Below are 144,179 nucleotides of genomic sequence, written 5' to 3' on the forward strand. Positions count from 1 at the left end.
CAGGGTTTGTAAGCTGCAGTGTTGAGGAATGTTTCTGCTTCCTCAAAGGACCTCAATCTTTGCTCTTAAGATTTGATGCAACTGGTTGGATGAGGCCCACCCACATGATGGAAGGAATTTGCTTTACTCAAAGTGTACTAACTTAAATGTCAATCATGTCCACAAAATGCCTTCTCAGCAATATCTAGACCGTGTTTGACGAAACAGCTCGGTACCATAGTCTAGCCAAGCCAACACATAACATTAACTGTCACACTACTGTTAAGGGGAAGAAAAATAGTACCTATATCATAAAATTGGGAAGCAACAATGCATACAAAGCAATGAGGATGGCTTCCAGCATTAATCCTAGCCATTATTATTGTTGCCCATCCCCTATAGTTTCAGTAAAGGATGCTCGTCCATGAGAATTTGGGGTGAGTGAAAGGTTTGGTAAATCTACAGCAGGTGGGCTGTCTTATTCCTTGCACAATTCGAGCGGAGCATTTGGGGTTAGTTTTAAATTGATGTTTGGTTTCAAAAGCAAAAGAACTTAAAAAGAGCTCTGATCCTTTAGACTGAACTATTGCTTGAGAGAGCCATCACCTAGCAACGGGAAAATAATATCTTTCTCCTCCAACAGGTAAACCTCCAGCTTATCTAATTGAAATTTCAGGCTACCTGCCACACTCCTGATAAACTGTCACTTTAAGGGGATCAAATTGTAGAAGCCAAACAAAGCGAGATTTGAATGTGCTACTTTTCAAATGGTAGGCTAATGAGATTTCCATTGGGAGAAGAGATGGGAAGCCTTACAGCTCATAATTTAAGTAGCTTTGTTCCATTGGCATTCACTGAATCTCACAAAAGGAGTCTGCAATAAAATTCCAATTTGACTTCTGTCTAGAGATCAAAGACAAATGTTAAGGCAGAAACAAAGCGTAAATTGTAAGAAAATAAAGAATTATCTAGACTTCTCACCAGGTTGACTTATCTTTTATTCCTCCCTCCCTCTTCGGGAACACGCCCCCCCTCAACATAGTCACCACAAGTGCCACCCATTCCGCGCCTCATTTCATGCCTTTCCATTTCACTGTCACTGCCCTTTTCAGGGTTTCTAATGGGTGTCTCTGACCAGACTGTCCTGATCGAATCCACCCTACGTATAGTTGGCCAGGGTATTCATTGCAAGACACAGCCTTTCCTCATTCCACCTCTCTGCTCAAAAGTTTCAATAGCTGCTATTGCTTTATTTCAACAAAGTTCAAACTCCTTTGCTTGGCATTTAAGCCTTCTTGTGTGATCTTACCTCAAATTTTCCTTCTAAGCTTATTTTTATCTCTTTTTAATCCTCCAATTCCAACCAAGCACAAATTTCTTGTCCTCTCTAAATGCATTCTAAGTTTTTTCTTTTAAACACCCTCCTTTTATACTAGAACCTCTTTGAATGTTCTCTCCCTGAATCCAAGTAATTCTACATACAGTAAACTAGAGTCAAATGCCACAAGTGAGGCCACTTCCTCCAGGAAGCCTGCCTTAATTTCCTTCTCCTAAATAGAAGTAGATTCTCGCTTTCCAGTTATACCTTTGTCGTGGTATTTATCACGTTTAGACAAGTCGACAGGGTACAATGGTTAAGAGCACAGCTTTCTAGCTGTGTCACCTTAGACAAATCATTTACCATCTTTACGTCACATCTTATGTTTGTTTGTTTTGAAAAAAGGAGGTACCCAAGTGGTTGTGAAAGTTAAATAAGTCAAATAATGGAAAGTATTTAGCCCAAAGCCTGGCACATAGCTGATAGTAAATATTAATTCCTATCTTTAAAAAAAAATCATGTTTAACTTATATTATAGTTCCTTTGTATATTCCCCATCTCCTTTTTTTCATTGTAAAATGCTTCCTTTGGGGGCAAAATTTATATCATAATCCCACCTTGTCTCACTCCCCACAGTTCCTTCCACACGTGAGGACTAAAAAAACATTTTAAATGAAAACAATTTATTCAAAATCACACTAATCGAGGCTATGCAAAGCAAAGATTGCCTGTATTTGACTTTACTGGAAAGTATGAAACCACACAGGGTCGACACACTGAAACTCAATTTTTGCAACATTTTATTTCGTTTCACATTTTTTCTTTAAATTTCAATAATGTTTTTCCTATCAATATAAATTGCTGTGACTTCTCAATAACAGTGAACCTTATTTATCCTGTCTTAAAATTTCTAGTTGTCATAGCCTGCCTTCCTCAACTCCAAACCACTGTTCTTCCTAACACATAATATCAGTTACTGAGTTATGGTCATAATTCAACATGGATTCACTGGAAACGCGGTAGCATGAACTTACACAGCTGCTATCTTCTTTTGGCAAAAATGCTTTTATCATCTTAAGGAGAGCCTCCTTGTGCAAAAATAATCAGGCCAATCCAGAAGTCATGAATTCCTCCCTGAGGACTAAAGGATGAATTTGCATGAGTCCATCACACTTCCTGCCCTTTAAACAAGGACAGGTATTGGCAAAAGGATGAGACATGACGGTTTAATGATGTCGGATGTGGAAAATGCCTTGACTTCCCAAGAGATGAAGTCCATTGCTTCATCCATGCTCTAGCCATTGATCATCTAGCCAATCTGCACTTATGAATCACCTTTGTTCTTAAAGACATTCCCAAACCTACTGATTATTGACAACAACCCAACCCATGCTTGGTGCAAACAAACAAACACACGTCTTAAGGTATGATCTATGCACTTGAGGGTCTTACAATCCAGCTAGGGTCATAAGACAGGTTCATTGACTATGTCTTCTGAAACAGAAATAGAGGTGGGGCAAAATAATTAAATTTCCTGTTTTAGAAAATCTGAAAATTTCTGGCAGGCCTACATTATATTATAAAAAATAATATGTGGCTGGGCACAGTGGCTCACGCCTGTAATCCCAGTACTTTGGGAGGCTGAGGTGGGTGAATCACAAGGTCAGGAGCTCAAGACAGGCCTGTCCAATATGGTGAAACCCCATCTCTACTAAAAATACAAAAATTAGCCAGCCATGGTGGCAGGCGCCTGTAGTCCCAGCTACTCGGGAGGTTGAGGTAGGAGAATCGCTTGAATCTAGGAGGCAGAGGTTGCAGTGAGCCGAGATCGCACCACTGCACTCCAGCCTGGGCGACAGAGTGAGATTCCATCTCAAAAAATAATAATAATAGTATGGGATAAGAACAGAGAATGGCATAGACATAATAACTACTACAGGAATGGAGAGATACCAAGGGAGGAAGCTGAAAGACGGAAAAGTTAGACTGAGGAGGTGAGATAAAGGAAAGGTAAGACCAGGCACAGGGGCTCATGCCTATAATCCTAACACTTTGGGAAGCCAAGGCAGGAGGATTGCTTGAGGCCAGGAGTTTGAGACCAGCCTGGGCAGCAAAGCGAGAACTCCGTCTCTACCAAAAAACGTATTAAAACAAAGAGGGAAAGGTAAGACTTAAATCTGATGTAGGGAACTCAAATGGCCACAGAGGTCAAGCAGAGAAGAAAAATGAATGAGATTAAGTGTAGGATAGAACTTTTAATTCTGCATGTCCAATGCAGATGGGGAAGAGGCACTACCCACTCTATGATACTGGTAACACACATCTTCTGATTTTTCAAGAAATGTTAGAAATCCAGATAGTTGTAAGAAATAGCCAGGTTTTAAAATATTGGCAACAAAGAGAAACACGTTTGTAGGTCAAATGAAACACTTTCTGGCTGGATGGCACTGTCACTTTGTAGCTCCAACCCAGGTCAGCTAAATGAGCCACTTTTCCTCTCACCCAACACTTTGCATTTCAATTGACTTCAAGTTTGGTGTATGCAGAATACATTTAACCCCGGTTACACTGATGTAGACACAGTGCATTTACTATGGACAATTCTCTAATTTTGAAGAGAAAACTTAAGATATTTTTCTCCCTGCCACATGCTTTTGCTCTGTCAACAGTAATTGTCCTGAGCCTTTGGTGCACTGGTAAGAGCTGTTGAAAGAGGGCTTGCCCTGATTAATTAAACTCTGTTTGCTGAGAGCAAGTGTCAGAGCCTCTATCACGCTTCCCACCTCTTTGGCTATCTCAGGAGGAAGGTTTGGTCTGAAAAAACTGCTAGCATTCCTCCTCATTTGCTTTTTATTTTACTTTTTTTTTTTTTATGGAGTCTCGCTCTGCTCTGTCACCCAGGCTGGAGTGCAGTGGCACGATCTTGGCTCACTGCAACCTTCACCTCCCAGGTTCCAGCGATTCTCCCACCTCAGCCTCTGGAGTAGCTGGGATTACAGGCATGCACCACCACACCCGGCTAATTTTTGTATCGGAAACGGGGTTTCACCATGTTGGCCAGGCTGGTCTCGAACTCCTGACCTCAGGTAATCTGCCCACCTTGACCTCCCAAAGTGCTGGGATTACAGGCGTGAGCCACCATGCCAAGCCTATTTTAATTGTTTAACTGTGGAAAAATATAAATAATATTATCTATTGTAACTATTTTTGAGCGTTGGTGCCAAGTCAGTGGCATTAAGTATATTCACAGCGTTGAGCAACCATTACTACCATTTATTTCCAGAACTTTTTCATCATTCCAAACAGAAACTTGGTACCCACTACACAGTAACTTCCTATTTCCCCTCCCCTAGTCCTGGTAACCTCTATTCTACTTTGGGTCTCTACGAATTTGCCTACACTAGAAACACCACAGAAGTGTAATCATTCAATATATGTCCTTCTGTGCCTGGCCTATTTCACCCGGCATAATGTCTTCAAGGCCATCCATGCTGCAATTTGCATCCCACTTCTCAAAAATATTGTTCTTTTCCTGCGTATTTCCCTCACCCTTTTCTCTATTTTAGTTGTAAATACAAAAGGAATAATGCTTTTAGCATTAAAACTGCCTAATTATACATCGTTCAAAGCTTTAATTCTCTTAAAAGGAAAGGATATTGATTTACCCAAATCTATGGTTTTCAGACAGCTTGGATTTTAATCTTGCCACCATCAGCTACCTATAAGGCCCTAGGAAAGTTATTTAACCTTTTTGTGCCTTAGTACCCTCATCTGATAAACCAGGATAATAATAATCCCAATATCCAATGTCATACATAACAAGCATGTACGGTACCGGGTAGCACGCATTTATTCAGAAAAAGTCTAGTAATTTCATTCCAGTTCAGGAACTTGTTATAGGACAGAGAAATACTAATCTTTACAAATATGTAAATATATTTAAGTACTCTAACCAATTTATTTAAATTAGTCCTTATTAGTCAATCCAGATGATTTGCTACCCAGAGACTGATGATTGATAAAGGATTATTAGCGGCAAGAATAAGAGCTACCCAAGCTTATGCACATTTCCCCATAAGACATACCCTGGCCTCATCCTCGGCCTTCACACTGAGCATTGGAAACAGAGGACACTACACAGCAGGCTCACAGGGACAACTCTCAGCAGGGAAGTTGACAAAAATATTAGGAAAGAAAGAAGAAAAAGAGGCAGGGAGGAAGAGAGGAAGGAGGCTAGGGGAGGAAGAATCCAGCCTGGTATGGTGGCTCACACCTATAATCCCACACTTTGGGAGGCCAAGGTGGGAGGATCACTTGAACCCCCAAATTTGAACCAGCCTGGGCAACGTAGTGAGACTCTGTCTCTACATAAAATCTAAAAATTAGCTGCGCATGGTGGTGGGTGCCTATAATCACAGCTACTCATGAGGCTGAGGCAGGAGGATCACTTAAGCCCCGGTGGTCGAGGCTGTGATGAGCCGTGTTTGCACCACTGGACTCCAGCCTGAGCAACAGAGTGAGACCTTGTCTCAAAAAAACAAAAACAAACAAACAAAAAGGAATCCAAGCAGAACAAGCTGCAGCCATTCGATGTAGGTGCAGAAATCCTGACTTGCCTTTCAATGGCCCCTGAGAGCATTAGCTTTTCTGATAGCCAAGGACTATAGAAGGTGGTGTGGGAAAAAATGGAAGAACCTATCCCTCTCTCCAGGCAGATCACAATCTAGCAGTGGACAGAGGCGCGTAAGCCAATGAATGCTAAGATGATAAGCACAAGGATAGAAACCCTTAATGTATCAGGGAACCACAGAGGAGGGGCAGCTGAGGTCTGTCTTGTAGGGTCAGGAAAGCTTCCTGTGCATATGACATCTGTGCTGGATTTTGAAAATTTAAGGAGAGTTGCCCAGTCAGACCAGACTGGCAGGCAGAGAGAGACAACACATGGACAAATGCATCCAGAGAACATTTAAAATAGTTTAACGTTGCTGGAGCTTAGAAATAGGCCAGAGGGGTATGTGGTAGGAGGAGTTTCATAAGGAACCTTGGTGTTGTTATGCTAAGCTGCCTGGACCCTGGTCTTATTGATGACAGGGAACCAGAAAACGGTTTAATGAGGAGAGGGGCATGCTCAGAGATCTGTGGTCTTTCAAGGAACGCATGAGCTTTAGTAAAGAGCGGTGGTAGAGACAGAGCAGAAGACAGGGCCATTAGTCAGGAGGAGATTGGAAATTCCTGATGAACATCTCAATTAGGGCAGTGGTCATAAAGAAATAAAAGAAAAATAAACAAATACAGTGCTTCTTTTATTAGTCTTTAGAGTCATTCATTTAACAGGCATTTAATGAGCATTCACCGTTAAGGGGAGAATTTCATTAACATACATTATACTTTTCAGCTTTTCGAAGCATTTTTGCCAGCTTCATTATATTGCTTGATGCCCAGAGTAATTGTTAGGCAAGGAATAGGTTTTATCATCCCCATTTTGCAGATGAAGAAACTAAGGTTCAGAGGGATAAACTCATTTTTCCCAAGGTTAATACAGATAGCAAACTGAAAAGTGTAAGTTAGACACAAATCTGCTTACCGTGGTCCAGGTTTCCTTCTACCATCACTCCATGGAATAATTAGCACAAAACAGTTTCCTGGCCAGGTGTGGTGGAACTCACACCTGTAATCCCAGTACTCTGGGAGGCCAAGGCAGGAGGATCATTTACAGTTGGAAGTTCGAGACCAGTCTGGGCAACACAGTGAGAGCCTGTCTCTACAAAAAATAAAAAAAATTGGCCAGGTGAGGTGGCACACACCTGTAGTCCCAGCTACTCGGTAGGCTGAGGTGGGAGGATTGCTGGAGCCCACGGATTGATGAGCCGTGTTTGCACCACTGCACTCCAGCCTGGGCGACAGAGCATGACCCTGTCTCAAAAAAACAAACAAACCTCCCCTCCCCACAATTTTCCTACTTATGCATCTCCAGAAAATAAAAGTTTGCTCAACAGTATGCTATCAGTCATGGGAATGAAAAATTTTAAAGAAAGTTGAAATTTTTAGCAGGCTGTAGAATTCTCAGAGTTATTGATCTAGACAGAAATGGCTTGGCAATTGGGAAGAAATGCAGAACTGCCTCTGGTTTGCTTTTTAAATAAACAGTGAATCCACTTGCGCAGACGCATGCCTCTGGCACGGTGAATGAGGATTTATGAGGTGCCTGACAGAACGCCTTCACCTCCTCTCTGCTGCCTGGGTAAAAATTCTGCATTAGATGGAAAGGCTAAAAGGGTTGTGAAGATCTGTCTCCATAACTAAGAAAACCAAAAAGCATCTGGTGACCCATTTAGGCTGAATTTGCTTTTAGGCTTCTCTGACATCATGAGAGGTGTGCTGTTGTTCGGCACATTAATCCACACTAATTTTGCTTGGGGTGTCCATTCTCCTGCATCCCAAATATGAGTGCCTTCAAAAGGCCAAGGTCACATCTTCCCCCTCTTGCTAAGCACATCATTTATTTGTTGCTCCCAGACCTACTTGTTGAAAAACATTTTCCATTCAGAAAGTTAAATCTGGCTGATTCTGCCGATGTATTTACATGACTGGGTCTGTGTTTATTGCTATAAAAAGGGATTAGTCCTGCTGTAATAATATTTTCCATTTAGAGAGCACTTTGGGCTGAGAGGCCTATTCAAAGTCTCATTGTTCTGAGGCTGCCTTTTTGAAAATCAGCCACTTTACCCCTTCGAACTTTGGCTGTGAAGACAACAAAAGGCCTCTGGCCCACCTGGTAGAGGGAATGACCTTGAAGAAGGGTATTTTAGCAATTTGTTTCCAGAACCCCTTTGAGAGAGGCTGCCCAAAGGCAAGTTTGGATCCAACCAGTTCACCAAATTGGTGGGAAAAGACTGGCTGGAGAAAAAATACAGAAGAACTGGAAAGCACTTTAGAAACCACCAAGAGGAGGCCGGGAAGGTGGCTCATGCCTGTAATCCCAGCACTTTGGGAGGCTGAGGTGGGTGGATCACGAGGTCAGGAGGTCAAGACCATCCTGGCCAACATGGTGAAACCCCATCTCTACTAAAAAATTGAAAAAAAATTAGCTGGCTGTGTGGTGCCCGTAATCCCAGCTAGTTGGGAGGCTGAGGCAGGAGAATCACTTGAACCCAGGAGATGGACATTGCAATGAGCCTACATCGCACCACTGCACTCCAGCCTGGGGGACAGATCAAGACTCGGTCTCAAAAAAAAAAAAAAAAATAATAAAGAAAGAAATCACCAAGAGGAGTGATTTTCACATTTCCGTTTTCCAGTAGAACTCCTTTTTCCAGACAAAATGTATGCTGGATTGGCTGGAGTGGCCACAGCCTTACCTTGTCATTCCCTGCTGGCTCCTAGCGCTCTCAAGGAACATCCTTTGAAAACCTCTACTGCAGGCGACCTCATCATCTTTCATGTAAAAAAAATGGAGGTACAGAGAGCTAGGTGGCTTGCTCAAAGACTGACAGCAAGTAACAAGAACAGTGTGGCATCCCCAAGGTCTCCTCAGCCAGGAAGGACTTAAAAGGACCAACAACAGCATTCTGGTTTTCTTTCGATTGTTTCAATATTAGTGCTTTTCTCCCAAATGGGAATTTCCAGACCATCTTCGATTCTGGTTCCCTTCAACAAGGGAAGAGTCTTCTTCCTTCCTGGTCCCTCTTTAGTGTGGACTAGCATCTTTCTTTCCTTTTTCCTCCTTGAATCCAGGTTGAAACCTTTGGAGGACACACAGTCATCTGCCCCAGAGCCTTTCCCTTATTGAATCACAAAATAAATAGCCCTCCAGGGGAGGAGCCCAGGCCTTTGCAGGACGGGTAGCAGGTGCCCCTGGCCTCCCTTTGCCCTCACACTGCCCCTTGAGACTCCTCTCTGATTACCCCACTCTTACCCTGGGCCTTAGCAACGCTTCTCTTGTGCATGTCAGTAAAAAGACAAGCAGTGTGAGCCTAAAATGCCCAGATCCAAGCAAGCTATGAGACCAACTTGCTTAACCAAGCATTTCTAGAAGGAAAGTCCTTTTGACTAATGTTTTTAGAGTGTTTACTTACTCTTCATCTATCGCTGGTTCTTGTTTGCCAATCTCAAGCAGATCATTTATATGTGCCCAGAATCTCTGGGTAGTGGGCAAGCTGTAAGAATCCACTGAATAAATAAATTAGTTCCTGAGCCTCTCAAATAAATCCAGTTGAATTAGATGTGTCTAAAATCACTCAGTCTTGAAGAGTAAAGTGGAGACGGTAATGAAATGAGAAACAGGCTCTTTATTTGAGGAAAAAGTAAGAAAAAGGGGAAAAAACTCTCCAAAGGCATGAAAAATTCAAGGAAGCCATGTGTGCACAGAGAATCATTCATTATTATTTGGGGGGCTTTGTCCCCCAACTGCCTTTTCCTCAGCCTCGATTCAGATTCTCTCTAGAAACTCCCATTGAGATTTGAATGCAGGTCTTCGCAAGTGGAGTCATATGGTTACTTGATTAATACTGTATATTCCCAGAGAAAAGGGAAGGTTGTTTCCCCTCAATATCTCCCCCTCAGAAAGGAAAATGTAGCCTTCATTTACATCACGATTGCCTGTCTATTTTGAGGTTCAGGTGCTTTGAAGAACGAAGTTCTACCTAGGTTAGACACATGAGCTAGAAACACGTACACAGGTGAGCACACACACGCACGTGGCAATGCTTTGCTGAGACCCCCCCAATATGCTAGGAACTTTCCTAAGTCTTTTATTTGCCTTAATTGTTTTAATCCTCACAACCACCCTCTAAATCAGCTACTATTACTATCCTGATTGTAACATGAGGAAACTGCTAGTTTTATTTTACTTTTTAAAATGTTTTTTTTAATTTTTTGAGACAAGAGTCTTATTCTGTTGCCCAGGCTGGCATGCAGTGGTGCCATCTCAGCTCACTGCAACTCCGCCTCCTGGGTTCAAGCAATTCTCCTGCCTCAGCCTCCTGAGTAGCTGGGATTACAAGCATCTGCCACCACGCTTGGTTAATTTTCACATTTTTAGTAGAGGTGAGGTTTTCCCATGTTGGCCAGGCTGGTCTCAAACTCTTGACCTCAGGTGATCTGCCCACCTTGGCCTCCCAAAGTGCTGGGATTACAGGTGTGAGCCACCGTGCCAGGCCAGAAACTGCTAGTTGTAGATTCTTATACAGGTTACCTGATATAATTGGTTTTTTAAAATGGCAAATAGAAAAACATAAGATTTAAAACCTGCTGCACAATGAAGGTGAATTATATTTAAAGTGGACATTTCACATCTACATTGACAAAAGTTTACATCATCAAGTTGGCCTACATCATATTTTGCTTTCTTAGGTCTTCTCACTGGGAAGATAAGGTATCAGCTTATAATTTGGATTATTTTATGCTTCGGCATACGCCATATTTACTGAGCACCTACTATGCAGAGAAGACTGCTTTGGTAACCATTGGGAAAACCAGTGATGTGTATCTGATCTTACTTTGGATCTAGTTACAGTCAGGACTGATACATGCTCACACACACTCAAATCTTTCCCCTCCCAGAGCCAGGATGATGTGAGGCAAGGGAGACCCCCGAGGGAATGAGCGCCCCCTAAAATGTTCTATCCCAGGCGCCTTGCCTGCCTCACCATAGTACGGTCCTGCCCCCTCCCTCCTAAACCCATACCAACCAAGCACCATAACTGAATACAACAGAATGGAGTGTGATCCTGTGTTCACATTAATGGACTATGGGGAAAACGCACAGCATCTGTAGATGGTCAAAGTAATAGGGCCGGTGGAGTCTTGACATTAGGTAATTCTGATTAACAACCCAGCTGCCAAGCTAGTCGGCCTTGAGCATGAACATTCTGAGGAAGAGGAAATGACTGTATTGCAGGAAGACAGCTGAACAGAAACAGCTCATTAAAATGGGTTTGATGGGCGGGAAAGAGAAAGTGAACTATTCCCCACAGCAATTGCAAGACTCTAAGTGCAGAAAATGATGAGCTCTGCAAAGAAAAGAGACCCAGCCACCCCAAGTATTCCAAAACTGTCGGTGCATCCGAAGCCTAATGTTACTCAATTGTCTCAGCAGACAATATGACTTAGATACTCATTCATCCAGCAAATATTTACTGAGCAGCAATTACTGTCCTAGGCACTGCAGATGCAGTGGTGAGTGGCAAGAACGGATAGATGCGGTCTATCCGTGACGTTCCGGGCAGGAGCAGCAGGCTTTTTGCTGCCAGTGGTGCCAACTTCAAAATCTCTCATGGGGAAGTCTTCCCCATTTCACCCACATTCACTAATTCTGCTTCTCTGCAAAATTTACATATTCAGTCTATCCTATATTTTGTAAGCAAAACATCATTTACATAAACAGAAGTCATTGTAAAATTAATAACCATTTCCATATAAATCAAAACTATCAATGTCTTCTTTGTGAAGAACTGGAGGAGCTGGACTGAAACTTAAGGAGGTATAAACATTTTACATGGGAATGAATTTTACCGTTCCAAATGTGGGTGATGAGACAAGCAATATGGGATTTTTAAAAAGTAGACAGTTTCTTGGTTGTCTGACATAAAGCTAGAAAGAAGGTGTGATTTGTCCTAAATGGTAGCGACAGAGGGCATAATTTAATAGGGAACTTAACCAGTACACAGTGGGAGCTCATGTATTTCGAATACATAAAAACTGATAGAAATTTATAGAACACAGATGGTCATTATCTTGACTGTATACCGAGCATATTTGAAAGTAAATATCACAACTATTGATTTTATTCCATGAAATTTTATTTCTATTAATATGATGTTTTATGAAACGGAAAATTGCTTCGTTTCTCGTTTAAAGTATTGCCCATGTTCATAAATTCATTTTTTTGTATAATCTTCTAGGGAGTGGTTCTCAATACATGGCCCTCTGCCTACTTGGGAGGGCCAGTAGTTTTTCTTAATGGGTAGCCCACCAATCCCTAAGCTTCTTAAACGAGATCAACTCATTAATAACTGCCTACAGATGTTTTGCTAAATTTTGCATTTTTGAACCAAAATGAGTGCTTTTCAGAGTTTAGTTTAGTGATGGCTCCAATTCTGTATTTTGCTAATTCAGTATTTTACCAACATTGCTAGGCTCCTACAGCATGGGCAAATAGTTGAAATTCCTGCAATTTGTGGGAAGGATACTTATTATCAGTACGGTCTTAAATTGATGATGTTTTTTTAAATTGCTGCTCTTCTTGCTTAATAGCAAATTATTGTTAGTTTTGCACATCATTATCAGTTTAGTTTGTTGTGGGTTATTTTTAACCCCACAATATGTAGTAATGAATATTTATAAATTTTTAGGCTATAATTTTCCAAAACTAGACTCTGATATGTATGCACCACATTTAAGTATGATTCATTCATACCCTTATTGCTAAAGCAGATGCATACATATTTCCCCCATAATTTGCTCATGTGAGAAAATTTCATTGGTAATATGTGCATGACATTTTAGCCTGCAAATTATGTACAATAGACCATCAAGGTAAATCTAATACAGGAATTGGGTTATTTTATGTTTACGTGATGCTGTTTTAAAATAAAAAACAAAACATGAGCTAATGGTTCAATCTTCTTATGTAAATAATGAGCACTTAATTTATAGGTTGGTTAGTTGGTTGGTTTGCCTTGGGCCAGCCTTTGATGATCACTTCAAACCAGAAATAAAGGGAGTAAGCCAAAATAGTGAATTATCATTCACGGCCAATATTCCCCCAGCTACGTTCTACCAGACCCTAACAGACATTCTGCAAGTGATGGATTCTTTACTCAAGTAAATCGGGAGAAAGTGATATATATTACCTTCCCATTTTAGAGATTTGCAGGCCCCTTAGCATATTGTGAGAGTTAATTAATGTGTCAATTGGTTAGACCATAATACTAAAATATTTGGTCAAACACTTTACTGAATGCTGCTGTGAAGACACTTTTTAGATATAATTAACATTTAAATCAGTAGACTTTTCATAATGCAGATTGCTCTCCATTATGTGGCTGGGCCTCATGCAATCAGTTGAAGACCTTAAGAGAAAAAAAGACGGACATCCCCCTAGGAAAGGGGAATTCTTCCAAGAGGCTGGCTTCACACTCAAACTGCAGCATTATGTTTTCCCTGGGTCTCCAGCCTGATAACCTACCCTGCAAGTTTTACACTTGCCACGATCCACAATCACGTGAGCCAGCTCCTTAAAATCTTTCTCCCCTTTCCTGCATCCCACACCCTACATACAATTGGTTCTGTTTCTCTAAAGAACGCTGACTAATCTACATATTAAAGGCTCTGAAAAGTTGTGCAATTAAAAATTAAACGACTTAACCAAGTATTTTCCCATCATATTTAATCACAAAACATTTTTTTATAAAATACCTACTATTAATAATATCTCAAAACATAGCTTTAGACAGGTTTTTTGCACCCTGTGTCAGCAATATTGGAGTCTGTATCTGTTTGATTCACAAACTAGTGGCACAAATATTGGAATAAAAGATTCTGTGCATTCTTTTCTTCTGCCCAGAGCATAGGCAGAAGAAAGTAATTACATGTTATATGAACATGATGAAGCAAATGTCCATTGCAGAGCCAATTTCACATGTAGCTATGTCTAATGAAAGAGTATCTACCTGTAAAATCGACCCTATCGTTGGGCTTTTGTAAAATGCTCCTCTATGTGTATCTTAGTCTGTTTGGGCGGCTATAATAAAACACTACAAATTGGGTGACTTATAAGCAAAAATGTATTTCTCATAGTTCTGGCAGCTGGGAAGTCCAAGGTCAAGGTCCTGAGAGATGTGGCGTCTGGTGTGGGCCTGTTTCCTGTTCACAGATGGTGACGTGTAGCTGTGCGTTCACATAGCAGAAGGTGCAAAGCTCCCTTTGGTCCCATTTGTAAGGTGATTAATCCCATTCAGAAGAGCCCTACCCTCATGACCTAATCACGTCACCAAAGCCCTCACCTTCTAAAAACATTATCTTGGGGTTTAGCATTTCAACAAATGAATTTGGGGGGACACAACATACAGACCATCACAGTGGATATCCTTGGGGACTGGGTTGTCATACTGAAACATCATCAATGGCAGTGTAATTGGCACAAGACAATGTACAAATGGCAGGGAGCCTAACAAGAGAAGCCAACTTACTCCAGAGAGAAGTCTCCATGCCCTATGCCTCCTTTTTCTCTTGTGTTCCCTTCTTGAGTGTGTTTCCAGAAATGTTCCTCACTGATCCCAATTCATCCCTCAGCTCTTACCCTAGAAGCCATTTTTTCCAGAAAGCCTTTTCTGACTCTGTTTTCTACCTAAAACCCATCAGGCAGCCCATCCATCTTTCTTCCTTGTTACATGCATTCAAATCCCCTGCACCTCTTCACTGGACCTGGACATTGTTTACTATCAATGCCTGTCTTTCCTACAAAATGTAAGGTCCACATGAAGTTCAGAACCTGATACCCCAAAGTATGGTGACTTGGCTTACTATTTTAAACCGAAGGAAAGTGAGAAAACTTCAAAAGCAGGAAGGTCTCTCTGACCTTCTCCACCCTCTCTCTCTTGAAGTGGGTCATAGAAACTACAATTCCACCTGCCCCTTCTTCTCTGAAGCAGGCCTTAAAACCTAGGAAGCTCACTCTGATTTTCTTCCTCCTTTCTCCCCTGAAAATCCCCGTGTGACAGATGTGTCACCCTATAACCAGAAAAAAGAAATGTCATGCAGGGATGCCGGGAGGAATCTGAACAAACGGGTCCTACTAAGTTCCCCCCGCCCCCTAGTTTATTACCATTAGACCAGACCCTTTTGTCCACCAATTATACTTCTGCACGACTGTCTGTAAAAATAATGTCTTCTGAGTCTTTGGGTCTTTATGTCTGAAGGCTCCCATGGCACATAAAACTTACATTAAGTAAATGTGATATGCATTTCTCTTATTAATGGGTGTCAGCCAAAAACCTTGTGATGGATGAGGGTGAGAAAAGACGTTTCTCTTTCTCCCCTACATGGTCAGGGGCTGTTTCTACCTTGCTTATCTCAGCAGCCATAGTCCCTGGCCATCGTGGAAACTCTGAGTGAAGCAACAAAAGGTTGAAGGGGGGTTTCCTTCTCCCTAATTTTCCTCATGATTCCATATAAATAATTATTTATGGGCCGGCTCTAGTGCCTCACGCCTATAATCCCAGTGCTTTGGGAGGCCGAGGTGGGCAGATCACATGAGGTTGGGAGTTCGAGACCAGCCCCACCAACATGGAGAAACCCTGTCTCTACAAAAAATACAAAGTTAGCCGGGTGAGGCAGAGCATTCCTTTAATCCCAGCTACTTGGGAGGCCGAGGCAGGAGAATCACTTGAACCTAGGAGGCAGAGGTTGTAGTGAGCTGAGATCACGCCACTGCACTTCAGCCTGGGCAACAAGAGCAAAACTCCATCTCAAAAAAAAAAAAAGAAGTATTCCTTTCTTGGTAGCTAAATCAGAGTATTTTTCTGATTCCTCTTTAAAGATCTTCACCCTCTTAACCTTGAAAAAAAATCTCTGTGAAGAGTCCACGAAATGTTCACATATGCATGCGTATACATTTGCCTCTACATTCACTTACTCTTGCACATAATAACAAATGGTCATGTGCCAACACAATAGTGTAAAGAGAGGATTCACGGAGCAGTAGTTTTGGGAGTGAGAGAGACTGAATCCAATTACAGCTCTATCATTATCTGGGTCAAGTAAAATTGTGCAAAAGTTTTCAAATCTATAAAAAGAAAAGCAGAGGCTCAGTCTTCATTCTAGAAACCCTTCCTCTTCCCCTCTGCCATTTATGCAGCCTAGTCCTATATTGTGCACACTGAAAATGGGTTTCTCTTCCAATAATTCTCTCTGAAAACAAAAGTATTAAGAAAAATAATGTATTGGCAGGTAGATGGGCTTTCATTTCAGGAAATTTGGCGGAGTCATGGAGGGCTGTGTGTGTGTGGAAGGCCTGAGAGTGAGGATGGAATGCAGTGAATGTCAGACCTAGTTACCTTCTCTGTCTGCACCTCCATATCCCTCTGCCTGAGCTTCAGCTACTCACACACATTTCTCCTCTGCAGGGATGCTGGAGCTGGCATGGCCTCATCCTCTCCTTCCAGGCCCACATCCAGAGGCAGAAAACCTGTGCCACCACCAACAGTGTCATCTGAAGAAGTTGCCAATGGTCTATGCCTAGGTCAGATGCACCTACAGGGCTTTCCCAAGACCCCCTCTCCTTTGCTCGGTGCCCGTAAATCTGCAGGTGAGTCTTGAGAACGCAAGACTATAGATACCATTGGCTTCTGGCATGAAGAAGCTAAGACCTGGAGAAGCTAGGGCATCTAAATGCCTTCCTTAAATGCCTTTCTGCCTTCTTCCAATCAAGTCCTTCTGTGGCTGATAGACAGGTTCAAACATGAGGAAGCAACTCTAACAAAGAAATTCCTCCCCACCCACCCACCTCTGCCCCACGCTATTTAAAACCAGGGAAATTCACAGATCAGAAAAGTTTAAATATACCAAATAAATTTTGCACTTTAAAAAATATAGACTAATGTAATACTCCTTGCCTTTTTGTATAAGAAGTGGGTATTGAATCACAATAATGTCTCTTATTTATTTAGGAGGCAAGGTCTCACTCTGTCACTGAGGCTGGAGTGCAGTGGCACTATCAGGCTCACTGTAGCCTCAAACTCCTAGGCTCAAGCGACTTCTAGGCTCAGCGTCATGAGTAAACTGGGACTAGTTAATATCTTCATTAATTTTTGCAGAGACAGGGGTCTCACTATGTTGCCCAGGCTGGTCTCAAACTCCTGGTCTCAAGTTACCCTCCATCCTTAGCCTCCCAAAAAGCTGAGATTATAGGCATGAGCCACTGTGCCTGGTTACATCTCACTTTTTTAAGGCAGAGTTTCGCTCTTGTTACCCAGGCTGGAGTGTCATGGCGCCATCTCAGCTCACCGCAACCTCTGCCTCTTAGGTTCAAACAATTCCCCTGCCTCAGTCTCCCGAGTAGCTGGGATTACAGGCGCCTGCTACCACTTCCAGCTAATTTTTGTATTTTTAATAGAGACAGGGTTTCACCATGCTGGCCAGGCTGGTCTCGAACTCCCAACCTCAGGCGATCCACCCACCTCATCCTCCCAAATTGCTAGGATTACAGGCATGAGCCACCATGCCTGGCCTCACATTTCACTTTTAAAACTATGGGGGTTACTTTATGATTTCTCAGAAAGCCAGAGTATGCTTACACGAGCACCCGTGCCTATCAGGTCATTGATAACTCTTAATTAGGATTAGACTACCTGTTAAAGTAAATTGAAATTCATTCATATGATCCAGTTATCAAAAGACAGGATGCTTTTTATCATAAAAGCCTCTCCAAAATACCCTACTGATGAAAACATGACTTGAAGGACACCTCTCCAGACTCAGGGCCAAGAGGCCAAGAGACTCTGCCTGACTACACAGGGGCTGCATGAAATCGTTCTGCATATGGTGCAACAAGAGAATTCACCTGGGGCCTGGGACAGGCAGCATCATTTCTAAACAGTGAAGGATAAAGGTAGAACCACCAGAAGCATGAAAACCCAACTTGTCAAAACAATCTTGGGCTTACTCAAAAGATGTGTTACCTTCTCTCTCTGCACATCCATATCCCTCTCCATATCCCTTGGCCTCTCAGAGGAGCTACTGGAAAGTCACCTCCCCTTAAAAAATCCTTGGCTCAGAATCTTCTTACTGCTTTATTGTCCAAGTTTACTAAAATCCTTAGAATAACTGATGATGAAACTCTCCACCAATTTTTTCTTTTCTTGGGGTTAGGAGGGGGAAAAAAACCAATGCATGAGTCTATTTGAAATCATTTTATGAATTTTAATCATAGCAAATGTGTTTTAACAGTAGTCATAAAATCAACATTACCACATATACAAAGGACAAGACACCAGTTTGGCATACAAAAATACCATATATTAAAATTGGGTTCATTGGAAAACTCAGGACTGGCTAAGACACCATCTATAACAGAGAGAGCAAGCAAGAATGCTTTTAAGACATTCAGATTTATAAACAGCAGCTTGATATCCCCTTTACAAAGTCAATATTTGGCAACATTTGAACAATATTTTCTACACAGCCCAGCAGCTCATTTATCTGTAGGGCTATTTGGCCCTTAAAAAAAAAAAGCTCCTAAAATAAATAATCCACATAATTGTAAATGAAACACGTCAAGGATTTGAGTTAATAGCCTCCGAGCAGCATTAATCTAGCCATTAGACTGGAGTTTTTGTTATTAAGAGGGCCACGGAACCCACCGCTGAAGCTGTAGATGGAAGGAACCCTGGGCCGCAGCTACATGGCTTATATTGGGAGTTTGTTACAGCCCCAAGCTGAAACCAGCTTCCACACCTATGACTATGGAGTGAGGCAAACACAAACAAGTGGTGGAATGAAAAAAAAATATGACAGCAACCAGGATCTATAAACTGAAATATCCTTGAACTCATTTTCCCAACAGTACTGACATACTCCAGTCAGGAAAGATCCACAGGAATAGGCATTGCCCTCCATGGTTAAGAGGATTCTAGAGTCTTAGAGTTGGTTGTCTGCACCAAAGTGGCCACCAACACCCGAGCGGGCTCTGAAATTGCCTAGTGTGCTAACAATCCAAGCCACGAGCGTAGGACAGGATGATGGGGAAAATGGGGCCTCCTTGGATTCTCATCAGCTGAACGTATTGCCCCATGCGTCTTAAGCATCCTGAATTGAACTTGGTAGTCCATACTGGACTGACAGATTGTGCTTGACTAAGTTGTCCTAGGTGTCCCGCGCTTCTTTCTCCCGCTGGTTTCTGCCATGTCTTGCCTTCAGCTCCTATATGTCTTGTTCTGCAGCTATACTCTCTTCCTTTATTCAGTGTTTTCTCCCTCTCTGGGTTTATCTGCCTGTCCATTGATGTAGACCCAATGCGTCACTTCTCCATCTCCCTCTACTTAATAGTTGGGTTGTCCCTCAAGCCAGAAAATCCTAAGAGGATTTATAAATGAAATCGTCATAGGATTTTCCTGAGGCACAGTGTAAGGTACCAGCTACTGTGTCCTCCCACTATTTAAAAACAGGTAACAGAGGTATCAACTAGATCCCCTTTAAGAGACATTTGTCATATTTATTTCCTTCTGCTTACAGCCCAAGCTCTTCCACCACCATTATATCCAACTGTCTACTTCTGGATTTTCAAAAAGCAAATGTTAAATTAAAAATGGACCATCCCTTTGGAAAACTCCTGTTAGAATAACCCAATAACTCACACCCTGAGGAGATTGCAGAAGACTTTCACACAGGCTACTAGCTCTACATCCCATGGCAATGAATTGAGAGCAGTGTTCTAGAACACAGACAGCAAAAGGGAAGCACCCCCTACAAAAACAAAGACAATGCATGCTGTTGCAGATTTCAAGAGGTCCCTCCGTGCTCTGCCCCAAATATTACTGATTGTCCCTAAAAATATCATAGTATGAAAAATATCAGAAACCTTGGATTAGAATAAAATCTAGCTAATGAGATGGGAGTTTCAAGCACCACTACATCATAGGTGAGATGTATATAGTGGGATATCCCAGGCAGTGAATCCTGAAAAAAAATTGTTGGCTCGACGAAGAAAATTTGTGCAAAAAAATGGGAACCACATTTCAGGGGTTCAGGAATAATGGTGCACTCGCCCCAATCACTTCAGCAGATCCAAAAAATAAGGTATTTGGAAGAAATTAAATGCCCCACCTGCTTATGTTCTTCAACAATCAATGGCTTTCCAATAAAATGTATACAGTAGAACCTACCTCTTCATATATTTGGAAAGTTTCGTGTGTTTATATAGACACTCTCAAAGGTAGTTTGACATAATGTATGCAGCCCATAGCAACAGTTCAGAAATTAACATCTAATCCAATATTGTATAACTCACAAATTGGAAAACATGACTAACATTTTTTAACTTGATTTTTAACTCCAATTACGGCTAAATTGTGGTATGTGTGTGTGTGTCAATTACAGCTAAATTGTGGGGGGTGTGTGTGTGTGTGTGTGTGTGTGTGTGTGTGTGTCAGTCAGTTGTGCCAGAAAAATTAATGGCTTGAATTTCCACTTATCTTTTAGAAGTGTTTCAAGTTGGCTGGGCGCGGTGGCTCATGCCTGTAATCCCAACACTTTCGAAGTCTGAGGCAGGCAGATCACATTAGGTCAGGAGTTCAAGACCAGCCTGACCAACATGGAGAAACCCTGTCTCTATTAAAAATACAAAATTAGCCGGGCATGGTGTCACTGCCTATAATCCCAGCTACCTGGGAGGCTGACGCAGGAGAATTGCTTGAACCTGGGAGGCAGAGGTTGCAGTGAGTGGCAACCATACCATTGCACCCCAGCCTGGGCAATAACAGCGAAACTTCATATCAAAAAAAAAAAAAAAAAAAAAAAGGTTAAAATCCAGCAACTGAACATCATTGTTTTTGCTTTTGAAATAGACTACTACTTTCAAAACAGCTACTGAATTACCTTGACTATCTTATTCTTCTCAATAGTTTCTGTTTTGGTAAAAATTACCTTGTAGGTGACAATTTACTGAGAATGATGGCAACGTCAAGGAACAGCTTCTCCATCTAGGTCAGGGATGACAGACTGACACTTCTTATGTGGAAACAAAATGCTGACTGGTGGGCAGCATTGTTTTTCTGAGAGAAGATAGAAACTGAAGTCTTTTGTGCATCATTCCTCTTGCATCAATAACTTTTGGACTTCTATCTTCCTCTTAGAGTCTAAAGAAAGACTACTATCTTGACAAAAAAAAAATTAAATGATTTTTAAAGACAAGCTAAGGAGAAAAGTCTTGCCAACTGATGAGTTCTTAAAAAAAAAAAAAAAAACTATTTCTGCTAAAATGAAGTAAATGCATTTGGTTTATATTCCATTTGCAAAACAGTGAAAAGCAGACTAACCCATTTTGACAGCAATATAAGTTTTCAAATAAAGGGATGGGAACTCTTCAAATCAAAATCTAGACTGGAATAAATACCAGATTATTAGTAAGAATCTGGTCTTTACAGAAAAAATATATTTCAAACTGAATTTTCTGCTTCCTTTCATTTAGCTAAAAATTAATTCTAGTAGCTTCAGTAACCTTCAAGTCTTTAAATTTCATGGGCAATATGTTTTACTGTTAAAAAAAAAAGTGCCTTTGTGCAAAGCTTCAAATCTTCAACTCTTTCAGTGAACTAAAACTTTTGTTTAAAAAAGAAAGAGACTAAAACAATGTCAAATCTCACTCTAAAAATAGTACCTATGTTTTAGTCTGGCATCTGAAAAATGATGCCCACATATGCCCACACCAAATACAATGACAAGCTGGCAGACTTCAAGGGCAAACAAAAACAGTCTGAACACTGCAAACCATGCTTGCTCTTATATTTGCACCTTACTAATACACGAATGAAGTTTGGATAAGATATTGGAAGTGAACAGGGATTTCATTAGGTTTTTTTTTTTTTTTTCCTGTAACATTTACTTTTTGGCCACAGGACCCCAGACACAATTTCACAGAATAGGTCATGCATAGCTTGCAAGTCAAACATTTTACAGCTACTGTCTAACTACTATTTTTGGACAATAGGTTCACATGCAGCTAATAAGCCCAGAAAAGGGGCTTAATAAAGCACTCTTTCAGCTTCACTGATCATTCCTTGGCCTAAAGTCTATCAGCAACAGTTCCAAAGGGCAGCAATGAATTTTTACTGTCATACTTGAGACCACATGCTTTTTAGGCCCAGAAAGGAATTTTTTACCTTTTGCCAACTACATGTTACTAGCACACAAACTCTTTTTCGCCTCACTGTTACTCCATTAATACTTTGATGCTAGATCCGCAAGCACGATCATCCAGAACTGCGTTGTTCAATATGGCAGCCACTTGTCATATTGAGATTTCAGTTAAATAAAATTTGAAATCCACTTCTTCTCTTGTACTAACCCCATTTTAACTGCCTGAAAGTCCATGTGGCTTGTTGCCATTGTACCAGACAGCACAGGTGACAGAGCATTTCCATTGCCACAGAAAGTTCTATAGAACGGTGCCAATCTAGATCTCAAGGATTATACCATCACCTGGTTTCACCTTCAAGGGACCCGATATGTAAGTCATGCAAAAAATTAAACAATTATATTTTTAAAGAAAATATCTTAGAGCTTTCTGATCCTTAAGAATGACTGGAACTGAGAATCAAGTTGCCTTTTCATCACAACTTATGCCCCAAGTCATTATACAAAATTTTTCCAAAGACAATGCTTTTTTGTAGCATTCTTGGCTCTACTTAACAAATGAAGCATTCTCTTGCTTATGTCAAGATCATTAATAAAGATGAAAATTCATGCTTCTTAGAGTTTACTATTTACACAACACTCACTGTCCTTTACATACAAGTGGGGTGGGAGACTTGGACACCAATGCTCTACAATTTTAAAAATTCAAACAGCATGGTTTGATAGTTGTCTTTCAATGTCTGTACTCATCCCTATGTCAACCCCCCTTTCATTTCCTAGAGAGGTAGATGCTAACTAAAATGAGCACATAAACCTACAGAAAATATCCTTTAAAGCAATAGTTGACTTAGTAAAGGGTATTAATGAACCCTAGAAAGGATCATAGCCAGATAGAGACGTAGACAGACCTGGGATGGAGCAAGAAGACACCACAGTGCAAAGTTCATATCCCCGCTTTTCTGCAGAATTACAAAACAGACCCATCTACAAAATGAAGCCACCGGAGGCTGCTTTCAGCTCTAACTTTCTGTGCTTTTCAGTTGTGACTTTTCATTGATGTGCAAGTAAGAATTCTGGCCTCTTGTGTCAGTGGACTTTGGTCGCATGGGTAGATGTGTTTGTTAAGGGTCATTGGTAAATGCCAGAAGAGACCAGAACAACAGGATGCCAAGTAACATTAAAACTTCATTGAGCCTATAAAATTCTATCTGGCAGGCTGAGATCTCTCTCTCTCTCTCGCCCTCTCATGCGCACACGCGCACACGCACACACAAAGAATGCACACCCTAACAAACAGGTACACAAATAACTGCAGGCAGAATCCATTTAAACAATTTAAACAATGTTTCTTATGTCAATAAGACTCGCAAGAAAAAAAGTAATAATCTGATTTTGGCTGCTATTGTTAAATTTAAGGTCAAGAATCTACCATGCTGCCGATTAATTTTGCGCTGCTTAATGGCAGCTCTAGCACGGGACTGTTTTTAAGTAAAAGTTCTATGAACATTTTTACTATACAGGTTTGCACTAAGAAACACAGGACGCTATCATCACACACATTAGTGTCTGTATCTAACCTACTTTAACAAGTAGAACTCTATCACATACTACACTACAGGGTCGGTCATTTCATACTGTACAGAAACATATGCAGATATCACTCGCAAAATTAATTTGAATATGGCATAGCCTAAAATTGCGAGGGTAAAGTCTATTTGAAATGTAGCATTCTTAATGCAACATTTCTGTGGTGTGTATATGTGTGTGTGTGTGTTTCTCCAAGAGAAACAGAAATTAGGTCAGACATGCATTATGGCAGCCTGGGAGAGTTTGAGAAATTGACACTAACCCAACAGTATATTACGTAATAGAGGAGAGTATTCAGCTAATATGATGCCTAAATTATTAATACCAAATAAATCCTAGATTATTTGTTGTATAATGCCCAATAGCTTACACAATAAAATGGCATTTTAACCTAATTTCTATTTTGAGCTTTCAAATACATTTCCTAAAGGTCTTATGATAAATTTGAAAAATTTGAAAAATCAGAGCTCCTAATTTTATGTTGAATTCTCATGCCAATTAGCAGTATTAGCTTTGTATTCTAGTCATTATGTTTTTGTTTTATTTCACATTAATTCCATCACTTTTATATGCATGTTTTGTGTCGCTTGAAGATAACAGGTAGCATGTAAATAAATTATCTTGACCTCACAGGGCTATTTTCTAGCCTTGCTTTTTAGAATTAGCCCTGCTTCTCTTTCCTTCACTTCCCCCCACCCTCCTCACCATTTTCAGGGATTCAGTGGAACACAAAAACAGTTACATTTATAAGTGGAGTCCTTGTCACATACCACTTGCTTCATGAATTCCATAAAATAAGTTAGATGAGAACTGTAAAGCTCATAGCTATTTCTGAATGCACATGCACCCAGGGATAGGAATTTATCACTTACGTCTAGCAGAGCTTCCTTCATGAGCATCTAGAGACCGTTACACATTTAAGAATATTTGACAGTAGATGAAGAACTGGTCCACTTATTTTGGGAATTTGAGCTGTTGGTTTACCTTGCCACTTTTCTCAGTAAAAACATGTTAAAATACAGGAGATACTCTCTCTTACATCAATAAGAGGAAACTGGAATTCTAATTGGTTTAACTCTCGTGGAAGAGCATCTTTCAAAAAAGAACCACAGACCATCTATTAAAACGCCCGCCCAGGTTGGCCATCAGTCACAACACTCATGGCCAGCGCAAGATTCCCAAACCGGGAGAAAAGACACTGTTCTGTTACTTTCCATTTGCCTCTGACAAAATGCAGGACTCAAATACACAGAGGAGGAGTGAGTGTTGCAGGTGACGGATAGGAGACTCCTCGCTGGGTGCAGGTGCCCATGAAGTGGCCACCGCTTCAGAGACTCGACTCACCCATGCCCAATGAAGTCTTAATCCCGGGATTCTTCTGCAAAGACTCAAACACCTGAGGTAAATCAAATTAGACACACATACATACACACACAAATACACAATATTTACATTTGAAATTCTTATTTTGTGAGATGGCTTGAGGAAAATCAGCATACAGGGTTCCCGCAGGACTGGACATGTCTCACGATTTCTCAGTTTATTGCTCCCCTGTTGAGCTTTCAGTTTCATCAACACGTAGTGAGCTCTAATTACACGTGAAGAAAATGAACGTTCATGACAAAACACAACACATTGGAGACACTTGTTCAAATATTTTCTCCAAAAAAACGACCGTCCGCCTTGACTTGTTTTGTTTTGGTGCCATTCAAAATGTATAAAAAGCCTTAGCAACTAAATGAAGACTGCGTTTCAATAAAAAGAACAAAAAAAAAAAGTAAAGAAGCCAGCAGTGCATGTCTTCACTGGATTTTTACACGGATTCGCAGGTTTAACTCTACTTGTATACATAGCATCTTTGTTTTAATCTACCGCATTTAGAGAAGATCACATTGTACGCACTTGTGCAGTTTAACGTCTAAGTAGACTATGTCTATCTTGTAACATGATTTTCAAAAATCATAAATTACAGTCCATTGAATACATGATTATGAGGATGCATGCAATCATCTTCAAAGCTGTTGCCATCAACACTCAGAACAATTCGCCTGGTATCTTGTTGAGACCTCACCTTCTGCCCTTCGTGTCTGTCTTGGGGTAAATCAAGAGGCAACCCAGAGGCCAGCGCTCAGCACCAAATGGTCAGTGTCGCTCCCCCCCATCTTCTCACCGGGATCTCATCACCAACCTGCTCAACCCCTAAGTTGGCACCCACCAGAGACTTCACTGCAGCTGTCTTCAGCCACAGGAAATCACAGTGAAGCGCTTAGAGATGCAAGACATGTTGTGGAGCACGATGCCGAGGAGGAAGACCAAGACGCAGGCCACCAAGATGACAGTGCACACCCCCGACCAGGTGGAGCTTTTCACCACGCCCCGCCTGTCCTGCTCCTCCTCCGCCGCCTCCTGGGGAGCCCCGCCTTGCAGAGGCTGCTGTTCAGCAGGGATGGTCACCACGGTGACGGACTTCTGCTGGCTCCCGGGCAGCAGGCGGCAGCCCATGTCTCCGGGCAGCAGCGCGCGCTCCTTGGAGATGGGCAGGGGCAGCATGTAGCACCCATTGCTGGGAAGTTTGATGAAGACCGGGGTGTGCTCGGAAGTGTGTGGGATGGCAATGACAGCCAGGACCTCTGGGTCGTCAGGGAGCTGTGACACGGAGAAGCCAGGGGGCAGCTTGGTGACACCACGGCACCAGGGGCACCGCACGTCCTTCTGGCTGGTCCTCATCTGCTGGAGGCACACTGAACAGCAGGTGTGCTTGCAATCCAGCAACTTGGGCCTGCGCCGGGGGCTGTAGTAATTGAAACAGATCTGACATTCCAGCAGGGAGTCCTGGGACAGCGTCTCCATGGTAGACCTTGAGCAGGAAGGTCAAGGCCAAGGTGAGGGGGAAGGAGCTGCTTCTCAGAGGCCGCCGCTCTGCGTCTTTGCAGTGCAGGTGATGGGGAGCTCACAGGCATCCAGTACTCATAGGTGTGTTCATTTCTGAGAGAGACAAATAATGTAAATAATATTAATTATTTCAAAGACGTTGAGATGTCAACAAATCTAATGGATTTATACTGTTGCTCAGAAGTCTTGACATTGGGCCAAAAGCCTAAAAATTTACCACTCTTGACACTATAGGATTCCAATAACGCCCAGTGAAAGGTGAATGAGAGTTGTCTCAGAGAGCACATCACGCCAAATACTTTGTTCATTTCCAAAAAAAATGAACACCTCCCATAGGTGTAGATGATGCATCCATATTTCACAAAGAGGGAATCTTTTTGTTTCTGTTTTGTACATTTCAGCAAACTCTGGGTCATCCTTCTAAAATATACTGGAGAAACTCTCCTGCTTCCAATAAGTACGTAGCATTTCCTAGAAGTAAATTTCTCTCCTTAGATCGTCTGACCTTTTTTCCTGACTCTACTTACCCACTTGCAAGCCTTAATTGCAAGATTTAGGCAACCTCACAAGCCTAGGTACTTCTGGTAAGTAGCTTGCTCCGTTTACATACATGAGTTAGGATTGTTCTTCTCTCACAGAGATTAAAGTCACACTACAGAAGAAGCATGTGAAGGCATGTTTTATTTTTCCCACCAAGTCATTTGAAGAGAACGAAACAAAAACCCCAAACAACAACAAAACCAGAAGCAGCAGTGAACCTTAAGGCGGGGTGGATCACAAAGGCACACTCATCACAAAGGCATCCCTGACAATTTCCAGTTAGTTTTTTTGTTTCATTACTACTTAGCTTTGCACCAAGTAACACGACTAAAAGCAAGTTCAGTTGACCCTTGAACAACACAGGTTTGAACCACATGGACCCACTCAAGTACAAATTTTTTGAATAGATACCGTCAGCCCTTTCTATGAGTGGATTCTGCATCTATGACCAAATGACATCAAAAATACAGTGTTCTGAGGATGCAAAGCCCCCATATACCAAGGGCTGTCTTTTCATATTCTTGGGTTTTATAGCACCGACTGTGGGCCTTGAGTATTTGCAGATTTTGGTATACATGGGAGTCCTGGAACCAATGCCCTCAGATAGAGGGATGACTGAACCATTAATTCAGTAATTGAAATCAAAATTCTACAGTAAAAGGTTGTCAGGGAGGACCAGCAAGCATTCCTCATTGTAAAAATTAAAAAAAAAAAACAAAACAGTGTTAGCATCCTGGTATGGGGGGAAGCAAAGAAACTTAGTTCAACTTCACTGAAGTTTGGGAACCCCCTCTAATGCTCCACTGGCATTTCAACAAGGCTGCCTTACTCCATTTCCCATTGAAAGCATCCAAATTATGTGTTCCTGGATGGAGCCATGATGATTCTAGAAAGAACGACTCAACCACTATTGCAGAAAAAATTGCTAGTCCTAGAACCCCACCAATACCTAGAGATGGGAGCTAAAGCAAATAGATAAGCTCCTTCACATTTTTCTTAAAAGTGACCCTTCTTTTTTCTAATTTCCTTTGTGAAACTAAGAAAGCACTGCCCCCCCCCACTCCATGATATATAATGTGTTAACAATCAAAATTAAGAATGCAGCAAAAGCCAACCTGGCCAACATGGGGACTCACATTGCAATCCCAGCAATTTGGGAGGCCAAGGAGGGAAAATTGTTTGAAGTCAGGAGTTCGAGACCAGCCTGGGCAACATGGTGAAACCCCATCTCTACAAAAAATACAAAAACTAGCCAGGCATGGTGGCAAGCGCCTCTAGTTCCAGCTACCCAGCAGGCTGAGGTGGGAGTATCGCCTGAGCCTAGGAGGTTGAGGCTGCAGTGAGCCGTGTTTACACCACTGCACTCCAGCCTGGATGACAGAGTGAGACCCTGTCTCAAACAAACAAACAAAAAAAAACAAAAAAAAAAAAAAAAAAAGAAAAAGCAAACCAGTTCAAAGACAAAGATAATCACTGTTAAAAACTAGTAACAATCAAAAGATTAACATACTTTAAATCTGTTAGTTATATTAAAAGCACTTAAGTTACTGAAGGTGAAATACAGTAATGTGGCATTCAGAAAGATCCTCTCAGGATCAACTACATAGCTAATTCACTAATTCAAGAAATATTTATGGAAAATCTGTTATGCACAAAGCACAATGCTAAGTATTGTAGGATATAAATCAGACCCACATTCTACCCAAAAACAAAGTCAGGTAAGAAGGAACACGTGGATATATTTTTTTCTTTCATTCTCGTAGTCATTCAGATTTTCATTGAATATCTACTATGTGTCAAGCACGATGTTTCTTTTTGTCCCTTGTAACTAAGATCTTGTCACTGCCCATAAGAAAGTCTCGGCCTAGCGATGGGAGTGCTGAGTACTTAAACAATTGTAATGTAAATACAAGGTGCCCTAAGGGAGCTGAAGGAATCAGGGGCAGTTTAGTGAAAAATCTGGATTTTGGAATTAGACACATAAAATCAGGGGACAGGCTATTTTCAGGTTATGAAATCAGCATGAGCAAAGGAAAGAAGGTGGGCAATTACAGAATATTTCATATTCTACCTGGGACACTGGCTAGAGGATTGTTTCTAATACTAGAGTAACTTAGAAGACTTCTTTAAGAATTTGATCATTTTAGCCTTTAAGGTCTCTGATACAGATGCCTATTTTTTTTTTTAAGACAGTGTAATGGCGTGATCTCAGCTCACTGCAACCACCACCTCCTGGGTTCAAGGGATTCACTCCCTCAGCCTCCTGAGTAGCTGGGTCTACAGGCATGTGCCACCACGCCTGGCTAATTTTTTATATTTTAGTAGAGATGGGTTTTACCACGTTGGCCGGGATAGTCTCGATCTCTTGACCTCGTGATCTGCCCACCTCAGCCTCCCAAACTGCTGAGGTTATAAGCGTGAGCCATTGCGCCCGGCCACAGATGCCTCTTGAAGAAATAAAACTCTCAAAGAACGTGTAAGCACTCTCCCCAGGCCCAACCAGGAATAGCAGATCCCACAGGGAATGAGGAAATGACATTAGTCAGGCTGAGGCCACAGATTGCGGACCTGGGTTGTGGGCAGCCCCCAGTGCCAGGCCAAGGATTCAGGACTTTAGAGTGAGCAATGGGAAAACACCAGAAAGGTTAAGAGTAGCAGAATGATTCATTGAGGGAAGGCTGGAAAGACCTATTGGGAGGCTATTACAACATTAGGCAAGAGTTAATGAGTAGCTGAAATGAATAGTGGTGATTAGCAGGGAATGATGAGATGTGAGGAGAGGTTCCCAGAATTCCAGCAGGATCTTGCAGGGTATTACAATGAGGATGCACAGGAAAAGAAGCCAAAAATGGAGCCTTGAGAGGAGGGTAGCGTCATTAAGAGAAATGGGGTTCACGAAGAGAAATACAGTGAGTTCTGTTCAGGCCATATTCCATTGCAGGTGCTTGGAAGGTATTTAAGTTATTCAGGAATATTAAAGAGTCAAAGAGAAAGCCGGGCGCAGTGGCTCATGCCTGTAACCTCAGCACTTTGAGAAGCCAAGGCAGGCGGATCACTTGAGGCCAAGAGTTCGAGATCAGACTGGCCAACATAGCGAGACTCTGTTTCTACTAAAAATAAAAAAATTAGCTGGGTGTGGTGGTGCACATCTGTAATCCCAGCTACTCAGGAGGCTGAGACAGGAGAATCGTTTAAACCCGGGAGGCAGAGATTACAGTGAGCCAAGATCATGCCATTGCACTCCAGCCTGGATGACAGAGTGAGAAGTCGTCTCAAAAAAAAAAAAAAAGAGAGAGAGAATCAGAGAAGCTGACTGATTGACTGAGTTGCAGAGGAAAGTCAGGCCAGGACCTACGAGATTGGGTGGCGTCCACAGAGAAGCAAGATAATCCAGAGATAGACAAAATGAAAAGGAGAGAACCCCCTGGGGAGAAGTTGTTCTTAAACCTGGCATAAAGGCCGGGGCAGGAGTAGGAGGAGATCCATCAATGGATCCCAGCACCCAGCAAAAGACTCCGAGCAGCCCACGGTCATAGGGAGTGAGTGCTGAGAAAAGGCCTCGGAGTTTGGTGACTGGGAGGTTGCTATTATTTTTAAGAGTGGGATCAGCAGAGTATGAGGGGTTCAATAGAGTAGGAAAATGGGGTAGAGAGTAGCTGAGAGGGAGGAGAATCTAGACACACTTATTATTTTTTGAACAGAGGAATTTGAGCAAAGAGGAGCCATGAAGGTTAAGTCAAGGTGCTCAAAGCCAGAGGATCTGGTCTGTGCTGCCCACGTGGGGACCACCAGCCACAGGTGCAAGGGGAAGTTAGTATGCAGACAGCTTAGAAAGGGGAAAATGTGTGAGCTGCTGCAGCAGGGACTGAAGAATGGAAGCAGAAACCCCCAAGGTGTTCACAAGTAGGACAAAATTCTTCTTAATTTTATACCCAAGGTAATACATTTTTTTTTCTTAAAACAAAACAAAATCCAGGGTTTGTTGGTGAATCCTGCTCTATCTCTCTTCAGTGTTAAGTGCACACACAGAGATCAGGCGAGAATGCGGTTGACTCTAGGGAGATGTGGCTATGCCTGTGGGGAAGGACCGATCACTTTGAGATACAGGTGGGCAGAAACAACAAAACTGAGGCAGGATATGAAAATTTACAGACTCCTGCAATTTTATGAATTTGGAGAGACTTTTCCTTAACAACTGCACCCAGGACAAACACCCTCAAGGTAAATGAGGGTGGGGACAAAAATGTTTCATAACATCATATCAAAACAGTGACCATTAATTTACATATTAACCTTCTTTCCTTCCATATTACTTACCTTAATTTCTGTATAACAATGTGTGAGGCAGCTTAGCAAAGTGGAAGAACAGAGGTTTGGGCCTCAAAGAACCTTGAGTTCAAAGACTATCTCTGTCACTAACCAGCTGTGACACTGGACCAGTCATTTATTTGCCTTCTCTCTGAGCCTGCTTTCTCCCTGGCCAAGCAGGGATGATGCAGTTGTGGCTGAAGGTCAAATGAGCTCAGGGGATCCACATACTTCCACGCAGTGAAAGGTTCACAGAAGACTGTCTGTTCTCCGCGTCCTCACCACTCAGTATAGTGATCTGTGCTGAGGCACAGATCCACCCAGAGGCACTTCCTGGCTATCAAAGAGCTGCCACTTGGAACAGCTTGGGAGGAGGCTTGCAAGTGTTCTTCCTGGCCCTACCCCAAAATCTGCACACCATGATTTGTCAACAAAAACCAATATGCAATTTTATTCATGAATTTATGTTCCAAGTAATGTTCCCTTAATTTGTGTTAAGCTCCCTTAAAATTAGATTTTCCTATTCAACTTCCAACGCTATCCAAGTAAGTTCTGGGCCTTACAATTCAAGCTGAACACAAAAACAGAATGGGAAAACAGTTCCTCTTTTCCACGCTCAGCCTCTTAAGCCATTCTGACAGCAGCCTCTCTGATTTATGCACCGATTTGTTCTACATGAAGCCACCCTGTTCTGCATTCCAGTTTATTTTCTGGAGGATAATTAGTAATGATGATGATTCGTTAGGTAAAGAGAAGAAAATTTATGAGGCTATGGACCGAAGCTAATGATGAATCATTCTTTCCCCCTTTCATCATAAAGTCTAAAGATGTGAGTCAACTATTGAAGAAAGAATAAAGAATGGTAACAAAGTCCATATAGACCAGAAAAGAAATTCAGAGTTCCCTGTCGAGTGTGTTACAATAAACATATATCAGTGATTACTTTAGGGTAGCGGTCTCCAACCCCCAGGCCACGGACAGGTACCAGTCTATGGCCTGTAAGGAACTAGCTGCCCAGCAGAAGCAGCTGGTGAGCGATCATGACCGCCTGAGCTCTACCTCCCATCAGATCAGCCGTGGCATTAGATTCTCAGAGGAGCACGAACTCTATTGTGAACTTCCCACGTGAGGGATATAGGTTGTCCACGCCTTATGAGAATCTAACGAATGCCTGATGATCTGAGGTGGAACAGTTTCATCCTGAAACCATTGCTCCCCACCCATCCGTCCTGTGGACATATTGTCTTCCACAAAACCGATCTCTGGCGCCAAAAAGGTTGGGGGCTGCTGCTTCAGAGACCTGCGTTTGGCGTTGTTTTCCTTACAGGAAGAGCAAGAAGTGATGTTCCGATAAAATACGCATTATGTTTTAAAAGGAAACAGTACTTCGGCAGAATGCATAAGAACAAGTATATAAGAAAATACATGAGAACAATTTTTAAATGTCACTACAATTTATTTGAAAAAAACTTTAAGTCAAGATCAAAGAGAAAAACAGACCACAAAGAAAATAGTGGCTCAGGGAAGGTATTCTCAAAAAACACATGGCTCCCAAGATAGAACTTATTTCAAACATATCTTCATAAAACTGTACATAGTTAAATGACTAATATCAATTGAACAATCTATAGACAAACAAATGGGGTGTTTGTGTTGTTGTTATTTTGAGGCCATAGATATTTGGTGCTTTTGGAGGTCCTTACAATAACAATGTATTTTTACAAAATAAAAATTTCTTTTTAAAAACTGTACATAATTTTATGAATCTTTTGAAAAGCCATGGGTGTGGCAAAGTGCACCCTATAATTTGGTAAGTGGTAAAATAGCAAAGATCTCCAACACTGAATTTTTACAATCGCAGTTGGTTTTAGAATTCCAGGCATATGAGCCCAAGGATAAAACAGCCAGCGAAGTAGATAATCCAGATAGTTTTACTCTGCTTACACTCTTAAGAATCTTCATATGTTCTGCGACAGTGGGATTAATTATGAAGCCTCTCTGTGGAACTGTGGCCTGAACTGATATTGATTATATCTGGCTGACCTTGAATTGTTCCATTTGATAGTCTCTATGAGAACCTTCAATTCAGCACTTGTGTTGAGAAAAAACTCAAATGCAGAAACTAATGCGCACTACATTGCTTTTCCTTTCCTGTTGAAATAGCACATCTTTCTGAGACAGGCCATCTACTTAAATCTTCAACAAAATATTAATATTTGAAACCGGATTAAACAAAATAATCACAATTCCATTTCATCTGGCATTTCAGCTGGCTTGCCAGCCACTCAGTTATATTGGATCTTAGCAAACACTCCAATTAGTGGCAAGGATGGGTATGCCCAGTGACAGATTTTTATCCTCTGGTAGCAAAGAGCAATCCTTTCAGAACACAACTGCTGCATACATGTGTAGTCCAATTGATGTAACTACAGTCGTTGTCTTAATGGAGCAGGACTTTGACAAATCTCAACTGAGAATTCCATTGGCTCAAGCCATAACATTTCCACAGTTTCTTTCTATGAGCATCCTGGTTTGCTGTATTTGATGAAGCAAAGAATCCAGAAAGTGAAAACTGTCATTTAAACATGTTGTTTTCATTTTGTTTTGTTTGTTTTCACCCAGGATGAAATGCAGTGACGCAATCCCGGCTCACCACAACCTCCACTTCCTGGGTTCAAGCAATTCTCCTGCCTCAGCCTCCTGAGTAACTGGGACTACAGGTGTGTATCACAACATCTGGCTAATTTTTTTTTTTGTATTTTTAGTAGAGATGGGGTTTCGCCATGTTGACCAGGCCGGTCTCAAACTCCTGACCTCAAGTGATCTGCCCGTCTCAGCTTCCCACAGTGCTGGGATTATAGGCATGGGCCACCACGCCAGCCCTTTGTTTATTTAAACATCTTAAATTTAATTGTAGTTATTTAAACATCTTAAGTAACCAAAGGAATAGGGCAGGGGATGCTGACAGTGCTAGCGGGCATCTGGCCGAGGTGGCAGAAGCAAGCAGGGTGGGACAGAGAGGATAACTGTGGTTGAAATGGATGAAAGCAGCTCACCATCTAGACGGCCAAGGTCACCCCAGGGACTCAACACACAACTGAAGGCCTGGCCCTGCCAGCACAGCCCACTGGGACAACTGTGGGCCCAATTGTCCTGGCTTGTCCTCAGTTATATTGGATCTAGGTGCTGTCCCTGTCTGGATGTGCCATAGAGGCAAGGGCATGCTATGCCAGGGGGCTCTGGTAGGGCACGTGCCAATTCTGTCACTGCAAAACTCAACTAACCAAGCGTCATAGTCACCAGAGAGTACTTACCCAGCCCCAGGTGCATTTCATTTAAGTCAAGTTAATAAACGATGAATAAATTTGACCTCTCCACAGTTCGGTGATGCATATTTAAAATCAAAGTATATTGGAATCAAGACATTTTTAAGAATTAAAGCCACATGTCAGTATTGCAATGAGTGATGATGACTGCTGGTTTTTGTTTGGATATCTGCCAATCATTACTATTTGGAATGAGGAGATAAGAATTCTAGCTTTTATTCTGTACTTACAAAGATAGGTTACCTTAAGCAAATAACCTCTAGATGAGCCTCCTATTTCCTCCCCTGAAAAATTTGGACACTGGACTAGACAGTCCCCTAAAGTACCTTCTAGTAAAAATATTCTATGACCTAAATAACTGCTGAAAACACTGCTAGGTTTCCAACCGCATGACAGTACTGCCAGGCTGCTTGTTCTATGCTTCTCATGCCTGACAGATCACTTACAAATATTATGTAAGTGATCCGGCATAAATCTGGCAAGAATGCACATGTATGTGAGATGGGGGAGGGGGCATCTAAATTACTTACACAGAAAGCAACTTAGAAAGTTCTCCCTTTATGCCTTCAACTTAATGAATGCATCGAGCTAGAGCTCACACCCTAACAGAAAAAGCTACAACTTCAATTTTTTTTTTTTTTTTTTTTAGCAACTATCAATAGAAAAACTCCTCCAAGTCTAATCAGTATCCTTTCCAGATCAAGAAAGATATTCGTATTACCCAAACTTGTTACCGGATGAAGAGGGTCCCAGCTCTACCTTGAAAAGAAGCTGCACAGCTTTCTGGCTTGTGCAGGAAGCCAAGGTCAACTCCAGCATTCATCAAACACACGGCTTTACCTTCGTTTGCTCTGATCACTGAGTGACAGTCAAGAAAAAGTTGCTCATGGTCATTAAGGCAGGGAAGAGCTAGAAATGACTGTCAGGAGATCCCCAGGCTCCCTGGAAAGAGAGAGTGATAAAAGATGCCGACGGACAGACAGACAGGCAGGCAGGCAGAGCAAATAAAGATGATCAATTACCCTGATGGCTGTAATTCTGAATAGAGTTGAAATAACTGACAAATCAAGCACACAGGTAAAACCAATGAGATGGAAAAACAAAAATCCCACTAAGTCTCAACAGCAGCCGGACAGTACAAAGCATATAGTGGTAGGTAAGCAGATATTTATTGTGAACTCACCTTAGGTACTATTCAAGGCACTGGGGGTGCCATGGCAAACAAGAGTCCTACCCTCAAGGAGCCTGGATGTACAACCAGAAGGAAAGAACCATATAAAGAGAATCATGGGAAAGAGAAGTATAGACAGAGGACTGGAATGAAACTCTTCTTCAACTGAGCATGTATATCCAATTGATCACATAGAGGGATTAAGCAGAACTACTAAACAGAACTATCATTGCCTCTCAGAGCCAGAAAGGACATTTGGACTTAAGGAGCCAACAGTCTGGCCCACTGTTCTTTCCACTCCAGAGATACTGGAGAGAGATGAAAACTCAGGCGAAGGACAGTGACACTTCCTCTATTTGATTAAGCATCACAACGGTCCCTGTCAGCATCATACAGGCAGGCTCCAACCACAGACCTCAAGAGATGCAAGATATTAAGATGGTAACTTAAGGTCTGGAGACAGCTGCAGACCAGGGAAGCAGGCAAAGTCATCACTGGAGGTTAAGGGTTTGAGGACTGGGGGGTATGCATTAGGGCTGCAAGGGCCTCCAAGTAGACAAGCTCCCTTGGAGAGCAAAGGCCTCTCTCTGCTACAGGCCTCCAGGGCCCCTACTCTTTATGTTCAAGATAACAGGGCCCCCAAAGGCCCAGAGAAACTTCCCATGTACAAATTCACATTTTAATAAAATGAAATACACAGTTTCCCTACTCCTAATTTTTTTTTTTTTACCAATCACAAATTCCAGAACAAATTGAAACCTTAAGTCAACCTGTTGTTTTTTTTAAATATTTTCCCTCATATTTTATTTATGTCAGGGACCCACAACCTTTTCCTGGAAAGAGGCAGGTAGTATACCCAGCTTCTAGCTTTGCGGACCCTACAGTCTCTTTCACAGATACTCAACTCTGCCATCAAAGTGTGAAAGCAGTCATAGACAGTATCTCAAGGAATGGGCAAGGCTATGTTCTGTGGGGACCCACTGGAAACCCCAGAGTTGGTATAAAGACTATTTTAAGCTGAAGGCATTTGAGACTCATACATGCAGAAAGACTTGTGAAGCATCCCTTATCAGAATAAAAGCAGAAACTTCTGAGAAATGAGAACTGCCATAAACAAAGATAAACCCACATAAATCCCCTCTCCAGGGTAGTTTCATGACCACAAAGAGGACAGAAAGACGACTCACACACGCAAACACACGCCTTATCACAAACACTCTTATCTCCCGATTGAACTCCTAAAAATCCATTTGCCTTTCACAAAGATACCTATTTGTTCTTCCCATGGTGGCCTTTCCCAGCCCCTCCCTTTCCCTGGCTAAGTTAGGTATGTAATCCTTAAATTCATTTGGGCACATGTTGTATGCATACATAAACGTTTTCTCCTCTTAACATGTTTTTGGTGACTTCCATTTGCATGCCCCTGACACTGAACCTAAAGCAAGAACTTTTCCTCCCAACAGTTTGAATAAAACTGCATTTACAAAAACAGGCTATTATTTGTTGACCTCAGATCTGTATCATTTCCTATTAGCCCTTCCCTGAATCTCTCAAATTTAGTATATTACTCTGGAGACACCTACCTCGAAATCAGCTTGTTGCTCTAACAGTAGTTACCTGAGTTTTCTGTCAAGCTCCAGAATGCAAAATGTTTTCAAAATTATTGTGTATTCTATTTTGGAGATAGGCCTACAGATGTAACTTTGTTTTTAAATAACTGTTTCCAGACAACCAGAAAGAGCTGAGCAAAGAACATAAACAATAGCCATCATTTGCCATTAGTGACAGCATATAGGAAGGGGTCCTAACGTTCTTTATCCTTTGAAATATGGATCTATTATTTCAACACTATGGGCAATGATACCAGAAGTCATCACGATAGCTCCAAGTTAAAGGTAACTCCTTATCTGATGGAACTTCACAAAGACATGATGATAAATTCCTCCTTAGAGTCTGAACTTTGGCCATAATCCCTGTGTTCCTTTGCATAGCCATAGCAGGCCACAAAGTAGCTGAATAAATTTCAATTTGGCCGGTTAATCTCCCGCTCCACAGCAGTATCGTATGGTGGTTCACCTTGACCATCAAGAAGGGACACTGAATAAACTCCCCAAACACATTCAGCATTCCTTCAAAGTACTAAAGAACATATATGATTTATGACAAGTAGAGCTTTATTAATTTGAGGTACCCTAAGGCTGGAAGGAGAAGGAGGGAGGGCAAATCTTGGCTCAATGAAAAACGCAAAAACCTACCTAATTGTTAAGACCCATTTACTTTCACACATTAAAAAATATATATTTCTTTAAATTTCCTCAAATTACCCAAAGAACATTCTATATTAACATTTGAAAAGAATGGTAAAGTAAAAGCCCAGTCAGTTTTATAGATATCTCTTTAAATAAGTCTATTCAAAAGCCATTCATAACATTATTTTCTTTGAGCAGAGTGTTTATTGCTGCAATTTCTCTACCTACCCTCAATATTGATGATTCATCGCACGAATTAAGCCTTACACTGAAGTTGCAAAGAATTCCTAAAGGCATTGGTACTAAAATTAAGCACTACAGGGAGTCAGCTGTCAGTCTGCTCATTACTTCTGCTTTTTCTTACTTCCAGCTGCAGTAACTCAATGAGAGCTGATTTTCCATTTAGGCAAGGTAAGAAGGAAAGAAAAAAGTACAAACCTTGAAACTAGATATGGAACAGCTCTGCAATCCAGCACCATCCATCACTAATCCATCTTTTCTAACCCCGTGAAAAATCCAGATTTCTCCTCTTGCCTTTTTAAATTTATTTTGAAGTCAACTTTCAGGCAAAGTGTATCAGCAATAAAATGCACATATTTTCAGTGTACAGCTCAACCAGTTTTGACAAATGTACTCACCTGTGTAACCACTATGCCAATCAAGATATTTCCGCCACCCTAAAAGGTTTCCTTGTGCCTCGTGCAGCTCATCCATCTGCCCCTATCTCTGCCACTAATGGACAGTGCTCTGCCTTCCAGATAATTTGAATGTGTTTTTCCTATCTTCCTTTCTTTTATATGAGATGGGTTCTTGCTATGCTGCCCAAGCTAGGGTGCAGTGACTATTCACAAGCATGATCATAGCTCATTGCGTCCTTGAACTCCTGGTCTCAAGCAATCTTCCTGCCTTAGCCTCCCGAGTAGCTGGGACTACAGATGCACGCCACCATGCCCAGCTACTTTTCCAAAAAGTTTTTTTTTGTAGAGATGGGATCTTGTCATGTTGCCCAGGCTGGAGTGCAGTGACACAATCATAGCTCACTGTAGCCACCAACTCCTGGCCTCAAGTGGTCCTTCCACCCCAGCCTCCAGAGTAGCTGGGACTACAGGTGTACAACACTGCACTGGCAATTTTGTATATATAAAACCCAATCCGTAGGTATTGGTTTAGAAAAATAAAGTGGTAATATTCTCAGTGTACTTTAGTGTGTTTTTAGAAACAAAGTTTTTATCTAACTTCATATTCATATTTCCCAAAGAAAGCCCTAGAGTAACAAATAACTACTATTAATTCAGGCACATTCAAATATATACTGAGTATAAGGGGAATCTAAAGAGAAAAAGATAGGGCCCTCTGCTGCTAAAGCCAGTGGAGAATACAGAGAGCCACGCCAGACATGAAGAAACTGCAGTCGTGTGATTGATCTGGGCTTCGTGCGGGATTACCAGGTGGAACTGGAAGAAGAACCTATGTGCGTCTTGGCAGCCAGGAAGGATATTTCAAGAAAAAGCACCATTTCAATTTCAAGGTTGGGGACTCAGCAGACACAAAGGCACTGAGACCAAGACGAGGGGAGGCAGTGCCCAGGGTGGTTACGGACGGACGGGGACCAGAGCCTGGGACCTCAGTAAGTGACTCAAATCCCCCTGCATAGACTAATGCAATGTGAAGATGGCCATGTTGAGCATGTAGAGCAGCACACGGCAGGTGGTTTGGCTCTTCTCATAGCCAATATCACTGTAAGGGGAGGCGGGAAGGAGACGAAGGACATGGCCTGGAGGCCGGGCACGCTCAGCGGGTGTGCAGTGTGACAGTCCTCACGATGACTAATCAGCCCGGCTGAAGGAGGCACAGATCCAGAAACGGGGTTAAGGCCCACTCTGCTGGCCCCAGCGCTCTAAAGCAGGGGTGGTCCCAAGGACCAGAGTGGCTGTCCCTGCAGCCGGGATGGGCCAGGTCACTAGGGGGCAGCAGAAGCAGAGAGCAAAACCAGGCCCAGGGAGAGAGGGAGGGAGAGGGAGGAATGGGGAGGTGGGGGAGGTGAGGGAAGTGGGGAGGGGGAAGGGGGGAGGTTGGGGGAGAAAGAGAGAAAGAGAGAGAGCCAGTGCAGGGTGGGTGAAGGGGAGTGAAGAGGGAAGCACCAGGAGGTGAGCGAGAAGGGGCAGGATGTCATCCAAACCCTTCTCCTCCTCTTCCAACCCAAATCCAGTGGTGCCGACAAAGTTCAGGCCTCCAGGAGGAGCTGGAAGCAGGAATTGTGAAGACGTCAGGGGGACAAGTATAACCCTTATAACTGTGTTATTATTGCTATTAAAGTTCTTATTAGTCATTCGAAAGTGTAAAATTCAGTGGATTTAAGTCACCATCATGTGTAGCCATCATCTCCATCTATTTCCAGAGCGTTTCTTGGTGTTTTCTTTTTCTTTTCTTTTTTTTTTTTTTTTTTTTTTTGAGACTGAGTCTCACTCCGCTGCTCAGGCTGGAGTGCAGTGGTTCAATCTCGGCTCACTGCAACCTCCGCTTCCCGAGTTCCAGCGATTCTCCTGACTCAGAGTCCCGAGTAGCTGGGACTACAGGCAAACGCCACCACACCCAGCTAATGTTTTTACATTTAGTAGATGTGGGGTCTCACCATTTGACCAGGCTGATCTCAGACACCTGACCTCAAGTTATCCACCCACCTCAGCCTCCAAAGTGCTGGGATTACAGGTATGAGCCACCTCATCCAGCCCTTTCCAGAGCTTTTTATCAACCCAGACAGAACTCCATGCTTATTCAACAACAGCTCCCCATTTCTCCCGCCCCCAGCCCCTGCTAACCTGTCACCTTTCTGGCTCTACGAATTACCTGTTCCAGGTACCTCATAAGAGTGGTGGGGTCGTACAATATTTGTCCTTCAACCACTGTCCTAATATTTGTCTGGTGTATTTCACTAAGCATGTTTTCAAGGTCCAGCCGTGTGGTAACATGTATTGGAATTTCCTTTTTATGGCTGAGTAATACTCAATTGTGCATTGGTTTTTCTTTTTAAGCCACTCTGGCGGCAGAGTGAGACATGAATTGGCAGGGGCTGAACTAAAAGGGAGGGGGCAAGGCTGGAATGAAGGTGGGGATGAAGGAGGAGGAAGGGGGCTTGGAGATCGGCTGGAAGTACAGAGCTGAGAGCGAGGGAGAAGCACAGGAAAGATCCCCGATTTCTCAGTGGGGCAACTGGATGGAGAGGGCATTTTTGAGGGGCACGGCTGTGACAAAGTTCAGCAAGGAGAGTGGTGTCTGAAGCTCACAGAGATGGCCAACACTCTCCTGAATCTTGAGATTTTATAACTAACAAAGTCCTGACTGCTATGTGTAATTTAGACAACTATTGGGAAACTAGATTTACCACATGATTTTATTTATATGAAGTTATATTTTACCAGGTCTATTATTAGACAATAAAGAAATTGGTATTTCCATTAATAAGCCTTCTAGAAAGAAGCAAAGGAGGCAGAAGAGACTATGACTCACAAATATTTATGTGTACAGAGATTAAACCTTAACGGCACTTCAATTCTTCTCATCTCTGAAAAGCTGCAGCTAAGTACTTATAAGGTTTCTATGCACCAGGCTGGAGCTGGTCTGCAGGTCCTCAGATCGCCACTGTCTCTAGTCCACAGCCACTTCTCGCCTTGTAAATCCCTCCCTTTCTAAACCCTGGGCTGTGATTACAGAATCAGCTCCGGGAAATGCTCAGATTCATCATCCCTTTTACTAATTATTTAGCTTGAGCTCCTTCCTCCACTCTAAATGGACACATTTTACAGACTAATGAAGCTTGCCCAGCACGGTACATGGCACACACTGGGCACCAATTTATTCAATAACGCCAGGGTGAAAATGCATCCTGCTCTCACTCACTCCCTCATTATCTCCATAACAAGAATATTCAACTTTCTAAGGAGCCAGGAACTGAAATGTGAGGTTATGGATTATTCACACTTTTATATCCAAGACCGCACACAAAGTATTTAAGAGGTAAGAAAAAAATAACCACTTTAGAACACAATGCTCACCTCCTACTGTCACTAAATACCCTCAAAGCAAAACAAACAAAAAATCACTGTAAATACAATTTCTATGTTGGATAGAAATCAATAATTCATTTAATCAAAAATTTTAAATGTTAACAACTTCTATTAAAAAAATGTGTCCTGTCAAATGGTAAAACTTAAAGTCCTGTCATCAATAAGAAACAATTTACTTTCAGAGCATTTTTTTTTTCTTTTTTCTTTTTTTTTTTTTTTTTGAGACGGAGTTTCACTCATGTTACCCAGGCTGGGGTGCAATGGCGCTATCTCGGCTCACCGCAACCTCCGCCTCCTGGGTTCAGGCAATTCTCCTGCCTCAGCCTCCTCAGTAGCTGGGATTACAGGCACGCGCCACCATGTTGACCAGGATGGTCTCGATCTCTTGACCTCGTGATCCACCCGCCTCAGCCTCCCAAAGTGCTGGGATTACAGGCTTGAGCCACCGCGCCTGGCTTCAGAGCATTTTTTAAAATTATGTAAGCTATTTCAAATGTGACTAATATTCTAAATATAGTATTTTGTGTGCATGTGTGTGTGTGTAGGAGTGTGTGTGCCACGATCTGTAATTATACTCACACATATAGCCCAAATAAAATCCAATTCTTTTTCTTGAAACTAAGAGAGACAGTCCCTAAGCCTTGAACTGGTTTTGTTAGAGTCGTTGCAATTGTCCTTCATGACATCAAATGTATTCAGTTTTCGGGGAAGTAAAATATTCAAGTCATATTTGTGAGCTGTTGGGAGCCATTAAACATTTGAATTAATCGTGATCGACACTTAATAGTAATTTCTACCAAGGCAAAAGGATATGTTTTTGACTGGGGTGAATTCATTCTAAAGCATTTCAGATGTACGCAGTAGGAAAGTCTGTGCTGCTGTTATTCATAGTATATGGATTTTCAGTTTTGTTTTAAGTGCACATGTATATATATGTACTGCTTAACTAAAACTACTTTAAAAATAAAAATGTCTATTTTTACAATACAAGATTTTATTTGTCTTAAGCTAGTCATTTTAGTTAAAGTAATTAAGTTCCATTTGGTAAAAACTGCTATCCTAATTCAGTAAGACAAAAATATTTCCCAAATAGTCATGCATACCCTGTAGAATTAAGCCTGTTTAATCCACAAATAACTTCTTGAGTTTCGGCTTTCATTTCCTTTATGAAAAAAATTCTCAATAAGTTATCTTTCTGAGAATAGTCACAAAAAGTATTTAAAATCAATAAGTTAGTATTTTTTAATTACCTGAATTCTACCTATGAATTTAAAAAACAGCCTAATTTAACAGGCATGCATTTTACAAGCTGAAAATCATTAAAAGAGTCTTCTGGGCCAGAAAATAAAATTGACAGGATTTTAAAAGCCACCCTGTGTTTAGAGCCCACCTGTATTATTAGGTCTTCCCAAATAAAAAAAAAAAATACATGCTTTCAATAACCAAATACTACTTAGATGATAATACATCTTGCCAGGCGGCATATCATGACCTTCACACCACACAGAGCTATTGCTACAGCTTCTGCCAGTGTGTTCCCATTTTATGAGTACCTATAACATGGAAAGCCTCTATCTGCTTAATTCAACATAGTTATCGAAACAGAAGAAATGGTAAGGCATATATTAACTCAGTCACCGTTCCAGTTAAGCGATGGCAGCATGCTTTGTTCCATTCCTCAGCCTGCGTCTCTCCTAAAATTCACTGACTTCTACCAACAGAGAAAAGTATTATTTCCTTGCTTTATGCATATTCCGATACTTTTCCTGGAGATGTAGCAATACTCGGAGTAAAACAACAAATACAGATTTAAATGAAGATAGATTTCTCACAAATCATTAGCTGATGTAGGTCGCAAGAATCAGATTAAATTGGTTTATTGAGACAGCCAGTCTATTTCAGAAAATAATTCTCTAACTCATGCTCTCAAGTTATTGAGTAACTTAAAATAAAACAGGGTCAAATTTAACCTACATTAGAAAGAGGGTGGAGGCAGCAAAGATTCAAAGAAATCAGAATTTAAGGTGATTCACGATGCCCCACTGCTATAGCTGCAAATCCAATTCCGGCTTCCACCAAGAACTCCTGTCCTTCAAATGATTGTTTTAATTGTTGAAACTCCTCTGTGTTTCCCTCTAATGGAATATCAATGAAACCACAGAACCACAGACACACACAAACACGATTTCCTGAGGAAGTGATTCTAGGGCTAACACAGCTGAACACGAGGGACGTCTGTTAGTCTCATCTGTTTTTCTTTAGCTGATGGGAGATACTACAAGAGCTCTCAGGGCCAAAGGGCCTATGCATTTTAAAAATGTCATTCATCCCTGAAGCTGGATTATAATAAGCAGATAAAGAGACAAAAGCACTGTGACAACAATTTGAAGAGATTTTTCTTTCTGTCCGTAAATCTAGAATGGGGTAATATATCACCCAGGTGACCTCTCTCAATTATGACTACTTTCATAATCTGATTGCCATTTGGGCTTTTTTTTAAAAAAAATGTTTTATCCACCAGATAAAATATCAGATCTGCTAAGAACATCAACTCCTTTAATTATGTGCGGTTAGCAAAAATCTAATGCAAAACTGCTTTTTTCCACAAATCAGCAAGTTGTCATTCACTCAACCATCCATGCAATGCTTTATTGAGCACCTACTATGCACCAGACACTGGGGCAAAAGATGTGGCCCATGGTTAGTTGTCCAGTCTTATTTTCGTCACGTTCTGGCTTGAATCCCAGACTCCAGCCGCTCTGAGTCACTTGCATGTCTCTGAAAGCAACGTGCCTCTCTCATCCCTAAGCTGCTCTTTCTCTCAGTTCAGGATGCTGTCCTTTTGGCATGGAACCAAACAAGAGCAGGACAGCATCCCGAGCTAAGAGAAAGAACGGCTTAGGGATGGGAGAGGCACGTTGCTTTCAGCCCAAATGTCTATCACGTCCTCCAAGAAATCTTCCGGTTCCCCTCCAGCTGGGTTAGACACCATTTCTATGTTCTCTTAGGACCCCTTTCTAGAATGATCATATTCTGTGTTCTTGTGTCTCCCACACTGAAAAGTGAGTTCCTTAAAGGGCAGTAACCTACACACACACAGCATCTAGTCAACTGACAGGCTTTATTGACCTTTATTTACCTTCATCTCCCTTAGCTACAAAGAAGACTCCAAGGACAGGGATCTGGTCTGTCTTGTACTCTTTCTTCAGTACCTAGGCAATGACTGGAACTCAGTAAGTGCTCAATAAATGCTTGTAGGGGGGTAAAAAACTAACTAAAATTAGGCCATTTAAAAAAAAAATTATATATACCTGGCCACCAGTATTTGCAGGGAATTCAGAAATCATGAGTATAATAAGATTCATATATTACCAGTATGATTTTATTATATCTCCTCGCAGAACAGTAAGTTAGTCAAAAGAAGGAGTTACTAGGTAGGTAACTAAACTTAGATGTTAAACTAGTACTTCTACAAAACAATCTGAGTCCATGCTTCATAATGTCCATTGAAAACCTGACAAATCGGCGTCTGGGGGTAAGGTCTCAACGCAAAGATCTGCAAAAAGGCAAGGTTCCCTGGATGATTCCTGTGTCAACTGAGGGTTGAGAGGCATTGACAGCTCCTCACTAACTAAAAAGAGCTCTAACAATCTGCCTCTAAACAAGCACTCTCAAACATTGCTAAATGGGAGAACAAAATGGTAGCAGGGGAATATGGCATTACCTGATAAAGCTACATATGATTTAACTTTTGACCCAGCAATTCCATTTCTGAAAATACCCCTCCATAGTACAAAATACCATATTTACAATGTAATTCCTTTGCATCATTCTAGGGCTAACATAATTTCACCATTATTTGCAATAGGAAAAAAATCTAAATTCCTATCCACAGGAATCTGATTAAACAGGAACTCTGCTAGACACTTTGTCTGACGGAGTATGTGTTTGTAAAAAAAAAGAATGAGAAAGATGTTTATGAATGGTTTTGGAATAGGAGCCAGATTATATTGTTAAGTGGAAGAGTTCACCTTATTTCAAGGTGAAATTTTTTTTATTTTTACAAAAATAAACACAGAAAGGACAAATCAATTAAGGGAAAGGGTCACAGTCTCTCCATATTTCTGCATATTTTACATTGTTCAAAATAATTTTTTAAATTACTATAGATTAAATTACTATATATTATCTGCATCCCTGTATCACAAAATCCCTCATCCAGATCTCCATTCCACCTGCTCAGTTGTTCCTTTTATTTCTAAGATTCTTGACAGGAGAAAGCCTCAAAACAGGGATAGCAAGACTCCTGTACTTCTAGAAAAGCTGCCAGCAGCCCTTTAAACAACTTGTGTGAGGATCCACAAAAATAAAGCTTCCTAACTTAGTGCTGTTCTTGATATAATTTCTATTTTCCACAAAGTGTCTAGCAGAGTTCCTGGCTCACAGCAACCAAATGCGCTCTTTCCTTCAGACTTCACAGGGATGGCCCACAAGGTCCAGGGATCTGGTCCCAACAAAACCCAGGCCACATTTCCCTCCCTCCTGTCATCACCAAGGCTCCACACCCTCTCCAACCTCTGATTCCTCACCTCTGCGCCAGTCTTTGAAGAAACACACACGATTCCTTTGACTTGAAGGCTTCCCGCCCCCACATAAAAAGGTAGAGGTTCCTTCCCTCCCAGATCCTCAGCCCTTTATCAGTACCTATTAAACAATTCCCATGCTGCATTATAATCACTTGTTCATTTGCCTTTCTCAACCCCACCAGACTTTGTTTCCTCTAGAGCAAGAAACACATGTTCGTTATCTTTGTAAAACACAGCATCCAAAGCACACACTAGGCATTCATATCCTTTGGTGAATTGAATTAATATGAAACACAAACAATCCTAATTCAATTTCAGACTCCTCTTTTGGCTTTTCATTTACTTTGGCATGTTCAAGGCACCAAAGTAGCAATCACAAAAGACTCCAGAGATCAGCCTTGTAACCAGATTCAGAGGAGTCGGACTTACATCCGCCCATTTTGGATCTGCAATTCCGGCCAGCCAGATTTTCATTAGCATTAGCAGAAATGAATCTCAAAGAACCAAGATTCCATGAAATGGACCTCAGTGTGAGCTTAAACCAACCTCCTTTTCTAGAATGAACTGTCATCATCCCTCTGAAGTCTCTGGCAGCCCCCCAACTTGGTCCCAGAGCATCTATAGATAGCCACAGATGGTCCCCAGACAGCACTTACATTCACAGCCAGGAAGAGAAGGAAGTTTATCAGGATGGCACCAGAGGACCGACAAAGGTTGATGGCGCCTCCCTCTGCTGTTAAAAGTGTGACTGAGGCCTGGCTTTCACCTCCACGTTCAGATCTACCAAAGTCTTAACTCAGCGTTTTCTCATGACTTGACTCCTTGACACCTTCCTTTTGTCGGCTGATGCTTTGACCCTAAACTGGCTACAAAACCACCTGCCCTCTCCTCCTCCTTGTCTCTGATGGAACCTACTTCTCTGCCAACAATATTAGCAACTGCCCATTCAGTCTCACCTTCCTTACATTCTCCGATCCAAGATGAACTTTGCCGTCATCTTCTACAACTTCAATAAACACAATGTTCACCCATCAGATCCCACTTTGTGGCCAAAAAAAAAAGTACTATTAACTTTCCCTCCTTGAATGATTTGATAGTAAGCTGCAGGCCTGAGGCCCCATTATCCCCATATGCTCAAAGTATTATCTGCATAACTCCAGTACAGTCATTGAAATCAGGACATCTACTTTGGTACAGTACCATGGTCCCCATCCACATTTCACCCAATGTTCCTCCAATAATGCAAAGGGATAGATCCTAAGATCACAGGTTGCATTTACTTGTCATAATCCTTTAGTCTTGCTCAATCCACAACAGTTCCTAGTCTTTCCCAGCCTTTCATAACATTGAAGTGTTAAAGATTTCTAGCAGTTATTAATATTTCATAGAATATCCCTCAATTTGGGTTCATGTTTTCTCATGAAGGGATTCAGGTTTTACTTTGGTTTGTTTTTGTTTTGGAGGAGAGGAGCTATTACAGAAGCAATGCTATAATGTTCTCATTCCATCCTAACAGGTGACTGTGTTGTAGTAACTTTGATCACGTGTGCCTCCTTGGATTCTCCTCTCTTTACATTTAAGAAGTATTTGTAGAGCAATACCCTGAGCTATGTAAATATCCTATTCTTCATCAAACTTTTGCCCACTAATGTATCATTCCTAAAACTGTCTTGCCTAAATTAATTATAACCATAATAATTGTCAAATGATTTTTGAAACCCCATCCTTTCTTCTACATTTATTAGTTGGCATTCTAGTGAAGGTAGAATATTTTCACTTATTTCCTATATATTTCAGTGATATGGGGTCACAGATTTCGTATTATTCAGTGAGTTATGATCGATTATACTATCTTTATTCTGATGCTGAAACTGCCCCAGGTTTTAGGTTTCAGGCCAAGAGCAACCACCTCCAAGCTGGCTTTTGTGCACTTTTGATATGTCCCCATAATTCTTTGAACACTGCCTTACTTTGGGCTACGAAAAAATATTTCAGGCTCATCTTGTATCTCCCCAGCCCCAGGCCCAGATTCAGCCATTTCTCGGCAGCCCTGGCTCCTTTTAGTGAAAAAATGTTAGTTAGAAACCAAGGCCTGGGTAACAGGTGTGCTCACTGCCATTGGGCATCACTGCTCCCATGCCTGCCCACGGGCACAGCTAGAATACATGTAACCTAAAGGCCCAAAGGAGCTTATTTGCTCTTTCCCCCATGTGAGAACACAGCAAGAAAATACTATATATGACCAGGAAATGGGCTCTTACCAGACACGGAATCTGCTAGTATCTTGATCCTGGATTTCCCAGCCTCCAGAACTGTAAGAAATAAGTTTCTGTTGTTTATACGCCACCCAGTCTATCATATTTTGCTGTAACAGCCTGATTGGACCACAGTGTCCAAAGTCTTGCTTCCATGAAGCAGGCAAGCCTCAACATTTGCAAAATCTCCTAGGATCCTGGTCTGTCTTTTCTTTGTAACCCAGAATCCCAAGGGGATGTGGGTACAGAGCAGAGGATGGGGGTGGGATGGCTATTCTGTCTCTAAGGGGTCCTTCTTTTCCAAAGCCTCACATTTTAGCCTGGGAAATCCTAGTTCTATCTGATTGCATCTTCCTTGCCATACTCTGTGCATATGCTTGTAGCTTCTGGCTTCACAGATGGATTTTCAGAGTCCCTGGGTTCCAGTGAGCCTGAGAACCAGCCCTGCACCTTGCACAATTCCATTGCAGCTCCCAGAACCTAGCACCCAGAATGACAGGGGCCTAGCACCCAGGAAACTAGCTGTTCTAGAAAATTCTCCCATTGAAAAATCCAAAAGAGACGTATATTTTTAATAGCAACAGTCCATGTTTCCCTACATTAATCTCTAATAGATAGTGTAGCACGTACCTTTCTGTTTGTGGAAGTGACAAGGCTTGTTCTCTTCGGCTAGTTTTGCATTTCAGTGCCTTCTTTCCTTCCCTACCTGTGAAACCAAAGCTTTCTAAAAGCCCCATTGTCATTCCTCCCTTGACTGCTTTTCCCAGCTTCCATCTCCAGAAGCACCTGTCCACCTTGGTAACACAAAATCACATATAAATCATCTGGTTCCTACCACCTACTGCAGGAGGCTGGCATGGGGTGAGAAAGACCCATGGGGCATATGGAGCAGCACTTCATGGGAAGTCTGATCAGACATCAGGCTCGGTCCATTTCAGATTTCATCTTCTGCTTTTCAGAAATTCCTGCAGGGCTCTATACATGATGGAAGTTTAATAACATTGTCAAGCTAACTAGCAGTGATTTCTAGTTTCCCATTAAAAGTCACTAGAAAAGCCTAAAATTCCGGACATTAGAGAGCTGTCAGTTTTTCAAGGTGGGAGAGGCATGTAATAAATATCTCCAGACTCACAGCATAACATGGCATTAGCTATTAAGGCTCAAGGAACCGATATTCATGAAATAGTCCCTTCTCCATTAATAACAGCTACAAAATGACATAGCCCACCTCCATGCTATGCTGCAAAGTTATACTCTTTATTTAAGAATAACAAATAAGTGAACTTGAGCTGGATCTATTTTTGATGTAGAGGAGTAAGATCTTTCCAACCATTGTTTCAGACATGAATCCATATTGAGTCAAGGCCACCCTTTCTAGTCTACAGATTCTTCACTTTTGGGAGTTACAAGTCATCCTGAGAAAGTGATAAAGCTTACAGACCCCTCTACCTGAGTGGGTAAGAGATGCAGAAAAATACACATTTGTACAAAAACAGAATTGTGCATATAATTTCATGAAGTGTGATCACTTAAGCCTCTCCATGAAACCACAAGTGATGAATTGGTCTTACACTAGTGCTTCTCAAACATCAACATGCCAGTGAATCACTAATCCTGCTTTCAATGGCAAGGCTGTAGAACACAGGTCAATCTACTCTTTGTACAGGGACAGATGGTAATATTTTAGGCTTTGTGGGCCACATAGCATCTTTTACAACTTCTCAACTCTACCACTGTAGCAGAAAGCAGTCATTGACAATACATAACAAATAGACATGACTGTGTTCCAATAAAACTTTATTTACAGAAACATGAGGTGGACTGCATTTGATCCCAGGGCTATACTAAAAGGTATCACTTTAAAGCTAGCACAAGGAATCTAATGGCAAATCACAAAACCACATTCAGCTCTGAGTTTTATTAAGGGTTCACATTTATTTTTACCACAAGTTTATCGTATTCACTTTGTTATTTTCTGAACCAGCAATTCTGCTTATGACATTTTTTCCTGCTGAATAATTTGTCATGAACAAGTCATTGTTCCATTTTCTAGCCAACACAATGAGCGTCAGAATAATTCCACATTATAAACATTTCCTGAAAGACCCTTTGTGGCCTAGTTTTCTAACTCACAGCACAGTTCTATTAACTGACAGTTGACGACGTACCAGACATAAAAGCAAAACACATTCTTTTGCATTCCCCAGTGGCCCATTTCTCTTCTGGAGGCTGCTGTCATTGTTGGAACACGGCTGGCAGCTGTCACACTCAAGCTAGTAGTCACAAGGGCTTTGTTTCCCGGGAGACTTGTTTTCACAAAAATTAGGACCTGCCAGAGGCTCTTCTCTGGCCTCTCTCTTCCTTCATGGCAAAACGTCAAATGCTTGACTATTGAGCACTTTCACGAGTGAGTTTCTCTCTCTTCCTGTGTATTAATGTATTTTCACGCTGCTGATAAAGACATACCTGAGACTTGGCAATCTACAAAAGAAAGAGGTGTGCTGGACTTACAGTTCCACATGGCTGGGGAGGCCCCAAAATCATGGTGGAAGGCAAGAAGGATCAAGTCATATCTTATGTGGATGGCAGCAAAGAAAGCTTGTGCAGATAAATTTCTGTTTTTAAAACCATCAGATATCATAATTCCCATTCACTATCACAAGAAAAGCATATGAAAGACCCGCCCTATAATTCAATCACCTCCTATCGGGTCTCTCCCACAACATGTGGAAATTATGGGAGCTACAAGATGAAATTTGGGTGGGGACACAGAGCCAAACCATATCATCCTGTTTCACGGCTGGTTCTGGTAACCTCTCTGTTCACAGCAACCTGACTCTACAGGATAGAAGTGGTTTAAATGAGTTTTTCTTCCAAGTGTCCTGCATTTTAAAGTTCAGAGCTAGCCAGGTATCTGACAACCTACTCTGTGGGAAGGGTTTTAGAATGCCAGGTATATACCAAGGGCACCGCAACAACTGTTGCTGAGTGACTGAGAAAACTTTTTTCTTTTCAACTCATGCACACCCTACAGAAGAGCCATCTCTCATTAGAAATGACTAGGGTCAATGGTATGTTTCTAGCCAGTTTCACTGGTTTCTCAATTTACGCCTCACCAAATGAGACATTAAAATTCTTCAGGATTGTTGGCTATTGTTTAAAAAACTACAGCAATCAATGTTGTTTTTAAAACATTGTGGCAGTTCCTCAAAAAATTAAAAATAAAATCACCCTATGATCCAGCAATTCCACCTCTGAGTATTTACCCCAAAGAATTGAAAGCAGGGTCTTGAAAAGATATTTCGATGCCCATGTTCATAGCAACATTATTTACAATAACTGAAACACGGGAAAAAACCCCAATGCCCATAGACAGATGAATGGCAAAGCAAAATATGGTACATCCATATTATTCAGCTGTCATATATTTTAAGGCTGGTATGTCATATATTTTAAGGCTGAATAATATTCCATACTATATTATAATAATTCCATACCATATAATATTATATATTACCATATATTTTTATATATTTATAATTACTATATATTATAATAATACATTATTATAATATGGTATGGAATATTATTCAGCCTTAAAACAGCAGGAAATTCTGACACGTTACAACCCGGATGAATTTTGAAGACATTATGCTTAGTCAAATAAGCCAGTCACAAAAAGACAAATACTATGTGATTCCACTTACATGCAGTACTTAGAGTAGTCAAAATTATAAAGACAGAAAGAATTAGTAGAATCATGGTTGCCAGGGAATGGGGAAGGAGGAGTTATTATCTAATGGGTATAGAGTTTCAGTTTTTCAAGATGAAAAGAGCTATGAAGACGGATGGAAGTGATGGTTGTACAACACTGTGAATGTATTTACCACCACTGAACTCTGTACTTAAAAATGGTTGAAATGCCCAATTTTATGTTATGTGCACTTTATCACTATAAAAATAAATAAATAAGCAGACAAGGGGAGAGAGAGAGAGAGGAAGGAAGGGATGGAGGGAGGGAGGGAAGAAGGAAGGAAGGAAGGAAGGGAGGGAGGGAGGGAGGGAGGCAGGCAGGCAGGCCGGTCAGTGGCCCCATCATATCTAGGTATCTAAAAAGCACAAGCTTTAAAACTCTACAGAGCACAAATGATACTAATCATTTTGTATGAAAGCCAAAGTCAAATTCATGAGCAAATGTCTTTTACAAAATTTTGCACAACAACCCTGAGAGGAGTTATAAGTGATAGACTATTGGAAAATCATAAAAACAATACCTTACCACTATGCTTCACCTTGGCAAAAGAAAGCCATCCAGTACATTGATCTGGTGGAAAAAGCCACACTGGCTCTGGTGGGTTTTGTGTGCTTGTTGGTATTATTGCTTGTGTGTAAGAAACATGTTCATTACTGCAGAATATTTACAGTAGCATTTTTTATCTAAGAACTAAGCTTCCTTTTTTGAAATCACTAGAACAAACAGGCCAACAAATTATTCATCTTGTGTCTACCCCTCAATGACTGGGGTTTACGAGAGAATAAATGTAACCATAGCAAGGGTGGGTAGGTCATATGTGCTTAAAACCTGTATCTCTAACGAGGGCAGTAAGATGCAGTGAAACTTGATTTATCAAGGGAAGGTGCAAAATCTATTTTAACCTAGTTTTAAAAGGCTCCAATGACCTTTAGAAATTCACAATGGCCTTGTAAAAAAAATGCATTTATTCACCTACTCACCCCAGTGATTAACAATTTATGGAGGGTAACTAACAAAGAGCCTATTTCACTCATTTTATTCCTTCCGTTCCTCCTGAGGGTCATAAGTGGACAGGGGGGCTCAAAAAACGTTGGTGCCACTGTAGGTTTGCTAAGCAAGTAGGGAGGCCAGGTTAAGATGATTTTATTTTGTTGGTGGGTGGTGGGATTTTTTGTTTGTTTTTACAGACAGGATCTCGCTGTGTTGCCCAGGCTGGAGTGCAGTGGCCTGACCATGGCTCACTGCAGGCTTAAACTACTGGGCTCAAGCTATCCTCCCTGCTCAGCCTCCCAAAGTGATGGGATTATAGGTGTGAGCCACTGCACCCAGCCAAGATGATTTTCTTATTCACTTGTAGAGGTGACAGTTTTGGCTGTGCTGTGAAGAAGGGCAATGCTAAGGATCTCAGATAAAACCTCATTAAACAATGAAGCCCACTCAGAGTGCCAGGTCTCTCGCCAAGCTCACACACCAGCCCCAACCAGCTGGGCACGTAGCGTAGACCACTCAGGCCGCCGCCACTCAAACTGACTCAGCCACCTGGGAGCCTTTGTGCTGGGAAAACATCAATCTCTCTCCTGGTTAGGCGCAGTTTGAAGTTTATAGTCAAAATGGTTGCTTCCCAGAAGCAGGTTTGGAAAATTTTTACAACGTTTCACTTTAAAATGGTAGATACATTTGTACTTGAAGATATCGCAGAGTTTATGTGAGGTCAATTTTCCACCAAAACGAGGCTATAGATTACTGCCCTACAACGCACTTGAAATCTTCACTCTTCAAGGAACTGACCTCCCACAGCAGAGGCAGCCCAATAATAGCACTCCTCACAGAAACCCTCCTCTCGGAAATCACTTTCGTGTGATGAAATCTGACCATAAGCCTGTTCAAAAATTTAGTCAATGCACACTGCTACAGTCTCAATGTTTGTGTCTTCCCAAAAAGCATATGTGGAAACCTAATCATCAACGTGAAGGTATTAAGAAGTGGGGCTTTGTGGGTGGGGGGGTGATTAGGTCACGAGGGCTCAGCCCTCCTGAATGGGGTCAGTGCCCTTATAAAATAAGTCCAAGGAAGCTCACTTACCTCCTTCCACCAGGTGAGGACACAGCTAGAAGATGTCATTTATGCACCAGGAAATGGGCTCTCACAAGACATCAAATCCACCTGCATCTTGGACTTCCCAGCCTCCAAAACTGTGAGCAATACATTTCTGTTGTTATAAGACACCCAGCCTATGGTGTTTTATTACAGGAGCCTCAACGGACAAAGATACACACTTCATAATTCTCAAGCCCATCACACTCTCTCTTGTTCTTGCCTTTCCCTCAATCTTTTCTTTCTTTTTTAATAAAAAACAATCCCCAAAACCTATCTTTGGGTAGCTTCCATGGTGTCATGAAATAAAACGTCAAAGGTACAACAATCACTTATTACCAAATAGTAGGCCACCTTCTCATCTCCCTCTACCCACTGTGCCTGTGCAATCTCATCTCTTCAAACCTCATCACTACATTGAGCCTCTGTCCATGCAGCTTCTGCTGCCAAGAGTTTCTTCCTGGGCTGGGTGCAGTGGCTGAGGTGGGTGGTCATGAGGTCAGGAGTTCAAGACCAGCCTGACCAACATGGTAAAACCCATCTCTACTAAAAATACAAAAATTAGCCAGGCGTGGCAGCACGTGCCTGTAGTCCCAGCTACTGGAAGAGGCGGGGGCAGAAGAATCGCTTGAACCTAGGAAATGGAGGTTGCAGTGAGCTGAGATGGCACCACTGCATTCTAACCTGGGCAACACAGTAAGACTCCGTCTCAAAAAAAAAAAAAAAAAAGAGTTTCTTCCGTCCCTCCCTGGCCTGGACAATTTGTTGTCTTACAGGTTGAGGTAAGGGGAAGAGTGATCCCCAACTCACGATGCACACTCATTGAGTACCTACTCCTCCTTTCCCCACACCCTTCTCCTGAGTGATTCCTTACTGAATGTTTGCTAGGGTGTAAGCTCCACGAGTACTTGCTGCCACCAACTCAACACTGAGCAAACACGTGGCACCAGACAGGTGTTCCATACATTCTGGGAAATTCATAGAAACATTTATGAAAGAAGCACCGACATAGAAATATTAATACTGTTCTCCTCACCTTCATTAGTAAGAAAGCCAGACAATGCAATGCACTGACATCTAGAAGCACTAAACCGCCTGCAGAGAAAGCTCTGCTTGATCAGTGGAGACGGCGGAGCTTGCAAATCCACTGGTCTGGACTTGAGTCTCAACTCTTGTCACCAATTAGTTATGTAGCCTTATGCAAGTGAACCTTACTGGGTATCTGCTTCTTCATCTGTAACTCAGGGACAATCACACCTCCATCAAAATATTGTCATGAGGATTAAATGGAGCTAACTAGCAAGGTGTCCAGCCCAGTAGAGCATATAATAGCTGCTCAGCAAACGCTGGTACTCCTCCCTGTACTTATAGTCTCACCTCACTAACAGGAGCAACCGTGACATTGCCACCAAGAAAACAGAACTCTCAGAAATACATAAAAAGAAAGAAGAGAGAGAGAAAACACAAATAGAGGTACCGGAGCAAAAATACATCCAAAAGGACAGCAAAGCTTTAACACACAAGCAAATTGGGGCGTTGAGAAATGTGCTAGTTCTATTTGCATGAGGTCTGCTTTTGTGGGTGACTTGAAACTTTCATTGCATAATGCCATAAAACAGCGGTGCTCTGAAAAAGGTTTGGTATTGTTACAGACAGAGCTGGTCAAACAACGACAAAAATCTCTCCGCTAAGAAAAAACTCCCGCAAGTGTCCTTGAATCTGTTAATGATGCAGGGGTGGTTTTTGAATCAAGGGAAAATACAGACATCACATATTCTGCCCCTAGGCTTACTCTTAAAATCACTACCAAAACCATGGTGTAAATATTCGTTTTTCTTAAAACACACCTCAGAGAAAGCAAGCCACCAATGGTGATACAGTTCGAAACTTAAGACTACTACACATTGACAACAGTCATGCATTTGAGATCACTCTTCCGGCTTCTCTTAGGCATCTCAACTAACATTTCCAAAATGGAATTCCCGCTCTCCCTCCCATCCGCTTCCCAAACCTGCGCTACCCACAGTCCTCCCCTTCAGTTAATGGCCTGGCCTTCATACCCACTCTTCCCTCTGCTTAGAATCTCTTTCCTTAAATGCTGATATGTTTTTCCTTTTCGTCTCCTTCAAGTCTGAGCTCCAGTATCACTTTCTTCAGGTCTTCCTTGACTGCCTTTTTACAAATTACAAGGTCTCACCACACTCACGCCTGCCGTTCTGTGATTATTTTTCTCCAGACATAGATCATCTTCTAACACCTTACATAATCTACCCACGCGATTTTATGTGGAGTCACCTGTTATCTCCCAAGAACATAAGCCCCACGTGCGTTTCATTCAGGGCTGCATTCCCAGCATCTAGAACTGCGCCTGGCACACAGTAGACACCTGATTTAAAAACCGCCTCTGGGCTCCTCTCATATCAGCTAACTGAAACCCTACAAGGCAGCAGGGAGAGTGAGATCTTACTAAACTCTGCCCTGTCTCTCCCTCTCCCCCTCTCTCTGACCCACCACAACAGCTACAGTTTTCTAACTTTCTCAGTATTTTTGCAAGGTCTCAGTGCTTCCACAATCTTTCTAACCATTAGTAATTATGCCACTTTTTTTTTAACGATTCTGTAGCCTAAAAGAGAAGCTCTAAGTATATGTCAAATAGAGTCACCAAAAAAAAAAAAAAATGAATACCACCCTGCTACCATCACCTTTTCCCAGATAAAACCACAGAATAGCGGGCAACATCCACAAGCTTACTACACACAACCCCCAAGACTGTACGTGGCCTAAGCCTCACACAATTACCTTCCTAAGTAGTATCTGCAAAGAGGCTTTGGAAGGAACTGTGTGGAGGTCCATGCAGGGCTAAGGGTCCTATATGACCCCCAGAGGTCAGCACCTGCGGAAAGTCCCTACTCGACCTCAGGGTGGAGCGGGTGAGACGGCAGCTGTCACGAGAAGCAGTAAAAGTTTGGAGCCTGATGTGCAGGAGCTGATGTGCAGATGGAGACATGGGGCTCAGGCAGGGAGCAGGGAAATACCCAGAATTCTCCCTTTTGTCCTTCTGTCTCCTGCCAGAGGCGTGACCCAACATGAAACTGGAGGGCAAGGGAGCTAGGACACAGCCCACTGAGGTCTCAAAAGAGTGGAAAAATGGTCCAGAGGGATGCAGAATCTCCAGCAGAACCCAATAGCCCCTAGAGATCCTGGACTCTGCACCAGCCCAGGGAAGAGCAGGGAAGAGGAGCCTGGAGAGCACCTTTTTGCATTCCTTACTTGCCTGTCATTGTCAGCTGTGAATTCCCTGGGATATAGGAGTAAAGTCTGTGTCAGCCTGCTATGGCTGCCTGACTCCTCTCTCTCACTCCACTGAGGGGAGATGAATGGAGAATCAGGCCCTAGGGGTGAGGGGATGTTTACCAGCTCATAACCTGAATCCCTTGTCTGGGGCAAATGGTCTCCAGTATTGAACACATAAAAATCAAGACCCAATTACTATGTGGGCATGGCCAGAAAATTTCCTTTTTAGAAAATCTACATTTTTGCTACTTTGAACTTAACCCTGAGGGATTTCCCTGGACCCATAATTACTTTTGAGAACTTGGTTGCCTTTTCTAAAATTGTATCAAAAGTGTCACAAGCGAGCAATCCCTGAGCAATTACAACAAATAGCTACAAAGCTTTAGGTGTCATTAGCACCTCTTCCTCCCAATAGCCACAAAAAGGGGCTGAAGTCACCTGCCCAAAGTGCCCACTGAGCTGATGCCAAAGCCTGTGCAGTGTTCCAAAGCATGCAGAAAGAAATTTTAAAATCTAATGCAAATGGAAAATTCTTAAAACTATGGTTTTAGATTATCCAAAACAAAATGCATCTCTCCTCGATCAAGTAGTTTAAAAGCATGCAATTGTATGGCCTGAATCCTCATTGAATAAGAGTTGTTGTTGTTGTTGTTTTGGTTTGGCTTGGGCTTTTTTAAGAGAAGGGGGTCTCACTATGTTACCCAGGCTGGTCTTGAACTCCTGGCCTCAAACAACCCTCCTACCTCAGCCTCCCAAACTGTTAGGAGTACAGGTTGGAGTCAGCATGTCCTCACGTCATCAAATGAGTTTGAGGAGCACCTGGCTTCTGGAGTAAGTTCTATCAAGTACTGTGTGACCTGAGGCAATTCTCTTTCTCAGTGCTTAGTTCCCATCTCTAAGATGTCTAAATAGGATTTTTCTTCATCCAAACCTGGCAGGGACATAGTGGGGTGAATTAGCCAATATTTTCTTCCTGTCTCTTTTAGAGCTGCTTCTCTCAGCCACCTGACTACGGATTCTACCCAAGGCAATAATACGGTAGTGTTGAAAGCACATGTGAGTCTGGAATCAAATGGAAGGATTTCCATGGACAAGCTGTTTGAACGTGGGCAAGTTATCTAACCTTGTTATTCCTCAATGCCCCTTGTCTGTAAAATGTGAACACTAAGAAAGCACAACCTCTTACAGTGTCTGGCTGATAAAATGAGAAGTGCGTGCAAAGCCCTTGACATCTCATCTGGCGCAGAATAACTCCTTCAAAGCAGAATGTTGTCATTACCATTTTTACAATCCTCTCATTTTCCACATGTGGTTTTTGAGTGAAATTGGTGACAGAACAAGATTTCTTTGAGCATTTGCTCGAATTATTCTATACCCTTAAAATAATTCTTTTCTACTCTTGAAAAGGAGAGTTCAAAATAACACATTCCTATTACAATCACCACAAAACTTGGTTAGCGGTTCTAATCACTGATAAATTTCAAGTTACTAAGGGTCTGACTCAAGCTCCATGTACTTGATTGGAGCACAAGAAATTTTTACTAAGGGAATCTTGGGAAAAGGAGGATTTAGGTTTGGATCATTTGCTATGAAAAAGATATAAATTCAGGACAATAAAGTAAACGAGGATGTGAATGCTACCCTAAAAACAGGGACAACATTAAAATATAGACAACATTATGGTTTATCTAAACTGCTTCTTTGAGCTCAGGGAACTGATGAGAGCTTATTCACCTCCTACCTTGCATCCTCACCCTGAGCGCCTCACCCTTAGCCTGTGAGCTGTGCAGGTACTCAGGAAGCTCCATCCAGGCAGAGAGCATGCACCCCTGAATGGATAGTGCAGCTCTGGGCACATGGAAATGCCCAATCATCATGTTTACTTTGACACATAATTGACTGTTTAGCCAATGAAATCAGAGAATCATGGCCACTCCCCAGGGACCATCAGGTATATCAGCCAGCGACATTTCTCTGCTTGGTCCTCGAGACCATCTGCTGATATTCACAATGATTAAAAAAAAAATCTTATGAATGACCCTGGTTAGTGCAAATAAACCATCTGAGGTCTTGCCTTTCTGACCCATCAGAATCAGATGGGTTGTACTCACCCCATGCCTCCCTCCCTCCCGCACTACTTGGTGTCAATATTTTAAATCAAACTTTAAATCACTGAAGTCCTTCACAAGGGTTTTCACTTTGCATAAATACTGCATCTACACCGTATTCCTACCAGTAGCAGGTGGCCAACAAATGCTTACTGAAGAGAGGAGGGAGGAAGGAAAAGAGGAGAAAACACACACCGAAGATCCTGAGCTGCCCTAGCTTCAGGGGTGAGGCTACAGTGAGACACTCAGGAACTGTGCCCAGTTTTCTCTGTGCCTTATCTCATCCTTACAACAGCCCTTTGGGAGGGTATCTTATTTGTCCATTTTCCACAGACGAGGAAATGGAGGTACATGTAAGTTGGGTAACTACCTGAGTATCCCCTAGACAGGAAGTTTCAGAGCCAAGATTTAAACTGAGACAATATAATCCAGACTGTCTGAACACCCAAATTCACCCAGGGCAACTTTAAAAAAGGCAAGTGTTAAAGTTTCCGTTTGCATTTATAGTTGACAAAATTAAACTCAATTGCTTAAATAACCAGTAAGAAGTTACGTGGTACTAGAGCCAGTGCCTCTACTTGGTCAATACCATAGGATACTAGAAATTAACAACCCCATCTGTTCTTATACAGCAGTACCTGAATATAATAAACTTATTCTACAGGCTTTCTATCATCTTTCCAACCTTGACCGAGAAGTCTCATTGAAAATATAACAATGACATCTGCACAGCACCTTGTGGCTTATTAAAACAATTTTATCTATAATGTCCTCCCTGTGACATACATAAGGCAGATGACATCACCTACTGTCAAAGGCCAGGGAACTCTCAGTGATAGGCAGCTCAGAGCCAGCCGGGGGCACATCTTCTCTTAAAACACCCAGGAATATGATGAGGCCAGCAGCAATGGCAATTTTCAAAGACTGTGGCTTCTGGAAACAGTGGCTCCAAAGGAAGACATTCCAATATGATTATTTGTCCTCCAAACTGGAAACATAAGGACATAAGATAGAAGTAAAAACAGTATTTCTCAAGTCTCAAAGGACTCAACCATTTGAGGAAAAAGCCTAGACATCTTCCTTTTCTCCCCTCACTACTGCTTTTTTAAAATCCTCTGGGCAACAAAAGGAGAAAAATGTTGGCTGATTGAAAATGTGTTTGCCACCAGGACATACCAATCTGTGTGCAGATCATGCTCAAGGGTGCTGGGTAACAAACACTTCTGTATTTCCTGCCAAAATTACACCATGGCTCATATACTGATCTATGTATATCATTGAAAGATATGAGACAGAATCCTCAACAGACCACCCACTTCCCCAAAAACTGAAAAGAACACCTAGATTGTAAGTCTTCAAAGAGAAACTGATTCATAACCTTATTCAGCAGACACAATACCTCTGCAGTGAGTCTCAACCTCAGCTGCACACTTCCATCACCTGGAGAGATTTTAAAAATTCCATTGCTGTGGTTTGACTTCCTGAGGTTCTGATTCAATTGTCCTGGGGGTGCTGCCTGGACATCGGGACTTTTAAAAGCTCTCCAGGTGACTCCACTGAGCCTCCAACATTGAGATTCACAGGTACAGAAAGTAAGGCACACACCTGCCTGCTCCCCTAAAAAGTGCCTCATGGGTACTAATAGCCATGAATAATTTCACAATGAAGAAGTATTCAGTAACATGGGTTTAATATTTTCAGACACAATCTGTTCATTGCCTAATTAAGAAGCTCTTATTATTGTTCTCCTGGTCTTCCTGACGTATTCTAATCACAATCTGGAAATCCACATGAATATAAAAAGATCCATTTAAAAAGTGGTAACATCTATGTAGCACTTTGAAATGTATAAATATATAAGATGCAATGTCACATTTAACCACTACAAGAACTGGGACAGACAAGTTTATTAGTTTATTATTGCCACTGTAACAAATTACTACAAACTTAACAGCTTAAAGCAACATGAATTGATTGTCTTACAAGTCTGGAGCCCAGATGTCTGAATTGATCTCCTCATGCTAAAGTAAAGGTGTTGGCAAAACTGGTTCCATCTGGGGGATCTAAAGGGAGAATCTGGTTCCTTGTGGGGTTTTTGTTTTGTTTTTGAGACAGAGTTTTGCTCTTGTTGCCCAGGCTGGAGAGCAATGGCACAATCTTGGCTCATTGCAACCTCTGCCTCCCGGGTTCAAGCAATTCCTCTGCCTCAGCCTCCCAATTAGCCCAGCTAATTTTTTGTATTTTTAGTAGAGATGGGGTTTCACCATGTTGGTCAGGCTGGTCTTGAACCCCAGACTTCAGGTGATCCGCCCGCCTTGGCTTCCCAAAGTGCTGGGATTATAAGCATAAGCCACTGCACCAGGCCGGTTCCTTGCCTTTTTTTTAGCTTCCAGTGGCTGCCTGTGTTCCCTAGCTCACGGGCCCTTTCCTTGCCTTACTCTTCTTCTGTCTTTCTATCTCCTACTACTAACTCTGACTCTTCTACCTCTTTTTCGTAAATGCCCCTGTGATTACATTGGGCTCACCCAGATATTTCAAGATAAACTCACCATTTCAAGAGCCTTAACCTAATCACTTTCTTGCAGTCCTTTTTGCCATGTGAGGTAACATATTCACAAGTTCCAAGGATGAGGTTTCAAGGATGAGGTCTCAGGTTCCAAGGATGAGGACAAGGATATCTCTGGGGTCCATTATTCACCACAGAGCAAGGCAAACATCGCCGTCCCTGCTGTGCCCGTCCTCCCTGCCCACCAACTGAGAAAACTCAGGCTCCGCGTTGCATGACTTACCCAGGTCCACACCCGGAAATGGGCCAAGCTAATATCTAATCTTACGACTCCAAGCCCCATTTTCTTTCTGCCACTGTTTATCGCCTCCCTGTGATAAGGTGATGTTTCCAATACTTTTTTCTCTCCCAAGCTTCCACTATACTGTTAACGAGAAGTGTTTTCACTTTCCCTGAGTTATCTCTGCTTCTCAGCCAATGCATACCAAATGGAAACCAACCAAGCCTTTCCCTAAGGTCCGAGGGAACCAGCAAGCCCACCAAGGCAGGAATTCATTATACAGACTACGATGACTCAAACATCTGAGAGACTGGTCAGGTAAGAAAGTACATGGGTGAAAAAAAAGCAAGCTCTCAGTTTCGAGAGTGCAAAATAATCTGAACTTGCCAAGACATACACACAGCAACAGCCTTGAAGGAAATATACCAAAGGTAACACCGGTGTTTTCCATGTTCAACACACTCTATTCAAAATTACACAGGCAACCATCCTCAAAATGATTTTCCATAGTTTCTTTCTCTCTTCCTTTTTCTCAACTGAGGGAATTAAAGTGGGCTGGGAGGTGGTATTTGGAGCCTCAGTTAGTCGCTTTTTGAATGGGGTATTATTTTAACTGGGGTAATTGGAAGGTAATGATTAAAATGATCAACATGGAGGATATTCTACTATGATGTTCATACGGTTATTGGTAACTTGGAATTTCCTCTTTCTCTCCTTTCACTGGTGCATCAGTGAGAAAAGAACCCAGTGCTGAATCATGGCCACTTTAACAATGAGAGAAAGTAAACAAGCCAAGCAAAGCTCACTGCCAAGCTTATATTTTGCCTGTGTCTGTGTTCAACCTGATGTGAAAATAGCGGGAAAAAAATCAATGCCACATCAAGATGCAACTGGTATAACAGCAGCAAGTTACAGGATTTTCCTGAATCACAGAGAACTCAGACTGTCTCAAATACTATAAAATACCAGCAATGGGGCCTTTAAAGGTCACGTGGAAGAATTCAAACAATCTAAATATTATATTTTAAGTAAGCTAATGGTGGTGGGGAGAGGGAGCTGCTGGCTTGTGTTCATGCCAAACGCGTGCTCTGAAGCTGTCATCTTCCACAATTATAACCAGTGGGAGGAATGATTTGAAGGGCAGCAAGATGACCTGATCTCTAAGAAAAGGAGTCAACTGTGGTCAATAGTTCAGAAAAGTAAAACAATGCATTTTGTAAAGCTTCTCAATAAGGCTGGCATTGTAAGAGAATTCTGGTTTAACAAGAGTCAACCATAAAAGTTTAATAAAAGTAGGATGTTCTGGTTCATGTAATTCATTATTTTGATGATATCACAGTGATGGCAGAAATGGCCTGTCTGGAGCAATCACTGCAGGGATGCCCACTATAGCCGGGGAGGCATGGCTGGGGCTGGGCGCTCCATAGCCCAGACTTAGGGGCTCCCCAACCCAGGGCTGTGACATCCTCTTTGGGGCCCTGCGGTTCTCAGTCTCCAACCTTCTGGGTGCCGCCACATTCCCCTCGTCCAGACATGGGTCTGCAATGGAAGCCATGTGCGGTACACCTGGTCCAGCCACAGCCTCGCATGGAGCCAGCACTTGTGCCAGTGCCTGGGGCGGCCTGCCCCACCCCAGCAGCGGGTGTGCCTGGCTGTGCGCAGGACCTCACAGTCATTCGCCACACAACCTCATCCCTCCATGCCTGGCTCACGTTTGACAGGTGTGGGAGCTGGGCTGGTAGCATGAACTGAGCGCAGCTTGCCAGGCCAAGTGGGCAGAATGAGCCCAGCAGACACGAGCAATGCTCAGGCAGAAGGTGCTGTTGGCCACAGAGGTTTCCCAAGGATCCCATGACAATGGCCTCAAAAATAAACTGAGTAAACTGAAAGAGAGTACGCCTGCTAAGTATTCACCACTCCACATATTTTAATATGACCACTCCGTGTTTCCCAAAAACCAGTTATTTAAAGGACCTTGAGTTCTAGTCCTGACTCTGACACTAACACTAGCCTAGTCATACGACTTCTCTGGGTGTCAGGATTCTCATCTGTAAGGGGAGAGGGCTGGATAGATGACCTTCCAAGGTCTTTTCCAATTCTGACTCTAAAAGCTTCCAAAAGATCCATTAACAATATTCACTGGCTGATTTCTATCTGAAATGAGATTCTAATTGAGTTGGTGAGTAAAGTGATGACAATGAAGCCAATGTCTAAGACTCTTGAAAAAACTAAATGCTGGAGAACACACATAAACTGGAAAATGCCAGGGTGAAATACACAATGGGTTCCTCTCCTGGGGACACTACAAAGCCTGGGGGTCAAAGATGTTCATTTCAAAGATGCCTGTTGGGGGCTCAAATGCCACAGAGCCTATTCTTTCAGGCCGGCTCTAGCACACAGGGCCCCCAAGCACAGGCACAGAAGGGATGGAAGGGGTAAAGACAGTCTTGAGATGCGAATCCCACATAAAGGATCACAGTTGGGACCCTGCCAGCCACCAAGGATCCAGCATCACCTTCAGGGTCACTCAGACCCAGGGGTGGCTATTCCTGGGAGTTGAAAACTGGAGTGTTTAGGAGATTTGCTACCCTTTCTTTCTGCTGTCCTTACTCACTCTACATCCTTACTAGAGGTAAGAAGTGGGGAGAGGGGTGGTAGAGCAATCCTTTACACTTTTGAGGGTCTGCGAAGTTAGCCACAGAAAATGAAAAGTGGAGTCACAGAGCTGCTGATGTCTCCTGGGATTCAGTTCCCCGAACAACCAGCTCCACGTAACAAATGTGCTCACTGAAGTGAGAGAGCCCAGGAAAAAGTCGACAGGAAAATTGAGGACTAGCTATAAAGCTCATCTTCAAAAAGCCATAATTATCACAATAGTGTCACCTAAGCATTATTTACAAGCATCCGTACACACAGTCCCTCCTCTTCTAACAGCGCTCATTTAGATCCAGAGCTATTACTCAGGGCAACATTTTAAATTAATTAAGTAGTAAAACAAGAAGAAACCAGCATTATTCAATCAAAACTCTAGAGTGAATATAATTAAAATAGAGGCAGGGGACAGGCATAAAAGACAGAGAATCTCACTTTTTGCTTCCTGCTGATAATTCCTGTTCTCATTTCCATCATATGTCAGGTTTCCAGCACTGTCTCCAATACCCTCAACACTGTAACAGGGAGAAAGTGCAGATCCTTTTCTATTTTGCAGATGAGAAAACTGAGACTTTAGGAAATTAAATGATTTGGCCAAAGTCAATTCATGTCAAAAGCCCAGATCTTCCATGCCTGCTCCAGGAACCACACGTTGTGTCCACGTGATTTTTATTTTCATGGTGAAACTGAAATAATTTTTATACTAAAAGCTGTGAAATATTGTGCCTGGGAATTGCTTTAGAACCTTTAGGGCCTCTGAATAGTCTAGTTTGAACCCTGGTAAAATGAAGCAAACTTTCAAAATCCAATAAAATGGCTTTTTCTCTTCAAGCAGCAACAAGCAAGAGAATGTTCCCCAGTGTGTTGTTACTGCTATAATTTTTCTTCAAACCTACTGTTAGTTCTTTTAAATGACCACACCTTCCATTTCATGGCTGTGTTCTGACAACAAGTTCCGTGTCCTCCAGGGACGCGCCAGTGATTTAAAAAAATAATAATAATAATAATTAAAAAGAAACACCACCACTGCGGGCCTTTATTCATCTAGCTTCAGATAATAGCCCATCACAAAACACCTTTCAGCCTCAGTCCTGTTAATCAATAGTCATTTAAGTAAATTTGTCATGGAAGTGTATAAACAGCTACATTCAAGAGCATTTTCCAAAATCACACATTTGCCTTGTGGTTACATAAATAATCAGACAACTAAAACAACAAGAGCAGCAGCAAAAGACAACTCTAGTCAATCTGAGGTAGGGGATGGGTTTAGCTTTCTGCTTGGGTCTCCTCTGCTATAATCTATTAAAATAAACGAATCAGAGCCACCACAGCAGGGGCTGAAAAAGACAACTGTCTGTCTTTCCGAAATCTCCCTCTGCAGCTACATACAAACTCTTTACCCCAATTTCCAGGACCACCCTTAACCTTAGGAGAGACACTTAGATAGTTCGGTATAACCCTCTGGGACTCCACGCAGGTCCCGCTGACTACGGGTTCCCCTATGACCTCCTGCCCAGGGCTCTTTGACATTGAGCACTTTCTTAGCTCCTCAGCTCTTTGAATCTGACACTTGCTAGATTCCTGCCAGCCCCTCCCTCCCACAAGTCCTCTAGACCTACCTCCCTGCAACCATATGCCCTAGGATGAGGAATCTGCCCCTGAGATCCAGCCACCTCTAGAAATATTTCCCCAATACCTTCTCCCTAGACTTCATATCCCAACCCATCACTCTGAAGAATACCCCGGGCCCCCGACTCTACTGCAGCCCCTCCACTTCACCTCGTGGTCGATTTCCGCCCAGGGCTCCCACCAAGCCAGTCCGCAGTACTCATTCCTAGGTCTGGCCTTGTTCTTACTGAAATCCTGTGTCCCAGCCTAAAACTTCTGTGTTCCGTGGAGGCAAAGCTGGAGAGTGGCCATCCACATCATCACCCCTGACTATTTGCTTGAGGTCTGCCAGCAGTTTGCATTCAGCAACCTATTAATTGCTTTGCAGATATCATGATGCAGCAAATTTCACTATTTTCACAAAAACGGAGATCCTATTTAAATAGGAAATGTGCTTAAGTTTAGTCAGTAAGCCTGAGACAAAACAAAAACTAAACTCGGGGTCCCGGGCTTTGTTCTTACTGTATAAATAATATTTGGGGAAACTCCATGTTTCTTATGCACCTAGTTATGTCAATATCCAATTACAGGAAGGTGAAGAAGGCCCTTGCTTTTTTTTTTTTTTTTTTTTTTGAGACAGAGTCTCGCTCTGTCACCCAGGCTAGAGTGCAATGGTGCAATGTCAGCTGGCTGTAACCGTCATCGAAGAAGGCCCTTTCTAACCCACATGGGCCCATCTGATATCCCTCAGCCATGACCCCATATTATAAATGAGGGCTGGTGGCTTCCTACAAGTCATCACTACCATGCAGAAGCCACTGTGCACTTGTTCCACCTCGCAGACTAGGACGAGCATGCACTTCCTCAAATTCCCACCTTGGTACTTCTAATCAAACCAATTGTTTCAAAAGTAAAACTGTAAGGACTTTTGTCCTTCCCACTGGTACCATCAAAGCCCATCAGTTTCAGGTTTCATTGACTGAAGTAAAATACACAACAGAGCATGAGAGGGCTGTTGCGGCGCAAATTCAAACTCGAGGTGCTTCAGAAACACCGTGTCACATTTACACACTGTTCCCGGGGCTCCCGACACATGTGTCAGAGGCATGATTACAAGGCTAAGAGTTCTGGAGAGTCGGGGAGCTGCATTCCCATCCGACCAGCAGACGCTGCCCTCGGAAAAGGGACTTGAAGCTGCAGAGTGAAGGATCATCACCCACCTATGGAGGGGTGGGGGAATGGGTTGAGTTGTGTCTCCCAAAGAGATATGTTGAAATCCTGACCCCTAGGCCAGGCGTAGTGGCTCATGCCTGCAATCCTAGCACTTTGGGAGGCCAAAGTGGGCAGATCACTTGAGATCAGGAGTTCGAGACCAGCCTGGCCAACATGGTAAAATCTCATCTCTACTGAAAATACAAAAATTAGCCAGGCATGGTGGTGTGCACTTGTAATCCCAGCTACTCAGGAAGCTGAGGCAGGAGAATGGCTTGAACCCAGGAAGCAGAGGTTGCAGTGGGCCGAGATTATACTACTGCACTCCAGCCTGGATGACTGAGACTCTGTCTCCAAAAAGAAAAAGAAATCCTGAACCCCAGTATCTCAGAATGTAGCCTTATTTGGAAATTGGGTCACTGCAGATGTCACCAGTTAAGATGAGGTCATGCTGGAGTAGGGTGAGCCCTTAATCCAACATGACTAGTGTCCTTTAACACAGCAAAGACACACGAGGAGAGACAGCCACGTGATGACAGGAGCCTAAAGCCAGGAATGCCAAGGACTGCCGACAGTGCAAGAAGCTGGGGAAGCGAGGAAGGGTTCTCCCATGGGTCTCGGAAGCGCATGGGCCTGCTGACACCGTGCCTGTAGACTTCCAGCCTCCAGAACTGTGACAGAGTTTCTGTTGTTTGAAGCCACCTACTTTGTTAAGGCAGCCCTAGAAAACTCATGTAAGAGGGAAGCAAACAACTGAGGAATCATAAAACCATCCCAATTTAGAAGTAGCACCAAATAGCAAAGAGAAAACACAGTCATGCACCATATAACGTTTCAGTCAATAACAGACCACATAGAAGATGTTGGTCCCATAAGATTATAATGGAGCTAGAAAATTCCTATTGCCTGGTGATATAGCCATCATAGCACTGTTGCACTGCAATGCATTACTCACATGTTGATGGTGAGGCTGGCATAAACAAACCTGCCCTGCAGCCGACTGCAGAAAAGTCTAGCACACATATTAGGTACAGTACAGAATACTTGATAATAAACGATGATGTTACTGCTTTTTTTGCTGCATTTACTATACCATGTACTATATTTTATCGTTATTTTAGAGTGTACTCCTACTTATTTTTTTTTTAAGTTAACTGTAAAATGCCCCCAGCAGGTGGTTCGGGAGCTATCCAGAAGAACGCCCTGCTGTCACAGGAAATAACAGCTCCGTGTGCATTATTGCCCTGAACGCCTTCCCGTGGGACAGGATGTGGAGGCGGAAGGCAGTAATACTGACAATCCTGACCCTGTGTAACCCTAGGCTAATGTATTTGCCTTTTAGATTTTAACCAAAAAACTTTAAAAAGGAAAAATTAATTTTACAAATAGAAAAAAGCTTATGGAAGAAGGATATAAAGAAAAATATTTGGTACCACTGTACGATGTTTGTGATTTAAGCTAAATGCTATTACAAAAGAGTCAAAAAGTTAAGCAAAGTTTAGTTTATAAGGTTAGAAAGTTACAGTAAGCTAAGATTCATTTATTATTGAAGAAAAATATTTTGTATAAATTTAGTGTCGTCTAAGGGTACTGTGTGTACAGCGTCTCCAGCGGCGCACAGGAACGTCCTCGCCTTCACACCCACTCACTACTCACTTCCCGACTCACGCGGAGCAACTTCCAGTCCTGCAAGCTCCATTCATGGTGAGTGTCCCATCCAGGTGGACCTTTTGAATCTTTTATACCATATTTTTATTGTGTCTCTTCCATGTTTAGATAAACAAATACTTATTGTGTATGTTACAATTGCTTTTGCAGTGTTCAGTATGATAACACGCTGTACAGGTTTGCTGTCTGGGAGCAATAGCTAAACTGTATAGTGGACATGTGCACTAGGATACATCACCTAGGTTGGTGTACGTGTACTCACTCTATCACGTTCACACAACAAAATCACACAAAGATGCATTTCTAAAAATATATTCCCATCGTCGAGTGAGGCATGACTGTACATATTATGCTCAGTGTCTTAGTCCCTTTAGTGTTGCTAGAGAGGTAATTTATAAAGAAAACAGGCTTATGTAGCTCACAGTTCCATTGGCCAAAAGGTTCAAGACTGGGCATTTGGTGAGGGCCTCAAGCTGCTTCCACTTATGGCAGTGGGCGAAGGAAAGCTGGTGTGTGCAGAGATCACATGGTGAGAGAGGAAGGCTCTTTGTAACAAGCAGCCCTCATGGAAAATAATAGAGTGAAAACCCACTCACCAATCCACAGAATGTTTATCTACTCACGAGGGATCTTGTAACCTAAACACTTCCTGTTAGGCCCCCCCACCTCCAACATTGGGCATTAAATTTCAACATGAAATTTAGAGGGGTCACACATCCAAACTATAGCACTAAGAACGCCTTTCACAGAAGTGGCTTGGTTAAATTGGAAAAATGAATACAACTCCTCAAGGCTTTTAGAAGAACTTTCCTTCCCAGGAGAAGCTGGTCATTCTTGCTAATTCAGGTCTCAAGTTGGGGAAGGACCAGAAGTGGGAAAAGGCAGGAATTGAGGCTTTTTTCTCCCTATTTACATATTAATACAAAGCCCTGCCTCCTCCATCCTGACCCTCCATCTCCTCTCTGCCTCCTATGTTGACTAAAAGGCACTAGATGCAGTATTTTCACGTCCATCATCTCATTTAATCTTCACGACAATGCATGTGGCAGAAAAGGAAGCAAAAATTCTCATGTCCATTTCACACACAAGGAAACTAAGAATCAATGGGATCAGAGACCGCCCAGAGAGGAGGTGACCATCCTGAAAAGAACTTCAGCTGACAAAGCAAGAGCAAGAGGTGAAGCAAGAGCAAGAGGCTTTTTAAAAAGTGGGAGAGGAGGGTAAGAAACCGTTTGGCCCGTGGTGTTAGGATATGGATTGGTCATTGGTTTTCCTCCGTGGTTCCTGGCTCCTGACTCCCATATCCCTTGTCATAGTCTTTCATTATAATGTTGGGGGTGTCAGTCCTTAGCAACAGGCCTCTCACCTTCTTCCACCTCCCTTTCACCTGTCCCAGGGCAGGACATATTGTTTTTCTGATTGAGGGTCTTAAGACCCTTCCATAAGAGTATCCCCTCCATGCCCTGGAGGATGGAATGCTGATGTCATAAAGCTTCCATAAAAGCCCAGTGGACAGGGTTCAAGGAGCTTCCAGACAGCTGAACAGGCAGAGGTTCCCAGAGGGTGGCACCCAGGGAGGGCATGGAAGCTCCACGTGCTTTCCCCATCCCCTGCCCCACGTGTCTCTTCACCTATATCCTTTGCAATATCTTTTAAAATAAACCGGTAAACATAAGTAAGGGTTTCGCAGAGTTCTGTGAGCCAATCCAGCAAATTAATTGAAGCCAAAGTGGGGGTTTATGGGGACTTCAACTTGAAGCCTGTTGGTCAGAAGTTCTGTGGAGGCCCAGACTTAACGACTGGTGTGCAGGTAGGAGCAGTCTTGGGGACTGAGCCCTCAGCCAGTGGGTTCTGACATTATCCCTGGGTAGACAGTGTTGGAACTAAAGTAGAGGACACTCACCTGGTGTCTCTACTTGTGTGTTGACGATTGTGGTGGTATGAAAACAAAAATTCTCAGGTAGAGTTTTCCCTACACACAGCCAAAAATATTATCTTAAAAAAATTTTAAAGACAAGGTAACCAAAGGTTCTGGAAGGCATCCATGTCCAAAACAAATCAAATGATATGGCCGTAAAACATCCGCTCTTGAAAAGCAGTGCCTTGACTTTTTTCAGTTGTTCAGGTAACGTCACTGTAGACACAATCCTAAGATTCTCCTGCTGACTTTTTCCATGGCAGTATTTAATATCTTTAAGGGGAAAAACCTAAGCACATTTTCCATGCTGGAAAGATCAGTGCTTCAGCCTTTACATTCTGTCTCATTCTGTGCTTCCAAATCTCCAAGAAATCCTAGGTAGCTGTATGGCCTGTCCTTAACTAGCATGCTGTATCAAGTGCATTTTCCTGATGCTAGGCTTCGAGGAGTGCTAAAGAGGTGGGGGCATTACACACTAGTGTCTGAGGACATCTGATGACTGGACAGATCCTTTCCCCAAAGCAACACCTGACAAGAGTAACAAAGGCAGAGCCAGGGCAGAGTGGCCGGTGTCCAAGGCAAGGACAGGACTGAAAGGGTTAAGCTGAACAGCACTGATGACAAGGAACTTGGGTGGTGAGCTCCAGCTCTAATCAGCTGCCTTTTCCGCATATTTTCATCTTTCTCTTTCTGAAAAACACCCAGTCATTGGTCAATAAGAGAACCTGACTTCATCTTTCCCACCCCTTACAGCTACAATCTGTTTCTACCCACAAAACACTTCTGACATCAAACACATGGGTTTCTTCCACCTCAACAACCAAGTCTCCAAGTCTCTGGACACCAATGGGGTGTCCCATAACTCAATTCTATTGTGACCCTAACTACCCGAAGTCAGCACAGACCCCACACATCAGAGGCTCAGCCCCACAAGACTGCCCCCATTTCAGATGCCAAGCACAAGTCTCAGGCCTCTTGTGCTTCTGACTGACTGGCTATCAATGGGGTTTCCCACAACCCAGTCTCGGGTTTGCTAACTTGTGAGAATGGCTAATAGAACTCAGGAACAGCTTATGATTATTACTGGTTTATGATAAAGGATATGACTCAGATCAGCCAAATGGAAGAAACACACAGGGCAAGGTTGGGCGCACAGAGCTTCCATGACCTCTTGGGAGGTGTCACCCTCCCAGCTCCTCCAAGTGTTCACCAACCAGAACCCCGTCACTTAGGGGTTGGATGGAGGCTCCATTGTGTAGACATAGTCAAATAAATCATTGGCTGCTGGGGATTAACTCCATCTTCAGCCCTTCTTCCCTACCAGGAAGTCTGGGGTGAAGCGGAAAGTCACAACCCTCTAATCACAGGGTTGGTTCCTCTGGCAACCAGCCCACACTCTGAAGCCAGCTAAGAGTCCACCAAAAGTCACCTCATTAGCATAAGCTAAGGTATGGTGGAAAGGAGTTTATGGCCAGGCATGGTAGCTCACACCTGTAATCCCAGCACTTTGGGAGGCCAAGGTGGGCGGATCACCTGAGGTCAGGAGTTCGAGACCAGCATGTCTAACATAGTGAAAACCTGTTTTTACTAAAAATACAAAAAATCAGCTGAGTGTAGTGGTGCATGCCTGTAATCCCAGATACTCAGGAGGCTGAGGCAGGTGAATTTCTTGAACCCAGGAGGCACAGGTGGCAGTGAGCCAAGATCACGCCATTGCACTCCAGCTTGGCCAACAAGAGCAAAATTCTGCAAAAGAAAGAGAGAAAGAGAGACAGAGAGACAGACAGAGAGACAGAAAGAGAGACAGAGAAAGAAAGAAAGAAAAGAAAGAAAGAAAGAAAGAAAGAAAGAAAGAAAGAAAGAAAGAAAGAAAGAAAGGAAGGAAGGAAGGAAGGAAGGAAGGAAGGAAGGAAAGAAAGAAAGAAAGAAAGAAAGAAAGAAAGAAAGAAAGAAAGAAAGAAAAAGAAAAGCATTTATGATGAAAAACAAAAGATAGTCCGCTAACCTCTATCACTCAAGAAATTGCAAGGGTTTTAGGAGCTCGATACCAGATAATGGAGGATAAAAAACAAACAAACATATATATATATATATATATTTCTTATTATATCACAATATCACATCCCTAAAACCTGCAGCCAAATTGTCGGGCACATCTACTCCAATACTTATCAATAATCATTCTGAGAAAACCACATCTACAAAATGTCATGCCACATTTTGTCAGCCTGAAAATATTAAACACCACTGAAAAAATTTAAGGCTTCTTCTTCAGATTTAAATGTCTACTTATTTCAAAATGAATTAGTAGTTCTCTGGGTTTCACAATGTTTAATTCATCAATGATAACTACAGCTCGAGAATTTGAAAGGAAATTGCTTCCAGGATCAAATTAAATGTGAAAGTCTAAGCAGTGATTCATGGCTGTTCCTATCTAAATTACTAATCCATGTGACAAACCTGGTTGGCAGCACAAAAAAAGCAATATTATTTGTCCCCCATTGCCTTTATGGACTTTGCTGAATTGTTTTGCAAAACGCCTAAACCCTAGTACTAGATAATCCCCTGCTCGCAGCTTCCATTCCGTTACGGAATTTAGTTCTTAGAGTCTCTGTTGCCACAAAGAGCTTCAGAATGGACTAATACTTTGTACCTCAGAAAAGAATTTTCTGAACATTAGAGTTTACACATTGAGTCCAATAGACTTCTAAGGAAACTCATTTTAAGTCAAAGGCAAATATTCCCATGATACCTGTCCCAATCCCCAAAGAAACCTACACAAAACCTGCTTAAAACCGTTTTTTTAAATGCCTATTTTCTATTAGTTTGCAAGGAATACTAGTCGGCTGTGTCAATTACATGTCTCCCTGTTAGAACGGTAGGGCACTAGACAACAGTTTGTCCAACAGATAATATAAGGCTTCCTAAATTTCACCAAGTCTCAGTTATTCTGCCTCCTAAAATTTCTCAGTTCTGTTCCTACCATTGCCTGGGTTTACTCTTATGGCTTGGTGGAGGAACATGTAGGAATATTCCTGGCCACAGACTCCCACCTCCAAGGGAATTTGGAGGGCAGAGGGGCACAGGGCCCAACCCTCATTGGTAACCGCTGCCCAGATCATCACAAAGCCCTCCAAACCAGGTTCCCCCTGCCTCCCATCTCTCCCCAATGCCAACCATCTGACCTACTGCTTCTAGACAGCAAGTGGGGTCCAGCCAGCCCCAAGGACGGCTACTCCCCACCAGGTGCCTTACACACGGGACTCCTTTATCCTCAAGACAACTTGAGGAAGTCACCCTCATTGTCTTCTTATTACAGACCAGGAGCTGACAGCAGAGATGTTCATACACTCCCCCAAGTTACAGAGTGAGGACCTGCAAAGGCCAAGATTCACACCACACTCTCAGCCCATTTTTCCATGTTTTGAGCCACCTGATCATGCCATCCTATGGCTCCTTAGGACCAAGAGTAAGGCCACACACCCCAGGAGGGTCTCCACGTCCTTTGGTGACTTGGCTACGTTTCCGGCCTCATTTGACCCATGTCCTCCATCTGCCCTCCTATCTCGGTCAATTACTTGCACATGGTGTTCCCCATGCTTCTCCTCTGTGCCTTCTCTCCCTGCTGTGTGTCTCTACAACGCCACGCTCATCCCTTCATCGACAATTCACTACTTCCTTCCAACATTGGCAGTGACATGGGGGTGTGACCTTCTTAAAGCAGTGGCTCTTGCATTCCCCTAGTTCCCCTCTGTCTGCACCGCTCAGCAGCACATGGTAAGACAGCCCATCCCTCCAGCACCAAGGAATGCATTAAGGCAAATCAGTGAAATTTTAAATAGCAAAACAACACCAAAAAAAAAAAAAAAAAACAGACTTAGGGGCTTGTCCCAGAATGACTGTGAGGTCCCTTATAAGCAGGAGTGGAGAGATGGGAAGGGGCTTATGTGGGCTTATTAAATGCTCTGCACATTAGGGTTGGTTTTTTTTTTTTTCTTCTCATCAAACATTGCAATCAAGTGAGGGGAGAGTGCCTAGATGCTCGCCAGCTGAAGGATTTAGGAAGAAAGCCTATGGCAGATTTTAAATCAGCAAGAGTTGGGAACTCAAGAGTTACCCACACATGACAAATACAAAAAGACTGGGGGCCGGGTGTGGTGGCTCACACCTGCAATCCCAGCACTTCAGGAGGCCAAGGTGGGTAGATCACTTGAGGTCAGGAGTTCAAGACCAGCCTGGCCAACGTGGCGAGACGCTGTCTCTACTAAAGATACAAAAAATTAATTGGGTGTGGGGGCACGCTTCTGTAGTCCCAGCTGCTCAGGAGGCTGAGGCTGAAAAATTGCTTAAACCTGGGAGGCGGAGGTTGCAGTGAGTGGAGATCGCGCCATTGCACTTCAGCCTGGGTGACAGAGCGAGACTCCGTCTCAAAAAAAAACAAAACAAAACAAAAAAAAAACACTGAATCTTCATCTCAGTCTGGTTTTTATAGTAGTTCCCTGGGAGGAGGGGGAACAGGAGAAAAGAGATATTTGAAAGAGATTTGGTGGGTTTTTTTAATTATTATTTTCATTTTAAGGAAGGAGAGCATCCACTATCAATAAAACTGTTCCGGTAACCCCCAACCCAGGATGAACCGAATGTAAACCAGGCTAAATTCTCCATACCGCCAGCCTCACCATCCTGGGATACATTTCTGACCATAAACTCAGCATCAGATAAACTCAGATATTACCAGTAATGTGGCAGGAAATATAAAAATAACAACTGAATTCATAGTAATCATTTAAAATGTAAAATACTGCTCCTAAATCCTATAAAATGGCCACGAATGTCCACTAATCCTATAAGGAACTCCCACTGTACTATAAAAATACACAAAACGCACATAAAAATACAACTCTACTATTATGTAAATTTAACCTTAAACGAATACGCTAGCTAACACAAACAATATATTAAATCAATTTTGCTCACCTTCTTAGAACTTAAAGAGCCTCCTAGGGGCAATCCAGATACCCCAGCTCCTCACTTACAAAGCTGCCCAAGGAGATTCACGGCAGGCAATGCGTGCAGCTGGGCTTTCCCCGGCTCCTCTCCCAAGTCATTTTCCTCATAGCCAGCACAGCCATTCAGAACAAGCTACCCAATGTAGAGGCTGGCCTTCAGGTGTTGCTGTACGCTTACAGCACATATCTGTGTTACGTTTCAGAGATGTTTAAAGGCATGTTAAAAATATGTCCCAATATATTCCTCTTTTCCTTCCAGTTTATTTAACATCTCAAGAGCAGCTACACTGTTCAGTGTCAATTCAGAGACTATAGGACAGAGGTAAACCCAGCATAGCCACCCCTTAGCTGATCCTGCAGGGGACTGGGAAGCCACCAGGATCATTAGAATAAGTACAGGTTTTAGGCTGAGTGTGGTGGCTCACAACTGTAATCTCAGTCTTTAGGAGGCCAAGGTGGGTGGATCACCTGAGGTCAGGAGTTCGAGACAAGCCTGGCCAACATGGTGAAACCCCATCTCTACTGAAAATACAAAAATTAGCCAGGTGTGGTGGCAGGCACCTGTAATCTCAGCTACTCAGGAGGCTGAGGCAGGAGAATCACATGAACCCAGGAGTCAGGGGCTGGAGTGAGCCAAGATTGTGCCACTGTACTCCAGCCTGGGCAACAAAAACGTGACTCCATCTCAAAAAAAAAAAAAAAAAGAAGAAGAAGTACAGGTTTTAGAAGGAACTTCAAAGTAAATGAATGAAAAGCATCAATCCGTAGTGTGTCTTGTAGCTATGTAGCGGAAAGACAGAGCAGGGAAGCGTGTAGTTAAGTCAGGGCAAGCATTACAAAGGTGACAGCGCGAAAAAACCAGCAGCATCCACACAGCTTCATACATGACTTAAAATCGGATGGACAATAAATTGCCTATCTTGAGGTTCTTAGGGCTCCCACTTTCATGATTAGGGTAGCTAAAATGCATTCACCATTTGTAAGAACACAAGTTTTTCAAGAGCATTTGAGGTTCTCAGGAAAGATTCTGAGAATATTCTAACATCTTGGAGGTAATCTCATTTGTTGTATGAAATTTCCTAAGTTCACCATGTCTCTTTAAGTAGGATATGCTAAAGGAAAGCTCTTAACCATTTCACTGCTTACAAAACCATAATTAGTAAAAGCCAAAGAAATAGGAAATATCTATTCTCAAATTTTAACTGCTAACTCCACAGAATCACCAGGTGGGGTCAAAAGTTGTCAGGGGCCTTCTTCCAGTCATACTTCCAAGTAAATTTAATGTTCAAAGAAAACTGGTCTCAAGATTCATCTTTCAGGATACATAAAAACAACCCCGACTTCCAGATAAATGTGGCCATGGAGATATTGTCTCCTACATCTGACAAGAGATTCTGTTCCTGGAAAGAACTAAATGTGGAATGCCCTGCCACCTCACCACAGACGGCACTAAAGTGAACACCCAGAGACCCACTTAAAGGAACACAAACTTCTGTGTTATTTCCATTCGTTTAGGTTTACTTTACACTCACGCCTTCAACAAAGGATGCAGCAAAGTTTGGCATCAAGAACTCAGCTGATCCTGCAGGGTGATGGATGACACCACAGATCATTAGAATAAGTACAGGTTTTACAAAGAACTTCAAAGTAAATGAATGTCCAGTAAATGAATGAAAAGGAAAACCCATGCAATTGAGTGTGCACACGCACATATGCACGCACACACATGCACACACCTGGGAGCTTATCATCTTCATAAACTCAGACAAACCACTTAACCACCAACTTCCTCAGCTTTCCTGCATCCATGAGCTTGACACAATGATGATGCAAAGAAAATGAGAAAGCTTATACGCAGATGTACTTTGGACAGGAAACCATAAGAGAAACAGTGTCATTAGGATTTGCTAGGATCCTTTGCATTTTCTTGATAGAGACTTTTACCTTGGGCTTGTTGACTCTAATTTTCATCCATGAAGGAAAAGACAGGCAAGTCACCACATAACTTGTTATACCGTAAAAAAAAAAAAAAAAAAAAAAAAAAAAAAAAAAAGTATTTCCATTTCTTCCAAACCTCACGCTCTCTTGGAAAGAAAGAATTTGAAAATATGAAAATATTACTTTCCTGCACCCACATTTATCATGAATACCCTGCTTTTAGGATTAGAAAAAAGCTGCATTGGAGTCGGGGGTGTGGGAAGCACAGCAGGAAGCTTTCCGTGGCCAAATCCCCTTGCAGCTGTGATGTGGCCTCTGCACTCCAAAGAGAAACAGGCTGCCTTGATCCCAGCCTCTGAGGCAGGGACGGATTACTGTAAACACACACAGGCACGTAAATCTTCATGTCTGATGCATTTCCTGTCCTCATCTCCCACATGGCATTTTTTTTTTACTCTGGGCTCTCCCCTGCTCTGGTTTTCTTCCACCCCAAGAAGAAAGGGGAGTGACCACGCCTGTCACTTTACCCCTTAGCTTGCTGTCCCCTCGAGAAAAGGCTTCAAATCCCTGCCAACTCTGTGGCTACAAAGCCTGCTATGTTGTTTGGCTCTTAGCCAAGCATGACCTCTGAAATCCACCCCCTGCAGGTTTTCCATCAGAGCATTCCTTCTCTCCGTTTTTAGGATGCAGGGAGAAGGGGAGTTCTTTCAAGGTTAACCAAGAAAGAAAAAGCATCAAGGTCCAATTTTCCTAACATGGTTTATGGACCTCATTTCGTTGGGCTCAACAAGGAAGGAAGTGAATCTCATGTAAGGAGCCAGCTGTAGTCCAGCAGAAACAAACCAGGGGCAACAGCATCCCTCTTTCTCTTTATGACCCTGACTCCTCCTCAACCTCCAATGCCCACCTGACTCCTACCCACCCGCTCCACAACGCACCCATGATTCTAGCCCCAAGTCAGTTCAGCCCAGCTGTCTGCCCAGCATGGCGAAACCCAGTATCTACCAATAACACAAAAAATGAGCCAGGTGTGGTGGCAGGCACCTGTAATCCCAGCTACTCAGGAAGCTGAGGCGGAAGAATCGCTTGAACCCAGGAGGTGGAGGTTTCAGTGAGCCGAGATCATGCTGCTGCACTCCAGCCTGGGTGACGAGTGAAACTCCGTCTCAAAAAAAAAAAAAAATCTTACTATCAGAGCCAAAACTATTGCTAACAACTTTAATAATGTCTGGTTAAAAATTCAGAATTAACTCTTTGCAGTCCAATTTTTAATCAGCAAAGTATTCCTGAAATCATTCCCTGCTCCAAACCTCCCTTTTCATGATATATTATAAACCCAAAGTTAGGCCTCTTTCCCTTCTGACTTGCCCTACATTTGAAAAGGATTTGCTATTCTACTGAAGTGGACTTCCCTCAAAATAACTTCATTATTCTCTACTTCCACAATGACGTCATTGATATAATTACTACCACCACGACTTTAGCAGCTATTGGTTGTACTATAATTTCCAGATGAATTTCTGGCATAGAAACAAAATAGCCACAAGAAAATAATTTATGGCAGCTGGGTGTGGTGGCTCTCACCTATAATCCCAGCATTTTGGGAGACTGAGATGGGTGTATCACCTGAGGTCAGGAGTTCGAGACCAGTCTGGCCAACACGGTGAAACCTTGCCTCTTAAAAAAAAAGAAAAAATAATAATTTATTACAACTCTATTATTACCAAAGCACATCATGGCTAAAATTAAAACTCTAAAAGTTTTAGCATTTCATTTTTAATACCATGCTCATCTTTGTAGTGAGCAAAGAATTACTCTAAAGATGTTTATTAGTAGTTTATTTTGTTTCTGATAATAGCTTCCTTTTGTTGGTACTTTTCAATAACTTACTGCAAAATTTTGCAAGATTAATATATTTTAATGGACTATAACACATCAATGATTCTACTTCCCAGATCTGGGGTTCTGTCCCAGTTCTGCCACTTGCTAGTACAATCCTGAGCAAGCTACCAAACTTTGCTGTGCTTTCTGTCCGCCCATCAAAAGCTACGAGGCAAAGACAGAAGCTACTCCTAATTAAGTTGAATAACTTGTATAGAGCTTTACAAAATGCTGAGAAGTTATTGCCAAGTATATTAGCAATTTTTTAACTTACAGAAGTACAAATATCAGAGATATTAATATTTAAAATTATACTCAAAATTTTTCAGTTTCCATTCTTTTTTTTTTTTTTTTTTAGACAGCGTTTTGCTCTTGTTGCCCAGACTGGATTACAATGGCACGATCTCAGTTCACTGCAACCTCCACCTCCCGGGTTCAAGTGATTTTCCTGCCTCAGCCTCCCAAGTAGCTGGGATTATAGGTGCACACCACCACGCCCAGCTAATTTTTGTATTTTTAGTAGAGATGGGGTTTCTCCATGTTGCTCAGGCTGGTCTCAAACTCCTGACCTTAGGTGATCCACCCACCTCAACTGCCCAAAGTGCTGGGATTGCAGGCATGAGCCGCCGTGCCCGACTTCAGTCTCCATTCTTAAACACGAGCAGACCTCACATCTTACAGCAGTGGGGTTACCACCACCATTTGTTTGTTTTCCTGCCGACATAGTGAACTTTCATTATTCAAAAGTCTGTTAGAATGCCAGTTTACCTGACACATTTTATGAAAAAATAAAACTTCTTTCCCCGCAACCCAAGGAAAGTGGACTTGTTTTCTGAGAAAATAGAACAGTCCAAGTACGGGGTAGCAGATCTTAGCTAATCGCTACTAATTACTGGGAGCTTGTTGAGACTGAGGGAGATGAAATTTTATTAGTAAACAAATCTCATAAAAGGAAAAGTAAACCCCCTGCATCCTCTAAAGTATTTTCCTAATCTGCCTTAATAAGCATAGTTTCATTCTGTTTATTCATGATCATTCTTCATACCATAATAAGTGTACTTTGTCTAATTAATTTAATTTTAGAAATATAAAAACCGATTTCATACTTTACTACTGTTTTACTTGTTTGGGCTTGACTGTATTTCAGTTCCTGAAAGGCTACCCTGACATCTTAGGTAAAACCAAAGGCAAAACGACATAATAATTTCCCCTAATATTACCTCGTCACTGCCACAGTTTAACAGCGCATGAGCTGACCAAAGAGAAGAATCCATCAAGGCAGTCAATGTCTTTTGAAGAGCAGGCAAATATAAACTAGGTCAATGATGATAACCAACATATTGTATTTCTGATTACAGAGACAGGATTCAGCTACCAAAGTGTAGTTAGTGTTCACAGAGTGGAAAGAACGTTTCTTGGTGATACAGTCCTCAATCAACCAACCAGGACCACTGAAGAAATCATATTCCAAAAACGTGGGGCTATTTTAAAAAGCATTTGATCACTGTAGTCCTTAAGGAGGCAGAGCTAGTAAGAGACATAACAGTTCTTGTGCTTACTTTAAGGCCTTTTTAGGGTTGGCTGAAGGTGGTGTTATAAAGGCTAAGTGGCAAGAGATGGTGGGATATATCGGGATTTATCAATTATAGAACAGGCTCCTCTAGAAGGATATAAAACACCACCAAGTAGTTTTAAGCTGTTGCTTGTAGTTCTCTGGTGAGTAGTTTTGTTATTTTCACTACTTGGGTTTAGGGCTAAGCATAGTGAGGTTCTAGTCCCAGCTTGGGTCTTAGCTGTCCTGTTTTCAGGATGTTAAAGTTACTTCCGTAGCGTATTTTATTTCAGCTGGGGTTTTTTACAACTTAGATGGAGTTTAGCTTTATTGGGTATAGACCTTAGACACTCTTTACACTGACCTGGTGAACGAAACAAACAAGATGCCTGAGATGCAAAGATGAATAAGATAAACCCAGCCCTCAAAGACCCACCAGTATCACCAGCCAGCACCTGGCCATCCCCAGGGATATGCCAAGGTCTGCAAGATGTTGGAGGCAGCAAAGGCCATTTCCAGCTGGAATCAGGGATTCAGAGGTGGAATCTGAACAGGGTATTGAAGGAAGAGTTAAGATTTGAATAGAAGATTAGAGGAAGAAAGAGAAGGCAGGCATTCTAAATGAGGTAACAACTTGGGTAACATCTGGAGGCTAATGAGTTAACCAGTTTGTATGAGAAGGGGTCTTCCAACCAGATTCCCAATATTCCAGACACGACCCTATACGGACAGTCATTCAGCACAGTCTGTAAAATATTTTCAGTATTTTAAATCCAGTTGAAATCATAACCAATTTGGAAATAAGAAATATAAATTAAGCTACATCAGAACTTTAAATAAGACATCAAATTAAATTGTCAGTGAAGGCAAGTGTCCTCTGTTCCAGAAAACAATTATTGTTCTTTGTTCCTACAACCCTTCAGACCTATGCCTTCACACCGTCAGCTCTTTAGAGGGCTTTTCTCCTGACAGCAACTTGTTTCCGCCTCACATACATAATAACCATTTGGGTGTGGATTACCCATGAAGGTGCAGCTCTGACCTGTTCACTCAATGCTGTTTCTAAAGTAAGCTCTTGATTTCTCCCAAATCTGTTACTTTCCCTGCAATTTTACATCTGTTACCATTATTCACCCAATACCTCAGACTTTAAAACCGGTGTACATCTCTCCACGCATTCAATTAATCTCCAAACTTCTACTACTTCTGTCTCTGAGAGGTCTCTTATATTCATTCACCCTCCCATTCCTGCCACCCTCCCAAGGGCTCAGGTCTTCACTACATCTCTGGACCCCCCCTACCCATCCCTATGGTCTCCTTACCTTTGTCCCTTTCTGCTCCAATCCATACTGATGGCTGCCAGATTAAGTTTCCAAAAACACAGCTTTATGACCACATCCTGCTCCAGTCCCCAAACCATCAATGGCTTCCTGTCAAATACATCCCTACGCCCCCCTCCCACCAAACTTTCCAACCCTTTTTCATACCATTGCCACTCCCATACTCCCACAACTCCCAGTCCCCATCATAATGCATTACTTGCTGTCTGGAAGACAGAAGCCACTTACTTTGGTGCTGACACTGATGCCATTCCTCACTGCCTACATGTCCAGACGATTACTACCTACCCTTCATGGGCATTGTCAAATACCATATTTTTTGTGAAGGCATTCTGAATCCTCTGAATCCCACCACCATTTCATTCCCATACCACCTGGCATTTGCATCCCTTTGTACACATGTTCTTACTCCTACAGGGTAACCTCCTAAAGGAGTATCTTGGTATAAAAATAACCAAATCTGGCCAGGCTCGGTGGCTCACACTTGTAACCCCAGCACTTTGGGAGGCCGAGGTAGTTGGATCACCTGAGGTCAGGAGTTCAAGACCAGCCTGACCAACATGGTGAAATCCTATCTCTACTAAAAAAATTCAAAAATTAGCGAGGCAGAGTGGCGTGTACCTGTAATCCCCGCTACTCCGGAGGCTGAGACAAGAGACTCACTAGAGCCCAGTAGCCGGAGGTTGCAGTGAGCCGAGTGCGCCATTGCACTCTAGCCTGGGTGACAAAGCAAGACTCCAACTCAAGGAAAAAAACCTAAACCAACATGCTAATGAACTACCTTCTGACATGGAAGCATTATGCCAAGAGTTAGGGAAGATACAAGAGCATCAGCTGACAAGTTACAGTCAGCTCGCATAAAAATTAAGCAATAATATCAATAACTCTTTGTAAGTATCATATACAGATGTTAGTTGAAGTCATGAAAATACAGGAGATCTCAGAGAAAGCACATCTCCTTAATAGAATGAAGAGGCTGTGGCAGCATACTGCAGTAGCTTACGGCATCAACACTGGAGACATCTTGGCTGGGTTCTAATCCCAGCTCTGGCTTTTACTTGCTTTGTGACCTCAGGCAAGTCATTTAGGCTCTCTGTGCTTCAATTTCTTCACCCATATAATAGAGATATATATTAATAGTACTGTTTACTCTTCCCCGTAGGATTCGTGAGGAGTATGCACATACAGTAAGCAAAACCCTTAGAGCCTGACACGTAATTCATGGCATGTCAGTCTTGCTCTCGTTATTGTGCAAATGCTTTATATGGGGGGAACAAAACACTAGATGCAGATATTTGGAAGTTAAGATGCCTCGCCGAATATTTATTAGAGAAAGAGACTTCATCATTGTAGCATCAAGCCAGATTTGCTATATTTCCTGGAGACAGAGATTTTGACTGACGGGTGTGGTGACACTCAGTTGGGGTGGCTCTGTGTACAAAGGATTGAACTCTGTACAAATAGAGCAGGCACACAGACCCCTGAGCCAAACACAAAGCTTCCAACCATCGAAAGACTCATCCACAAACAGCCATTGTCTCCCACAAACAACTCGGCTGTTGTCATCCAGATGGTCACCAAATGAAACCGTTTGACTTACGTATTTTGGTAAGGCGTCCTGCGTAGACACAATGACAAACACGATTGTGGCAGAATAAATTTAGAATGGTGTACTGAATTTAGTCTGAGAAGCAAGCTTTTGGGTTCAGCATTTTACAGGACACTAATCCATGGCATTCGGCTGGACTAAGCAGGTAAGAGTCCATTTCTAAGACTGTCATATCATACAGTGATTTATTTATTAATGGTGTGAGAAACAGCTGTGACTGCAGGGTATCAACATCTGCCACTGTTCCCAAAAAATGGTAAAATGCATTATACATAAATTACCACAAATATCTCAACTTGAAGTTGTGTTGCAGACAACGTATACATACACAGTGAAACGAAAACTGCTAGTACACTTGATGATTTATTACTTTCTACTAAAAGTATTTATAGCTCAAAGCTGCTTGTTAATCACATGTCAGAATTATTAGAGTGGTATGAATAATTTTATCATCATCTCATTTTCTGATAAAATACAGAAATTACAAGAATGATAGCAATAAGGCTGACACTGCACAAGAAAAAGCATAACAAACAAAATCTGTCATTTTTTTGTGTTTGGAATCTAGTTTTACTCACTACCAGGAATACTGACATGGCTACTTCAGCAAGGTCCCTTCATCCCAAATGTCAGAGAAAGTCAGACAGCAGACTGCCAGAATGGACACCCTCAAATCTGAGTGGCCAAATGCAATAATGGTTTCTGTCTTCTTCACAGTGTATCCAATGACACTTGGCAAAGGGGGATCTACTCCCTAAGGTCTCTTAGGAACCCAGGTTCCTTCTGCCGATATGGAAGACTAGGGCTTCAGGCTTCTCCCCTGGACCCTTCTAACTGACCAGCAGATGAGAAAGAGAACAAAGGTGGAAAAGACACCTCACGCTGAACTGCCTCTCATTTCCATATGCATACCATTGGTGAGAGCCAATCACATGGCCCCACCTAGGTGCAGAAGGTGGTATGGTAGAGTGATTGTCAGCTAGGGGCAATTTTATCCCCTAGGGGACATCTGGCAATGTCTGGGGACATCTTTGAACTGGAACAACTGACACCTAATGGCATTCAGCTGGACACAGTGCACAGGATGGTCTTCCTACAATAAAGAATTATCCAGCCCCAGAGGTCAAAACGCAGAGATTCTGGTGAGCATCTAGCCAGCCTCCACCACAGTCACATGTCCATGCTAAGGTCTAACACCATTATCCACTAACATGCACCCTGAGCAATCCCAACAAACTCATGTGTTAATCATTCGTTTGTTCATTTGCTTGTTTGAACCTCCATTTATTCATCCAAACTCCTGAACAAGACAAGATTTCCGTCTTAATCTGCTTGTGCTGCTACAACAAAATACTTGTGATTGGGTGATTTATAAATAATAAATATTTATTTCTCACAGTTCTGGAAGTTGAGAAATCCAAAATCACGGCACCAGTGGATTCAGCGTTTAGTGAGAAGTCTCCGTTTCCAGGATGACATCTTATTGTTGTGTCCTTACAAGGTGGCAGGAGAAATGGAAGGGCCTAGCAGTTCTCTGAAGCCTTTTCAGGCGTTAATCCCATTCACAAAGGCAGAGCCTTCCTAGCCTCATCAACTCCTAAACGCCCCAGCTCTTAATACCATCATCTTGGAGTTTAAGTTCCCACATGAATTTTGGAGGGACACGTACATTCAGATGACAGTAGTTCCTATAGCTGAAGAATTTACAATAGAGGCAATCATATGCAGAATTATCACTCACAGGGTAAGTGGGATTACAACGAACAAATGGAAGGAAAAGTAAGTCCACCTGACGGAGCCAGAGGAGGATCAATAGGGCAAGTGAAATGAAATGAAATATTGAAGAAAGTACTACAGTGTGCCCTCCATATCTGGGTCCCACATCGGTGGATTCAACCAACTGTGGATCAAAAATATTCAGAAAAAATAATAATAAATGGTTACCTCTGCACTGAATGTGTACAGACTTCTTCATTTTGTCATTACTTGCTAAACAATACAGTATAACAACTGATATTTACATTGCGCTTACATTTATAACATATTTATATTATATTTACATAGTATTTACATTGTATTAGGCATTATAAGTAATCTCATGATGATTTAACTTGTACAGGAGGAAGTGCATAGGTTATATGCAAAAACTATGGCATTTTATATCAAGGACTTGAGCATGCATGGATCTTGGCTTCTAAGGGGGTTCCTGGAATCAATGTCCCATAGATATCGAGGGATGTATAGATGGTACTTACAGCTTCCCATCACTGTGCTGTGTTTTGGGGGAAGGCAGAGGGGAAGGGTACAGCGAAGGGGTTTTCGGGGAAAAGGGAATTAAACAAAGGAATGAGAATACAAAATATGATTTATTCTACTTTCTGGTATGGGGTTAGGGGAAAACAGTAACTAGGGAGGGAAGATCATAAAAACATTTTTTGGAGTATGAATGTGGTAGCTCACGTCTGTAATCCCAGCACTTTGGCAGGCCAAGGTGGACGAACCACCTGAGGTCGTGAGATCAAGACCAGCTTGATCAACATGGAGAAACCCCATCTGTACTTAAAAAATGCAAAATTAGCCAGGTGTGGTGGTGCATGCCTGTAATCCTAGCTACTCAGGAGGCTGAGGCAGGAGAATCGCTTGAACCCGGGAGGCAGAGGTTGCGGTGAAGAGTTCACACCATTGCACTCCAGCCTGGGCAACGAGAGCAAATCTCCATCTCAAAAAAAAAAAAAAAAAATTTGCTCATAGCTTTTTAGCAGTGTATTCACAAAAGTCCTAAGCTCCCAGCATCTGACAGAATCTCTCACACAACTACATACACTGGTTTTCAGTTAAGTGGCCCTTCCAGAAACAATTCATACCACCTGACTTCACAGAAACCTGAATTAGCACAGGACAAAGCTCAGGTAATAGTCAGAAATCTCTTTGCAATTTTCCCAACAAACTTGATACCCATGCTTTCAAACAACCCGTTCTCTAAGTCAACATCAAATACATTCAACAGATGGGTGGCCAAAATTGTCCATCTTTGTTCCCAAAGACAGCTCAGCAAAGAAGTCGGATCTCTTCCTAAATTATGTTACACTGAACCAGTGTTCAAAATGCTTTTGATCCTTAATCGCAGTTGTGAGTGTGGCTCACAGGCAGTTAAGAGTATGGGCTCAAGCCAGACTGCCCAGGATCACATATGCCAATTCCAGCTCCAGTACAAACTCGCCATGTAACCTTGGACAAGTGGCCTGGCCTTTCCAAGTTCCCAGATAACGTGATTAAAGCACGTTATACTGAAAGCACAGATGCTCATCATAAACACTGTCTACTATTCTATTTGTGCTACTTATCTCCCCCACTCTCCCAAACTGTCTTTTGGCTGTCATGAAATACATTGTGGAATCCAAGATAGTTAGGGAAGGAAAATATCTGATAAATTTCCATGTCATTTTGTAAAATATTATTAATAATAACTTCAATTTGCATTGGGCAAAATGTTTTTAATTATGAAGCCAACACCACCATGTAAACAACAGTTCTTGATTTTGAAGCTGAAATTGAATTGTAAAAATACCATACACCTACACAATTCTTTACCCCCATTCTTCTCTTTACTCACTCGTCCTCCCCCAAACTGTTGTCCTGGAGTGCAATGGTGCGATCTGGGTCCACTGCAGCCTCTGCCTCTCCGGTTCAAGCGATTTTCCTGTCTCAGGCTCCCAAGGGGCTGAGATTACAGGCGTATGCCACCACACCCGGCTAATTGTTGTATTTTTAGTAGAGATGGGATTTCATCATATTGGTCAGACTGGTCTCAAACTCCTGACCATTATGATGGTGATTCACTCGCCTCAGCCTCCCAAAGTGCTGGGATTACAGGCGTGAGCCACTGTGCCCAGCTTTCTCCCTCTAGTTTTCTTATTTTCACTGTGATCAGCTTTGGGGAAACAAAGTGTATTTAGCTGTTAAGTACTATAGATTATATCGAACGACACCAGTCACCTGGCACTAAAAAGCCTCATAAAAGGAAGAAATTTGTTTCTTTACAAGTCAGAATCTCGGGGGAGTAATAAAAATGAGGAAAGCAGACTCCAGAACCCAGAGGACAATGAACCTGTTCAGAACAGCTTCCTCTGATGGGGAGATGAGGATTCCAGATTGCATGCAAACCACCCATTTCTAGGGTTTTTGTCTCAGTAAAATCACATTCACCTTTACTAAAAAATGGAAACAGAAGCTAATACTGTTGCCCTTTGCAATAGTCAAAGACATGGAATCAAATGAATGCTGAAGCAACTAGAACTAGGCTGAATCAGGTTTAGAATCCAAATTGATTATCACTGTGCTCCTAATTTATAAGGAATTCTAAATTGTCTAGATGGTGTCCATTTTTCAATCTTCATTGCAAAGTAGATTTGATCCCAAAGGAATGTTATATTAAGGAGCACAAAGAAAGGATTTGGCCTCTCCATGAACAAGTTCTACAAATAAGATGAAATAAATTTGGGGTGAAATCGGACATACCCTTATTTCCTTCCCAGTAAAATATTTTTCCTTGTTAATTAACAGACTTCTTATAGGGCAGTGTGGACTGCCTTGTGATGAAATTCTTAAATAACTTATTATTTTAAGACACAAGGTGTATGAACAGTTAATTTTTAATAGATCTGATGCCCCTGTTGGAAAAAAGAAAACTTACAGTTGAGCATTCAAATTCAAAAATCCGAAATGCTCCAAAATCAGAAACTTTTTGAGTGCCAACATGACATTCAAAGGAAATGCTCACTGGAACATTCTGGATTTTGGATTTTCCAAGGTGGAATGCTCAAGCAGTAAATATAATGTTTGAATGTTAAGTATAATGCATTATATTACAAATTCAAAAAAATCCAAAATCCAAAACATAGATTGGCCTGTACTTAATCTGCAGAGAAACTAACTCCTTGTACTAATATTTAGCACTTTGTGTGTAAAAATAGACTATTAAACGCATCCTGTTTGCCTATAAGATTCCCCTTCCAAAAACAAGTCATTTGCCTTTTTATCTGGTGAAGTAATGGACTATGAAGAAATCTGGCTTGCCAGGAACACGGTGAATACAGTATCTTGGTGTGCTTGATGATTACATGGGATAGAGGCACACGAGTCTCTGGCAATTGCCTTCAGGTGCTCTATGCATGAGGTTTGCAGAACTGGCAACCAACAAACTAATCACTGTTCCTGGCAATTTGGGAAGGTTCCAAGGAGAAAGACAGCACAAAGGGTTATCATTTGAGACATCAGCTAAATACTAGAAGAACTGGTGGCTTGGCTAAGGGCCTTATCAGTCTCCATCAATCTCACATGTTAGTAATGGAGACTCAGAGAGAGGCGAAATGCTGGCAAATTGGAGCCCTAAAATCGCTAAGATCTCTACTCTAGAGTGGAGCCAGGCCTGGTTCCCTTCCCAATCCCCATTTGGTGTTACAGACCCACCACGAAATCCCTCTGGAATCTCTGGAAAAAAAACACTGGGTGCTGAGTACACAGTGCCCCCCTCCACCCAGCCCACACTACCATTATGTTTACAACATGGGCACCTTCCAGGGGCATCCTAGCTTCAAACACAAGACAAAGCAACTTGTCTGCTAGAATCACGCGGTTCCACCAGAAATAAAAAAAAAAACACAGCCAGGAAGAGCGTAAGCTCGTACACACACACACTCAAGTATCAGCTCTAGAAACCCAGAGCGTATCTAGATGTGTGCATTTTCAAATGAGTAATGGAAGGGCCCAGAAGAGTGAGGCGCAGACTGATTCAAATCCCAGTGCTCAGCCACTCAACGTGTACTGGAATGCAGGTCTCAGAGGCCCCTTGCACTTCTCTACGCAGCTTTCAAAATTATTTCTGAAGCATAAATAATGCCACTATTTCAGTAAGTCTTTACTCAGTGCCTACTGTGTGCCAAGCCCTGAGCAGCTACCCCTTTTTAAGAAGAATTTCTAAAAGGTCTCATTAACTTTATATTGTATAGCCTAGTTATCTTGCCTTTATTAAACAGATCTCTTCCTTTTAGTAATAGTAATAAATACCCCATTCCAAAAAGCGGATTCCTAAATAAAGGGGTTGACAAAGCCATGATGCTTTCTCCCATCTTATGCTGCCCATTTGCTCCTGCCTCTCTTTCAGGATGGTTGTGTCTCTAATAGCAACGTTAGTGTCTACTAAGGCCACTGCAGGATGCCAAACGACAATCAGAGCAAGACTGGAGGGGACCAGCTCACCCACTTTTTCTGGGACTATTTTAAAATGGAAAGTTCCCTGACCCAGGTATGCTTTTAGTCATGGGCAAATTTGGGGGTCACTCTATTCCCAAGAAAGCAGACCCTGGGGAAGAGGATGTCCTTCATTTCACTTGGGAAGAGTGAGGCCACAGGAGAAAGGAGACTAATCTCCTTTAAGGAAGCCTCAGGTTGCCTGTGGGCTGGTCAGAACCCTTTCTCTGACTCCTCTCCTCCATTTGCTTCCAGCTTTTTCCCGCTTACTCCTGAGAAGGCCTATCATTTTAAAGTCAGAGCCACTTAAACAAAGCTTTACAAAGACTTTCTAACCAAAAGACGCCGATAATAATGACTGACAACAGAAACTCCCATGTAAATGCTGAAGGCTGGAGTTATTTGGATGGCGTTACCTCCCAGGCTAGCTTAAGAGCTTCTTCAGGTTAGACCATGCCTATTCATCCAGATAGTTCCAGAACTGAACCCAGTGATTGGTGGATGGTAGATCCTGGATACAATGATGTTAGTAACAGCTGCCGTTCATATAGTCTTACATTGTGGAGGGCAACACCCTAAGCACTTTATATATAAGTCTCTCCTGTTCTCACAATAACTCAGTGAGGTTGGTTCTTCCCTATTTTGCACTGAAGAACAAAGCTCAGTCAGACCTTGTGCACTCAAGGTCACATGGCAGACTTGAATTTTAAACCCAAACCCATCTTACTTTTTAAAACTTCCAGTTCATAATGACTTACCTGAATTAGAGTCATGTAAGATGGGTGTACATGGCAAGGTATCAAGAATTGAGAGAATATCAGATACATTTCTTTTATTCTCTACCTTTTAGCTTTGCCATTCTGAATTCAAAAACAAGAAAACCAAATTAATTATGAGTGAAATACATACAGGAAGCTAGAAGGCAGGGATTTTTGTTAGAATTGTGCCTGGTAAAACACAGGCACTCAATATTCAACATGCAATTTTTTTTTTTTTTTTTTTGAGACAGTCTTGCTCTGTCGCTCAGTGGGGAGTCCAGTGGCACAATCTTAGATCACTGCAACCTCCACCCAGTGGGTTCAAGCAAATCTCCCTGCTTCAGCCTCCAGAGTAGCTGGGAATACAGGCACCCGCCACCAAGCCTGGCTAATTTTTGTATTTTTTAGTAGAGACGGGGTTTCGCCATGTTGGCCAGGCTGGTCTTGAACTCCTGACCTCTGGTGATCTGCCCGTCTCAGCCTCCAAAGTGTTGGGATTACAGGCATGAGCCACCATGCCTGGCCATTCAAATACATTCAATGAATGCAATTGTTTGTCCAATAAGTGGTTTAAATCCCTGATGCTCAGTGTTTCAAATGCTATTTTACACACCACCATAGCAAATAGATGGATCTGTACCTTCAGTTTCTGAAGTACCAGTGTGAAAAAGCGGGAGTGGATGGAGGAGTATTTTTCCCAGTTAAGGCACCTCTTTCCCTGCATGGTTAAATTAACTACTACTCACTTACAATGGCAGTAATCCTATGTCTCATGCAACAAAGGGGTAAATTCTCCAAAGTACACAAATTTGTCCACGTGCTCACCAACCACTTCTAATCTTATATTACTAACCTTCAAGGAAGCAATTTGCAAACCTATCCCAGAGCAACACAACTGCAAAAGAATATCACAACAAATACATAGTTCCTGAGACATTTATCTCAGCCCCATTCATAACCCTTCAAACTGAGAGTGTTATTCAAACTGAGAGTATTTTATTTTATTCTGAGACAGAATCTCACTCTGTTGTCTAGGCTGGAGTGCAGTGGTGCAATCTCAGCTCACTACAACCTCCGCCACCTGGGTTCAAGCAATTCTCCTGCCTCGGCCTCCAGAGCAGCTGGGATTACAGGCGCACACCACCACACCTCGCTAACTTTTGTGTTTTTAGTAGAGACAGGGTTTCACCATGTTGGCCAGGCTGGTCTAAAACTCCTGACCTCAAGTGATCCACCCACCTCAGTCTCCCAAAGTGCTGGGATTACAGGCATGAGCCACTGCGCACAGCCAAGCGTGATTTTAATATTAATGTATTTCTGGTCATTTTCTGCAAGCAGCTGAACATATTTCCCTCTTTCATAATAACACTCTCATAATGATCAAGCATTTCGAGTATCAAAGAAGAGTTTCTACCATGTCAAGGAGTATTCCAAAATCAAAAGAAGTGAGCTAAAACAGATGTATATCACGAAGGTATTGAAGCCTTTCACTCTAAAGGGAGATGAAGTGGGCACCTACACCCAGTCATCACAAAACCAGGCATCACTGCCTGCTCCTTTAGATTGTGGGGTGGCCTGGTGGGCTGCAAAGTCCTAAAGCTGCTTGTTATATGTCACCAATGATGTCAGTAGGTTAGGTGTATCAAATGCATTTTCCACTTTTGCTTGCTTTCTCCTTCCCCATCCCCCCCACCACTGTGGGCAAAATTGCAGGCAAATGGAAGTTGAAAAACAGACTTTCAATAAGAACTAATTTTGTCAGAATGATGACCCTCACTGAGAACATTTACCTCCCAAACACTGGTATACACACTGCAGCCTGGTAATTCTAATTCGATTCACCATTTAATCATTATGAATGCAAGTAGGGGAAACTCTTAAAAATAAGTTTCTCTCTTCTTAACTTCCTTTAAGCCTTCAAGCTAAAAGGGTCTAAAATTCCTTTATCACTGTAAGTCAAAATCATTTTCTGTGTCATCGAAGAGTCACCAGTGATTTGTTTATTGAGCCCTTCCTGTGTACAAACGTGGTGGCAAATACACAGTGGTGTAAAACCTCATCCGGTCCTCATCTTTAAGGAGCTTGCAAGAGAACTGAGATCCCACAGGTCATAATTGCTACCTCAGCCAGCTGCAGGCCCCCTTGGAAGGAACCGTGCCCCCAACCCTCTCCTGCAGCTAAGCAGGTCCAGGGTGAGAAATAACGGGAAGGTCCCATTCGCTGGAACTCTTGAGAAATGTGGCTTGATGACAAGACATCCTGGGACATCTTTTCAATTCACCTCCTTTTATGTGAACTCGCTTGAGTGAATGTCTGTTCTTTGCAATTAAACAGAAAGAAAAAGATACTTAGGTGATAATACAAGACAATCTATGACAAGTGCCCTTTGCAGAATGAACGAATGAATGTTGAATGAAATGATAAAAGGAGGCAATTTGCCAGAGAACTTTGGATTATAAAGGATTGCTAAGGTTAACGTGATCAAGTTAAATTTTTCAGAAGACTTGAGAGCTGAACTGAGCCTTCAACAATTGGATAGAGGCAGGCGAAGGAAGAGGACATTTTAGGCCACAGAATGTGCTAGAATAAGAAAGAGGTGATGAAAACCATTTTAGGGAAACAGCGGATTAACCATCCCAGCTAATGTGTGGTTTTAAAGTCTGGCAGAGTAAAAATCAAGGCTGGGATGGAAGTTTGGGGTCAACCTAGGGAAAAGTGAAAAAACAAAACTGAAGAATATGAGCGTCCTCCCACAAGAGCAACTGGAAGTCGTTAAGGGAGGGAATGAAGGATTAATTGGCCTAGTGGTCTAAGAGTGACAGCATTTTGCAATCTGGAGTGAGGGTGAGAAAGCCAGAAAGTGAGCGGGACCACTGCCACAGCCCAGAGAGAAACAAAAGTTCTCGACTAAGATGAGGCAGTGGGAACTATTACTAAGGGGAAACAGTGAGTCTGCTAATGAGGAGAACAGCAATATTAAGAAGAATGCTCCCGTCTGGGTGCAGTGACTTACACCTGTAATCCCAGCACTTTGGGAGGCCAAGGTGGGCGGATCATGAGGTCAGAAGTTCCAGACCAGCCTGGCCGACACGGTGAAACCCCATTTCTACTAAAAATACAAAAACTTAGTCAGGCGTGGTGGCAGGTGCTGTAATCCCAGCTACTAGAGAGGCTGAGGCAGGAGAATCGCTTGAACCCAGGAGGCAGAAGTTGCAGTGAGCCGAGATTGCGCCATTCCATTCCACCCTGGGCAACAGAGACTCTGTCTCAAAAACAAAACAAAACAAAAAAAAATCCTTCCTATTTCCACAGTACCTGTCAAAACGTTTCCCAAAATCTCATCAATTCTTGTCAAACCTCAGTGAGGAGTGCACTAAGTATGATTATCTGGATGTTTAAATCAGAACTGAGCAGGAAAAGTTACACCTCCTGGTAGGTGGGAATGCGATAGTGGGGGGGGAGAGGAGATTGTAGAAAGAGAAAATACAAGCACAGAACACAGCATTTGGAGATGCCACTTCCTCAGAACTTTGCTCCTGCCAGCAGCACATCTACATTTGCTCAACCCCTTCTTTGCATGAAAGGTGGGTACCCCAGGAAGTCTATGTGTCATCTGAGTAAGTTTCATCATGCAGGATATTTGCAATGAGTTTTATTCATGCAGACATAAATACATCAAGGGGTAAAGAAGGCATCCTCTCCACTTCCAGAACATCACAAGCAGCCCCCTCACAACTCCACAAAGAATGTAGTGCAGGCCTCTGCAGCCATACATGATCTAGACCAAGAAACCATGGACGTCAAGAACCGCCCAAAGGAGATCCAGGTCACATATACACTCCTTGAGGCCTCCCTCTTTAAATCCTACAACTGACAGTGAGTCAACTAGAAATAGAAAATCCTTAAGCATAGAACAAGCACAGATGGATCCTTACTTACAACTGTTTGACCCATGACCTATGACTTTCTGACTTTACAATGGTGTGACAACAATACACGTTCCGTAGAAACCGTACTTTGAGTGTCTATACAACCAACCTGTTTTTCATGTTCCATACAGTATTCAATAAGCTACATGAGATATGTGATGCTTTAACACAAAATGTCCTTTTTGTTACATAATTTTTCCCTCATTATAAGCTAATGTGCATGCTCTGGGTACATTTAAGGTAGGTAAGGCTGAGCTATAATGTCAGTAGGTTAGGTGTATTAAATGCATTTTCCACTTACGGTATTTTTAACTTATGAGGGGTTTATGAGAATGTAACCCCATTGTAAGTTAAGAAGCATCTCTACCAACTTTATCTCAATTATGATTTCAATCATAGAATCAGACTGTTGGATCGCACAGTGTAACTCTTGAAGCCACAGGGAAAGGAGCAGGAAAACCAACGCCTTCTTCCTTTTAGGTTTCTGTGACATCACGATGGGCAGTGCAAGAAACCACTTCCATGCCACAAGTGTCCTCTACCTGACCAGCCGACTTGGATATAACATTAAGTGATAGGGACTCAGAGGCCAGAGAAAATATAGAAATGCATTTTGGGGCTTCCCAAATATAGTTCAAGATGAGTCCCTCAGGGCTTCATTTTCCTTCTCCGTCAGTCTGTGCCTGGCCCTCAGCCCAACGCCAGGCACCCTGAATGGGTTCTTGGATGGTCTATATCTGGTTCTTCCTGCTGGTTTCGCAGCTGCTCATCTCCCAATTCAGAAACCCTTTGGGTGCTACATCTTATCACTTGAATGAAGCCAGGTGGTCTCTACCTCCCTAGGTTGATACTGATATCCCCTCAGTCACTGGGACTTGGAGACTGACACAGTCAGTTTACCATACCACTTCCTCAGTTAGAGAGCTATCTTTTAAAAAATGACTTTGCCAAGGTGATTACTGAACCAAAAGCAGTATCATTTTTGTTAAAGTCTATGCTTATGCTTAAGGTATTTATCAAATCTTTAAAATGCTAATCTGTGCATGCAGTTATCACAATGTGAACAAAGATACATGAGTGAACAGCTCTTCCCAAAGCAAGATCTCTGCCAACCACCAACTGCTGAATCCACAGCACCTTGCAATGCCTATTCCATAGCATCCAAATCTTTTTAGGGACAGTGAGGCAAGGAAGACTTTAAAACTCACCACCCTCCTAGTCAACACAGTTGCTGATGAAAGCACAAATGTCCCCAAACTCTCTGCGTGTTCTACTAGTCCTGTGACCAGAAAAAGCCTCTTGTCCAAACTGCTTTTTCTAAACATCAAAGTAACAAAAGGGTAACCCAAGGTTACCCCAAACACATTCCTGCCCCCTTTAGATCTTATCTGTTGCCCTGCGTCTGCTGCAGGAGGCCACCTCCTGGGTGGCCCTAGGCCCATTGCCACTCTTTTTCTACCCTGGGCTATTCCAAACAAACTCAGGAAGCCTTAAACAAGAGGCAGATGGTGAGGAAGAGAAAGTCTGCAAGTAACACCTCTCTATTACATAATGCTAAGCTCAAAACCTCCTAGAATCAGCCTTGAAAATACCTAATGGCCTGTTGCTTTAGAGTAAACATGAACTTGAAATAGGCAAAGAGAGGATTATAATTATTTCATTTGATGACCAGTGAACAACCATGTTAGTAAATAACATACCAACATATTAGTACATTACAGGTTGAGATAGGACCATATATTAGTAAATTACAGGTTGGTGCAGTAAGTTTACAGGTGGTAAATTACAGGTTCTTGATTCAATCAACACTCATGTAACATCCAATACCTACCAAGCACTGAGCTAGGTCCCGTAGGACACATTTTCTAACCTCACCTTAGACCAGATCACTACGGAAGTCACTAGTAGTGCTCACTCATATCCACTTCTCCCTTTTCAGCACAAGAAATATTGAATTATGATTAAATAGGGTCATATGCCCAGTCCTGGCCAAAGTGATGGAACTCACCGCTGGGTGGGATCACATAATTGCTAGAGCAAGACCCTGCACCATTTCCTTCCCAATGCTGCAGTGATCTTGCAAGCTCACATCAAGACCAAGGCTCCTTCAGTTTGGGTCCTTGAGTGACTATGATGAGCTGGGTCCAACTGCCAACCACACTGGACACAGCACGGGAAGGAAAGAAACTGTATTTAGCCATGGGGACTTGGAGGGATTTGTTACTGCAGCATAACATCACCTATCCTGCTGGTACATCCTGTTTAAAAAAGAGAAACACCTGCAAAAGCATCCCATCAATTTGTTTTCTAAATCAGATAATACAGAAAAGCAGCATTTGTTTCAAAATTCAACTTCATCAGGAACTGAGCACTCTCTTGAAAAGCAGAAGGCATGGACAGTATAGGCATGTTCAAACAACCTGAAGGAATTAGAAATGAAAACAGAATGACCATCAGCAACGAAAGAATCAAACTGTATGGAATTCAGCTTAACAGGCTACAATAAGAAGGCCACCTTCTGACAATAGGAACAGCCATTTATGAAGCAGTGAGCTCCTCAATGAAAAAAGCATTCAAGTGGAGGCTGGATGACCATATTTTCTCTCTTCAGAAGTCCCATCCCACCTCTCTTGAGCTTCCACTGAACTTAATTAGAATCAGGTCTCTATTTCTCCATCCTCCTATGGGAGTTCACTTTTGGGTCTCTCCCTACACCCACCCCCAACCCCTTGAGTCCATTATCTATCACAGAGTCCATTATCTATCACAGAGTCCATTATCTATCAGGTGCCAATAAACACCTGCTAAATGAATAAATGAGCACTGTAGAAAGGAAGCCGGCATTGGAGGCAAAGATCAGTCTAATAACCTCTACGGAGCCTCCAGACTAAAGCTAAACACACTACTGCACACATCTGTGCATGGGAAGCCTCCTTCTTATAAAATAAAAAATAAACGTCAATGAACACCTTGTTATGATTTATTACTGTACACAATTTAAAACCACAATGAAACCTAACACTGCATTGTGGCTATCTTTGTTCTTGGACGTGCATTTACATGTGCAGGCTGCTGTTTTGCCATGTGGAATTTTGTGTGTGAAGTGTTTATTCTTTCTATTTAAACACATACACACACACACCCTTGTTTCTATTGCATTATTATATTCCCTATTATCTCATCACATGGTTTCTCTTCTTGCAGCAAGAGTACACACCCTGCATTATTGCTGACATAAAAATTACTTGTCAAAAATACCTCTATCTGAGCATCATATTACTCATCTGTTCTTTGCAAAGCACTGCCTTTGTTTCAACTGGGACTAGATAACTACTTTTCCTAGTGATTCCTGAATGCTTGTAGTAGGATAAAGGCTAGTGTCACCTGTGTCTTTAAGGTCACCTTCCAAAACAAAACTACCTTAGAGATGAATATGAATAATAAATCAAGTTTTTAACTTCATTTTTCAAGGGATTTGGAGGAAAATGGTGAAGAGCGAATCTGTCACAGATACCAAGGTGCTACTGCAGTGTAAAAGAGAGTATACCAGGAGCCTTTGGCCCTCAGCAGTCTGTCCTCCTAGAAGAAAAATCGAAAGTCCATTTCCATAACCATTCTTACTCCCTGCTACTAGTGTAGGATGCGCAGGACTCTGCCCTCTAGGAGAAAATGCTAATGCCGGGGTGTCCTCCTAAGTCTGAAGGTTACGTTTTTTCATTGCATTCTTATCAAGATAACCCCAGATCTGGTTAGGTTGACATTAACACAGAGCTATCCTTGGAAAGAAAAGACCGGGTCAGAGTTTTTGGAAAAGGCCCAATAACCTAAAGACAAAATGCAGAATGAGGCTACTGGTTTACGGCTATCTGAATGGAAACTTCACTCAAGCTGTTTTCTCTGTTCTCTTTCTGCTGCTCCCAACAGCCCTCCCTTCCACCTCCCAGTACTCACTGCTACCACATCTCTCTTAATATCGCAAACACTATTACAACGAAGGGAAAGGAGAAAGACAGTATTTCCTAAGAAGGTCACTGCATTTGACCAGCGCTCAATTAGAGCACTAGGCAAAAGTATAATCAGACTTACAATGATACCTTTTCAACAAAGGATACCCCACCTCTAGACTGAAGCCTAAATATGCTACTACAGATAAGAAAGAAGGCATCTATGGAAACCCCACATTCAGATACAACTGCCTGTGTATTAATTATTCCCATCAAAGGAAACCAGGTGCGATTTCTACAATCCCAAATTCACCCTGCCCTGCCTCCAATGGCTTCTTCAAAGGGAAGGCATAAAGTCATTTGCAATTTCTTTCTCGGAACCAGGAGTTTTAGCAGCCCCCACACCTTCTCACAGATAGGAATGATGTTGATGAAGAAACAACCCAGACAGCCTTGTACCAGCACTGTCGGCCCGAAAGACCCAGAGACACCCAGGCGGCTACCCAGGTGCTGGGGGGTTACCTGAATCTGTCACCGAGTCTCTTTCACCCCCTTCTGCGTGATGACATCAAGTGGAAATGGTATGCGTTTGGGAGGCAAGAGGCTGACAGGCAGGAAACACAATTGAGACTGAGCTTTCTTCAGCCTGCAGTGAAATACATGCAGGAAGGGTTAGATACGCGCCGAGGAGAAGGAAATCCAAGCGCCCTCTCGGGCCGGCGGGGCTGGAGCGGGTGCTCTAGGGAGGTGGAGCAAGGCGGCTGAGGTGTTGAGGACTGGCGGCCGAAAAGGGGGCGTCACGGCTCCTAATTGTGTCTATAGGATAAATAACCACCTCCCCCTCCTCCGCAGTCTCCCCCGCCCACGAGTTCCCCTCTGGTGGCAGAGCATCTACACAGTACGCCCCAGCGCGTGGAGAATAGCATCTTTGGGCAAAGACACACTGGCAAAATCTACTAGGTAACCCGGTCATATGGGAATGCGGGGCGCCTAGTCACCCGCGCAGACACACAGCGCGGCAATCGCGAGCATCTTTCTTTCGTTTGCCCTGTCCGCCACCTCATCAAGTCACTGTCACTCTGTTTTGGCGATGTCTCTACTCTCTCCAGACGCGGGCAGCGCTCCCCACGCCATGCCCCCACCCCCCGCTGGATCCGGGACCGCCGCTTCCCGAGCAGTGCCCCACGAGTCCAGCGGGCTTTGTCCTGCCGCTGTCCTTCCAGGAGCAAGCGCCGCAGGCGCGTGAGTCTGCACAAAAGACCCCCAATATCTGGCCCGTCACGGTGCCCTCTCCTCCCGGGAGGGGCCCGGGGGCAACTTCTAGGGGTGGAGAAGGCGTGAGACAAGGGGACTGGGAGGGGATGAGCCGGGGTGTGTGCGGGCAGGAGCGCAGCTGGGGCAAGCGCACACGCACGTGCACCCCCAGGGGCGCGCGCGGCGCGGGCACGAAGCGAGCTCCCTCGGACCGGAGCTCCAGGGGGCATCCGAGGACTCTGCCGAGCCGCCGGCAGCGCCGCTCCCCGCCGCGGCCGCCCGCCCAACTCCACCAGCGCTCGGGAGACACGCAACTCTCGAGACCACCTCCCCCACGCCCCGCCGGACCCCGCGCTCCCCTCCCCGGGACCCTTGCGGCCCCGCCACCCCATCCGCTGTCCAGAAGATCCCCCCAGTAACAGCAGGCGGCAGCTGCCCTTTCCCGCTTCCCTGGCTCCGGCGCGGCCGCCGTAGGGGCGCAGACATCCCCGCGCGCCCCTCTGTCTGCCCCGGACCCCGAGCGGGCAAAGAAGAGAAACAAACCGAAACTCACCGACCTTTCTCCGCGGCGGGCTCTGGCGCTTCTCTACAGAGGCAGCGGCGGCGACAGCATCGCCGGGTGGTCCTGGCGCGCCCGCCCCGCTCAGCCAGACGCGCGCCCCTGGCCGGCGGCAGCAGCTCCTCCCGCCGCGAGCCACCCGGCTGGCGCGAACGGCGCGGCGGCGGCGCCTGCAACCCCAGCTCCGGCCCCGCCCGGCTCTTCGTGCGGCGCCCCCACCTGCACAGCCGCCCTCCGCGTTCGCGGTCGGACACCGCCGCCAGGCGCTCGGCACCGAGCGGGAGCTTTTTGTGTCTCTGAGACTCCGGCACCGAAGGGGGTGGGGGGAGAGGCTGGGCTCCGATCCCCGCGGCACCGCCCTCCCCGGCGGCTCCACCCCCTCCTCCCCGCCCCCAGCCCGGCGGGCTCGGGACTGCTGCCCGTCCGTCCCGCATCGCCCACCTCCCCGGGGTGAGGGGCTGCCCAACCTCCCTCGCGTGCTCCCTCGGCTTTGCCCCCGGGGCCCACCCTCGACCAGGACCTCGACGCTGTCTCTCTACCGAGCGAAAGCGGCACCTGAGCTGGCGGCAGGTGTGCAAGGAGGCCGAGGCCGCTGGGAGAAGGCGCGAGGCCGAGGTGGGGGTCCGGGCCGTGGTGGGCGGGTGGGGGGTCCCGAGTCTGCGCCTCGGACCTGGACAGCGAGAGCAGGTAGCTGAGATTCTCAGGTTTCCAGATGCTGCCCTGCATCCCCGTCACCGCAAGTACTTTTTGGCTTCCCCTAAAAGTTCACCTAGCCCAGCCAGGGTGGGGCCCCGCTTTCAAAGAGGCACGAATAGACACTCCACTACCTGGGTCCCTCGAATGGGGGACAAGAAGCAGGGGAGTAAGGAGATGCAAGTCCAAGGGGTTATATGGAAGCCCGAACCCTCGGAAACCTCGGGGTTCACCCTATTCCACACCTTAAAAGGGACGTGCTTAGAATTTCTTGTTCCCAGTAGAAAATCTCCCGCCTCATGAGTTAACCGCAAAATAGGAGAATGAAGGAGAAAGGCCCTTGGTAGAAGATGGTTCCCTGCCCTTTGGCGCCTTTTGAAAGGATTTCCCTGCAGAATGAAAACCTAAAACTCTCTTCTAGAGCTCTGGTGACCGTCAGCCTGCGGACGTTCCCGGGTCTCCCCCAGCAGGGCTCTGCTGAGTGTGATCCCCACGGGTTCCCGCTGCACTTGGAAAGAACTCCCATTATCACTCCCCAGAGTGGCTTATTGAAATGCTTCTGCCAAGATTTCTTTCTTTCTTTTTTGGGGAGGGTGGGAGGCGGGGACGGAGTCTCACCCAGGCTGGAGTGCCATGATGCGATCCCGGTTCAAGTGATTCTGGTGCCTCAGCCTCCCGAGTAGCTGGGATTACAGGCCCGCACCACACCCCCGGCTAATTTTCGTATTTTTTGGTAAAGATGGGGTTTCACCATGTTGGCTAGGCTGGTGTCCTACTCCTGACCTCAGGTGATCCTCCTGCTTCGGCCTCCCAAAGTGCTGGGATTACAGTCATGAGCCATCGCGCCCGGCCTGATTTTTCTTTTCTTTCCTTTTCTTTTCTTTTTTTTTTTTTTTTTAGAGGAAGCCCTGTGAACCAATGGGGACTCTAGGTAACCTACTATAAAAATCACAGTGTAACTAAGTGCACCTTGTCATGTTCCACAATTACATCCTGTTGATGGGGTTTCCAAAAGCACTGTCTTTAAGCACATACAGAAAATTGGTCATCTAGAAACAGATAAAGCTTATGAGTATCAGTTGTCTCTAGGATCCCAATTAAAACGCGCCTCCTACAGCCATCTGACTGATCCTTATCCCTTTGTTCCCCCAAGCTAAAACCTCTATTGTACACCTGAAAGGAATGAAAGCCGTATGCGTGTTTTAGAAGCCTAAGGTAATCTTGAAGTAGAAGACTTCAAGAGTCTTTATGTTAAGCCTCAACTTTAGGGCAGGAAGGAGAGGTTTTTTTTTTTGTTTTTGTTTCCAAGACAGGGTCCTACTGTGTTGCCCAGGCTGGAATGTGGTGGCCGAAATCCTGGCTCACTACAAGTGTGATATCCTACATTCAAGCATCCTCCTGCCTCAGCCTCCCAAGTAGCTGGGGGACTACAGGAATGCCAACATGCCCAGCCAAGTTTTGTACTTTTTTTTCTGGATTGGAGTCTCTCTTTGTTGCTCAGGCGTGGTCTTGATCCTGGCCTCAGGCCGTCTTCCTGCCTCAGCCTCCCAAAGTGCTGAAATTGCAGGAGTGAGCCACCATGCCCAGCTCCAGCACTTTGGGAGGCTGAGGCAGGTGGATCACAAGGTCAGGAGTTCGAGACCAGCCTAGCCAAGATGGTGAAACTCTGTCTCTACTAAAAATACAAAAATTAGCCAGGCATGGTGGTAGGCACCTGTAATCTCAGCTACTCAGGAGGCTGAGGCAGGAGAATCGCTTGAATCCAGGAGGTGGAGGTTGCAATGAGCCGAGATCGCACCACTGCACTCTAGTCTGGGTAACAGAGTAAGACTCCATCTCAAAAGAGAGACAGAGAGAGAAATGCTGATGTTGGCAAGGAGTTGGAATAAGGAAGGTGAGTTACAATATCCCAAGATTTTACTAGGAAAATTCAGCCTAGAAATGTTACGATTATACAAAAGTGACTTTAAAGACTACTCTTCAGAAGCTAATTTGAGGGATCAGTAATTGTTCCAAAATTTTTCAACTCTTTTATTCAGCTGCTTTTGAAACAATTCTTGGGGGATTCAAGCATTCATCATGGTGTGGAGTAACCACTCCCATTCTTAGTCTTTCGCTTCCACCGGCTGGGATTTTAATTCACAGAGCATCATGGGTGTTCTGCCTTCTGTCCAGTCTTGTAAAGCTGTCACACAGAGAAGGTTAATTAACTGGGGCAGACTGGGATAGGCCAGTTCTTAAGGCTGGTCGGAGGCCAGCATTGGGGCGGGCAGAAACAGTTTGAGTCAGAGGAGGAACAGGCAACAACACGTCCCAGCAGAGTCTTCAGTGAGAAATTCCAGGATCAAGGCCGCTAGGACCAGGCAGTGTTTAGAGCTTCAGGCCAGCAGGCAGCATGGTGAGAGAATCTGGCATTGCCCTGGAGACTGGGCACTGCCCATGTGTGGGAGACAGAGAATCAAGGCTGCATCCCAGGTCTTGAAAAACTAGGGCCATCAGGATGGGCCCCCAGCACTGGGGACCGAGATAAGATCCACACATTCATGAATTCATACAAAAAAATGAGTATGGACTGTGTACCAGGAACCTGGACCTGGAATTAGGATAGAGAAAACACCCCAAATTCCTGCCCTCACAGAACTTAACATTCTAATGGAGGAAGCAGATAATATCAACGAAAAGAGTAGAACTCTGTAAAATATTTGAAGAGATTTATACTGAGCCAATTATGAGTGACCATGGCCCATGACATAGCCCTCAGGAAGTCCTGAGAACATGTGCCCCGGGTGGTTGGGGTGCAGCTTGATTTTATGCATTTTAGGAAGGCATGAGACAGCAATCAAATACATTTAAGAAATATTGGTCCAGAAAGGCGGAACAACTCAAAGCAGAGGCTTCCAGGCTGTAGGTGAATTTAAACATTTTCTGGTTGACAATTGGCAGAGTTTGTGTAAAGACCTGGGATAGACAGAAAGGGAAAGTTCCAGTTAAGATAAAGATTGTGGAGACCAAAGTTCTTCTTAGAGCAGCTGCCCTTAGAGATGATAGGTGACAAATGTTTCCCATTCAGATCTTAGTTAATCTCTTTAGGATAGAAAGGGTCTGAAAGAAAAATATCTAGCTATGTTAATAGAGATTCTTTACAGATGCAAATTTTCCTCCACAAAGAACAGCTTTGCAGGGCCATTTCAAAATACGGCAAAGAAGACCAGGCACGGTGACTCACGCCTGTAATCCCAGCACTTTGGGAGGCTGAGACAGGCAGATCACCTGAAGTCCGGAGTTTGAGACCAGCTGACCAACATGGAGAAACCTTGTCTCTACTAAAAATACAAAATTAGCCAGGCATGGTGATGCACGCCTGTAATCCCAGCTACTTGGGAGGCTGAGGCAGGAGAATTGCTTGAACCTGGGAGGCAGAAGTTGCAGTGAGCCGAGATTGCACCATTGCACTCCAGCCTGGGCAACAAGAGCAAAACTCCATCTCATACCACAAAAAAAAAAAAAAAAAAAAAAAAAACATGTTTTGGTGTAGAATATTTTGATTTTCTTCCTTGTCTCATAATGTTATGGCAGAGCCAGGTTGGAAAGTAAATCATGATATATAGAGTTAAATCAAACCCATCTGGGCCAGGCACAGTGGCTCACACCTGTAATCCCAGCACTTTGGGAGGCTGAGGTGGGTGGATCACGAGGTAAGGAGTTCATGACCAGCCTGGCCAAGATGGTGAAACCCCATCTCTACTAAAAATACAAAAATTAGTCAGGCATGGTGGCAGGTGCCTGTAATCCCAGGTACTCGGGATGCTGAGGCAGAGAATTGCTTGAACCCAGGAGGCAGAGGTTGCATTGAGCTGAGATCATGCCATTACACTCCAGCCTGGGTGACAGAGTGAGACTCCATAAAAAAAAAAATGATGAGAATTTATGATTTGTAGAGCATGACTCCCCACACCCCTTAGATAGGAATTTGGGCAAGATTAAAAAAAAAAAAATCAGAGTTTAGTCCTTACAACATAATAAACAAATAAATTGTATGCTGGAGAGTGAAAAGGTAAAGGAGAAAACAAAGTGGGGAGGGGCATCATGAAATCTGTGTGCCGGGGGGCATTTTAGATCAGTGCACAGGGAGGGCCTCCCTGAGGAGGTATTTTCTGAGCTGAGAACTACAGGGAGAAAGGGAATGTGTCATGCCAGTAAATAGGGAAAGCCTGTTCCCATCCTCAGAGGGAATAAGTGCAGCGTGTCCGCACTTCCCCATGGGCAAAGGTCAAGATACTGGAACTGGGTTACAAGGTCAATGAGATCTATAACATTGATTGATGCTGAGTCACCTGAGTTTGTATTAGAGCTGCTTACATTGGGGCTGGGATGAGTTCTTCATCTTTGTACCTGTACATGGAGCACAGGTGCCCAATAAATGTTTATTGAGCTGAGCCCTTAAATCTCCGAGAACCTGGCATGGAGCTGAGATTAATGTCATCCCATAGTACCCAGGGCAGCCCTTCTGTCGGGGATGACACTTTCACAAAAGAATGTGATGATCTCTTCAGTCGCTTTTCATTACTGTCTTCCTGATCTGGGAGGGCAGAGATCATCTTTCAACTTGTATCCTGAGCACCTAACACGCTAAGAAGGAAGTGGACAGGGGGGCAAGAAGGCAGGAAGAGGGAGGAATTGAGACGAGGAAACAAGCAAACCCTGTGCCGTGGTTGGTCTCCCTACAGATCCTAATCCAGCTCAATTATGGACAATGACTTTTCTATTCAACATGCTTGAATTTTATATGTTAAAATTGCACCTTGAATCTGAATTAGGGTGATAGTTGCACGTCAGTAAATCTACTAAAAGTCATTGAACTCTACTCTTAACACAAGTGGATTTTATGGTATGTAAATTATACCTCAATAAATTGTTTGAAAGCATTAAAGTGGGACCCCGTGTTTAGACAACTTTCACAAGCTGTCAATGATAAGCCAGAGTCATCTTTAACTGAACACATTATCATCCTTCCTAATAGATGTCTAATAGATGTTTAAACCAAATTCATCTGCAAATTTACTTTTTCCTTATGTGATACTAGCCACCTTAAAGTATATATAGTCTTAAAAAATCTAAGAAGTCTTAAAGTTAGCCCAGGCATGGTGGCGCATGCCTGTGGTCCTCTCACTTTGGGAGTCCAAGGCAAATGGATCACCTGAAGTCAGGAGTTCGAGACCAGCCTGGCCAACATGGTGAAACTCTGTCTCTACTAAAAATACAAATATTAGCCAGGCATGGTGGCATATGCCTGTAATCCCAGCTACCGGGGAGACTGAGGCAGGAGAATCACTGGAACCTGGGAGGCAGTGAGCTGAGACTGCACCATTGTACTTCAGCCTAGGCAACAGAGCAAGACTCCATCTCAAAAAAAAAAAAAAAAAAAAAAAAAAAGGCTTAAAGTTGATTTAGTCTCAGAAAGTTTACTAGTAATTATTGCTCAATATAGTGCACACTTCAAAACTTTTTATTTTGAGGCCCTACATAAACCAATCCCACAGACTTCTTACTCCAGTAAGATGTTCTGAATGAAAAAGCTATTAATTTGACGTATTGTCTAACCTCTGTCTCATTTAGAATCCAACCCAGTGCTATTAAGAACAATGGAACTTCATCTAGAACAAAATACTGAAGTATTTTGGAAACCTCAAAAGATTTGAATAGGAAATATACCCCAGATTGCTTTTCTAAAAGTAGTGGTGGATTAAACAAAGCCATCTCTCCTTTTTTTTTTTTTTTTTTTTTTTTGGTTTCTGAGACAGAGTCTCCCTCTGTCGCCCAGGCTGGAGTGCAGTGGCACAATCTCGGCTTCCTGGGTTCAAGTGATTCTCCTGCCTCAGCCTCCCAAGTAGCTGGGATTACAGGCATGTGCCACGATGCCTGCCTAATTTTTGTATTTTTAGTAGAGACAGTGTTTCAACAGTTGGCCAGGCTGGTCTCCAACTCCTAACTGCAAGTGATCCACTGCCTCAGCCTCCCAAAGTGCTAGGATTACAGGCATGAGTCACCACACCCAGCCTCTCTATTTTTTTGAGACGGAGTTTCACTCTGGTTACCCAGGCTGGAGTGCAATGGCACAATCCCAGTGCACTGAAACCTCTGCCTCCCAGGTTCAAGTGATTCTCCTACCTCAGTCTCCTGCCTCAGTCTCCCAAGTAGCTAGGATTGCAGAGGCCTGCCACCAGGCCCAGCTAATTTTTTGTAGTAGAGACGGGGGTTTCACTCTGTTGACCAGGCTGGTCTCCAACTCCTGATCTCAGGCCATCCACCCGCCTTGGCCTCCCAAAGTGCTGGGATTACAGGCATGAGCCACTGCATCCGGCCTCTCTATTTTTTTAACCTCATCTTCAATATGCACAATATAGATTCCAAAACAGTTGGCTAGAATGACGTGACCATAGTCAAGAGCAATGGCCGGTCACCATGCAACATGTTTAGCAACCCGCAGGCATAGGCCTCCACCTGTCATTTGGGGTAGTGACTCTACACAATCAGTGTGGCCTTTATGGTGTATGTCCTGGCTAAACATCGACTCAGACTATAATGCTAAAATCATCTGGACGCACTCCTAAACAGCAGGTATCTGCTGTGTTCTTATGTTTGTGCAGTTTGTGGTTGAGTAAGATCCTCACATCCACTAGCAAATTGCTGGTGTCTTTGCTATAAGTATAATAGAGGAGAATTCATCATACACTGAACTCCATGCCTTGTACAATCAACACAAGAGAGCGTTCGCCCTCCCTAATGGGTTGGAGTGAACCCATGTGATCAGCCAGGGAAGGGTTGGAATGTGTAGCTCCCCTCTTACCCCACTGTCTGCCACCTCCGCCCTCTGTCCTATTCACCTTCCCTCCAGGTGACCTTCTGTCACCCACACGGTTCCAACTGTCGTCCTTATCTTTCCTTTTCATTGGCTGTCAGTTCCTGGCATCCGCTTGGCCCCTCCCCTCACCTAGTCACTAAACCTGCTGCTCCAGCTGTCAGATTACAGAATGGTGCCACTTTGAGAAAGGAGAAAAGGGACAAAGGAACCAGGAGGTCCCACCACTGTTTTTTGAGACCCCCAAGTCTGATTCCAATGTCTTGCCCTCTCCTGATCCACAGAATCTGGCTCCAGTGTCTCCAGGATCTATTCTCCTGTAATCCACCTGCACCTCATCCAAGTGGACCTGGCACCCCTGTACCTGCCCCAGACCTAGCCTCACACAGTTCTTCCCCCCTCATTATGTCTGCTCTCAGCCACTGCCTCCCCTCATCATTCAAACTCAAGGAATGCAAGCATCTGTTTCTATTGCACCTGGATATAGGGGATCAAGTCAGTCCACCCTCTAGTGGTCAAGTGGAGAAGTGGCAGCCTCTGCACAGCACCCAGGTCAGACCCTTGCCGAGGTCAGCACAGGGAAATGCCAAGTAAGACTTCATCACAAACCTACCTCCTCTGGCTTTAGTATTTCTCCTCTGCTGTTCCTTCCCTCCCTTCCCAGTGGGTGGAGCATGCTGGGAGAGGGCATGGAGTAAAGCCCCCCTGCTCATTTCTCAACTCTTATGCTTCTATCTCTTCGCAACTCCTTAAATGTTCACAGCAGATTTGATTGTTTTGAAGGACACCAATCATTCTACTACAGGACAAGGGAACTTCAGGATATCTACCATATCCAAAATTAATAGATTACAATAATTCCTTTTTTACTGGAGAACATTTGTAGAGTCTATGTACCAGATCGTGTGTGTATTTCCCTATGTGCCTTTGTAAGAACCCTGGAAGTAATATGATTATCCCCACTTCACAGGTGAGAAAACAAATGACTACAGAATTTAAGCACCTTTCTCAATATGAGGTCACCAGTAAATGGTGAACGGGGACTTGAATCGGGTCTGCTGAACCCAAAGCACTTTCCCTTAATTGCTGCACTGATTCCTCCCATAGACCAAAGAATCCAGGCAATTACACTTGATTTGCCTTAAAATGTATCTCAGTCTCTTCCAAGCCATTCTTGCTTTAGCTCAGGGTGCCTGACACTGCAGCTCACAATAATTTAGGACCCCAAATCTCCCCCTGACAGTTTCAAGTGGATCTGCTCCTCCTCATCCTCATTCTTACAGTTTCTTTGTACCTTTCCTTATACAGCAGCACAACCTACATTTGTACTTGTCAATCTCCAAAGATATGGTACTTTCAAAGTTTCTGAGGGCATTTACGCCTCTGCCTCTCACCTTGACCTTCTCGCCTTCAAAGCTCACTCAGATTTCCCTAACCAGATTCATGTTTACCTTCTTTGCACTCTTATAACCCATTGTTTGCGATTTTCTTTGGCACTTGCATTCTGCTTTATATCATAGTTAGCTGTTCACACATTTGTAACAGTCAGTAGATCCTGAGCTGTTGTTTATCCATCTCATCCACCCATGTACACCCACACCCCACAGGATCATGCAGAATACCGTGCGCATGGCCTGCACACATCCAGTGCTTAATAAATGTTCACTTAAAATGGGTCAGGCACAGTGGCTCATGCCTGTAATTCCAGCAGTTTGGGAGGCTGAGACAGGTGGATCACCTAAGGTCAGGAGTTCAAGACCAGCCTGGCCAACATAGTGAAACCCCATCTCTACTAAAAATACACAAATTAGCCGGATGTGGTTGTGGGCACCTGTAATCCCAGATACTTGGGAGGCTGAGGTGGGAGAATCGCTTCAGGCCGGGAGGTAGAGGTTGCAGGGAGCCAAGATCACTCCACTGCACTCCAGCCTGGGCAACAGAGTGAGTCTCCGTCTCAAAAAAAAAAAAAAAGAAAAACGTTCATTTAAATATGACCAGTCAGGACTTGCTGTTTTCTCTTCCAGAGTCGTGTTTCCTATAGCCTCTCTAGAGGAATTATCCCTAAATTGTCTCTTCACAAATCTATTCCAACCCAGTTGATCCAGCTCTGTCAGAGTGAGATTTAGGATTATTTTCCAAATTCATTTAAAACAGAGATAAGAGAAGGAGATGGGTGTGGATAGGGTAAAGGTTTTGACATGACATGAGAGTTCCACTCTTGGTTTTATACTAATATGGACTTCCCAATGCCAATCCTCACCTTATGTTACAGATTGAATTCTGTCCCCCAAAATTCACATGTTGAAGTTCTAACCCCCAGTACCTCAGAATGTGATATTTGGAGATTGGGGTCTTTACAGAGATCGTGGAATTAAGATCAGGTCAGTACGGTGGACTCTAATCCTGTAGGACTGATGTTCATATAAGTAGAGGAAATCGGCTGAACATAGTGGCTCACACCTGTAATGCCAGCACTTTGGGAGGTGGAAGAGGGCAGATCACCTGAGGTCAGGAGTTCGAGACCAGCCTGGTCAACATGGTGAAACCCTGTCTCTACTAAAAATATAAAAATTAGCCAGGTGTGGTGGTATGTGCCTATAATCCCAGCTATTTGGAAGGCTGAGGCAGCAGAGTCACTTGAACCCGGGAGGCAGAGGTTGCAGTAAGCCAAGATCATGCCACTGCACTGTAGCCTGGGTGAGGGAGTGAGACTCTGTCTCAAAATAAATAAATAAATAAAAAGGTAGAGGAAATTATGGGCATAGACAAATACAGAGGGTAGACGATGTGAAGACGGGGAGCAGACTCCGTCTATAAGCCAAGGAGGCAGGCCTGGAACAGATCGCTCCCTCACAGCCCTCAGAAGAAACTGATCCTCCTGACACCTTGATTTCAGGCTTCTGGCCTCCAGAACTGTGAGACAATAGGTTTCTGCTGTTTACCTAGTCTGTGGCATTTTATAATGGCAGCCCTACAAGCACATATGTCTTAGGACTCTTGTTCACACAGAATTAGATTCTACAACCTGCAGTGGGTCCTTATCTAGATGCCATTTATTTTCTGAGGGTTTATCTCCATGGATAAACTAAGAAGATAACCAAGCAATTGTGCCTCCTCCCTTTTGAGAGAAGAAAAATAGTAATGATGGCTATGATCATGAAGCATTATTGTGTATGTCAGCAATGAGATGTATTCAGTACGGTAATGTGTATGAATCACTATATGAGGCGCTTTGCAAACATTCTCTCAATCCTCCCAGGCTACCTAATTAGGGGGGAGGGGGTATTGTTATCCTCAGTTCACAGCTGTGGAAATGGAGGCTCAGAGATATTAGTGTAAGTCACTCAGGATTGAACCTCAAGGCTTGGCTTCAAGGCTTGTCTGTGACCTGTTGGTTGCCTATATTGCTCTTCCCCCACATGGCAGATCCCTTTTTCTGTTCCAGTATCCTCACCAACCCAAGTGCCTTAGACAATCCTAGATAGTTATGCGGTAACCTGGGGTGGTACCATTTCTCGTGCTCTCGATTGGTTTACGTGGGGATATGACCAGTATTGGACAATCAGAAATGAGAGGAAGTTGGCTGGAAGGCTTCTAGAAGGATTCCTTACTATCAAAAAGAGATGCGCAAAGTGGCAGCTCTGCTGCTGGATGTTACCGGATCCGCATACGATGGTAGGATGACAGCAGCCACTTCGTAGCAAAGAGCAGAGGTTCCTCAAAGAGAACATTCTACGGGGAGAAGAGGAAACAGCACCAATGACATCACTTTGCCTGAGGTCACCAACCCTACAGGTGCTCCCCCTCCACATTTTTCATTTTGCGAGACAATAAATTCTTTATTGTTTAAGCCATTTTGTGTTGCTGTGTGCTATTTGCTGCTGAAATCATCTCAATATGCCCTTTCTACCAATATGCTTTGATTTTCCACAGTAAGTTTTCAGACATCATATTATTAGAAATAAATAACCTCAGATTCACTGCTATACAGAGTTTCAAAGGCGCAACAGAGAGAAAAACATTTTGTGTGTGTTTTTAAGCTGGTTAAAAAAATATAATTTACCTTTGTAACCATTTTTAAGTGTCAGTTCAGTGGCATTAAGTATATCTACGTTGTCATGCAATCATCATCATCATTCATTTCCAGAACCTTTTCTTTCTTTTCTTTGTTTTTTTTTTTTTTTTTTTTTTTTTTGAGATGGAGTTTCACTCTTATTGCTCAGGCTAGAGTGCAATGGCGCAATCTTGGCTCGCTACAACCTCCGCCTTCCGGGCTCAAGCAATTTTCCCTGTCTCACTCTCCTGAGTAGCTGGGGTCACAGGCATGGGGCACCATGCCTGACTAATTTTTATATTTTTAGTAGAGACAGGATTTTGCCATGTTGGCCAGGCTGGTCTCAAACTCCTGACCTCAGGTGATCCACCTGCCTCAGTCTCTCAAAGTGCTGGGATTACAGGTATGAGCCACTGCACCTGGCCTCTAGAGCTTTTTCAACATCCCAAGCTGGAACTCAGTATTCATTAAACAATAACTCCCTATTTGCCTCCTTCAACCCCTGGCAACCACCATTTCCCCTTCTGTCTCTATGAATTTGACTTCTCTAGGTACCTCATATAAGTGGACTCATAACAATATTTTTCTTTTATGTGTGGTTCATTTCTTCTAATGCTTTCAAGATTCATTCATACTGTAGCATATATGAAAATTCCCTTCTTTTTAAGGCATATAGTCCATGGTATGCATATATCGCATTTGGTTTATCTGTTCATCTGTCAATGGACATTTGGCTTGTTTCTACCTTTCAGCTATTGCAAATAATGCTGCTACAAACCTGGGTGCACAAATACCTAGTTGGCTTCCTGCTTTCAATTCTTTCGAGTATATACCCAGAAGTGGAATTGCCAGATCACATGGGAGTTTTACTTTTAAATTTTTTAGGAAGCTTCCTACTGTTTTCCATGGCAGCAATGCCATTTTACATTCCCACCGACCGTGCACAAGGGTCCCAATGTCTCTACATCCTTGCCAATGCTTGTTCGTTTTGGTTTTTTTTTGTAATGGCCATCCTAATGGATGCAGCATGGTGTCTTACAGTGGCTATGACTTGCGCTTCTCTAATGATTAGTGATGTTCAGCATCTTTTCATGTGTTTACTGGCCATTTTTGTGTTTTCTGGGGAAATGTCTACTCAAGTCCCTTGCACATTTTGAACTGTTTTTGTTGTTGTTGTTGATGTTGAGTTTTAGTCATTCTTTACATATTCTGGATTACGATTCCTTATCAGATATGATACGTGATTTGCAAATATTTTCTCCCATTCTGCAGGGTGCATTTTTACTCTGTCGACAGCATCTTTTGAAACACAAAAGAGAAGCAGCATTTCTCTTTGGAGGATTCTCTAAAGAACATGTAGCCCATTTGTTCTTCAATACTCTAAAACCTATCTCTGAATTAAGTCAGACCACCAGAGACAGACACCTACTTTGCTTTGTATAACCCCATCATATTTATTGATTCATTCACTCAGTGGGCACATATGTGTTGAGACCCTGCCATGGCAAAGCTATGCTAAGCAATTTTACTAAATTGTGTGTTGCTGCTGGTGTGAAGAACATCAAAAGAACTGGCCCTGTGCCACTTGTTGCTGAGTTCGAGGTATGGACGTTGCCAGCCACGTTGTCCATAAAGAGTATTTTAGCATATCCCAATTATGAAGACTGATGAGAGAAATTTCCCTCTGGTCTCCTGTCAAGGGTATTTGTGCTTCTTCCTTAGCCACTGATCCTGTTTAATGCACATCTTATAATTGATCATTCCTCCCTTCTCACCAAGGGAGGTGGGATTGCCACGGGCAATTTCTAGCAGGTGAATTGGCCATCCTGACATGCTTTCCAAGGGAATGAACTCAGTCCCCACTCCATCTTAACTTCCTATTGCCTCATTAAAAAGCTACTTATAAATTTCATTTTATCTCCCTTCATTTTAGCCGTTTTTAATACTGCCTTAAATCCTTTTTAAAACAATAAAAGTAAAATTGATGAATAATCAAACATTATCACTCACTATCGTTGTGTAGGACCCAATACAAAATAGAAATGTAGGGTCCTTGCCCACAAGTTATTAAGAATTTCAAGATGATGACAGCAGAGCATTAAACCACATGTTGGACCCTTCTGAGTGTGGGACCTTGTATGATTGGACAGGTCACATGCCCATGGAGCCAGGTCTGCCAACTATTGTAATCTGGAGACTAGACACCAGTTATTCTTTCATTTAGTTACTGAACATTGTGTCTATTCATCTAAGCTTTTTCAAGAACTATTCAAGAACTAGTGAGCATTGGGTACACCTTTGTGTTAGAGAATATAGAGGCAGAGAGATGGGGAAATTAAAGATGACTTCAGGGAGTGTATGGATCTAAAATTGATCATTTCTATGAGCTTCTGATGGTCAGCTTCTGGTTGATGTGCCTCTGGTTCATCTTTGCATTTTCCCACATTCCTAGCACAATGCTGTCATATAATAGGAACTCAAACCCTGGTGGGCTAGCTGGCTAGCTGGGCGGTGATGGTTAGGCATACATGGACCATGTTTAGGTAATGTAAAATAAGGTTAAAAAAGTTCTTTGGGTTTCAGCTTAAGGAGGCATAGAGTCGTGGACTTAGTTTGGTAGAAATGAAAAAGGATTGTTTTTGAGCAAAAAGATGATGTGGAAAAGCTGACCTGACCCTGGGATGAAGGATGAGCTGGAGAGCAGCTACTGGAGGCAAAGCATGCAACTAGAAAGCCATTTCCCCAGTTCCCATGGAGGTGATTAGACTAGAATTAGACTGGGTAGCAGTAACTGTGATCATCACAATAATAGTACCCACTTCTTTACATTTATCACATCTTTTCTCACCGTTGTTTCATTTGCTCCTTCAGTAATCCTGCTTGGAAAGTATTATTGCATTTTATAGAATTGCAAATTGATTCTCGGAAAGTGCGAATGATTTCCCAGGTGGGAGTAATTAAAGAGCACAGCCAGGTCAGGTCTGCATAGGCAAGTCTTTTTCTCCTCCACCCTGACCACACATTCCAGTTGCTGGATGAACTTTCAAACAGTGAGATGTCTAGACGCCACCCCCAGATACTCTGATTTAATTGGTCTTGGATGAAACCCAGGCAAGGGAGTTTTGCAAAACTCCCCGGGACTCTCAACAGTAGCCAGGTGGAGAACCTGTGGGCTGTGGCACAGCCTGGCTGTAAGACAGGGCCTGAAAGCCAGAGGCCCTGGGAAGGCAGAATTGATGAGACTTGACATTGAACTGCAGAGAGATGCCAAGGCAATGAGGCTTTTAGCCTCAGGGACTAACTACCTCTTTAACCTCATCTTTAACCATACCAGGATGAATACACATACACCTGGGAGCAGCTGCATTCAGGATTAGAATGACAGGAAAATTGCTGCTTTCAATGTGATCAAAAACAGTCATCCACCCCATAGATGGTAAACAGCATGGATATGCATGTGACAAATGTGTGTTCTTCGGTGGGGTATGGAGGTGGCAAACTCTAAAGGTAGTGATATGGACAACGCTTCTTGTGAAGCATTCTACAGGCTTCTATCCTGTGGTGCTAAATTCTGCCCTTGGAAACATTCCATGAGATTGTTTGGCTCTTGGATTTCCACATCTATACCCAGATTCATAGCCCATGGGGAAACAACCTGAGTCATGTCGACCACAGCAGGGCTGTTCTTGAGATGGAAGTCAGGATGGCTGGAAGGGAAGATGGATTTAAGAGACAAGGTATTTGAGTTGCTGGTAGCATATCCAGGTGCAGAAGACCAGCAAACCATTGCAGGTGTGAGGCTGAATCACTGGATTGCATCTTAAACAATTCAGTAGAAGTTGATTAACATCTTAGATGTGGATGAGATCAACAAGCAACTCAGTAATGAAGAAGAGGTTCAAGGACCAAACAGTAGAGAACAGCTATCCTTTGGGGTTTGGATAGCTCACAAAGAGGAAGCACAAAGGGTGCTTTACTTTTCAGTACCATCACCTTTCCTAATCCTCTCCTACTGGTTTCTTACTTGCACCATTGAGGTAAATCTCTGAGACTGTCCCTAGGCCCTGAATATGACCTTCACTTTTCCATCTCCTTATTTTTTTTCCCGAAATGTTTCTTCTCTTCTCCATATGCACATGTGGGGTCAGTCCTCTGAAAGATCCCTCTCCAATGCCCCTCTCTCATTTGGAGAGTTTTCTGCTGTCTCTCCTCCCATGTGAATATCACCTCTCCCTTCTTTAACCCTCATTGCACTTCTCTGTGAAGCTCTTATGCACTGCAACAGTTAGCTATTGCTGCATAGCAAGTTGCCCCCAAATTTACCAGCTAAAAAAATCAAACATTTATCATCTCTCACAGTTCCTGGGGGTTAGGAAGCAGGGATTGGCTTAGCTAGGCGGTTCTGGCTCAGGGTCTTTCATGAGGTTGCTTAGGTGTTATTCAAGAACGCCCTCCTCTAAGGGTTTGACTGGGACTGGATGACCTGCTCTCAAGATGGTTCACTCACATGGCTGCTGGCAGGATGCCACTGCTCCTCACTGGCCTGAGCAGAAGACTTCAGCTCTTTGCCACATGAGCCCCTCCACAGGGTTGCCTGAGTATCCTCACAGCATGGCAGCTGGTTTCCCCCTGAGCATCTGATGAGAGAGACAGAGAGAGAGAGAGAGAGAGAGAGAGAGAGAGAGAGAAAGAGCAGGAAGTCATTTGTCTTGTATGACTGAGTCTCCAAAGTTGCACGTCAATATTTCCTTTTTATTCTATTTGTTACAAGTGTGTCACTAAGTGCAGCCCACCTTCAAGAAAAAGGGAATTGGCTCCAGCTTTGGAAGGGAAGACTGTTAAAGAATTTGTGGACATATAAATGGTCCCCAATTTATGATTGTTCCATTTATGATTTTTTTTTGACCTCACAAAGAGTTTATGGGGTATTAAATGCATTTTTGACTTATGATATTTTCAACTTGAAGTGGAATTTTTTTTTTTTTTTTTTTTTGAGATGGAGTCTCACTCTGTCACCAGGCTGGAGTGCAGTGGCACGATCTTGGCTTACTGCAACCTCCACCTCAGGGGTTCAAGTGATTCTCCTGGATCAGCTTCTCAAGTAGCTGCAACTACAGGCATGTGCCTCCACGCCCAGCTAATTTTTGTATTTTTAGTAGAGACAAGGTTTCACCATGTTGGCCAGGAGGGTCTCGATCTCTTGACCTCATGAACCTCCCACCTCGGCCTCCCAAAGTGCTGGGATTACAGGCGTGAGCCACCGTGCCCAGCCTTAAAGTGGATTTACTGGGACATAACCCCCTTTAAGTCGAGCAGTATCTATATTTAAAACCACCACATCCGCTCGCCATAATCTTCCCTACATTCAAACTCTTGTCCTTTAATTCAAAACAAGGCTTATTTGGTGAGCCTTTATGAAACACCTCTCATGTGCATTGTGATAGATAGAAATAAGAGAGGGAACCTTCACTTAATTCTACAAATAACAAAGACAAGTAAGTAGGTATTGCGATACAATGCAGCAAGTGCTGTAAGAGAGAAATAAGAAGGCACAATGGGAGAACAGAGCGATAAGCAGCTAAACATAAGGGAGTCAGGAAAGGTTTTGTGCAGAAGTTTTACCTTTGTTGTTTCTGCATACTCAGCACCCTTTACCCTGTCTTTGGGTAATACAGCGACTCTTTTTATATAAGGAGCCCTTCCAATTACTCATATGCCCTGGACACAGTGTCTCTCTGCCATAGAAATTGGTTCAAGGATGGGTACATGACACAGGCTAGACCAATGCGAACCATTCCCCAGAGACTCCTTGTGGAACTCATGGAAGAGTTCCTCTCTTCTTCTGAGACGGGACCTGCGAGCCTGCTGGAGCTGCCAGCAAGCATCCTTACCATGACCTGGAGAGACTGACATTCACATGGAGGGAAGTAGAGATGGAGAGGAAGCCTGTGCTGATGACCTCACCAGCGCTGGGATTCTCTGAAGCCACAGCACCTCTGCATTTAGTTATTTTTATTTGCTAAAAGCTACTTTGAGATCAATGACTGTCAATGGTATTCAACAGAGGCTTGACTCCTATAGGAGGTTCTTTGGAGCTGGGTCTTGCAGACCAAGCAGAAGTTTGTCAGATGTAGGTGAAAACAGGCTCCAAAGGTATGTCAGAAAGAAAAGAATATGCAAATACATAGTCCTGTGATCTAGAGCCCACAAGAAGTCCTGCACGGCTAGTGCAGGTGCTGCCCTGGCTGGCCGGTGAGAGGCAAGAGCAGTGGAACCTGGATGGAGAAGGATCCCTGAACCCCAAACACTGGAAAGGTTAGGTGTCTGAGTGGGGGTCAGAGGGGATGCCACTTTTTCTAGCCACAACATTCTATAATAATCCATCTCTGCTTCAGGAGGGCAGGATAAATAAATGTTGTATATACAGATTGTTGTGTTTGCTGATTTTAAATTAGAAAACTCTTTGGATTATATATAGCAGAGTTGTGCAGTGGCTTAAAATTTTTGGGGTCACACAAGGAATGAGAAAAACATGATCTGTAACATTAGATAAGAATCATCTGGGCTGGGAGTGGTGGCTCATGCCTGTAATCCCAGCACTTTGGGAGGCTGAGATCATGAGGATCCCGAGGTCAGGAGTTCGAGACCAGCCTGATCAACATGGTGAAACCCCGTCTCTACTAAAAATACAAAATTAGCCAAGTGTGGTAGCACTTGCCTGTAATTCCAGCTACTCGGGAGGCTGAGGCAGGAGAATTGCTTAAACCTGGGAGGTGGAGGTTGCAGTGAGCCAAGATGGCACCACTGCACTCCAGCCTGGGAGGCACAGCAAGCTCCGTCTCAAAAAAGAAAAAAAATCTGTTACAGTGGGGGTCCCAGAGTACATTAAAAAGTATAGAGAGTCCCTATAAGTAGAAAAACAGGAAATAGGACCCCCACTCTGAGTGGAAGACCTGACAGCTACAAATCATCAGCCAAACCTCTGGATATCCTTTTCTGGGTCCCATTGACCCCCTTGCTAAAGAGACAAAAGCTCTCAGCAGCTTAGTCATTGCACCCACCTTCCAGATTCATGGAGACTGGTCCTGCTCACCATGCTTCTGACCTAGAAGCCGGACTTGCTGAAACCTGTCAGCCTGCCCTTTCATCTCCCCACCCTTAACCTCTGGGTTAGAAAAGGGTAAGAAGAGGAAAGCATAATTAAGCCACTGCTTAGAGAAGCCGCTGTTTTGCCTTTGTTCTCCGTTCTTCCTAACTAGCTTTGGAATAAGGCTGTCTCCTACCAAGTAAAGTCGGAGGACCTTGATGTGAGCCTTGGAATTCAAACCCAGTGCAAGCTCTTTCAGATCATAGGTCTCATCTCCCCTTTGCTGCCTACCTCAAGTAAATTCTCAGTGAATGCTTAAAGGTTTGAATTTTAAGAAAGTAAGGAGGGAGCAGGTAATGAGGTCCTGGTATGTGAAGGTGTGGCCAACACTTCTAAATACAGTACAGGCAAGGGGAGAGCCAGCACTGCCTCAAAGTACCAGCATTGAGAGAAGAGTTTCTAGGTCAAATGTGTTTATATGCTGAGAAGAAGGGCAATACTGTAAAGTTATGAAAGAAGTCTAGGAATATTTGATCAGTATATTTAGTGAAGTTGACTTAATACCTGTCTGTATTCATTTAAGAATACACATTTACGGCTGGGTGCGTTGGCTCACGCCTGTAATCTCAACACTTTGGGAGGCTGAGGCAGGTGGATCACCTGAGGTCAGGAGTTCGAGACCAGCCTGGCCAACATGGTGAAACCCTATCTCTACTACAAATACAAAAAATTAGCCAGGCGTGGTGCCTGGGTGCCTGTAATCCCAGCTATTCAGGAGGCTGAGACAGGCTGAACCCGGGAGGTGGAGATTGCATTGAGCCAAGATCACGCCATTGCACTACAGCCTGGGCAACAAGAGCAAAACTCCTCAAAATAAATAAATAAATAAGAATATAGATTTACAAGGGGAGGGAAAAAAACTACCTATTGGGTACCATGTTCACTATTTGGGTGATGGGTTCAATCGAAACCCAAACCTCAGCATCATGCAACACGTACATGTAATAAACCCACACATGTACCCCCTGAATCTAACATTTAAAAAGTATATATGCTTATAAATGTCCATTGGAGATTTATAATATCGATACACAAACGTGTATATTTGTATATGGATGTTTAATATACATCCTACTGTGCTGCTGTAAAAATGCATACTATTTAGAAGAAACATAAATTAGAACTACATATATTAAAACAAGGAATTTGCCCAAAATTGTACCCAGAAACAAATTCAAAGTTTTAAAAGCTTTTACTGTCATTCAAGAAAGGTTGAAAAAAGAAAAACTAATTACTGAACTCTAGAAGCTATAAAAACATCATATATACCTAAAATAAAGAGAAAAAAGAAAATAATAAAGGTAAAAATCCCAAAATAATAATATTAATATTAGGAACTGGCCAACAAAGTCAAGAGCTTTATACTTAAGAAAAATAAGCAAAATAAACCATATCTGTAGAATTAAATGAAGACAATAGTAATAATACTTAGAAATGGTAGAGTATGCAACAATGCATATGAAGGGAGTTTATCTAAATAGATTAGTATAAGCTTGCATATGCAATTCTTGCACCATGTTCAACCCTATGCTAATACATTCCAGAATCTGGATAGTACCTGAGAAATACAAATTTCCAAAACTGAAACCAGAAATAGTAAACTATGCTACCACGGTAACAATAAAATAAACTGAAAAAATAATCAAATAACTACTCCCCAAAAAAGAATCTGAAACCAGATCATTTTGCTAGTAGATTTTTTTCGAATGCTCAAGGAATAAAAATGTATATCTTTGCCGGGCGCGGTGGCTCACACCTGTAATCCCAGCACTTTGGGAGGCTGAGGCAGGAGGATCACTTGGGGTCAGGAGTTTGAGACCAGCCTGGCCAAGGTGGTGAAACCTTGTCTCTACTAAAAGTATAAAATATTGGCTGGGCATAGTGGTGCATGCCTGTAATCCCAGCTACTCGGGAAGCTGAGGTAGGAGAATCACTCGAACCCAGGAGGGGAGGCTGGAGTGAGCCGAGATGGTGCCACTGCACTCCAACCTGGGCAACAGAGTGAGACTCTTATCTCGAAACAAACAAAAATTATATCTTCTATAGTTTGTTTTAGGGCATGTGAGAAATAGAAATTACTCCATTTATTCTGTAATTTTTCTCTTCACTTTCTTTTGTTCGTATCTTTCACCATTTATTTATTTTATTGATCTTTTACACTCAGTTAACCCCATATTCCATCAAACTTGTTGCCTGACCAAAATGGTTTGAAAAGGTTTTTGCTTCTAAGGAGCTTTTAATAGGCTATGAAACATGTTTATAGACAAGAAGCAGAAAAATGTTTTTCTTATCCTCTTCAGATCCAAAATTTCAACAGTAAATATGTTTAATGTGGGTGACTTCTATCTTGCTTTTTAAACAAAGACAAATGGTTTGTAATTATCATCCTTCCTTTTTGTATTTTAACTTTTATATACATATATTTTTGCTTAGTCTATTTAATGTCCTTCCCCTTTAAAATCTCTGCTAATCCTCTTAAGAATCTAGCTCCAAATCTTGACTTTTTTTTTTTTTTTTGAGACTGAGTTTCATTCTTGTTACCCAGACTAGCATGCAGTGGCATGATCTCGGCTCACTGCAAATTCAGCCTCCCAGGTTCAAGCGATTTTCCTGCCTCAACCCCTCAAGTAGCTGGGATTATAGGCACCCGTGACCACGCCCAGCTAATTTTTGTATTTTTAGTAGAGACAGGTTTTCATCATGTTGGCCAGGCTGGTCTCGAACTCCTGACCTCAGGTAATCCACCTGCCTCAGACTCCCAAAGTGCTGGGATTACAGGCACGAGCCACCACACCCAGCCCAAATCCTGACTTTCTAACTCTCACATTTGCAGTGACTCCACACTTATAAGTGCTGTTCCTTACCAATGATATTTTTTCTCAAATACCAACTGTTTAATATTCAGGATTAATTCCTCAGTAAACAAGCCAGAGTTATGAGCAAGTGTAGAAAACTTCCTGACTCCAGGAAGAAGTCTGCCATCACCACTGGCACACTTACTGGAAATTTGAACAGTGTGGAAACTTCAGAAATATTTCCAATTTGCAGAAGTGTGTTCATCAAGTTCAAGGGCAAAACTAGTGAAAGGAAAATTTTGCTACCATAGTTTTCTCTTGTGCTTCTTCTTTAGGGGTGGAGAGGAGGAGAACTTTCTCCACCTGTCCACAAAGATTTGAATCCTTCCATAAAGGAAAGGAGGAGCTTTGCTGAAAGCTTCCATAGTTAATTAAATGTAACCAAAATTATTTACCTTTAAACTCTTCAGCACCAGGAACAAGGTACATGTCTCCTCTCCTCTGCCTCCCTTGAATTTTGTTCCTACCGTGGAACTAACCGCATTAAAGTTCACACACACACACACACACACACACACACACACACACACACACGATGCTTGTTGGAGGGTATAATTCAACTCTTTGTTCTTCAAGGCCTAGCAGAGTACCTAGAGCACAGTTTACACTTAGTAAGTGTTATTTGAAATGAAATATAATGAAATTGAATCTAACTAAAATGAAAGCATAAAGAAGCAGCTATGGGAGCAACAGAGGAAAGCAATTTCTAATTCTGCCTGGTGCATTAGGAAAAGGTAAAACAAAAATAACACAAAATGTGTTTTGAGTTATGCAAACCATTTTGACAATACAATTTAATTGCGTGGCGTAAACATGTATTTAATTGTAATAATAAATATTTACACATTTTTACACAGCATTCTAATCTTCAAAGCCCTTCCAGGCACTAAATAATTGAATTTTCTAGACTACATTCTTCAAAAAATCATCCACATTGATTTAATGTTCCCAACAGAGTAGTTAAATGAAAATATAAACAAATTAAATTAGCACAAAGCTCAAAATTTCTTTCCACATTATTCAGACCACCCACCTTCTCCCCGGGAGTGGTACCAAGAGGATATAGATGGTACCAATTCTATCTCCGGCAGATGAGAACCACCGTGTCAACGTGGACACCAACATCATCTCATCGTGTGCATGACAGACATACTCTAACAAGACACACAGATCATCTAGGCCCAAAATAGAAAAGCATCAGTTTCCCAAGCTCCATATTGGCTATTCTTTTCTACTCAGTAGAGTAGAGTCCCTTCCCTGGTAAACTTAAGAACTTCTAGGACTAATGTTCGTCTCTAAAGAGACAAGCTTTTGATCACAGAAAGAGAAGTTTCTACACTGGTATATATCTGTGCTATGATATATGCATCTGTAAAAAGATGTTTAATGAGACCTTTCTTGTCATATATTTTGAGTACAGCCCCAGTGCTGAGAACAACTGGAGAAAAACTCCTGAAGCTCACCTTCAGCTTATTTAAGAAAGGCTAGAAATGAGAAAGAACAACTGGAGAAAGTTATCAAGCAGCAATTCAGGAGCTTCCTCCTCCTGCCCTGAGCCTGAAATGGGAGGTCCCGAGAGAGTCCCTCACAAAGGCCAGAGGGGTTATCTTCAAGAAGACAAGGAAGGACAAGGAAAGGGGAAGAAGAGTGAAGGAACTGGCCCTTCCCGCTGTGTCTCGGAGCCAAGGTGAGGCCAGAGGTGGGGAGGGAAGAAGCTCTGGGTGGAAGGAGAGACGGAAGTTTTGATTGGGACTCAAGGAGACATTTTAGCTCCTGAAAGTGAATCACAGCTACCTCTGATTATTCTTACAACTGAGAGCCATTCAAAAGCAATGAGACCTGCCTAAGGTGGTGTCATGGGTCAGGGAACAGAGATCAGACAAAGTCATGAAGGGAAAAATAAATAACTCTGTATCCCTTTTATATCCACTGAGATCATCCCACTTAATTAGCCAGTTACATTTCCTTAAAATATAGCCTCATTTGTCCTAACATGGCCAAAGTAAATATAACAGAATAGTCTATTCTCTTAGCAGTCATAACGACGGAATTGGCTTAACCACATGGTAAGCCAAATAACTGTGCAAAAATCAACCTTAATTATTGTTGAAAAGTCTAAACAACCACCCCACACAGAGATTTGCTGGATGAATGGCTATGTGCACCTGCAGCTTTAAACTTGTCTCCTTTTTTTTTTTTTCTCATAACTCCCAATAAAACTGAATCATGGAATTTAGATCATGCCATCATTAACAGGACAGACATAATAACTTGTCTGGTTAATCAAAACCTGGCAGACATTCAGAATCATTGTTGGTTTAAACAAATAATTCGAATTTTCTACTCAGAGCAGGCTAAGGGACTCATCTGGAAGATAAAGGACGAAGTTTAGCCAGAGAAACAGATTTCGGCTAACACTTCAAATGTCCCAAGCTTAAACTGCTTTTTGAGGGGACAAGCTGCTTAAGTGATGTATTCCAATCTCTCAGGTTACTGTGGGAATGGCCTCTGATTCTGAATCACTGAGACACCCAGAATTCATTCATCATGTGCAAACAACCTGGAAGGCCTCCCGCACTCCCTTTTTTTTTTTTTTTCCAAGACAAGTCTTGCTCTGTAGCCTAGGCTGGAGTGCAGTGGAACAATCTCGGCTCACTGCAAACTCTGTCTCCCAGGTTCAAGTGATTCTCCTGCCTCAACCTCCTGAGCAGCTGGGATTACAGAGGTGTGCCACCACACCCAGCTAATTTTTGTATTTTTTAGTAGAGACTAAAAGCATGGGGTTTTACCATGTTGGCCAAGCTGGTTTCAAACTCCCGACCTCCGGATCTGCCCACCTTGGCTTCCCAATGTGCTGAGATTACAGGCATGAGCCACCGAGCTGGGCCACCCTTTTTTTCACTAGGAACTACTTTCATTTTTTACCTGTTGTAAAGGTCTGTAATCCTGACCAAAAGAAAGAAAAAATAAAATGATCAGGAGATGACTACCTAGGTTAATAAAATTTGGAATGTTCTGTAATTGTATGATAATGACAGTATTTATAATAATAAATTGGCTCACAATTTGAATTTGCAAGCCCTAGCTACTCCACAAAGCACTAGTGTTTTAGATGCAAGACTGGCTATTTACAAGCCTTCTGCCCGGCTCCTGTATGAGGATCCTGTTATGGGTAAACTGGAGACAAAATGCGAGTTTTAATATGATTATAGGTCAGTGGTTTTTGAATTGTTAACGTACAGAAGACCCCAGAGGCATATACTGAATATATAGTCTGTGAAAGACACAATTAAATAAACAAAAAGCAATTTACAACTGGAAAATATTTTTAGTTCTGATGGAGCGTTATAACACCTGTCCTCTAGCATCCAACTGAACAGGGCTGAGCTGACACCCCAGAAAAGAGGCAAGTAAATTAATTTTGCTTCATAGGCCCAGAACCTGAAAGAAAATGGCTTGTGGGAAAACATTTCAAAATGGAAAATATGAATCATGAGGGTAGACACATGATTTCTGAAAGCATGGAAACTCCTTAGAACAAGACTCACCCTAGCGATATTAACATGAAGATGAGATCTATTTATTTGTGTGTTTATTCATCTATTTACTGCACCTTGTCCATTACCAAAAAGGATTCACAGTGAATGAGAAAATCCTAGTGACTGAGGGGAACATTTTCATTCTGGATTGGGCAGTGTTTTGCACCTATCTGAAAAATCTATCGTACTAAGCATGGGACCTGTGCTCATGTGAGGTGTCACGTGCAGGTTCATGCTTGCAGCTCAAGGGTGACCTTGGCAATGGGAACCAACCTCCCTATTTTTCTTGACTGTTAACTCTATTGTTGCTCATCTAGGCCAGTAATTTCCCACTCTGAAATGCCCAACTGGTAGCAGCAATCCAGAAGAGAAAGACAACCCCCATCAATGCAATTGCACACACACTGTGGAGACCCCAAGAAGAAACACACACACGTGCACCTCCCCCTCGTCCCAGCCGAGATGTGATAGGTTACAAAACTTAGCAGAAATGAGCCTCAGAGGCTCTCAGATTCTAGGATTTTTCAATACCAAGTGGGTGTCCAACAGTCATATTCAATTCTGGCATAAAGCACCCAGAGTCAGCATCACACTCCACAGGTCTCAGGATTCAGCCTCAAAAGACTGCCCTCACCTCAAATACCAGTCACAAATGGAATGCCCAGGCAGCTCTGTCTGGCTTCACCACAAATTTGCAGGGTGCTTAGGTGGCCCCATAATTTGTGAGAATGACTCACAGAACGCGGGAAAATGCTAAGCTCACCAATACTGTTTTTAGAGGGAAACAAATAAACAGCCAGATGAACAGGTACATGGGATAAGATATGAAAGGTCCCTAGCAGGGAGCCTCTGTCCCCGTGGAGTCATAATGCGCCACCTCCGTGGAGGCTGGGAAATGGGGCTGAAAGTTCCAACCTTCTAATCAAGGCTTGGTCTTTATGGCAGCCAACTCCCATCTACGGGCCACCAAGAATTATGTCATTAACATAAACTCAGGTATGGTTGAAAGAGGCTCCTTATGAATAACAAAAGAGGTTCCTAGCACCACTGTCACTCAGTAAATTCCAAGAGTTTTAAAAGCTCTGTGCCAGAAACCTGGAGCAAAGACTAAATATATATTTCTTCTGATACCCCGCAGGTTCATCTAGCATTAAACCTAAAGGGGGTCTGTGAGATCACCTCATCCAAACTAACTATTCCGTTGCCTGTTACCTCCACGAACCCTCCAGCATATATAATGGCGACTCCGTTTTGTTCAATAAATATTTTCAAAGCCAACTACAAGTGCTGGACACTGCCAGGGACAGTAGAGCAAGACCTGGTCCTGGCCAATCTCACTGGCTATCATTTATACGAGGCACTATAAAGAGTGCTTCCTAGATTTATCTCATTCAATCCTGTTCACCATCCTATAAAGTTGGACACTTTTTACAGATGATAAACATGAGCCTTTGAAAGGTTAAGGCAGGCCAAGGTTATGTCCTAGGAAGCCATGGAAAAAGCACTTGCAGTCAGGTCTGCTGTTTGTTTGTTTGTGTTTGTTTGTTTGTTTTTGAGACCCAGTATTGCTCTGTCGCCCAGGCTGGAGTGACGTGGCACAATCTCAGCTCACTGCAACCTCCACCTCCTGAAAATTGCTGGGTTCAAGCAATTTTCCTGCCTCAGCCTCCCAAGTAGCTGGGACTTCAGGTGCAAACCACCACACCTAGCTAATTTTTGTATTTTTAGTAGAGATGGGATCTCACCATATTGGTCAGTCTGGTCTTGAACTCCTGACCTCAGGTGATTCAACTGCCTCAGCCTCCCAAAGTTTTGAGATTACAGGCATGAGCCACCATGCCCGGCCAGGTGTGTTTGACTGCAGGGTGCAAGATCTTCATGTTGCAACACTATACTGCCCAGCTATGGGGAGGGAGTAGACAGCTCCAGAATAAACCACAAACTTGGGATTAAAGTAACCCACAAGAATCACAAATAATATGAGTTGAGCATGTCTTTAAACACTATGCCCTGATATTATGATCCTTGGAGTATTATCTTTGATTACCATGAGTGAGCATTTTCAGTTATGGGAGACATCCTGAATGCAATCAAAAAAAATAATAATAATAATATAATCAAAACAAATGTTTTCAAAAATAAAGTTTCACTCAAAATTAAACCTCATTAATTCAGATGCCCCTAATTCATAATCAGTGTTAAATTAATAGGAGTCATGCTGAATTTTACATTTCCAAACCCTTTCCTAATAAATCAAGAAATTAATTGCACAGTTGTGAGATTTACTCATTACTTGATTCCAGAGCATTTTATCATTCTTGATTAAAATTCTACATTTCTATTTGACTATGATTATATTAAGCCACACTTGTAAAACTTAATAAAAAGGCAAAATAGGCCAGGCGCGGTGGCTCAAGCCTGTAATCCCAGCACTTTGGGAGGCCGAGGCGGGAGGATCACGAGGTCAAGAGATCGAGGCCATCCTGGTCAACATGGTGAAACCCCGTCTCTACTAAAAATACAAAAAACATTAGCTGGGCATGGTGGCGCGTGCCTGTAATCCCAGCTACTCAGGAGGTTGAGGCAGGAGAATTGCCTGAACCCAGGAGGCGGAGGTTGCGGTGAGCCGAGATCGCACCATTGCAGTCCAGCCTGGGTAACAAGAGCGAAACTCCGTCTCAAAAAAAAAAAAAAAAAAAAAAGGCAAAATAGAGTTCCCTCTATATGTAATACAGCATACAGTTACTAGAAATATTTATACAGCAGTCTTTTGATTTGCTTATTTTTTTAATTTGCATAATCAATTTGTTATAATTTTATGTTGTTTAATGTCTGTATACAGAAAAATCTACACTTTTGTGTTGTATTCAATACAATTCTTACACAGAATGTGATTCTGGTGGTTATTTCCTAGGTAATAACATCATTCATAATAAAAACTGCAACTTCTAAGAATTCAATAGCTTTGGGATTTAAAAGTTATTTAACAATAAAGCTCTAGGGAGACCCTAAGGATTCTTCCAGGCTATAAAATATGTTCAATTGCTTTGTAAGTTTGAAACAAATATTTTTCTTTATGGAGTGTTGGCTAGACTAAAAGATTTTTATTCCTTATTTCAGGTTCACATGAGATATGAATCTCTGAGCCATTTTTAGCCAGTGAACTACATGGATATCAGTGATCCCCCCGGAAGAGTTGGGCTTCAAAAGACTTAGAATGAATACAAACATATTCGAAGTTCCTGTGTGAGCTTTCCTATTTTTTTTTAAAAGCTGTGTGTTTTAGCGTGGCTCTTAACAGTATTCAAAAGTTGCCAATAGGCTGGGTACACTGACTCATGCCTGTAATCCCAGCACCTTGGGAGGCTGAGGCAAGAGGATCACCTGAGCTTAGGAGTTTGAGACTAGACTGGGAAACATAGCAAGACCTTGTCTCTACTAAAAAAAACAAAAAACAAAAAACAAAACCGCCAGGTATGATGGGTGCACCTGTGCACTTGTAGTCCCAGCTACTCCATACTCTGGAGGCTCAGGTGGGAGGTTGGCTTGAACTGGGGAAGTGAAGCCTGCAGTAAGCTATGATTGTACCACTGCATTCCAACCTAGGCGACAGAATGAGACTGTGTCTCAAAAAAACAAAAAGTTGCCAATAGTAGGCATTGAGACAAAGCTGGACCCTATAGCCATCTACTACAAGAAAGGCAGGTTTTGTAAAAATAAAATACGTTTTAATTTCAGTGGTTTAGGAACAAAAGAAAAAGAACACGTTTCGGTGTGAAAAGGCCTCCACTGTTGGCAGGCTTTTGTCAGGGAGCTGTTCCTGGGATACCAGACAGGCGAGCGCAGCCAGTGAACCCACCCTGGCCGGTACTTTCTTCAGCAGTCAGGCTCCAGTTACAGAGAAACCTCATGAATTCAGGTTCAGCAACTATGGAATTTGAGATCATTCATGGAATCACCCCACGTTAAAGTGGAGGGATCTGGGAAAGCATATTATCCAATTAGCCAGCATTTCACAGCTGGTACGGATGAGGAAACTGAGGCCAAAAGCTGTTTGAAGGATGCGTCTCAGGTCATAGTGCAAGTCTCTGGAGAGAACCTTCTCCTCCCTGCCACCTCCCTACACCATGTTCATGATCGCTGCTGTGGGTTAAATTGTGTCTCCCAAAAAGATATGTTCAAGTTCTAACCTTTCGTGCCTGTGACCGTGACCTTATTTGGAAACAGAGAACTAGATCAAGTTAAGCTAAGACCATACTGTAGGGCAGGTCCTAACCAAAAGGGTGATGCTTTTGTAACAGAAGGGAAGTTTAGACGCAGACATACAGAGGAAAGAAGGCTGTGTGGTGACAGAGGCAGAGATTAGAGTGACTCCGTTACAAGCCAAGCATTGCTGGCAACCACCAACTGCTAGAACAGGCACTTGAGGATCCTCCTCTAGAGCAGGGGTCTGCCACCTTGGGGCCACAAACATAACGGACCGCACAGCAGGAGGTGAGCAGCGGGCAAGCAAGCAAAGCTTCATTTGTATTTCCAGGCGCTCCCCCTCGCATGACTGCCCGAGCTCTGCCTCCTGTCCCATGAGCAGAGGCATTTGATTCTCACAGGAACGTGAATCTTCTTGTGAACTGTGCATGTGAGGGCTCTATGTTGCGGCTCCTTATGAGAATCTAATGCCTCACGATCTGGCACTGTCTCCCATCATCCCCAGATGAGACCCTCTAGTTTCAGGAAAACAAACTCGGGGCTCCCACTGATTCTACATTATGGTGAGTTGTATAATTACTTCGTTACGTATTACAATGCAATAATAACAGAAATAAAGTGTACAATAAATGAAATGCACTTGAATCATCCCGAAACCATCCACCCCTCAACTGCCCGTGGAAAAATTGTCTTCCACAAAACCAGTCCCTAGTGCCAAAAAGGTTGGGGACCCCTGGTTTAAGCCCCTAGTCTGTGGTAATTTGTTATAGCAGCTCTAGGAAGCTAATACAGCGATGCTCATAATAGCATCAAAACTCTTTCTATTCTAAGATCCTGTGCAGTGGCAAACGTCTCTAGTGAAGATTCACAGCCAACCACAAGCACATGGCACAAAAAGCAGGTTAAGGATTTATCATTGCCTTGGATGTCATACCTTACCTCATGTAATCCTTGTAACAACTCAATGATGTCTAATTCTCAAGATTGTAACAACACAATGATTTCTAATTTTCAAGATGAAGAAATAGAGATCTGAAGAACTTCAAGGAACTTTCATAGAACTGATAAATTAGCACAGGCTGAAGCTGGGAATCCAATCTGGGAAAGTGTACCCTGCAAGTACACAATGTGCTCAGCAGCAGCTCAGGCCAGCTGCACACGGCAGGTCAGCCCGTGCACAGAATGTACCTGATTGTGCAAGATAGCAGACCTGTACTGGCTGATGGGAATGCAATGATGACAAACAAGCTACAAGAAATTGTCAGACATGTCAAAGTCATTTAATATGCCACTAAAATGTCAGGTAGCAATCTGTATTTGTCTGTTTTCTGTTGCTTCTAATAGAATACCCACATTTTATTAGTCTGTTTGGAGTCTCCTATTTTTTTTTTTTTTTTTTTTTTTTGAGACAGAGGCTTATACTGTCCCCCTGGCTGGAGTGCAATGGCACAATCTTGGCTCACTGCAACCTCCACCTCCCAGGTTCACATGATTCTCCTGCCTCAGCCTTCCAAGTGGCTGGGATTATGGTGCATGCCACCACACCTGGCTAATTTTTTGTATTTTTAGTAGAGATGGCCAGACTGGTCTCAAACTCCTGACCCCGTGATCCACCCACCTCAGACTCTTACAGTGCTGGGATTACAGGCATGAGCCACTGCGCCCAGCCTCTCCTATGTAATTTTATGAAGGAATAGAATTTTTTTTTTTTTTTTTAGAGTTATGGAGGCGGGGAACTCCAGGGTCAAGTGGGTACATCTGGTGAGAGTCTTCTGGCTGGTGGGGACTCTGTGTAGAGTCCTGAGGTGGGTCAGGATCTCATGTGGTGAGGGCTGAGCATGCTCAGGTACTAGTTCAGACCTCTCTTCCTCTTCTTATAAAGCCACCAGTCCCACTCCCATGATAACCCAGCAATCCATTACTCCATGACTGGATTAATCCATTCATGAGGGCAGAGCTTTCACAACCCAATCACCTCTTAAAGGCCCCACCCCTCAACTCTGCCACTTTGGGGATTAAGTTCGAGCATGAGTTTCAGAGGGGACAAAGGCTGAAGCCACACCACAGTCTAAATATAATAGCTCACCTTCCTACCAAGTATCCCTCGGTATCCATGCTTCATGTTCATTCTTTCTTACAATAAACACATGCAACATGCCCCCATGTGCCAGCCTCTCCCTTGGGGGTTTCAGTGGCCACTCAAAGACTAAAAGAGTAGCTTTTCCCTGATAAAGCTTACAGTGATGTTATCATCGAGGAAGGTAAAAAGACATTACTTCTTGGCTGCAAACGAGTCAGAAAATGTCCCTGTAGTTGCAGACTCTAGCCCTTTGATTTAGAATTTAGAATTTTTCTCTAAGTATTAAAAATGTAGTCCAGAAGGCCCAGGTGACAGAGGTCCACTAATTGAATGCTTTGAATTTCTTCTCACTCATTGAAAGGCATGCAGAAAGCAAGCTCAGAAACAGGGGATTCAAACAGAAGAGCACATTTCTCAAACATGCTTCAAGGAAGAGAAAATAAATGTGGTTTGATGATCTCCACAACCAGATTTTTGGGGCATCTGAGTGGAGTTTCAATAGGCACAAGAGGCACAAAATAGCAAAAATAAAGATGCAGAAGACATGAAAGTTCGTGGGATGTTTGTTACGGCAGCTCTCGGAAGCTAATACAGTGACGTTCACATATAATAGCATCAGAGAACTGTGAAGTTCATGCAGCCGAAGTCCAGTGCATGCACGCACATGTATGTGTGTGTGTGCGTGTGTGTGTGTGTGCACGCACAGATGTGCACACACACAGACATGCGCAGATGTGTACTCATGCATAGGGTCATAGGGAGGATTGTTTGTTGCTGCCACTGGAAAGGTAGATAGAAGAGCTGAGCTCAAGTGTTTACCAAAAAATCCTGCAGGCAGGACCTAAGCTTGGGAAGGAACAGCTTATGAGGGTGGCCCTGGAGCCCTCATACAGAAACTAGTTCTGCACTTTCAACAGCCCCCCAGCCCTGGGTGAGAAGGGTAAGTTCATTCTATCTTAACTACAGTCTCAATAAAGAGATGTGCAAAGAATATAAAGGCCTTATTTTTAAACCAGGATTCTTTCTCCACTCCTGCTACAGTCATCACTAACAGCCTGACCCAAATGTAGAGAAGCTTCTTGACTTTCACTGTTAAAAACATTTTATTTTGGCCGGGCGCGGTGACTCAAGCCTGTAATCCCAGCACTTTGGGAGGCCGAGATGGGTGGATCACGAGGTCAAGAGATCGAGACCATCCTGGTCAACATGGTGAAACCCCGTCTCTACTAAAAATATAAAACATTAGCTGGGCATGGTGGTGCGTGCCTGTAATCCCAGCTACTCAGGAGGCTGAGGCAGGAGAATTGCCTGAACCCAGGAGGCGGAGGTTGCGGTGAGCCGAGATCGCGCCATTGCACTCCAGCCTGGGTAACAAGAGTGAAACTCCGTCTCAAAAAAAAAAAAAAAAAAACATTTTATTTTAATTTTTAAAATTCCTCTACCTGGAGCAATAGTAGTTTCATTGAGTTCCATACGGAATTAAGATTCTCATGAATTTTTTTAATATAAAAAGGATTTTCTCTTTTCATATATATTTATTACAAACTTCCACAGAGACCTACCCAGCCCAAAGTTTACCTCTAAACTAGGGATTGGCCAATTGTTTTCTGTAAAAGGTCAGAGAGTAAATATTTTAGGCTTTGCCAGCCATGCTGTCTCTGTCATACCAACTCTGCAGTTGCAGTATGAAAGCAGCCATTGACAATACATAAAGAAATGTGTGCATGACTGTGTTTTAATAAACTTTATTTACAAAACAAGGCAGGGGAAGATTTAACCCCATAGTTTGCTGACCCTCTGTCTAGACCAACATAACCTTAGCACTTTGCAATCAAAGAATGTTTAATACATTTTTGTAACTAGTCAATTTTAATTTTGTCTTACTGTTCAGTTTTCTCTTCACACTGATTAATATTCAGATTAATAAATTATCATACATATTTGTATTATCATCAAAGGCCTTGCATCCCTGGGGCAGTATTATATACATTTGAATGCATTCAAAAGAATAGTTTTACCATTTAATTTCATTGCTATTAACAATATGCTTACAGTGTCTCTTTAGTTGAGAAAATTCTTTGAAGAGAATGTGGGTAGGCATCCAAAATGATAACCCTCACAACCCCCCAGGAGGACATGTGAATAAAGACAGAGGAAGATACCAGAGGGTCTCTTTCACCTTGGCATTATATTCTAAGATTGTATTTAAAGATGGCTGGGAATTTTCTCTGCGCTTTGAGCTAGAGGGTTGTCACACATCTCATTATTCCGCCCCACAAAATAATCCTAATCAGATACATCAAGAGCATGGTTACCATGCAGCTCTTAGAATCAAGATTCATGACTCAGAATCTCAGAACCAAAACATACCTCAGATAGAGGTGGCTCCCAGTTATATGTGAATCCCTGTAAATAAAAGAAATAGAGAGGACATATCATGCATGCAAAATTATGAATGCAAAATTCGGTATAAAACCATTTATTTCTAAAGAGAGGAGAGATCTCAACAGATTATAAATGTTCAGAAGCTGAGGAATACTACAGCCATTTTCTTCCAGGTTACATTTTGGGTTTCCACTGAGATCCTTCCTGTCATATTTAAATTTTTGATTGGTTCATAAGTATGAAAAAATTAATTAAACAATTAATAATTAAATTAATTAATCTAAAATTAGAATACTTTTATAATTGCTGTTACTTTGTACAGAGTAACTTAATTGTGTTATCAAATCACTCTTAGTGCATGAGTTTTGTCACTGGAACTTCCTTTTTGATATGGTCAATTGTTTTTTCAGGCTATTCTGCTGTGTTCGTGGCAATTTTGCATACTGTTTCATCTGGAACCACTATGCTTTGTCAGGACAAGATGTGTCAGATACACTAAAATTCAATCTGATATGTTGAGATACATAAGAGCATGCAGCTTCACAAAAGGTCATATCTGTTTCCAGCACTGCGGTACACGTTACCTACAAGCCCCAGAATTCTGAGCAATTTTATTTCAAAAGAGTCACGGAATAAAACTAAGGTGAAGTGGAAATAGACAGTGGTCTTCATGAATTGTGATTCAAAGATCTGCAAATTTACAGAAATGGATACTCATATAAACACGTTGCTAAGAATTTACAAGGATCCTTTGCACAAGCGGGAGGTGGAAGTTTCCGTTTCATTTGCTTGACAGTAAACCTCCCTCTGACCTTAGAAGTTCTTTGGTTTGGGCTCCATATCAATCATAGATCTCTGGTGGTTAACCACCCTCTGTATAAACACCCCTGGCCTCTGTGACGCTGAGTGTGTTACCTTCCAATGCAACCCAGTCCATCTGTAGACATATTGAGTTACTACAGAATGATAGCATATGCTAAATAGCAAATAGTAATAGTATATGCTAAATAAGGATATAATAATAATAGCATATCCTGATGCTAAACTAAACCCACCTCCTAATAACTATTAATATTATCTGGTGGTCCTAAGTCTCTCCTTTGACTGATAAATCTAATCACTCTTCCACAAGACAGTCATCCAAACATTTGAAGACAGTGGTCATGTCATTCACTATCTTAATTTTGGTTCCCTAAAAAGAAGATTCTGTCTTAAGGATCTGCTCAAATGCAAGAAGTTTATGTCAGAGATGGTTCTGGAAAACGCAGTAAGGGCGGAGGGCATGGAGAGAAAAGAGAAGACAGCTGATAAAGTGTGCATGGTCAAGCTAATTACCACTGCAGGCAACCGGAGCTCCATCCCACTGGGAAGTATGAGGAGCCAGCGGAAGGCATGCCTCTGAGTTACCCTACCTGAGGGACAAAGGAGCTGTGGATTTATGCACCAGCTCTCATTAGGTATTAGTTGAGGGCTGCTCTTGAAAAGCATTAATATAAAGTGGCAGATTGGGCTCCAGCTTCTAGAGAAAGCCCTCAAACAAAGACAGGCAGAGGTGACCACTGGAAATCAGCCAGCTTGCACTGCAGCAGTAAGGTCCGAAGGGACATGGGCAGCACATTCTCCATCTGCCCTGGGGTCTTTGGGGGAATCTGCATATGGCACAGCCACAGGTCTTCTCCATCCACATCCATCAGATGGGCTTGGCTTTGTTTCATTTTTGTTTTTCTCCTCAGCAGTGAACATGACACTCCATGTGTGGCCATGCCTTCCCAGTTCCCAAATTTCTGGTCCCAGAAAGTACGTGTACAACACAGAATAGACACTATTATTAATCAAGGGTAGAAGCAAACACAGTCAGGTTCCACCACCAAGTGGCCAAGAGAAATTAATCAAACTGAGTGGATATGGTGTGGTTCTGATGCAGCTTTTCTACTGGGACTCCTGAAGGGCTTTTGCTAGAACCGTGCCCAGGTAAGTCAATTGGGAAATTCCAATTAAAAAAAGAAAACCAGACACAGTCACTCTTTCCTAGTCACTCATCACCTGAAAGGAGGTTCTTCTTTAGTCCCTTTATCAGTCTGTTCTCACATTGCTATAAAAGGATACCTGAAATTGGGTGATATATAAAGAAAAAAGGTTTAATTGGCTCATGGTTCTGCAGGCTATACAGGAAGCATGATGCTGGCATCTGCTCTGCTTCTGGGGAGGCCTCAGGAAACTTACAATCACAACGGAAGTCAAAGGGGGAGCAAGCACTTCACATGACTGGAGCAGGAGGAAGGTACGGGAGGTGCCACACACTTTTACACAACCAGATCTAGTGACAATTCTCTCACCCACTATCACTAGAATAGCACCAAGGAGAAGGTGCTAAGCCATTCATGAGAAACAACCCCTGTGATCCAACCTCTCAGGACCCAGCTCCAACATTGGAGATTACAATTTGACATGAGATTTGGGTGGGACACAGATCCACATCATAACCTTAGATCAATATAAGGTTAAATGATGGAGAACAAATGAACACTTGTTCATATTAAATAATCAAAAATCGTTTTTTGCCACACAGTGATAGAATTTTTACTTTGTTACTGTAGTAGTTTTTAAATATGCCCACACATTCTTTGCTACTCCTGCCTTCAAAAGGTGGAGCTTAATTTCCCTCCACTTGAGCATGGGTTTTCCTTCAACAGAAGTGAGCATGTGAGATTCCTGAGAGGTGGTAAAAGGCATTGTGGCTTCCTTCTCACTCCCTCTCTTGAATCACTCTTTCAGGAAAGCTGGATGCCATGTTGTGAGACACTCCAGCAGCCACATAGAAAAGTCCAAATGGCAAGAACCTGAGGGCTTCAGCCAAGAGTAGTGTGAGTTAGGCACTGTGAAGGCAGGTCCTCCCATCCCAGTCAAGCCCTCAGATGACAGAAGCCCTGGCTGACATCTTGGGGCAACTCCCTCCTAGGAGATCCTAACCCAGAACCACTAAGCCATGTCTGGATTATTGACCTTCAAAACTGTGTGCAATAGCAGATGTGTGGAGTTGTGTGTGTGTGTGTGTGTGTTTTAAGCTACCTTGTTTTGTAGTAATTTTTCTCACAGTAATAGATAACTAATACATTAAAAATGCATGCATGGCTAATTGGTCTTGTGAAATCATCAAAAATTATCAGCTTTTTACCTCAACATGAAAGAATTCTTTCTTGTGATTCTTTGATCCCAAACCTGTTTTCCTCTGGTTTCCAATGAAATTCTAAATTGCCTATTGATAACTTTCCATTACCATTTCTTTAATTGCATATGTTTTTACCTAGTTCACCCCACCACAAATCTCAGCAATGTAAATGCCATCTAAGCCTTCTTATAGCTGTGCTGCCAGGACTTAAATCCTGTCAATGGACAGCTCTGCCACCTTTCCCTAAGAGGTCCAAAAGAAATCTCTCACTTGGAATGGGAGGCAGAGGCAATGGGTGTCAGGGCAGGGCTTATCTTGGTTATGTTTTCATGAATTAACTGCTCTAGCTTTCTTTACCCAGCCCCTTTCCCAAATTATCCTGTAACAACAATATGTGAAACCTACCTGATTTGGCTCTAGCACCATGAGAGAACGCCCTTCTGTCTTTGGTGCCTTTTGAGCAAAACAGTCGGGAACAGCCACAGCCAATCCCATTGACTCTGGCCAATTAGTGTTTCAGCAGAGAAGCATTTCTGACATAAGGCATGGATTCCTATGCCTTTCAGACTGCTGTGAGGAGGTCATTAAACAGTAAATTAGGGCTCAGTGAAGAGTTAGTCCCTGATGTTGCTTTACTGACAACAGCCAGTAGGCTTCTCCTTGTGTTGGACTGAACTTGCATTGTCTTCTTTTATCCACAAACAATGGAAACAGCTGCCGTTGCAAGTTATTGCTTGCCAGAACTTATTTCTCTCATACCTGTTCAGACATCCCTGAGCAGCAAAAAAGCTGATGGAAGGGAAAGGTTACTTTGCTGTCTTCAAATTATAGGTGACTAAAGAATTTGTGCTGACACCAGGATAGAATTAAGGATATTTTCCCATACAGCTATGTCAGAACTAGAGACTAAAATGCTGGTGTTAAATGTAAATGTATTTGTTCCACGATCTTAATTTTTTATGAATTATTTGGAACTTCCATGTAAATTAGAATGTGCCCCATCATAGTTATTGTACTGTAATCATTCTTCAAAAGAAATGCATGTTTTACCTGGTAATACTAGTTCTTAGACTGGGTTAGTGAGTCCGTGAGTATCTCAGCTGGTGAATCTCCAACTCTGATTCTGGCCACTCAGCTGCCCAAAGGTTGACAAATCATCTAAAGGCTTACAAAGCTCCACACACCCCACACCAGCACCCGGTTTGATCCTCTTCCATTTGGATGCTTATCTGTGGGTCTTTCTTGCCTTCTCAGTTCACATTTTAATTGAGATTTTATAAGCCAAGCCAAAATGATGCTTTTCAAGAGTTTATTCCCATCTCTTCCATTGTTCTGTAATTATGAGTTGGGTCCAAGGCCATTCAGAATCTTGTGCCAATCCCAAAATTATTCCAAATTGCTTATCTTGGGGATGAGAATTAGAAAGCCTGGCACACAGTAGGCATTCAATAAGTGTGTATAGAATCCTAGTGCATATGTATGACTTTTTATTGAGGCAGTTTTTGTTATCAGTAGAAACAGAAGCAAGATGGCATGTGACGTATGGACCCGAGATCTCTTTGATAACAGGGGGCACTAAACAGAATTTCTAGAAGGGGCAGAGTTCTCCCGGCTTCCTGATTAACACATCTTTTCCCACCCTTAGTTGGTATCTTCAAATATCCATAGATCATGGACTAAACGTGCTGGAGCTTAGAGTTATTTGATCAATCAATAGGATATGCAATTCTATAATCTATCTAACATTTGTTGCTCCTAGAGCTATGAAGGCCTTTATAATTACACCTTTGATATGGACTTATACTAGTGTGGCAGGTTGGCCCTAGGGGTTCTCTTCTAATAAAATGAAAGAAAAGGGAGGAGAAGGGGAAAAAAGAGAGGAGGAGGGCCCTTCAACCCTCAAAGTCAGCATATTCATATGAGCACATGAGAACAAAAAGATGCTGTGCACAAACTCAGCTTCTAAAAATTCCATCCTGGGAGTGGTCATTTTTTCATGAAATGAATCCTTCCCATCTCCTTATTCTGGTGAAGAACTGAGAAAGATTGATGAAAGCACCTTTCTTTCAAAAGTTGTCCCTGTCAGTTCAGAGCAAGGAATATTAAAATACCAAACAAATTCATCCATCATGATAAGCCTCTTGTCTCCTTTTCATCTTTCTTCTCCTTCCCTGATTACTCATCACTCAGTCACCTTGTTTTCACTCCCCATCTGATGGTGGGACCATTTATAATACTTAACACTTGCTATATCTAAAGATACTGGTGTTTTAGTACTTAACATGTGCCATACGCATAGGATCTCAAAGAACTTCATGAATATTAATTAGGGAATTCAAGCTATTTCAAAAATTAGAATACATAAGGAAAGTGAGTTTTAGAAAATCAAGTAAGCAACAGCTACCTCCTAGTAAAAACTCAAGGGTTTTGTCCAGACGCTGGGGTTCCCAACGACATCTAGCTATTGGCTGCATGACTCTAGCAAGGGTGTCAGTCGGAATCAGTTAGGCTACGCTGTGCTAACAAATGACTCTCAGATCTCAGTGGTTTATAACTACAATAGGTTATTTCTCACTCACGCCATGTGTCTATCACGGGATGGCCATGGCTTTGCACCCCACCATCCTCATTCTCAGACCCAGACTGAGGGAGAAGTTTCTGTCCCAGACCTGCCTAGTTGTGTGGCAGAGGAAAGAGAACACATAGAAAATGACATGCTGACTCTTCAAGGTTCTTCCCAGAAGAGGCCTATGTCATTCCACCCAGTCTGTTGGCCAGAGCAAGTCCAATGGCCCTGTCGATGGGACACATCATCCTCTCACAAGGACAGGCAGCAACTACTGGGAATATTATACACCTACCGAAGAAGGAGAACTCCATTTTCCCACTTGTGAAAAAGTTTGGCTTATGTTACCCCTCCCATGAAGGCTATGATGTAATAATTCCAAAAACTATTTGGCAGTGAAGTAGAGCAGTATTATTATAATCATAGTTCGTACCTGCTGGCTATAAGCACCATAAATTCAGTGTTCCCTCATAAAAGCAACAGGGAAAGTTAGAAAAAGGCTTCTTGTTCAAGTCATGGTCAATCTAGATTTTCTGGAAGATGCCTACCAGCAATGACCGATATGCCTTCCACCTCAGAATTCTATACTATAACACACAAGAGGTCAGCAAAGTCTGAGAATTCTGTGAACACATTCTAGCCAGATTTTTCTTTAAAATGTGTCTGCTTCATAATTATCGTAAAATTTCAAAATACTAATAAGTCTTTTAATCCTTGAACCAGAAATCTTTGCCCCTGAAATTGCCCTATCTAGAAGGAAGTCTTAAAACCGTAGCCAATATTAGCTTGTGCAAGGAAAACCCATTGGTTTCTGGCTCTCATTTAAATTGTACTGTGAGAATCATATTTACCTGGTTATATTATTATAAAATGGGAGGCTGAGCATTAAGGTTATGATCTTTTAAAAAAAATCTGAAAACAAATGCTAGGGAAAGAAAGGTGATTAAAAGTCACTGATAAATGATTTATATATCACAGTTCAGAATGCCTCATCTGAACTCCTTGGAGTCAGATAAATTTGAGAGAACTCATAACCTGCAGGTTTCTGAAAGGTAATACAATACACATACCGTTATTATTCAACACCTCCATTGAGGTATGAGGCTTGGCCCATAATTGAATATATTAAATACCCCAGCATCAAAGATGTGTCAATGTGCACATAAGTGTAAAAAATAAGACAATGAATAACTTTATGTGTGTTTAGATAAGATTTTTTTTTCCTGAATGAGTTTGCTGCGAGCTTATAATGAAATTCTGCGTTTTCAATGCTTTGAGGATTTTGAAATTGCAGATAAGAGACTGTGGACTATTGTTTTATTTAGTACTTCAAATATTCCTATGAAGTATTCCTCAGCATGTATTAAGTGAAAAGAAGCACGGTGGAGAAAAGCATGGATTGTATCTTAGAAGAGGAGGAGGGATAAATATTTACCTATATTTAAAAAATTTGCTTATACTGAAAAAATAAAAAGGAAAAATAAACCAAAAACTAAAACAACGGGAGCAGATGGAACAGGATGGAGAAGGCTGAGATAAAAGCTGGCTTTTTCTGAATATACCTTGACTGTAGCCCAAACTTTGATTTTAAAAAACATGCAATCCTTAAAAATCTAAAGCAAAGTACAGAAAGTGAATGGACTCATTGGGAGAGTGGAGCCCGCAGCATGCCCATACAAAAAAGGATGGTGTCAATGAGTCTAAAACACAAAATCCAAATGGACATATTCACAAAATATAACCTAAACACAGGAATAACTATTACATAATTAAACCTTTTTCAGTTATCGCATCGTTGGTGGTAATGTTGCAATCATTAATCCCCTACTGTTTTCTGTATATTTTTAGATAAAGCAAATAAGTAAATATGTTGCTTTGAGTTGGGTGCCAACATTTTCCCCAACAAAAAAGGTGATGCAGAGGTAGTATTAGAAAATGTTTTTAAATGCCTGGCGCAGTGGCTCAAGCCTGTAATCCCAGCACTTTGGGAGGCCGAGGCAGGTGGATCACGAAGTCAAGAGATCGAGACCATCCTGGTCAACACGGTGAAACCCCGTCTCTACTAAAAATACAAAAAATTAGCTGGGCATGGTGGCACGTGCCTGTAATCCCAGCTACTCAGGAGGCTGAGGCAGGAGAATTGCCTGAACCCAGGAGGTGGAGGTTGCGGTGAGCCAAGATCACGCCATTGCACTCCAGCCCGGGTAACAAGAGCGAAACTCCATCCCAAAAAAAAAAAAAAAAAAAAGAAAGAAAGAAAATGTTTTTAAAACCGGAGAACCTGAATTTGTGCTGGAAGTATCAGTATGAACTTAACCAAATTGAAAGGGGAATATCCCTAAGTAAAAAAGAAAAAAGGAGAAGGGAAACCTATGCTTAAAAGAG

At 42.7% G+C, this 144,179-nt stretch overlaps 1 protein-coding gene across 3 annotated transcripts; it reads right to left on the reverse strand.

The window, feature by feature from the left end:
* Positions 1 to 21,550: 21,550 nt before the first annotated feature.
* RNF152 (ring finger protein 152) lies at positions 21,551 to 102,326 on the reverse strand. Of its 3 annotated transcripts, none has more exons than XM_032293657.1 (3): positions 102,240 to 102,326; positions 100,951 to 101,074; positions 21,551 to 26,719 (listed from the first exon to the last, which is right to left on the reverse strand). In XM_032293657.1, exon 3 carries the CDS (start codon positions 26,582 to 26,584, stop codon positions 25,973 to 25,975), a length of 612 nt encoding a protein of 203 aa, XP_032149548.1. In that variant the 5' UTR covers positions 26,585 to 26,719; positions 100,951 to 101,074; positions 102,240 to 102,326; the 3' UTR covers positions 21,551 to 25,972. The 3 variants fall into 3 exon arrangements, with proteins under 3 accessions (XP_032149548.1, XP_032149549.1, XP_032149550.1); XM_032293658.1 differs by having other exon boundaries at positions 102,236 to 102,315; XM_032293659.1 differs by lacking the exon at positions 100,951 to 101,074 and having other exon boundaries at positions 102,240 to 102,313.
* Between the last annotated feature and the right edge of the window lie 41,853 nt (positions 102,327 to 144,179).

This window comes from Sapajus apella, unplaced genomic scaffold (genome assembly GCF_009761245.1).
Source record: "Sapajus apella isolate SASKATOON/1434 unplaced genomic scaffold, GSC_monkey_1.0 scaffold30, whole genome shotgun sequence".
NCBI classification, from domain to species: Eukaryota; Metazoa; Chordata; class Mammalia; order Primates; family Cebidae; genus Sapajus; species Sapajus apella.

Coding starts and splice junctions, on each gene's coding strand:
- RNF152 (XM_032293657.1), bottom strand. CDS start 26,584: ATGGAGACGCTGTCCCAGGACTCCCTGCTGGAATGTCAGATCTGTTTC.